Source organism: Xiphophorus hellerii, chromosome 15 (genome assembly GCF_003331165.1).
Source record: "Xiphophorus hellerii strain 12219 chromosome 15, Xiphophorus_hellerii-4.1, whole genome shotgun sequence".
Classification (NCBI taxonomy): Eukaryota; Metazoa; Chordata; class Actinopteri; order Cyprinodontiformes; family Poeciliidae; genus Xiphophorus; species Xiphophorus hellerii.
The window spans coordinates 16,230,824-16,375,002 of NC_045686.1; the positions used below are offsets into that span (position 1 = coordinate 16,230,824).

The following is a 144,179-nucleotide window of genomic DNA, read 5'->3' on the forward strand; positions in this document are numbered from 1 at the left end:
TTTATTTATTTATTTATTATTTCTTGTACATACGAATGAGGGATATTGCATGGTATTTTTGGAATTATTACATCCCTCTCCTATATATTTGATGCTTATTTATTTATCTTAGTTTATATTTAGGCTCTGCAAAACAGACTCTGCCTGGAGATCAGTATGAAAAACAGCATAAACTGTGTAGATTATGGTGAAGCTGTTCAGCTAAAACTGATTCCAGGCCACGTCGATGTAAGAGGAAGTTACGTCAGTAATAAAAAAATAAAAATAAAAATAAAGTTTTACTTTTTAAAATAAAAATAAGCTATTTTACCTGCTAATAAAAATTAAAATGTATTAATGTTGTAAAATAAATAGGAGTTTTTTTTTTATATTTCTTTATTTTTATAGTTGCCAAATTAAGACCGATGTATTTTGCTTCAGTGAAACGACCTCCAATGGCTGTCGGTGCGGTGATGCACATGTCTTCGAGCTGAATAACTTTCACTCCGGGGCAGATAGGGGGGACTCACATGCAAAATGTCTCGCCACAGAAATGTTCGAGGTTACAACTACGATGAAGGTAGAGACCTTTCACACAGAAATGGTTTATATTTTAAGCTAAAAGCCTGGCCTCGTCATGCTAAACATGCTAGCCGCTAAGCTAAACTTTACTGTTGTTTACAATTGCGTTGCTAACAGCTAACACTAGCTTATGCAGCTGGCAAAATAATGTTGCTGTCGTGTCACCTGGTAGGAAATGCAGCTCATTTATATTATGCTTTTCCACCAAATTATAAAGATGGTTTAAAACTATTATATCATAAAACCTGCTATCATGAGGACTTAACAAATGATAACACTGCAGAAGCTGCTAGCAGCTGCTAACTATTAAATATTTTGTCGGAGACGCCTGGATTCGCTTATTTATTGTTGTGTAGATTCGTCTTTTTGGTTAGAAATCTTCTGAATATATTGGCTGAAACCAATATGTGGATATTATTGTTGATAAAAGTAAACGTCCATAATCCTAGGCTACAGCATGTTGAGGATGTTTAAGAACTGCTGACAAATCAGTCACAGCTGTCAGAAAAGATAACAGCTTTTGTCGATAAACAAGTATATTGCGAAGCAAAATTTAAATTATAGAAAAACAAAACAATTTTTTTAACTGTATTTTTGTTTTATGTATCTAGACTTTGAAGATGACGACATGTATGGACAGTCTGTGGAGGATGACTACTGCATTTCACCAGCAACAGGTTGGTTTTAAATAATCAGGGGGATTTTTTAAGCAATATTTGTATAAGCCACATCATCTACTCGCATGTAGAAGCAATGAGCTATGTAGTAACCCCCCCCCCCAACAAAAACCGCTTGCCACTTTCAAGACAAGAAGACTTTCAGAAATATATTATTCCGGCAAGATATTTTAAAGATTACTAGTTGTAAAGTTATCATAGACTGGTAGGATTCTCTTAGTGTAATAAACGTGAGTATAAAAATGCTACATTTTAAAAGGACCATATGTACACAAAGATTTAAAATAAAACATGATCATTTCACTTGTATTTTAAACAGATAATCAATGTCTATTCTATCTGCTAAAACACTAGTAATAATAATAATGACGTTTCTTTGGCGTTTTGATTTTGAGACATCTATTCATATTGAGCAAGTGAGCGAACACAACTGAGTGTGCTAACAATCACTGTTTACATTACTCATGACATTGATTTGCCAATGAATTTCAGTTTAAGTTACTTTGGTAATTCAAGAATTAAATTCTGCTTCATTGTCAATCATACTTTAGTTGCAAGTAGTTGCAAAAAATTTAGTTGTGAATTTTTTGAAACAAATGTTCAGCGGTAAAAGATATGACAAATGTAGAACACACTTCAGTTGAATTGTTAACAGTTTTATGCAAACATGTGGCACAGAATATTCATTTTTGTCATTGTGCTCTGGGAGTTCAACACTTAGAACAAGCCGGGCCAGGTGCTGGGGTTGCAGTCTTGCAGTGAGCCTATTTACAGCGATAGCACACTTAGCTACTAAAAAAAAAAGAGTTATCTTAATGAAAGTGATGGATTTGAGCTGCTTGTGACTCACTGCAGGGGCTTTCCAAACATTCTACTTTTTCTTTGTCGCCTTTTATCAAGTTTCACTGTTTTCTGACTTGCACCTTGTACTTTCAGGTTTCTTATTTTGATGTTTCAAATATAAAGCAAAGAAAGTAATGACATTGTTTGCATGGTTTGTTTCATATTTTACAGTTGTTTTAATTTTTTGACTGTTTGAAGAATTGCTAATATATATATTCAATTCAGTATAAAAATGCCACCTGAAGGCTTTTTATAAAACAAGTCCAGTTCACAGTATGTCCAATTTATGACAACAGTGGAGAGAGATTTCCATTGAATCATTGATGATTGATTGTGGTGTACTGTGAGATAGGCTTGTTATCAGCCTTTAAGTGAAGGTATTTTTGTTTATTTAGCCAATCAGTTCATCTATTCACGCCGAGAGCTTCAAGCACCTAAAGAGGAGCCTCTGGAGGAGGAAGAATATGAAGCTGAGGATGTTCCCATGTCCCCTTGTGTTGACTACAACCTTGACCCTCTTAATCAAGGTATTCATAAAAAATAAAACTGCAGCCAACTATGGCTGACATAAGTTAATTATATTGTCATAATTTTTATACTGTTATTTTTTTACTGTTACATTTGTCTTGTCTCCTTCATTTCTTAGCGAAGCTGTTCTCCTGTCTGGACCACATGCGAGCAGTACTGGGAGATGCAGTGCCAGACTCCGTCCTGACCCAGGCTGCCATGAAACACGGATTTGATCCACAGAGGGCTCTGGATGCAGTGCTGTCTGAAGACAGTAAAACAGCACCGGTTACCAGAAGTGCAGCAGAAGACATGCCGTCAGTGGGCCGAGTTGCACAAGAGCAGACGCCTCTTCCACAGAGAACCAAGCAGGAGGCCGTTGCTGAGAAAGGTACGCCGGTACTGGATCAAAATCTGAAATTCTGTGTTCAAAATATGACTGTTACAAACACAAAATTATTTGAAGTTGACATATTAAACTCATTAGCATCTTATGTTGGTGATTAGTACTCATTGCTTAACATTACAAACTGCAGCCACATCAGATCCTCACAATAAATCTAGTATTTTTGAAAAGCTGTCAGTGCTTCCAAATCCAGTGTGCTAGATGGAAGACAGCTACTAGAGAGCTCAGAGGAATAAAAACAGAGCAACTTGACTGGCCTGTTTGGTGGGTTCTGACGTCACCCCATTGTTAATCTGTCAAAACATCCCTCAGGTCAGATATGAATTTATGTCCCTTGGCATATTCATCATACCCAATAGTTGTTAAAAATATTAAAAGATTGAAATGATCAGCACCTGTCTAAGTTGGCTGTCGGTTTTTGCAGTCTGAATAATCTCTTGAGAAAATACAGTGAAAAATAGTTTTCTCAGGAAAAAGCTGCTTACAGCTAATGTGTTTCATTTGTCTTCACATGTTTTCTGAAAATTGCAAAGCGTATTCATTTCTAATATTACTTCTTTCAGACTAAGGACTATGCTTAGTGTGACCTGGTAGCGATTAATTATAATGCATTCATTTAGTTCAGCTCCAAAAATTTGAATATTGTGGAAAAGTTCAACTAATTTCAGAAAGTGATATTCATTATACATAATGAAAGCCCAAAATTCAGTGTCTCAGAAATGTATAATATTACATAATATAAATAAAAAAGGATGTTATAAACAAAAAGCTTAGCTCCTTAAAATTACATTAATTTCTGTCCACTCAGTACTTGGTTGGGGCTCGTTTTGTATGAATTACTGCATGGAGGCAATCAACCTGTGGTTCTGTGTAGGAAGCCCAGGTTGCTTTGATGGCAGCCTTCAGGTCATGTACATTATTGAGTCTGGTCTCTCATCTTCCTTTTGATAGTACTCTGTAGTTTGTTCCAGTCAGGTCGATTTGCTGGCCAGTTAAGCACAGTAACACTTTGGTCATTGAAGGAGCTTTTGGTACTTTTGGCAGTTTGGACAGATGGCAAATGAAATCAGCATTTATATAAAACTTCTCAGCAGAGGAAAGCATGAAAATATTCTCTTTGTGTGGAGTAAGATATGAGTTTCACTTTCTGAAATGAGTATATTGTACTGAAGACCAAATTTTAGTGTCTGTAGTAAAGCTGAAAATCACCAGTTTCTCGCCACCAGTCAATCTCTTATGTCTCTAATTCATATGTTGCTGCAGCAGGTTAAGATTTTTATGTGCAACTAAAGGATTTTCCTTTCTCTTATCAATTATATTATTAAATACAGTACATGAAGGTGAATTGATATCTTTCTTGTTTTGATATTTCAGAGGCTAAAGTTTTTTCCGATGCATGGAAAAATATTTCAGACAATCGTTGGTTTAATGTTTTTAGGTGATGATACATTTAAATCACGCAATTGATTAACGAATTGCCTTCTTCTTGTTTCCCTCCTCCTCGTTGATGCCTTCTGCTTTGTGATCCCTCTTGTCCTTTCTCAACTTGGCTTTTGTAAGGTAAGGAGCCTGCTTGTTTCACACAGACAACACACCCAAGGCACACAAAGCTACACAACCAAGTGAAATCAATATGCAGAACATCTTATTGCAACATAAACCTGACCTGGTGAAAAGCAACTCTGTCAAGGAAAACATTCACCCTGAAAGTTCTCATTTAGGCATCAGCTGTGGTACCAGTTTGGCTCAGCTCATGTCTGAGCATGAGCAGAAGAGTAAAACAGGAGTGAGTGATACAGGGCGAGGGGTGGCTGTTTCCTCCTTGAGCACTTTAACATCAGCATCTAATTCCCAACTGACAACTGCGTCTAACAGGAGTGGTTTTTCACTTGGAACGCTGGCATCTTTACAAATGACTTCAACACCACAAACACCGACTCCCTCCATCCTTTCTGTCTCACTCGGTAATCTGTCACTCAACAGTCCAAACATGTCTACAGCAAGCTCCACTTTGGCCCCTCCTCTTGGGTTCGGAAGCCTCAGTTCTGTCAGGAAATATAGTCCGCTCTCAGTTGTAGATCCTAAAGGAGGCCCATCTTTGGCCGATTTAATCCAAGAACACTCGAACCGCAGTCCAACTTTGCAAAGCTCACTGCTCACCCCTGCTAACCAGGGGAATGCTGCACCCTCCTTGTCTGACCTAGCTTTTCAGCATCAGAAAAGAGGGATTCACTCTGAATCTCAAAGCACTGAAAGATCACTAAACACACACTCTTCCCCATTTTGTCTGGGTGGTACTGTCACACTGTCAGATCTAGCCCAGCAGCATGAAACCAACTGTGCCTCTGCCTCTTTTTTGGCCGCCGGCACTGAATCTCGAGCAAATGCACTGAAACAAGCACCTGGCCTCTCGGAGCTGCTTTCTTTGTCACGTTTAGTATCTGAACATAAAGGCGAAACCTCAACCACCTCAAATGGGTCGCTAGGCACCCTCAGCTCCCTTGTGTCACCAGCAAAACCAGAGAGGGCTGATGTGTTGGCACAAAGTACTAAAGAGGGTGGAACTGAGCGCAAGCCTGACCACAAACCACCCCAGCAGGTCTACAGCCCATCTAAGCCAGGACAAGCTATCGATTTGAGCAGACTCATGGAACAGGCCAACAGAATGGGCCCTCATCACCTCGACAGCTACTTCTCCTCACCATCGTCTCCAACTCCAACTTTTGGCTTGGGGCAAGATTTGTCTGTTTTTGCAAAACCTTCAGTATTTGCGATCGCTTTGTCGTTTCAGAGTCACAGGCAAAAGAGGAGGAGGAGAAAGCTATTGAAAGGAAAAATACAAGGCCAGAAGACAAAAAGTGCTAATCAGTCCTTCCTTCTCAAACCACAAAACAAATCCAAAGAGCATTGCCCCCCACTTTTTCCTATTGTACCTTTCCGTTTTGATTCTCCTTCACCTGATGATATCGTTCGAGCTAATCAAAGCAAAGCTTTCACACGGTAGACTCATGGAAAGACTTGAGTTGGTGCTAAATTAGCCTATTTTTAATGGTGAACCATACTCATCTTTTTTTAGGTAGACAAAAAAGTACTTAAAGAAGAAATTTAGCACTCATGAACTTTTTTTAAATGTTGCATAAGCATAGCAGCTAGAGTTTCAACCTTTGGGACCAAAAGGATGGAAAACTTAATTTGAACAGACAAAACTGTTAAAACTGTACTATGATTTTTTTTTTTAAATAGTATTATATTAACATACAGAACAGAAATGCTAACTAAATTTAAAAACAGTGGCAGCTTGATGGGACTTTTTTTGTTCATGAAGTTTGTGTAGCCACATCTTTTAAGAGACTTTTTAGTCGTTTTTCAGTACTTTCCTATGGCAGCCTTTGTTCTTCAGTGTTTTTAAAGCTGAATCTTACTTTTGTACTTTTTGGTGACATATGGCTTTTAAATTTTTGTAGGACTGCAACGAGTTTGATCCTTGCAAGTGAAAACTAAGGCACTTCTCTTCTGCTACAAACCCTTTTTCTAGCCTGCGTAAACTCTGAAAAGAGGAAAGAAGGGGCCGGCTTTGTTTGCAGGTGTGCTGCAGCGATTGGAATATGGATCAGTTAACCATTGTTCTGGTTTACTGCTGCCTGCGTTCGAGATCATGAGGTTGACTTTTTGGTTTAGGGGACACCTGGAGATTTTCCCATGAGCAAACAAGAACGCAGACACTCAAGCACACGTGCATACAGATATCGGAACAGACAAGTGAATGCTTTTAAGTGTTTAGTTTGAAAGACGGATTTCATTTGGAATGTAGACACTTTCAAGCAAAACTGATGCCTTTTAAAGACAATTACTGTGATGTGCACTGGGTGTTCTCTCATTTACAGCTTGATTAACTATGCCAATTTTGAAATAAAGATTAACAATTGTTGCCTAAACATACCTACCTAGACATGTTTTGCAGTTTTGTTCATGCCTAACACACATCTTTCTGTATTTGCAGTTTGGAGTATGCCAAAACATATATTTTTGTACATGACCAAAAAAAAACTGTTTCTTATTATGAATCAAAATCTACATCTGTATCTTCTGTGAAAAAATGGTAATTGCTGGCCAAAATAGGCAAAACGCTAAAAATTATTTTCTTTAGGGTTTATATTTTTGCTACGCTTAATGTTTTTTTCTTTCTTCAGGTTAGGTCAAACACCACATTTTTGAGACTGAACACAAAGGACATTGTTTCCACTTAGCAGTGTGGTTTAGTGTTCTATTTCATGGGCCAGTGTATCCAGGAAAGTGTTTCCATCACCAGTAGACTGTTACTGGGTAGGCAAGATTAAAGTGGCGTCATTCTAGTGTGGTGACAAACATGATGTTTGTTCCAAGCAGCGACATTTTTCTGTCCCCCAATCAATGGATTGTGTTAGCTCCAACATAACCATCTTCAGCCCTTGACTGAAGATGGGCCCAGAAATGGTGCGGAAGTGGTTGGCTGTATGGGCCGCTTTTAATAATGGAAATAAACAAAATAGTGTACAGAAACATGCTGCACCGCTTAGTTGAAACGAGACAAAAGACAACTAACATAAACATAATGCACTAACACAAGAGTTTGCAGAAGTTTTACTTTCACTCTTCAGAAATGCATATTGTCACAATTACAAACTTCAGTGTATTCTGTTGGAATTGTATTTGACAAATCAACACAAAGTGGTAGATATTGTTAACTGCAAGTTTTTTAAAGACAAACGCTGCAAAGTGTGGCATGCATTTGTACTCAACCCTCCAGATTTTCTATGATTTGCCATACATTTGTAATTAGATTTAGGTCTAGACTTTGGGCTTTTGCAACACCTGAATGTGCTTTGATATAAACTATTATAATGTAGCCCTGGTTGGTTTTTTATTTTCATTTTTTTATCCGGATTCTCTACCTGAAGGCTGAATCCCTCTCGTCTCAACTCGTAACAGGTTTTCTTCCAGGATTGGCCTGTGTTTAACTTCATCCATCTTCCCATCAACTTTCCTGTCTCTGTTGAAAGAAAGCATTCATGCAGCATAATGGTACTGCAATGCAGCACTGCAGGGTTGGTGTGTTTAGAATGATGTGAAGTATACTATACATGACATTTAGGGACAAAAAAGTTTTTTTTTTTTGTCTCGACTCAAGAGATCATCTTTTGCCAAACATGTTGGCACATATTCTTCCATAATAGTCCGGATTTCTCGAGAACATGACTAACCTTTATGGTTTCAACAAATTCTCCAACCTAAGCAGTATTTCTCCAAAACGCCTTTTAGTTGTGATCAGCCTCTTAGCTTCTTCTCCAGTAAACACATTCTTTGCCTTTTCGGTCAGTTTTGGTGGACGGCCATGACTTCGTTTGCTGTTGTGCCATACTTTTTCTTTTTCAGATTGTGAATCTAACACTGTTTCAATTTTATCCACTTTTTTCCCCATCTTCCTTGTTCTTTGGTCTGCTATGAAGATAGAGGCTAATGTCAAACTTTTCTTGCACCAAGAAAACTGTATTTGGGTAAAGAAGATCAGGTGTACTTTAGCGTGTGTACATTTTTTTTTTTTGAATGAGTAGTAATCTGAGTGTAATCAACCTTCAGGGTGTCAGTCTGAGACTAGTGTGGCTAAGGGAAAAAATAAACACTTTCAAGTGTAGATGGGGCAAAAATGACTTGTCAAACAGGATATATTTTTTTTACATAGAACATTGTAACCATGGAAGAGGGGTCAAGGTTTGGAAATAAGTCATTTTGATGGTAGATAAAGTCTGTTTTGTGGGTAATGTTGGGTCTGTTTTACCATTTTTATTGTCGGTAATCTAGAAATGAGCAAGAATCTGATTAATAAGTGGGTGTGTCCAGCAAGTGCTCTGTCCTTTTGTCTGAAGGCAAGTCAGTGTGTGGGTTTTAGCAGGAAGCTGCAGTCTTGGAGAAAATGTCAGCCCAAGTGCATGTCGGCTCCGCACAGCAGCCGATCAGCCTGCTTTATGTGTGTGCGTGTCTTTTTTACACCACCTACGTAGGAAAATCTGATCATGTCTCTCGACTTTCACAGCTTTGACAAAGGCTATGGCAGATCAAATCATTTAGCGTCTTTACAGGCTCTGCATTTCTGCAAGGCGTATCTGTTGCACAAACATTGTTTGTGAAGTGGTGCCAACACTGGAAAATACCATTTTTACTCTCAGCAAATGGTCAAAGGAATGCAGGTGCACTTTTGCTTACATGTCATCAGTGCTGCTACTTTATTGTGGTGCATGATGCAAAAGAACAAATTGACTAAGAGGGAAACATGGGCTTTGGCTTGTATGGAAAAAGAGATGCTTGAATACCAATAGTCTTCAAAAATCTTATTTATTGTCAGAAAATAATCTAGGGCCAATGTGTAAGGAGTAATTTTATGCAGTAAGAGCTTTCACAGCCATTTTTGACAAAATATTAGATGTCTTTTTCTGTTCAATTCATGCTGCTGGTAGTTCTAGGTTAGAGGCTTTAGTAAGACACCTTTTATGTTTTTTTGTGTGTTGCTGTTTTTAGATCAAAAACGTCTCACGGATGTGCAGAGATATTCAGCTTTCCAGCTCAATTCATAATTTATGCCACTGTCTAAATCACAAATAAAATGCTAGTATATGAGAACTGTGAAAAGAGCAGTTTAAATCATCATAGTGGAAAATAAGCATGGTGATGCAAACTATATGGAAAATATGAGATTGTGGTTAGATTTGTCCAACTATTTTAATGCAGCTTAACCAACTCAGTTATGCAAAATGAAGACCTAACTACTTGTTGTTTGGCAGTTTTATTTTGTCTTGCTGTCCTTAGTTGGCATTTTGAAAGAATAAATTATACATTTCACTAGTGATACATTTCAGAGTTACGAGCAGTAACTGCATCATGTTAACTAATCAGCACTTTCATCTTTACTCTTCTAGACTTGCATTTTTGTAAGAAATAAAGCGATGGATTTTTACAATTATAATGTACACAACATTAAAGACTGCCTAAAGTGAAATGAAAGTAACAGTAACAGTTAATTTGGTTAACTTCTTACAACTATGCCAAATTAACCTGGTAGATATTTAAGCATGTGAGGATTTAATGAGGATTTAACCAACACTATCAGTAATGTCAAGCCGACCTGTTACACAACAGAGATTTGTTGGCGCTAAAAACTTTCTGAAACTTCTCATTGTCATACAGAGAGTATGTAAGATAAATGAATTCAACAGCCTTATTCTAAGTAAGTAAGTATCTTGCCTATTGAGGAGTTTTCTGAAAAGAAGGGTGCCAATGCTGGGTCAGTGCTTGCCTTGGATCTAAGCATTGGTGCCAAAGCAATAGTTTCGAAGACTCATTAAAAGCGGATTTTTTTTCGTCTCAGTTAAAATATTTTTGGCCTGTAGTTTAAATCTCTGGAGTCGTGTTGCATCCTCTTTGACACAAAAGTGGGAACAGATACAAGAAGGGTTGAACTCAGTTGGAAACATCTGACTTTCCAGTGTGGAATTCCACCTTCAACAGGTGTTATTTCTTTTTTTACCCCTCCAGGGGGTCTTTTGTGGGCTCTAGTGTCCCTTATATGAAAGTAGGCTGACAGGAAAGGGGAAAGGAGAGGGGGGAAGACATGCGGCAAATATCGTCGGGTCCGGGAGTCGAACCCACGACAGCAGCGTCGAGGACTCGAGGCCTCCAAACATGGGTCACGCTATCCTCTAAGCCACCACGGTACGCCCAAGTGGTGTTATTTCCAAGTATAATGTGTCACTAGTTTTTCCTATTGGTTGCTTAATTTACTGTGAAAACGCTGACCTTTTATGAATAAAATGTTGGATAAGCAATGCAATTACAAAAGCGGTTTATAACTGTGCTGTGTTTTAACATTGCCATTTAGTTTTTATGAATCGCGCTGGAACACAGTGGATAACTCTTTTGTGCTGTTTATAAACTCAGACTTGATACCAGAAATTCTGATTAAAATTGTAAAGAGAGTTTATCAGTTCTTCTTCTGGTTGTTTAAAATGGAGCGTCTAAATTCAGTTTAGGAGTAAGGCAGATGTTAGGAGAGGAGTTTGGAAGGATGAAAATATGGAAAGTGTCATCTTTGTAAATAAACTGTCCGTGAATCATATTTTATGGAAGAAGGATTCTATGTGTTGGTTTAAATATGTTGGTCAGTGTTTCTTCTCAAAGCAGTTTGTGTTATTTGTAAATATAAATAAAACTTTGCCTTGACATTGTACATGTTGGGGTGGGGACATTGTACGTGAAAGTGCTGTTTTGGAACAGCACTTTCATTTAAGTTTCATTTACACATTTAAAAACAATAAGCGTGAGTTTTAAAGAAGTTGTTATGACTCAAAGATGAGTGTGTGTTGAGTAGGTGGGAGAAGGGGATGTTAAGATAACTCCTGACAAGTTCACAGATGGTGATGTCTTTTGGGTGACTCATTTTGAAAAGGGGTCACATAGGCCCTCTCAAAGCTATTTCTTCAGGTACCAGTCTCATTTCCTTAGCAACCATTTTCATTCATGCCTTCAGTATTTCAGTATGAATGAAATTAAATTCCCAGGCGATGTGACCGGTTCTCTAATATCTTTGCTTCAAGAAGTAGATCAATGTCAACAAAGCAAGCAAGGAATTAGATTAATTTCATTACTGTACAACTGAAACCAGATATTTACATGGACTTTATAAAAAGGCACATAACCTTTTTTGTTCCCATCACTCTCTCGGTCGAGATGATCAAAAATATATAATTTTGCTAAATGGCAAAAATGATTTGAGTACATATTTTAGAGTTTTAGAGAACTTTTAATACATTTCTTAAGGTGCCTAAGTTTACATGCATTCCTTGAGTATTTGATAGCATTGCCTTAATATGCTCTGACTTTGGTCAAGTTTTTTTGAGTGTCCTTCTCACAACATCTTGCTGGAATTTTTGCCCATACCTCCAGAAAGAACTTGCACAACTGAGTCCGGTTTATAGACTGCCTTGCTGGCACATGCCTTTTCAGCTCTGCCCACATAAGGGACTGAGATCAGGGCTTTGTGATTGCCACTCCCAATCATTGACTTTGTTGTCCTTAATCCATTTCATTTACAATGTGAGAGTGTGCTAAATGTTCATTTGGAAACCTAATTTGCACCCATGCAAGCTTACCTGGCTGGTATGTTTAGATGTTGCTTCAATATTTCAAAATGAGGTTCTTTCCTTATGATGCCATTAGTTCTTGGTGTTCTTATGGTTGGAAGTTTTCTCTTCTTCTTCCAAATGGAAAAATCATTATTGTAAAACTCTTAGTTCCTATCAGACATCTTCCACAAACTAATCTGTCATTTCATCTTGCTTTTTGAGTTCTGGCTTCATCAACGCTGAGTTGCCTTTCAACCCATGTCCATATAACAGTAAGTCATTTTACTCTGGACAACGACCTTTACCAGGTTCAGTCTGTACCTTGACCAGGTCTTTTGTTCTGTAATTGATGCCCACATTTTGCATTGAAACACATTCATCTCTGGGGAATGGAACCAGTGTTCCTCTAATCTGCATACTGCCTGGATATTCCGGTGGTGTTTATACTTGTTTATAATTGTTTGAACAGATCAATGTGGCACGTTCAGGTATCTGGTAAATTGTATCAAATATGAATTGAAGTTGTTGAGGTTTACATTTCTGACTTTTTTTTTTTCATAATGTCACACCAGGATCTGGTATTCTTGGGGTGTTGCCTGAAAACACATCCACACTTGTGCTTCTACACCTCTTTAATTAATCTTATAAAACTATGATATAATCATCTGGGCTTTTGCAAACTGTGGCTAGGCATAGGGATCTTAGTGTATTTCGGACTTTGAAAAAAGCGAATAAAAATGACCGAAAGTACAGACATTGTGGATAATCATAACTGCTGTGCAGCAATAAAGATTTAGTCTGATTGAAGGGTTAGAAAATAAGAAAATAAGCTTTTCTTATGTAGTGAATGTCTTGTTTCAACTATGTTATCTGTAACAAATAGTTTACTTATGTAGTGTTGGTGCAAACATTCAAGTATTGATTTGGGTATTTTCCCTTTTCCCCCCACACATTTCCCCTTTTTGAAAATACTCATATTTCACCAGTTCCTGTCTTACAAAGTCTTTAGCGGCCTCCAGTGGTAAGCCCAGTCCATCTTTTGAATTCTCCTTTCTCCTATCTTTCTATTAAGACAAAAATACAGTTGAAAGTAAACTTAAGAAATTTAAGATGTTCAAATATTGAATTTAAGAACATCATAGAGTTGATTTTAGTATTAGAATGAACTTCACAACCAACTCCAAAGATTACATGCAGATAAACATACAGTGTAGGATATTGTTAATTTCTTGTTTTTATATCTTTCACCATATCTATCCCTCCTTCCATATTTTGCATCTGTAGCTTCGTGTCTACACATTTTCTCACCAATTTACTAATGCCTCTTGTAACTTTTATCTACACTTTAGTGTTTATTTGAGGGGGGAAGGGATGCTCAGTGTTTGCATATCCTGGGCGGACTCCTTTTATGCTGCTCAAAGTTTGGCCCTCAGGCCAAGTGTGCAGATGACTCACTGCAAGGGTCCCCTTTTCTAAAGAAATCCTGGATGGGAGCATGCCAAATGTCTACTTCACAGTCCAAACAGTGAAAAGAGATCCTGCTCCAAGCGTCAAAGGTTGGATGTGTATACGAGCGTTTTTTTCTTTTTTTCTTTTAAGCTACTGAGCAGTTAATGTTGCCCTTAGGCAAGCTGCTGAAAAAAAAAAACCCAAAAAAACAACTTAGTGCTCCATTGTTTGCTAAAGTATTATCACGTTTTCACAGATCAAAATGTTTGTTGGTCGTGGAGAAGGTCGCTCATTTCTTAAGATCCTGGTGACGATAGCATGGCATCAGACGGATCAGAAAGAATGTTAAATTAAGGTCTGTCAAAGAGAACTTTTTTAGCTGTTAATTCATATTACTTTGTTCCTCAGATAGTTTCCAATATTTTTCAAATATAATGCTGTAAAAATGTATTTTCCCTCTAACAGATTTTGTCATGCATGTATGTTTCAGAAAATCCAAACAAATTTTAATGTCACTTAAAGTCGCTTAAATAAAATCTGACTGACAAAAAGAAGAAGGCTAACAGATTCTATGTGGCAGCACATTGTGGTTTTAGCTAAAGAAAATCAATAAGGTATGAGAGTCAAAGTCATTGACAAGGGTTACAAAACAATATTTGAGGCTTTGGAACCCCACCAAACCACAGGGAGAAAACATGGAAGACTGGAGAACCTTCCCAGGAGCGGCCAGTCTACCAAATTTACTTAAGAGTGCATCGATGACACATGCAGGGGGCCCCAGATTAACTCAGAACAAACTCTACATATACAGCTACAATATTTAGTAAGTTTTGTGTTCTCTCAGTTTTTCTTAAAATTTTTCTTGATTAGTTTGATCTAAAATTAGACAAAAACTTTTCACAGGTCTGTATGTGTGAACTCGCTACTGTTCTTTTTATTGGAGGTTATGGAAACATCTGAAGTTTTAGTTTGTATGGACAAGAAAAAAAAACCCAGCTGCAGGAAGTAGTGAAATTCCCCAGTGAACTCTTTTCTGTGTCATGTTACACATTTGAGGGGAGATGAAACATGAGATGTAGTGACAGACATCCTTAAGTGTTATTTAAAATAATTTAAAATAAAATAATTTCTTAATCCATTTGTGCTTACAATAATTACTTTTTTTAACATACTGATAAGGTTCAGTTTGTCACCATAGATGTGCTCCTTCTTTATGAAGGGAAAAAAGTCCTCATCAGAGTGCAGTGAGTTGCATATCTATCTTTCAGAAAGAAAGGGACTTTTTCTTAAATTCAGGACAAGTCATTCAGAGACTACTTGGTTAGAGAAAGTCAATTAATATTCTGTTGAATCACTCCTCTTATTTTCCCTAGGGGTATTTTTTTAAGAACTGATGTATGTGTTTAATTAAAGCTACAGTATGAATAAAATAAGAAGTCGCAGCTAAAGGCTGCTTCTTTACCGTTGACGGCTTTACTGAAAAAATATAAAAGAAGAAATATATTCTCTGGCTGCTTTTTAAAATAGAAACTAACTGACTAGAGTTGTCTTTTAATCAGTAGTGAGTAAAAAAAAAAAAACTGCTTTCACCTCCGTTTCTGCACTTGCTGAGGTGACACCTTTTCAAAAGGATTCATTCTGTGAAATGCTGCGTCACGCTGATCTATTTACGTAGAGACGGGAGGCAACGGCCACTTCTGAAATTAACCCTTTCTGAGCCAGGATGTCACACACATGAACACAGTGTGCAGTAGGCTTGGCTGTGCAACCCAGTCTGAATGAATCAGAAACCTGTCGATATGAGTGGGACCGGTGGCCATTCGGGACTGGGATGACAAAGCAATGACCTCAACGAGTCTCTTTGCTGCACAATATGAGCTTCCGATCTGATAGATGGGAGATTCACAGCACAGCAGGTTCCACTGTGCACTCTCACTTCTCTCAAATATCTACCATACACGCCTATGTGCAACTGTGACCAGTACAGTTATCAGCTTTATCAAGTCTCAGCCCCAGGGCTTCACATCTGACTTAAATTATCTAGGTAATGAATGACATGTACTGTAGTGTGCAGTTTTCTGAATCCATACAAATGGCTTCCTCTCTGACTTCAACTGACAAAGTGAACAGTGAGAGGCATGCATTGAAGCCCATTCTCATTTGCAGTCTTCTCCCAGTTTTATGCTTTGTTGCAGGTAAATCATGGTTGCTTTTGTTTGCTTATTACTCTCGTAGCAAAAAGCAGAGATGCGGCTCCCGATAAACTGGACTCCGAAGTGGTTCCCAAAGTCGCCAGAATGACCGTCTCTGGCAAGAAGCAGACTATGGGCTTCGATGTTCCCAGGTATACTAAACCCTTTTCCCTCTCAAACAGGTGTACATTAGTAAAGAAGACTACTCTCAAGAAGTTAAGATCAATAATTCTATTCCAAATGTAAAACTAATATTGCTCACTATATTTATATAATATATGGTTAGGCTTCCCTTTGCATGAATTCATGCGATAATGCAACGTGGAAAGAGGTGATCACCCTGTTGCTCTGTTAAGGTGTAATGGAAGCACAGCTTGGTATAGCTGGGCTTTAGATTTCCTAAATGGATAGGCCTGGTGTCTTCTTGAACAGATACCAAGTCTTGCTGGCAAAGGAAGCAGCATCTTTATAAACAAATGTCCAGATGGCAGATGGCTGAGCTGATTTTGAACTTGACAAAAACCAGGAGGCCAACACCAGGTGAAGACATCACTCCCCAAATCATCAATGTCTTTGGCAAACCATAATATGAACCTCACAGGTCTTGGATTCTTGCTTTAGAAAGCGATGTGACAATTTTTCATGTCCTGGATAGTTGGACATGAAAACTATCCAGCGCTTGGAGGACTGACTTCAGCAATAGTCCTTGCCTTGTGAATCTCCTTCACACCCTTGAATGAGCTTTGCTTTGCAATACTGTCAAGACTGTTGTTTTCCCTGATACTTGTACAGCATTTCATCTTTATAAAGGCGATTTTACCTCAGAGCAGTGCTCTGTGAACAAACAACTTCTTTAGCAGTGATATTTTGTAGTTTGCATTATTATGAAAGATGTGATTGAGGATTTTTTTAAAATGTTTTCAGTGACTGTAAGCCATAAATGAAATAAACAGAAATCAACCTGTGAAACATTTTATGTAATACCTGGAGTCTCATCTTATGAATTGAATTACTAAACATGAACTTTTCAATGATATTCTTATTAAATAAGATTATTTTTTATTACATGCTTTGATCTCATATTTGTGACTCAGATCATAATATTCATTGTTTTACACTGACAAAACATAAAATTTTCTCCTCAGCTCAGGGGAAAACGGCGTTGTCGCCAGCCCAGCACGGCGAGGTGACAGCCCTGAAAACACCAAGGCGACTCCGGTCCCCGAGGCCGCACCCAAACGACCCGAGACCCCATCCAAAGCGTCAAATGGAGACGAGGTCTCTGCCTCTGCTACACCAGGACGCTCCTCCGGAAAGACGCGGCAGGCGATCAACATCAAGGCAGAGCTGGAGAGGAGACAAGGGGGCAAACCTCTGTTAAATTTAGTAGTTATAGGTAGGATGAAAGCACAGTTGTTTTGGGAAAGTAATTTGGAGCAAATATCTTTATGCACAAGAGTTACAAAAAATGTCCTTCAGTTCAGATATAGTTGTTTTTGTGCAAGAAGCTGAGCAATAAAATAAAGGAAGATTAGTTGCACCTTTATCATCAGTGTTGCTGTTTTAGTTTTGCCCATGTTTGGTATGCATGGATGTGTTGACTTCAGACCAGCACAGTTGCTCAATCATCTTTTCATTCTCAGTTACACCAGAAAAAGTGACTTGGTAGTTTCAGAAGTGCAGATGATTCTAGTTTCCCATAGAGAATGAAACCATTTGTGTTACCACGGCCCCCCTCCCCCTGTCACCCTCCATCCTTGTTCCCATTTCTGTCTGCCTCTCTCCACTTGCACAACTCTTCTGTTTCCTTCTCCCGCCTGTGGTTTCTCTTTGCCATGTTTTATCTTCTCCCCTCTGCTACCTAGCTTATCATTATTAGCACATTCTTCCTCCTTTCTTTATCTGTCCTCACCGCCCTACATCCACTCAGCATCCTCAGCTTTGTTTCAAAACTACCTTGCCTCATTTGTTGTCTCTCTTCTCTGCAGGTCATGTGGATGCAGGTAAGAGCACCCTAATGGGCCACTTGCTTTATCTGCTGGGAAACGTCAACAAGCGCACCATGCACAAGTACGAACAGGAGTCGAAAAAGGCTGGAAAGGCCTCCTTTGCCTACGCCTGGGTTCTGGATGAAACTGGCGAGGAGAGGGACAGGTAGCTACCGTCTGATTGTTGAAACTGCAAAAAAAGTTGAGATGCACACAGATAGTTTTGATGATTGTGAATAGGGCCCAACATGACTCAGTGCTGTAAAAAATATTGCCATCTATTCATGCTATTAACTTCTCTTTGATCCACAGCACACAAAGGGTCACCATGTTCATCAAAAAGACCCAACAAAACAATTATTACAAGGACAACATGTTGTAATAACAGTTAGAATATGAAAATAAAATGTTTTGCAAAATAATTCATACACACTGAACCTTTTTGCATTTTGTCACGCTGGTCACAAAACTGATTGCATAAACTTGAAATTTGGTGTGTTATTAAAGTGCTTTATTGTGAAGTGAAAGAAAAATATGCATGGGATTCCATATTTTCTTACTTGTAAAATCTGAGAAGCAATGCTTTCTTTGTCTAGAAATAATTTCAATATTATTGAGTGACACTGCAAGAAATCTAAATCTGTAGAGAGAGCTAAACATTAGGGTGATTGTAAGAAAAGCTTTTAGTTGTTGCAAAAGACTTGGGGACCAGGTGACCATAAAGATGCCCCAGACCTAAGCCTAATTCAGAACCTGTGACTGACTTACAGTTGATGATTACATTGCTGTTTCTCTCCATTCAGCAAATAAAGCTCTAGCCCAAGCAAAACTTGTGAAAAATAGTCTATTGATGTGCACCCCAAAAGACTTGCAGAAGTAACTGCAGGAAAATTTGGTTCTTAAAAGTTTTGACTCTGCAGCTGAGTACTTTGAATACCTCGGCGCGTCACACTTTTAATTTTCTTTATTTCTAAAACGTGTTAAAAACCAGGTTTATTGTATGAAATGCAAGTAAAATACTATAAAGCTTGCATTTGTGACTTGACAAAATGAGAAAAAGTTCAAGAGGCATGAATACTTTTGTGAGTCGCTGCATGTCCTCGCTCGGCATCTCTGTTTTTATTACGAGAGCAAAACGGAAGCGAAATATTTTCAGAAACAGAAAGTGACATGGGTGGGAATACATCCGTACTCATCAGTAACATCTGAAGTAGATCGGAGAACCACGCCTAGTTTTAAATCTGCATCAAAAGGGTTTTAGACGACTCAGCAATCTGATAGCAGGATTTCCTTGTTTATGCACTTTTTACACCTGATGCACAATTAAATGTATTTATTTTTAATCTGATAAGAACAGATGGTTGAAATACCTCTGAATTGTTTTGCGTTTTACTCCAGAGGGGTGACAATGGATGTGGGCATGACGAAGTTTGAGACAAACTCTAAGGTGGTGACTCTAATGGACGCTCCGGGACACAAAGACTTCATTCCCAACATGATCACAGGCGCTGCACAGGTACACCCGGCCAAACTCTAAGCAGCCTGCACACTACATATAAATGAAGCCATTAACTGACTGCTGTTACTGGAGAACACTGGGAAAAACATTGAATCTTTTTTTTTTGTGACAGTGATAGCAGACATTCTGAAGACTAGCATATACAACAGTTTAGACTCTTTTTGATTATTCTGTCAATTTTACTAGTAGAACTTTTGATGAATTTTGGATTATTAGCAGCTCTAATGCATATGTCGTTACAATAAATGTCTGCTTCTAGTGTGATTTTTAACATGAACATCTTACTAGAATGTTTTGGTGTTTATGGGTTACTTAGGACACTAACTGTTAGCTTAATAACCTAGGATATTTTTTACAAGAGAATTTTTTCATAACTCCTCTCATATCTCAACAAGCCTCTTGATTCAAATCTTTTCTGCCCCTCCCCTGTGCTCCTTGCACCAACATCTTGCCACACCCGTCAGCATCATTTCTGTGGTTTTTGCTGCTGTGTCACCAGGTGTCTTTGCAGGCATGGGTGTGTTTGTCTCCTGTCTCTTTTCGTAAAGAATTTGTGTAATTTCTCTTTTTTCTGTATGACTGTCCTCACGTTTAGCTTCTTTCTGTAGTGAGTAAGGGGTTTCTGTTTCAGACAAACTCCTTAGTCATGATCACATCTATGATATGTGGGCCTGAGAAGACATTTATTGTATCCTATATGTTTGTTTATAAATTCTTGGGTAAACTTCAGTTTTTGCAGCCAATATCAGGGGTTGAATTTACTTAATTGAGAACATATATTTTAACTGTGATATGTGTTTACATCCAGAAAGTGTGTGGAAAATACAACCGCATGATTCAGTAGCTTATAGAACCATCTGAATGACATTGAACTAATCAACTTCTGCAAGATCTTATCAGTCTTTCACAACATTATCTGGTGGTTTTAGCTCTCTACAGTGTGGCCTTTATTCATTGGGTGCTTTTTGGAACTCGTCTGTACACAGTTTTCATGAGGTCAGTTCACAGCATTTTATTTGGGTTGACATCAGAAATCAGACTGTGAGTTATCACCCTTATTAATTTATTTTTCAGACATTTCAGTTTAGATTTGCTTACAAGTTTGGGATTATTGTCCTGCTCCATGACTTCGTTTAAAGGAAACTTTAGCTGTTCAACATTAACCACCAGAATACTTTGATACATGGATACCAAAATTCAGCAACAGCTTCACTATGCCTTATATTAATTGGTTGTTGTTGTTTTTTTTTTTGCCAGTGCCAGGTAATGGTTTAGTTTTACAAAACATTGCTCTATGGGAGGCATGTCAAGCTGAAGCTACATCTTATTATTACTCATCGGCCTTCAATCCCACTGAAACTTGATTTTACTCAACTTTTATTGGTATAGATTTTATCTGTTTTACTTTGTTTCTGTTAGGTTTTTAATTCTTCTACATTTATTTGATGTTTTCTTTTCTCATATTGAGCTCTCATGCTATTGGCTCTGTTCAGCTGAGGCTGATATTAAAGCTCTTTATAAATAAAGCTGCTGCTGCTGATGATCTGACCCATTAGATAATTTCAAGTCTTTTTTTAATGACCCCACCAGTTGTTTAGATTGCAGTCACACCAATCACACTGCATGTCCCACAATGCATCATGGCAACTCATGGCTCAAGAAATGAGTGCGCAAAAGCTACGTCCACAAAGAATGAGATGTAGCAGCAAAACGTGTAGCACTTTTCATGTTATCAAGAAATAAAAAGGTCAGCTGCAAAATATGGTGTCTTTACCTTAAATATTAGAATTTATTGTAGGTTTGAACTTAATATTGCACATCTGTGCTGTCTTTTTATAAAGAGAGAGATAGAGTAATAAGTATTTACCTCCCTTGATGTTTTACTTGAGTTTTTATTTTCTTTTCTTTTATTATTTTTTTTTTTTAATCAAATACCACACAGTGTCACATAGTAATGAAGTGGAACGAAAAGGAGACATGGGTTTTCCAAATTTCTTACAAATCAAAGCCTGCATTTATGTTCAGCCGTCTTTAGTCTGATACCCCTAAATAAAATCAATTACAAACAATTAGAGGTGACATCATTAGTGAGTAGAATCCACCTGTGTGTAATTTAACCTGTTCTGTTAAGGCCTCTGAGGCGTTAAAGCCAAACACAACATTGTTATTTTGTAGCCTCTTATGCTTCTCATGGCCGTCGCCGTCTCTTCCTCCAGGCTGATGTCGCGGTGCTCGTGGTGGACGCCAGCAGAGGAGAGTTCGAGGCAGGCTTTGAAGCAGGGGGTCAGACCAGAGAGCACGCCCTGCTGGTGCGTTCGCTGGGTGTCACTCAGCTGGCTGTCGCTGTAAACAAGATGGACCAGGTAACATCTGTTTCTCTAATGCAGCTATATCTGAACGGGTTCATGGAATAGTTCTATATTTTTTTATGTTGTTACAGTTTGTGAAAACTGGCGAGACGTCTGCTCTTGTAAGGCTAATCTTGATTTATCATCCATTTACAGATGGATGTTTGGGATGCTGAAATTTCAATAACTATACAAAACAAAAAATGCTTTTTCTCTTCCAAAGAAGTACTTGCTGCAGTGCATCACAGTTCTACTATACTTATATGTCAAACGAAAAGGGCTTTTAATGTCTTTAGTTTGGTATTCATTGGTATTTGGTATTAAAACAATATAAGTTTTAAGGCTTTATTAATAAATATTCAAATATTTGCTTAAGCTAAAATAAGATGTATGAAAAGTGATTTGAGCTATATTTCTATTGCGCTCATAGGACGGCATGTTTTTCATTATTATTTATTTAAAATATCCCAAGTGATAATTTTTTTTTGCTTAGATTTTTAGGCTTTCTAGTAATTACTGTATATTCTTTTTAAAAATTTGTGCAGAAAGAAAACACAAGGTAGCAAAAGATCTAATTTGGCATTTATGTTGCAATCCCGTTGACCGAATATACTTTCTGAGTTTCAGCACAATCAGTTTTATACTGACATGTTTCTATCCAATGCAAAAGCAGCATTATGAAACTGCATTTGTGTCTTTTTGTTTCCTATAATCTCTGGTATGTTGCTGACAAATTTCGATTTCACCGCCTTGCTGACAGGGAAACTTTCTTCTTGCTTTCTTTCCTTTGTGTGTCTCTGATCTAGGTAAACTGGCAACAGGAGCGTTTCCAAGAAATCAGCTCAAAACTTGGCCATTTTCTGAAGCAGGCAGGATTCAAGGTGGGTTTGAACAAACCTGTTACCCAGTGTTACTGCTCTAATGCTGCTATAAACAATGAGCGGGAAAAAGTATTTTTCGGTCCTTGTTTGGTTTCATCCCGGCTTGTCTATTTCTCCAGGAGTCCGATGTTTTCTTTGTCCCCACCAGCGGCCTTTCAGGAGAAAATCTCACTGCAAGAAGCACAGTGTCAGAGCTGACATCTTGGTACAGCGGACACAGCCTGCTGGAGCAGATTGGTAATCCACAGTCAATGGCTTTTAAAGCAGTTTGGCACTTTAATACATCTCTATTTTGACAAATAACATTGCAAAGTACAAATTTGCTAACAGATTTGAGTTTTTTTTTTGTTTTTGCATGTTGTTTGCACCTTCCTTACCTTATAATATGGAATAGTTTAACAAACTGAGTAAACAGAAACCAGCCTATTGTTTAGTCCCGGCACATTGCTAAATTCAGCGATTTATTAAGTTTGGGTTTTTTTTAGTTTTGCGTGCATGTTTACTGAGTTGTGTCCGTCAAAGTGCTGACCATCCAGACTCTGTCTGGTACCACAGAAAATGATTCAGTGCCATATGTTATCAGACTTCTCCTAATATTTACCAGTCTTCTTCCTACTACTGATGGTTTTTACTTCCTCCTTTTCTGTCTGCTGTTTTTGCCCTCAAGATGCATTCAAAGCCCCTCAACGGTCAATAGACAAACCTTTCAGACTGTGCGTCTCAGATGTGTTCAAAGGTAAAAATCACCTATGCATGTTAAAAATGTTGCAGACATCCCTTTCTTTTCATATTTTTACATACACGCCCTTACACATGTGAATCTATTTGCAGATCAGGGCTCAGGCTTCTGTGTTACAGGGAAGATTGAGGCTGGTTTTATTCAGACAGGAGACAAAATACTGGCAATGCCTCCCAATGAAACCTGCACAGTTAAAGGTAAGCACTGTGTCAAACTTTTCCTCATGAACTCTGTTTATTTAACCAAAACGTGTTCCCTCAGAATCTGTATCAGTTAATCCTCTTTAAAATTTCTTATATGTTAGAAGTACGTTTATTTTTGGAAGGGGGAAATTCAAAAAACTTCCCATGACTTATTGAGCTTCGATTTTGTTCATTTGTCTGTTTTGCAACTGAGTTTCTGATGGTAAACAATGCCACCCTGTGGCCACTGACTCACTTGCGCTCTGTGTCTTTGTGCTGCAGGAATCACTCTTCACGATGAGGCGCTGGACTGGGCTGCAGCCGGAGACCACGTCAGCCTCACAGTCACTGGAATGGACATCATCAAGATTAAGTAAACCTGCAGAATATTTTTAATAAACAAAAGTTGTTTCATTTTTATGATTAATCTACCTACAGAGCATCACTTTTTGGGACTGTGTGGGGACATACAGATCTTTATGTATGTTCTTACCTCAAAGCATTCTGCCTGCTTGTTATTCTGCTTCCCTACAGTGTCGGCTGTGTGTTCTGTGATCCCAAGGAGCCGATTCGAGTCTGTACTCGATTCAGGGCCAGAATCCTGCTCTTCAATATCGAGGTTCCCGTCACACAAGGCTTTCCAGTAAGTGTCCCAAAACAGCTTATTCTTAATCTGGTGAATGTGTATGTTTTTTTTGGTTTTTTTTCATGGAGACATTGTGTGCTTCTCCTATGACATGATGTAACAGGAGTGTTTCTTTTAGAAAGTTTTTCCAGGTTGATCATTTACAAAAACATAAGAAAAAGTCAACAGTTAGTTAACTATAAAAAAAGTTTTTTTATAGTTTTTTTTTTTGTAGATTCTGAGGAAAAAAAAAATGTTTGAGGATTTCCTAAAACAGATAAAATGTGAACCCCCAATGTGAAAAGTTTCTTTATATCTGTAAATTAATTTTTAAAAAGTGATACATTTCAAGCATTTATCTGTTAATTTTGACATTTATGAATAGCAGCATCCAGCTTCTATGCACCACAAATCTGGAATAAGCTTCCAGAAAACTGCAAAACAGCCGAAACATTGAGTTCCTTTAAATCAAGACTAAAAACTCACCTGTTTAGAAATTCTTTGAATAAATGAAACATTGACCAACATATTTGATGTGTGCGATTTTGGTGATGGCACTCATCAAAATATGTCTGTTCAATTGTTGACTGTATGGTGTTTTCTTTATAACTTTGTAATTATTTTCCTCTTTGCCTTAGATATCCAAAATTTCGACTTCTGGACTTCCAAACTTCTTTTTTGTTTATTTATTTATATTTTTAAGTAAAGCAACACATGACTCCATTGTGCTGAAACTCTCTGGAAGAGATTGATAACCGTTTGTGCAAGCGTCTTAAAAATTTGTTTTTGTGGGGGTTTTTTGCACAGGTACTGTTGCATTACCAGACAGTCAGCGAGCCGGCCACTATTAAGAAACTAATCAGCGTTCTGCACAAGAGCAGTGGTGAAGTCCTAAAGAAGAAGCCAAAGTGAGTATCTGGGAAGGGTGTCGCTACATTTCTTTTACATTTATAAATGTAAACTTCAGTCACTGAGAGTTATTTTGATGCCGCTTCTCATACATTTAAAACCACAACATAACCGTATGTGTTAGTGCGTGTGTCACGGTAAATTTGTATTGGTTAATAAAATTCATTAGTATGTATTTTTTTGGTTCTTAAATTAAGTAAATTCTATATTTTCAAATATGATATTTGTATAAAACATTGAATTAAATTTATAGTCAGGAAAATATGACGTATATCAAATATTCAGTTCTTTTAAACAAATGTTGTCATATTGATGTTTAGTAGTTTTTTTCATACATCTCTGGAAAAGAACTTTGTATTATTAGATGTCATCTAGTTTTATTAATTAAACAAAAGATGGAATCAAAAAGGTGTATTCTATCTGACACTTCAGCCCCTATTTGCTGGTGTTGCCTTCTGTGCAACACATCTGTTGTGATTGTTAGCCATTTTTAGTGGTAATAAATGTTTGCTTCTCCGTAGTTTTTATTACGTTTTATATAAACAAAGGCTTCAATTTTAGTTATGTGGTTATTTTTTCCATATTATCAGATTTTATGTTAAATACCTACATGTCCAAATAGGTTAGAAAATCTCCTGCTCATGTTTTTTGCTCAGGTGTTTGAGTAAGGGTATGAATGCGGTTGTGGAGATTCAGACCCAGAGGCCAGTGTCATTAGAGCTATACAAGGACTATAAAGAACTGGGCCGCTTCATGTTGAGATACGTTGGCTCCACCATCGCTGCAGGTGTCGTCACAGAGGTAAGATGGAACTGTTTTGGTGATGTGAACCATTTGTATCTTGTACACCTCAGATTGCATGCTGATATTTCCATTTTGTGACAAAGTCTCATCTGTTTCGTTGTGATTTTCTCTTCACCACAGATCAAAGAATGAAGGTCATTTCCACGAACAAAGAGCCATTCAGATCGTGCTCGGCAGCATTCCTGCAGCCAGAGACACTGAGCAGTTCTTCCAAGAGATGCCACTCACTGAGTCAGAGTATCATTTTTATCCATCGTGTTCCCCCATATCGCTGCGGCGGCTGCTTGACCCGACCATCACGATCAACACTAAGTTCACCCAGCAAGCACCTTTCTAATAAAGTTAATACAGTAATAAGTAATCAGACCAATTCTGCTTGAGGTATTCACACTGAAGGAGCTGCAGCTGATTGTTATCCCTGACTGATGTGGTCTTCTCCTTTATTCAGCTTCATGAACAAGTAAAAACGTATCTCTCTGTATTTCAATATAATACAGTTTACAGCAGCTATTTTTTTCAGGTTTTTCTATTCAAAAATTTATGTCAAGGTTCAAAAATACATCAGCTTGGAAACAATGAAAAGAAAAAGCAGTTTCTTATGCTAAAAATATGTTTGCATATTAAGTTTGCTCAGGGGTTGCGGGTGGTGAACAGCATTTGAATGGTTTTTAGTTTAAACAAAAAAGGGTTATCTAAAAGAAGACACAAGATAATTCAAATGCTTCTTTAAATGAACAGTAAGGCATCAACTAAAGGGCTTTTTTGTTTTCATTTTTACTTCATCTGGAGGTTAAATTATTTTAGTTGAAAACAATGTGAAATGAACTCTGCATCAGCTGCTTGTGGTTAATATTTTGATTTAAAGACTGAATCTACTATAAAATGGCAACAGAATAATGGCATCAAAGGTTTTGCTGTCACAAACAAAAAGGCATAAAAGTCAGTTTCAGACTCTCATTTGAATAAATATGTTCAGCACTTGGAAATATGCTGGGTTTACCGCTTGCCTTCCTTCACTAAACTGGAAACCAGCATAAAAAGACATCATAGTTACCACCAACAGCATCCAGAAAATTGAACAGGCTGTGTATTTCCAGGGTAAATAAATTTCAACATGTCTAATTTTTTGATTCCTGTCTACTTGGTTTTTTTTCCACTGTCGGTCTGCAGATGCAGATATAAAAAACTAAGATTTAAGTTAGAAATGTCATCTTTTTTCATTATAAAAAAGGTCTAAACATTGTCTAAAGAGTCAATCACTTATCCATTTAATTGTTTTTTTTTGTACATTCAGAAAGTATTCACAGTGCCTTTCAGGTGCAAGTAATCCAAACCCAGGACTTTAGAAAAAGAAACTATAATTAGACTATATATAACTATAATTATCATTTAAGTGCTAGTACTTAAATGATAGTGCTTAGTATAATTTCTTGTGATGCAATTTCATCCATCCATTATCTAACGTCCATGGTGGGGTTGCTGGTACCTATCTCCAGCAGTCAACAGGTGAGAAATCAGTCCATCATAGGGCAACAGAGAGACAGACAGAACAAACAATTATGCACGCACACACACCTACAGAGACTTAGATCAGTCAACCTGATGGTCATTACTTCTGGACTGTGGGAGGAAGCCAGAGTACCTGGAGAGAACCTATACATGCATAGGAAGAACATGCAAACTCCATATGGGCAGACCCTGCGCTGGAAATTGACCCAGGACCTTCTTGGTGCAACAGTGCTGCCAACTGTGTCACTTTGCAGCCATGATGCATTAATGTACTGTATACATGATTTGCTAGCACTTTTTTTTTTTTCTTTAAATGTTTGGGGGAGAAGACAGAAAAAGTATTTTTAATTCTCTCAGTGTTTTTTCAGTTATATTCTCAGTTGCAGCTAATGTTTAGTGTCTGCTTTGCTAGTCGGACACAAAACATTATCTAAAAGTTTGGGGCCTAATTCCTCTGTTTTCTCAAGGTCAAATGCCAGTAAAGATCAGTGAGGTTAACTAAGATTTTATTTATTTATTTATTTATTTTTCCAAATCCTGCTGGTTAAACTTTTCTCTCTTTCTGCAACAAAACCCCAAATTGTTTAGAATTGTTTTCTGTTGATTTGTCCATCCATTAATTTGAATTTGGTTGAATCTCAGCAGTCTGTAAAACAGGTTTATGTTTGCTACTCTGTTCTATTCAGTAGCCCCTTTATTCATATGCATCTTCTTTGAAAAAATAGCTTTCCTATTTTTACATGTTGTGCTAGCAGCTTGTTGTTATTCGCTCACCATTGTTTTGACTTGGAAGAATCATTAGTCACTCATGTTGGTGAACACTACTCTCTCTGGTGAGAGAGGAAGCTGCTCTGTGGGAGGGTCAGTACATGCCCAGCTCAGGTTTGCCTCTGAGGCTCCAGTCTGTTGCAGCCTGTTGTCATTTGTGCAGTTTCTTTTGGAAGCATTCTTTTGACGACAACCATGCCAAAAAGCTCGGCACCGCGCTCTTATTTGGTTCTGGAGAACTACATTGGAGGAAAGTTTGTGTCTTGTGGAAATCATATTGACTCCTATGACCCTTCCACCGGTGAGGTCTACTGCAAAGTACCAGACAGCGGCAAAGAAGAGGTAGGAAAGTGTCTCATATACTGTAGATCATGATGTATTTTAGTGTCTCTAACGTGCATTTTGTTCTTCAGGTGCAATATACTATTTTTTTTCCCCACATGTATGAATAACTAAAATATTCCTTTTTTAACATAATTTTTATATTTATAATTGTAATAATTTGACTTAATCGTAAATGTTGCTATTGATATTTAAGAAGATAGCTGAAACTTTTTAAACAGAACCTTTTTGACCATAAAAGCAGATTCATTTAGACATCTGCTGTAAAACATTTCAGCAAGATGTACCTTTGCTCTTTGCAGAGTTAACACACCAGTAATCATTAAACTGGTGTGTTAAACCAAGTCAATAAATGCTGACTTTTCTGCCCCGGGTGGGAATACTGAAGTGTGCTATCCGTTGTTGATTAGTCGACTGTTTTGAAAACAAAGCATTTCATATTTGTGTAAGAAAATGTTAAACTGAGGTATTTTCTTATTTTCTTTTGCAGTGTCTGTAAATTCCAATAGGGCTCTCTCAATAGCAGGGAGCTATAGGAGAGATGTTTTCTTTAGTCTCCTCTTAACACACAACTCAGTCTTTAAAAACAATGTCCAAAATATATTTGTATCAAATCTTTGCAGAGAAATTTAGAAATCAGAGAGGTTTAATGACTAACCTAAACAGACTACAAAATTAACTACAAAAAGCTTAAGAACACAAAGCCCTGATTTCAGAACCATTAAAAAAATTAAACCTAACTTAGTCACTTTAGTTTTGTCAGGCAGGATGAGTTAAAATCAGAACAAACTCTAATTTTACCAAGTAGTAGAAAATCTACTGTACGGTATGTGCAACCGATAATGGAACCTTTAATCTTTAACCATTTCCCTGCCTGTCTTTTGGCTGCAGGTAGATGCGGCAGTGGCAGCAGCTAAAGAAGCCTTCCTTGATTGGTCAGCTCGTAGTCCACAGCAGCGAGGAGAAATCCTCAACAAGCTTGCCGATCTAATTGAAGCCAACATGGAAGATCTCATTCAAGCCGAGTCAAAGGACCAAGGTGACTTATAGTTGTCATTTTATCAACATGGATCAAGTCATACCATTTCAAAACCTTCATTACATTATTGAATGTTTAAAAGCAATTATATTCTACTGTATCAGAATATAGCTAATATGTTCTTGAAATTATTTGACCAGTGTTTTGAGGGACTTTTCATGCAAATCTTGCAGTCCAAATTCCAAAACCTTTGGACATAAAATATGCTACGGTGTAAATAAATCAGACCACTCATCGTTTTCTTGGAAAGTTCTTAGTGAGTACATGACGTAGCCAAAAGGTTCACAAATGCATACAGCCGCCCAGTCATGCAGATGCAGACATTTGCAACTGTCTGTAACAGAATGGGTCAGTGGCTGCATAATGTGATTCATGAGACGTTCAGAACACCTTCGAGATGAGAGGAGAGATCTGTTCAGGCCTGTTCATCCAATATCAGTGTCTGACCTTACAAATTCTCTCCAGGAAAAATGATGAAATATTTCCAAGAACACATTCCCAATCCTCCCTGGAGCAGCTGTAGCCAGCACCATGTTAAAGATCAGATGTATTAAGATCGCACTACATAATTAAGCGTATGGTAATAGCAAGTTCGACAATAGAATGTTTGGGGTGTCTTTATTGTGCAACTGGTGGAGGAGGTTTGTGTAATTCACTGCATATATTAGCCCCTATTTTCAAATTATTAATTCACCTCCTTACTACATGATCACAGTATGGCCAAAAGTTAAAAATATATAATTAATAACTAAAGGAAAGACAAAATACTTGGCTTGAGCCAGATCCAAGAATAACATAGATCATAATATTACACTAATAATGACGTATGTAAACACAATGGTTGAAACTTATTTAAAACATCTATTGCTATATTATAGCATACAATATTGAGCATGCAATATCAAGTTCTTTAGATATACTGATAGTGATACTTCTCGCACAATTTGGGTTATCAGGATTCGATTTGTGTTCTACACAAAGGAAGTGAGTACTGGTGGCAAGTTTTACTTCAACTCTGCAGGTAAAACTGTGACATTTGCTCGGACTGTGGACATACCTAGGTCTGCATACAACTTTCGCTTCTTTGCATCGTCTGTGCTCCACCACACCACCGACTGCAGCCAGATGGACCACATGGGCTGCCTGAACTACACCGTACGCTGCCCAGTTGGAGTTGGTGAGAGCTTGGCTTGTTTCCCTCAAAACTTGCAGAGCTTTTTTCTTGCCTCGTCTGTGTTATTAGATTGTAATTGTTGTGTGCTTAGCCGGCTTGATCAGTCCCTGGAACCTCCCTCTGTACCTCCTGACGTGGAAAATTGCCCCGGCAATCGCCACGGGCAACACAGTCGTGGCCAAACCGAGCGAGATGACCTCTGTGACTGCATGGATGATGTGCAAGCTATTGGAGGAAGCTGGTAGGACTACATGTCATAAACTTAAGATTTTCTCAAATAAATTGCCTTTTTTTATTATTATTTCTGCTTTCTGTTCTGCAGGCGTCCCTCCAGGTGTGGTCAACGTCGTGTTTGGCACTGGTCAGAGAGCAGGAGACGCCCTTGTTGGCCATCCAGATGTCCCGCTGATCTCTTTCACCGGCTCCACTGCAACTGCTCAACGCATCACCGAGCGGAGCGCCCCCTACTGTAAAAAGCTCTCCCTGGAGTTGGGGGGGAAAAACCCAGCTATTATTTTTGCTGATGCAGACCTGGAGCAGTGCATCGAGACAACCATTCGCTCCAGCTTTTCCAATCAGGTGAGGCAATCATGATGAAGATGGACTTAAGACACTCAAATATTTTGGTTTGTACAATTTTCTCCATGTACTTTGAACCTAGAAGTATATGGAGGATTTATACAAACCCAAAATACGGATTCAGAAAACATTCCAGAACAGTGTAATTCATTTGTTTTGGGAAAATGACTTGATATTATAAACCAATGAACAACAAAAGTGTGGAAAGTTTGTGTTTTCAGTTTTCTCAGAACAAGTTTTGCCATTGAAACTAATAATAGATACTTTCAATCATTCCTGGACGTTACTGTAAAAATAATCTTGCATTACTGTTGGTTTAAGGCGAGAACTTGCTTGTTATCAAATACCCTTGGCTGATTGTAATGTTACTGTATTATACCAAATGCAGTTTACACCAAAGACAGGTTGTAATTATTTTCTTGTACTTTGGAAATCTGTGGTATGAGTGTCCAAACTTGAGAGCTCACCCATCCATCCATCCATCCATTTTCTGTTCACCCTTTGTCCCTAATGGGGTCAGGAGGGTTGCCGGTTCCGGGCGAGAGGCCGGGTTCACCCTGGACAGGTCGCCAGTCTGTCGCAGGGCAACACAGAGACATACAGGACAAACAACCATGCACACTCACACCTAGGGAGAATTTAGAGGGACCAATTAACCTGACAGTCATGTTTTTTTACTGTGGGAGGAAGCCGGAGTACCCGGAGAGAACCCACATGCAAACTCCATGTAGAAAGACCCTGGCCGGGACCTTCTTGCTGCAAGGCAACAGTGCTACCAACTGCGCCACTGTGCAGCTCACATTTAGTAAAATTGTGGGTTGATGGGAACTGTTCATCTCTAAAAATGAAATTCCTCACTTTCTCTGTCATTTTCTAATCCTAGGGAGAAATTTGCTTGTGCACTAGTAGAATTTATGTAGAGAGGAGCATTTACTCTGAATTCCTGGAGAAATTTGTAGCTGCAGCTAGAAAGTGGAAGACTGGAGCTCCATCTGACCCAAGCAACAACAACGGAGCTCTCATCAGCAAAGAGCACCTACAGAAGGTGAGCTGTTCATTTCTTTTCTGTATTTTTTCTGCGTGCTTTATTATGAAACATTTTTCTCTTTTACTCACAAGGTTCGCAGCTTTGTGGCACTTGCCAAATCAGAAGGAGCTATAATCCACTGTGGTGAAGGAGTTGACCACCTAGACCTTCCTGAAGCCAACAAGTCTGGCTACTTTATGCCTCCTACGGTCATCTCGGGCATCCCTGACAGCTCCCGGGTCATGCAGGAGGAGATCTTCGGCCCTGTCACTTGTGTTTGCCCATTTGACACAGAAGATGAGGCTGTTACTAGGGGAAACGGAGTCCGCTATGGCCTGTCAGCCACTGTGTGGTCCAGGGATGTGGGAAGAGTTCACCGTTTGGCCCAGAAGCTTCAAGCTGGGTTAGTGTGGACCAACTGCTGGTTGGTGAGAGATCTGAATCTGCCGTTTGGAGGAATGAAGCACTCTGGTGTGGGCAGGGAGGGAGGGAAAGATTCCTATCACTTCTTCACAGAGGTGAAAAGCATTACTATCAAACACTAAGTAGAATACGTGGGATGTTTGCATAAGATGTGATTTATGCAAACAGGGAGATAGTTTATTCTTTTTCTTTGTGTAGATCAGCTTTTGTGAGCTTCTTTGCAGCTCACAGAGTTGTATCAATGCATGTATCTTTCCATCCTCACAGATTTCTAGAACCTTCAATCCAATCAAATCAGTTGAAGATTGAAGCCTTATACGGTCCATGTTGAAACTACAGAAATGTACACAGTAACATGTTAATGTCTAATGAAAAGAAAATAAATAATTTTGTTTTAAAAGGTAGAAGTTTTGTATTTATTTAATTTTACTCATTTTCTCTCATTTTTTTTAAAGTAAATTTTGGACCGGGTGTTTTCAAAAGTGTGGGAGAGCTACCCAATCTCAGAGAGTAAATAGACAAGTGCACACTTGCTATATGATGACGTTATGTGTAGCACCACATGATATGATGTAAGTAGGTAAATAGTATTTAAAAAGTATTTCAAGTTCTAGAGATACTATAAGTACAAGAAGTATAAACAAGTAAAAAATAAAGAAGTTTAACCTGCTGCAGGAGCAGCTGGTGATCGTCTACAATGCCATTATTCAGTCTGTCCGGTGTTTGTCTATCAGTTGTCCACCAATCTGGACAGGCTCAATCTGCAATCAACAATATTAGGTCTGCAGAGAGGATCATCAGCTCTGACTTTCCCTCCATGCAGGACCTAGGTTCAGGACAAGGGCAGCATGTGTGGTCACTGTAGACCTCACACATTCTGGACACAAAGTATTTAAACTTTTACCTTAACAGTCAAAGTTTCCCTATACATGCATGTTTGCATGTATTAAATATATTTGTGTTTTTGTAAAAACTTTTGGGTTTTTACAAAAGTCTTCCTCTTTTGTAAAAACACAGTTTTTATATATACATACATTTAAGTATATTTATAGTTTAAATTAAGTCAGTTCCTTTTTTGCGCACATAAATTTGGCAACTAAAGTTGATTCTGAATCTGATTATATTTGCACAGCATTTTTCAGTCAAAAATGTCACAAAGTGTACCAACCGCCTCTCTGGTACAAAGTGTACCAACTGCAACAGTGAAAGCTGCAGTTAGAGAGTTTGTCTGATGACATACTGTATTTTTATTTTATTTTATTTTTTGATGGAATCATACTGTATTTTTATTGTTTTTTTTTTTAGATGGAATAAATTTGGGAAATCTCTTGCATGGATTTCCTAATTCTCCAAAAACAATTCAGCCCACTGTAGCTAAATTTAGACCCATGAAACTTCTCATTGTACTGCCTGGTGATACATGTGATCCTGTAATGTCATATGAGACTGGCAGCCTCTGCTTTATGCTTATAGACTGGAACATGCTGTACTGGATCTTCCTTGGGCCAGTGTGCCCGATACATAAAAACAGGGCACACACGTGGGTATGCGAATGGTACATCCGTAATGCGTAAAATTACACGAGGTGGTGACCATAAAGACTGGTGTGTGTTCCACCCTCTGTGTTTTGGTTAGATAATGGTTATTGTACTGAGTCACGTTGCTGCCTTGCACACCAGTGCACAATAGTATGCCTTTCACAATGGGCTATGAAACAGATACAACTTGACATATTTGTTAGCTATTTGTTACATTCTGATGCACGAAAGCAGATCCAAGTGTCTGAGCTCATTCTTTAAATATCGTTGTAGTTAGAATTAGATTTGTGTCAAAAATAGAATCTCAACAAAAAAAAAAAAATCACATTTATCATCATAGAGGCAATCAGCCTTCATTATAGAATGATGTAGTGCAGGTTTGACATATATGTTACAATTTTCAAGCATTTTTGCTCCTGACTGACCATGATGTATTGTGCCGTGAACACTTAAAACACAAAGAAAGTACAAACACAACGACAAAATGAAATGTCAACCCTGTAGTAACATCAGGACCAGTATTTGACATTCACGTCGTAAGAAAAAGGAAAGAAATTTTATGAAAAACCTGACACAGGAGCTGAAATATTCAGTCCCTTCAACTGATCATCTACTGATTTTCAGTAGTCTTGTGAAAATCTTTTGTTGCTAAAAACTTATTTCAGTCTGCCATGGGCGTATTATTCTGTATTCTCGACAGAGATCAACAAAAGAAACCAGTTGTCTATTAAATTTAAAGACGTCGTTGGCTACAAAGGGTGTAGTTTCACGTTTTTCCCACATGATGGCGATCGTAGTTCACATTGATTATTTTGTTGGTTGCTGGAAACCACTTTCTCGCTCGACGTAACTTCCTTGTTTACTTTCTTCCAGCAGGGAGAAATCTGCCGGTGTCCCAGTTAAATGGAAATGGAAAATTGAATTTACTCTCACATTCTGAGTTTCAGGACACATTTGTGCGCAGCTAAGAAGTGAAAGACTGACGCTCACTATACAGGAAACAAAAACGAAAACTCTGAAGAGCACGATGAGCGACAAAGTGTCAGTGTTGTTCTTTATACCTCGTTTCATATCCTGATGTTTAAAACATTTAAGAAAAAGGTTTGCTTCAGAGAAAGTCCTGATCTTCTGTTGTAGTTTCATTTCATTATTTCAGAGCTTTTTCATAGAACAACAAAAATAACTAAATCCCAGATTAAAATATGTGAAGCCTACTGTTAGGTCACAAAGTTGACGATCTTGTTTATGCAACGTTCAAGTGGATCTACAGAAATATGTAAAGTTATAGCAGTCAAATCTAAGCGCCCAATGAAGAGGATTTTTTTAAAAACCACAGCCTGCAGTGGTCAAGTCTGTGTGAAACTGGCTATGGAAACAAACAAAAGGTTTAGTAAAGATATATAATAAACAAAGAGAATATGTCCAAAATACAATTCTCAATGTGTAAAGCTTCTATTTAATCCAACTGAAATGTTACATTGTAATTTGGGTCAAAAATAAACAAGACAAACACCGTTGCAGCCACTTGCAAGTTTCTCAACGGTGATGACATACACAGCCGGGGGTTTGTGCGTCATCCAATCTTTACAGTATGTACCTACAAGTAATAGTTTCACGCTGTTTTGTTTTAGTGTCAGACATGCTGACGCATGAAGGGTGAACCAAAGGGTAGAACAACAGCTAATAAGAAATAAACTTAATAAATGACTTTCTGAAATTTACAACCTGTCATTTACAAAAAAAAAGACCTACAGTATGTGATTTGTCATAGAAATAATCAAGTATATTGGTGAAAAGTTCCTGCTAAATCATATGTTCTGCATGGTTTAAATGCTAAATATCTGGCCAGCAGAGCCAGTCCAAAACATCAGTGAACTAAGGTGATGCTAAGAGTTCCAAAACCAGTAAGTAAATAGTTTATTTTTCCACTCTTCTTGTAGCTCCTAATTCAAATTATACAGAAAAAATATATAATTCAGGTTGGAAAAACTTGCAGAAATGCTCCTTTAATAATGGTTTTGTTAGATATTTAATTAACAAACAGTTTATTATTGATTATATATTAGTTAAATAGTGGTGGTCAGTGGTAGATAGAAGGACTCCATGTCTTATATCCGTCTGCATCAAAGTTGTCAATAAATCCAACACAGTATGTAAGATTTAAAGAAAGGGACGTTTTAGGCCATTGTTTGGAGAAAAAAACAACAATGTTTCAGATCTTCTAGTTCTAAGTGCAGCTACTTCCTTAAGAGCACATAAACTAAATTATGACATTCAGTAGTTTCTGTTAGCTGCTGTAAATGTGGTCCTCTAGTTCCTTTATAATGTTTATCAACTCCAAAAATCCAATTAAACATGACCGGTCCAAGCTGCTCTGACTTTAAATGGAATCTATAAATCTTCTTGTAATAAAATCTTCCCTCCTGCCTACTTTTCCTCAGCAGGTTCTTGTTTGTAGAGATAATATATCATCTGACGTGACCTCAGTTTCAGTGTAAAAACAACAGTCAGGACCGGTTAGTGTCAGACTCTAGCTCACCCCCTTAACCTTTGAACAAATATATTTTTCACTCTGCAGGGTAAATGTATATAAAAGGTTGCTATAAAGTTGCATTATCTTGTGTTTAAGTTATATGTATAATATAAGGAAATTTTGATCCTGTGCCAGGTGCAACTTACTAGAATTGTTGTGCCCAAAGCTAAACTACAGTGTCTAGAAGTATTCATACGCCTTGAACACATTCACATTTTGTCATAGCTGTAAACTTTAGTATATTTTAGTAGGAGTTTAAATGACAGGCCAACAAAATGTCATACAATAAATTTAAAACGGCATTATATGTGGTTTTGAAAATGTTTCTTTGTTTTAAAAAGTCTGAAAAGTGTGGAGTGTGTTTTTAATCAACTCTCTTGAGTCACTGACCTGGCCATTGTCTAGACAGTTATCATCTCCCTTAAGTGCTACATCTGGATTGTCTCCCATTGGGCTAAATTTCTGTGGTTGAATTTTTACCCGGCCAATCAGGGAACAGAAGGAGAAGTTGTGTGTTTTGGCACTTTGTTTTAGAATTGTAGTGAACCTATGATGGTATTTTTTAACAGTGGCAGTGGTGGAAGTGAACAAAGTCGTTGAGTCCAAGTGGGCCCTTCTTCCAAATATTGAATTAACATTAACAGCAGCCTTGTTGGGCTCGGCATGGGTCTCTTAGCATTTGGGATGTTTGCAGCGCACACAATTTCTGGGAAGCTTCATAGCGTGGAAATGTTGTAATACATACGTCACTGCTAAACATTACCAACTGGAAAAAAATGCAAAAGGTAGTTTTACAGTGTTCCTATGGCTTTGAGTATATTTTCTGCAGACTAAAAAATATACAGTAATTCATGTTTCAAGATTATTATAAAACAGGCAGTGAAGAAGGAATGTCCCTGATTTTACTTGATAGGTCACCGCGTTTGAACAGATGTCACTCTTCTTTACTGTTTATTGCGTGTTATGTACATGATTTTTAAATAATTTTTTATTTACCTGGCAGATTCCTTGACCCGGTTTCCCTTATAGAAGAGATTGAGTGGGATTTCCTGGTGAATTAAAGTAAAAAAAAAAAAAGCAAATATTGAAGTTTGTGATTGTAATGTGATAAAATGTTGGATTAGTTCCATGGGTTTGAATAATTGTGCATGACATTCCAGATTAAATGTAAAAAGTATTGGGTGAGAGTAGACTTTTGGGATTAAAACTTTAACAGAAAACAGCATTTGATGCGATAAAAAAACAAAAGTGGGACTTCTCAGTAAGTCTGTGTAAGCCTCTGAAATCCACTACATTTTTAAGAAGCCGTTTTTAATCAAAAGCACAGATTTAAAATTGTAGGGATACTGAAACTGCATGGACTGTTGTGCAGCATCATCCTTTATAAGTACTCACTTTTGTAGCACTTGTTATTTTATCATGTAAGTTCTTTGTAAATCTGATCCTGTCGTGTCATTTGAGACTGACAGTGGCTGCTTCTGCAAGCAGACTGGGACATGCTGTACTGTGTCTCACTAGATCCAACGTGACTGCTTCAGCAAAAGCGGGCACCCGAGGGGAAGTGCTCCGTCTGATAAGCTAGTGTGTAAAATCACGTCCGCTGGTGAGCTCTTTGCGAGGTTCACCACAGAGGCCAGAGTGCGTCCCACCCTCTGTGTTTTGGCTAGGGAGTGGGTATTGTACTGTGTCACGCTGCTTGATTGCACACGCACGCACAGTGATATGCCTTCTTAGAACACAGCATGTTATAAAATCGATACGATCCAAGAAGCTTTGTTAGCTATGTGTTTTATTGTGTGCCGACCCACTTTCTAAACAGAACAGGGCCACATTCCCTTGGTGTTAATTCGGTTTCCTCCATTTCTGTGACTTTTCTGGTTTTATCTCACATCTCCCCTCTTGCGGACCTTTTAAGTGAGACGGAAAAGCCTCGTTGAAGGAGGTCTCGCCCTGCTGTACGTGACTTCGAGGCCGTGATTTCAGCCCAACCGAGCGTGTAAACGTGCCCTTAATTAGCACGCTCTATGAAGAGTAATGATAGCGCATCTTTTCGCTTTATATCCGTGGGTAAACAGGAAAATTTGGTCCAGTAGTCAATGTAAACAACCTGTATTCATGTGGGGATGTGAAAGGCCCCTCTACAGAGGCTTTTTTCTGCAAAGTCACTGCTGTTTTTGGCTTTTTAGAGCAAAATTCAGAGCAGCAAGTCAATAAATGTTTTATGTTTTATAATGTTTGCTCGTTAATGTTTATCTAAAATACTGTGACAAGCCAAATAGATAAAAAAGGTTCTGCTAAGTAAGTAAAGGAGATATCATGTGATCAGATCAACCCTTTTTCCTGTCAAGTCTGACCAACATCCCTGCTCTAAGTGAAAAAAAGAATACCCCTGAGCATGAAGCAGCCATGACTATTTTTTCAAAGTGAGGTTGGAATATTCAAGGAACTGCACAATGTTGCTTTTTTTGCTGCATGTAGCTCGCTGCATCAACGCCAAAAATGTAAATTTTGATCTCATTTTTTCAGAGTACATTTTTATGCTTGGTGTATTTCTTACATAGCTTGCAGCAAACTGTAAATGGCCAATACCTTTCTTCTTGCCACTCTTCCACAAAAGTCAAATTCGCGACCAATAGTTGTCCGTTAATACTAGGCTTCCCCACCTTCTCAGTTTAGGTAGATGGCCATGTTTTGTTTGGTTTGCTTTTATGAAGTACTCATTCCATTTTTGGATGATGGATTAAAAAGACCTTAGTGAATTCTTAAAAGCTTGCAATCTTGCTTTATAAGCAAACCATTCATTAAGCAAATCTCAGCTCTCTCTCTGACCTGTTTGTTGTGGTTTTAGTTTTTCATAGTTCTTTTTGATCTCTAATGTTCTCAAACAAACCTCTGAGGCCTTTAGAGAACAATAAGATATATTAAAACTTCACGGTCGTAATGTTACGAATACTTTCACAAGGCCCTTTCTTTTTTCCTCGACTCTGTGTCAGTGATATGTTGAACTAGCAGTGCCCACCACCTCCTGCTTCTCTCACCATGCTCCCATCTTCAAAAGCTCTCACATTTTGGTTTGGGGAGTTTTCCACAGCACTTCAGTCTGGATTTCGCTGTAGATAAGTCCCCCAGATGAAGCTAAGTCCTGAGAAAATGCCGCAGTTCAAGCAGGTTAAGCAAACTCAGCCAATAAACCCCAAGTGTGCAAGGAGACAGTGGGAGGGAGAGGAATATGGGGGGGGGGGGGGGGGGGGGGGGGGGTTACTTGGCTACAGTAGCCCAAATGTTTTCATCTAGATGTCAGTCTCTTCAAGGTGCAATGTACCCAGCAGTCTGAAAATAAATGTGTCAAAATTTATATATATATATAGTACAGACCAAAAGTTTGGACACACCTTTTAATTCAATGAGTTTCCTTTATTTTCATGACTATTGACATTGTAGATTCACACTGAAGGCATCAAAACTATGAATAACACATGTGGAAATATGCACTAAACAAAAAAGTGTAAAACAACTGAAAATACCCCTTATATTCTAGTTTCTTCAAAGTAGCAACCTTTTGCTGTGATTACTACTTTGCACACACTCTGCATTTTCTTGATGAGCTTCAAGAGGTAGTCACCTGAAATGGTTTTCACTTCATAGGTGTGTCCTGTCAGGTTAATAAGTGGGATTTCTTGCCTTATAAATAGTCATGAAAATAAAGAAAACCCGTTGAATTAGAAGGTGTGTCCAAACTTTTGGTCTGTACTGTATAACTTTTCATGAGTAACACAATGTATACTCCATCCAAAACAAAACAAGATGCACACACAAAAACTTTAACTGCTAAAAGAGCAAAAATGTGAAGAAACACATGCAAGGTATGCATATGGACAAACATGAATCATGCATCTTATTGCAGCATAATTGAGGCACTCCTGGGACAGTGTTTGCTTTGGCAGCATCAAAATTACATAACCACAAGGAAGAAAATATGAATTATAAATGATCAACTAATTAATAACAGGATCTCAAAACAAACAAAACAACAAAAAATGTGTTACTAATTTGGCCAGTATTGCTGTATATCATGGTGAACTGAGTTTAAAGGCAGATATACTGTAGGTGGATTTGAGTGATATGCCTTTAGAAACATTTCTTACATATAAATCATTGAGATGCTTATTAAGTATACTATTTGTGCTATTGTAGTGTTGTAAACCATACTAAAGATGATCAAATACAGCATTTGTTTGAAAATGATCATTTACTCCGACTGTACATGCCCTAGGCCAGCTTCTCCACCAGAGACCTCTGACCCTGCCATAAAGCTCTAAAGATTAGGCAAATACAGAAAATGGATCAATGTCTGGATAAAAGTTGTCTTTTCTGATTGTAAAGATGTTTTTTTTCCAAACAATTTGTACTTACAAAGCAACTTTAAATTAATGCAAAGTCATAACCCCTTTGAAAGGGTTTTGCAATTGTGCTGCTTCTGGATTGACGACAGATGCAGGGTAAAATTTGAGGAAGTTCACAGACTGTAATATTCTTGAAGAAGCATGAGACATTTTAATGGGAGAAAGATTTCACACTTGGCATCTTAAGCAATGCGTTTCAGATCCCCAGGCAGTTATGTTTCATGCCTGAATAATTAGTTCCTGCATCCTCGAAACATTTCCTTGCCCATTATCTTTCTGGTGTTGGTGTTTGAAACTCTTCACACCAACTCAGAAGATATGGTCTCTACATCTCAAACTGTCACCGTAAATAAAAGCTAGATACAGTATGCTTGAAAGTGAGGCATTAACTCTGAAAAGCTGCACTACTGATTAAGGAGTGAATTGTATATTATAAATGTACCACTTTGTCCTCACTACTTTGTCCTCACCTCCACTATTGATCTAGAGGTTTTGACTAATAGTTCTTCATTGATTTCCGATGTTGCGAGATTTCACATTATGACAGCTTTGCTGTAAGAGAGGTTTACACAGCAGTGTGTAACCAGGGAGGAGGTTGAAAGCTTAGGTCAGCCACTGCAGAGCAAATAATTAAACGAAACCAGGTCAGCAAAGAAATAAATGAAAGACACAGTTTTTAGAAGGCTATTTATGATCTAATGAACTACAAAAAGTAGTGGGGGGGAAGGAAAAAAATATTGGACACAGAAAATGTAAAATTAGGAAACAAAAGGAAATTGCTGTACAGATGGGGCAGCAAATACAACTTTTGTTCCTGTTTGTCTTTGCCATTTAAACACTAAATACAAAACTCCACAAATGTTGGAGGAATTCTCTAAAAGATCCCACTGCACGGGCAGCTAATGACAGTAGGAGACGCTGGCCCACACCATCACATTGCCTTTATCAAAAGCATTTTCCTTCCTGGCACAATTTTAGGGTAAATAAATAGGCTTTATTGCCAATAAGCATTAACAAAGCATAAAAATGACCAAACACAAATTTCCTTATTTCCTTAATTGTTCTATACCTATTAAGAACAGTATGCTCATACATCTGTGTTGTTAATGTTAGAGTATGTTGTTTATATGCATCAGTTAATTAATTTTAACCATTCAAACATTGCAGAAAAACAGTTTTTGCCTACCAGACAACATTCTTCATTATATTCTAATGCCCTAAATATTGATGTGTTGAATGGTGTGATGATGTGCAACATACTTGGTTTAAATATCTAAGAAATAAATAAAGGATAGTTGTTTATAATCTCACCTTATTCAATCAGCTAGTTGAGGTTTATTAAACGCTATCTTCAAACATCTAAATTATGACAAACATCTTAACTAATTACATCTCAAAGCATATGTCACATTTTTGTGACTTTTGATGCAAGAGCTGTGTGTAAATTAAGTACATTTTAACTTTTTTAAAAGTATGAAAAGCTCACATCAAGTAGGTCAACAATAACAAGCTCTAAACAGAAAAGACTATTGTCCTCATCCAGCCTTAAACTGAATGTCATAGCGACATAAAGCTGCATACATGACTCCTAATTCATTTTAGAGAATTTTTAGAAAAAAAAAAAAATTAATGCCATTATTGTCTAACTGGAACAGTGCTCATTTTTTCTATGCACAGGAGGACAGATAACGCCAAATCCTCCCCTGAATGGAGAAATAATGAAGCCAGCATGTCAGGGTGGAACAGAACGTAGGCCTGTCGCCTCCAGCATGGCAGCCTCACAAAGGCCATCAGGGCTCCACGGAGACCGCACAGAGCCGCGGCCTGTCTGTCAGTGCGTGGGTGGATATGAGTGTGCAGAAGGGGGAGCGGGGCTGGGAGGTCGAGAACTGCCTGCTAACTGCTGACTGGTCAGTTCCAGTCTGTAGGACCAGATGGCACAGTTTGGCTGCTGATTCCATGTCACACTCACCCAGTGATCAGATGTCTGAAGTTACATAAGCAAACATTTACATTTGGTACACAAAACAGTCCATGACAACTTCTGTTTCATGCCTTTGCTTACTATGAAATTTACAAGCACTGCTAAACATTTGTAGCATCGTTGTACCTCTTGTTTACTGAAAGTAAGTAGAAGGGATAACTACAAGGTTTTGTCATAAGTAGTTGTGCGAGAACATAGAGTGACAGAAGTAATCGTAAATGATAGGACGCTAAAAAGACAGGTATTTATTACTTGCAAAACAAAGTTAGTAGAAAGTGATAAACATACAAAATTTTAATTAAATCTACTTCATTTTCATTAGTCTAACATTTATGTTAGCTCACAAGAAAATGCTAATTGTTCACAAGTTTAACTGAATCTCAAATGGTTATAAGCTAATGTTTAAATCCATTATTTCATTAATTCAGTTTAATTAAAGTTGATACTACTTTGGACTCAGCCTCTTATCCGTCTCCCACACATCAGACAACTGCATTAATCCAAGTGTACAGATGGCAGTACCAGAAATTTAAGGTATGTGGAGTGAAATGGAACAACGATAGTACAGATCCTTGTGGTGCTCCTATGCTGCTGCACTCCTGGTCAAACATGCAACGGCAACCAATTGCTAATTGCTAACTCCATTTGTGTCCTCTGGAGCTTTTGGTAAAGCAAATCAGGCTGAATTGTGTTAAATACGCTGGCGAAATCAAAGAACATGATCCTCACAGTGCGTCTAGTGGGCTTGTTGAAGCAGATCTATCTTCAACTCCAGTTAATGATGGGCATAATGAGCAAACTGCAGCGTGTCCTAAAATATGCTGGTTTGTTTACCTAGATGAGGCAATTTGAGTTTCTCTAGGAACTTTATTAGACAGTATGCCAGCGTACCAAGTCTATATTTGTTGACTGATTTATCTTTCTTAGCTACTGGAATAAATGGTGACTGCTCAATGGACTTGCCACCTTCTCTGGTTAAAATCTCTTAAGCCACTTCTTTACCTGCACCTAAGAGACAAAAGGATGGGGAGGGAAGGCAGGTTGTGTACCAAAATGTCCTGATGTGGTTGGAGACAATGACTGAGTAGCTCCTGGATCCATGACTGAGGTGGAGGCAGAAACTGCTTAAGGTGTAACAGGAAAGCTGAGGGTCAACGACTGAGCAACAGGAGCATCCTTGGCTCCTGTAAGATGAAAGAGTTGAGGTGTGGCAGGAAAGCTGTAGGTCAAAGGAGGGTGGAAAGTTGGTTTGATTAGGGGCAACAAAGGAGTTTGTACGTGAACTAAGCCTGTTAAAGAATGTGTTTAGTTAAGTCTGTCCAGACTTCTATCCATTTGGTCTTCATTCTGCTTGAAGTCTGTGATCTTCCTCGTCGCTGATATTAGCATTATTTCAACCCTTCTGTTTTCTTTTAAATATGGGCTTGACTTGGATCATTGGTTATTGGGCTCAAAATATTAAGAAATGAGCAGCTTCAAATCACAATGTAAGGGACTAAAAAAGCAAAACTTTCTTTTCTCTTCCATTTTTTTTGCATCTCTTTTTGTTTTTGTTCTACATTCGTACTCACATCTGTTTTTTAATCTCATTCATCTTTTGTTTTAAAGGGCTGTATGGTTTCCTGGTACTTCATTGGCCAGCTGGTGACACACCACCTCTGAGTACACAGTCGCTCAAGATCAAACATGACTATAAACACAGAGAGGCTGACCCTTCCTGGCACATGACAGAAAAGGCGCCATGTTACCTCTCTGTCTGTTGACATTTGCTGACCGACAGTCCATCCAGGCCTCTGTCTGACAGCTCTTATATGCTGCAACACACATACAAGGAAACCATGACAGTTTCCAATGTAATCACTTGGAATCACTTAAACTTTGAGTTTTATCGTGTGAATAAAATCCATGAACGATCAGTCATCCACAGATCCATTTGTTGGTCGTCAAAAGGCATTTTTGTTTCATCGCACTACCTCCGTTATCATCAAATGCATGATTTTAACAGTTCACTGACCTTACATACACACAAAGGCTCACACACCCCTCACCTCCTGCTCGTGCAAGCTTTTCATGACAATGGTCGCCTATCGCAGCGTGTTTCCTGATTCGCTGCTCAGAGAAAGGGAAACTTTCCGGGGATTCTTCTACTTTTTCACCAACCTTGTCAATTAAACACAATAATGGACGCACACGCATGCATTTGTGCACAATGTACAGCCAGTCAGTCCCACAGGAAAATGAAACCATTTGATTTGATTTCACAAATTGGTAGAACACAGTCACCAGTGTGCGTTCTTTGTTGCCAAACAATAACCTTTCTCCACTGCACGATGGGTTAAATATCTGACATGACTGAAGCTGCCTTTCCTTTTACGTAAAGCATCTCACCACTCCCCTAATCACAGGAAAGCAAGAGTAATGTAGGAGAAAAACTCTTCCAGTGTCTAAATACCTTTTTTGTTCAGGAATTTCTTATTATAAGCAAACAATATCAACTGATTTCCATGAGATGGATCAAGCAGAAGCATCCCTCACTGATTTGTAGTGATTTTCCAAAACAGACTCATAATCTGCCATAAGGGAATCTGTTTATGTGACTGTGATAAATACCAACAAGGGGACACTCACAGTTATTTTGCTCCGATCTGTAATATTTAATAAAAAATTGATTGAGGCAAATGGATTTTAAGATCACAGTCAATGAAGATAGGGTGTAATATCCAGTCTCTATTAAAAAAATATACAGTACATAAAATTTGAGCTTATCATTATCAATTGTCATATTTCATCAGAATATTGAAAAAAATTAATTGATCCCCTGTTATTAAATCTCAAAGGAGCAAAAATTGCCAAATTGACAAGCCTAGATTTGTTTGATATTATTGTACTGTATATAAAATCTGTAGCTTCTTTATCAACATTGGTCAACATTTATAATCTCTAAAGTAATATATATATATATTATTTAGCCATAAATTTTATTAATTTCATGCTTACATTATATTGTTTTCTGCTGCTTTTCTTTGTTTTAGAAACCATTTTACATTTTATCACATGTTCTGGCATTCAAACTAAAAATGAACAAAGAAGAAGAAAGAATCAAACTTATAAAACACACATTTACTGAGACACAATCTGAATGTTCTCTGGACTTATTAATGACTTTGTGACTTAGCATCGACTAGATTCATAAATAATTTCTTTTATGAGATCTCATACGTTTATTATTTTATCATTACTGTCCAACAAACTGAAGCCTCAAGTATTGTTGCATAATACCAATCTTTCTATCTCTTCATCATCCTTCTCTGCCCTGCAGCTAATTGGATGATTTGGCATAAAGCATTGACATGTGTGTGTGTGCGGGGGTGCTTGTGTGCATGTTAGGATAAGTGTGTGCATGTTGCATAATCTCTTATTTGAGGAGTGCTTGAAAAGGAAGTTAAGCACTCTTCCTACATTGTGCTGTCAGTCATGCCACTGAATCCAGCAGCGGGACTAAAAACAGAGAAACAGAAAGACATGATCTAAAAGAAAAGCTAAAATGAAAGAGTGCTGTGTGGATGTACAACAGGGAATCACAACACCCGTAGGCCAGCCTCGGATCGGCCCACTGGGACACGGCTGTCAGGACACAACCAGAGCGGCTATGGAGACGGGGAGAGGAAGAGGAAGGTACGAGGGAAGAGAATCAAGGGATCTGAAGACCTCTGAGAATTAAGATTTAGCGAAAAAGAATAAGAAGATGTGCAAAGGGAACTGAAATATCTTTCAATGCAGTGAGTCAGCACCTTTTCCCCCCAGCAGGTCACCAACAAAATCAGACATTGAACACCATCCCTACTGAGCTCACACCCTGATAAAAAAATTATGACATTAAAGTTGTCCATAAATGCATTCAAAGTTGTTGGGGGTTTTTTTATGAAGGAATTTTCAAACAACTACACAAAAGTAACAAAACTTTATCTAAAGTTTAGAAGTTTAGAAGACAGTTGTCACGAATAAAGTCACCAATGAATCTGTTCGCATTATAATAATGTGAGCAACCAAAAACATGACATCTGAGTGACCTTATAAAACTGGTGCTCTGTGCAGTTATCACAACCTGCTGCTCATCAAATTCTGACACAGCATTAAGCATGTTTTTCCCACAGCCATTTCAATAAATTGATCTTTTCCCCTCCAACTAACTCACCTTCCCATCCCAACACCCTCCCCGCCCTGCACTCCCCACTCACTCCTCTTATTTCATTGGCTGAGCTGACAAAACAGGTCCTTTCTCATGCTTTAAGTTATTGCGTAACAAATCAAGTGATGTTTGTCCATATCAGCTGAGATGAACATATCATCTCATTGATCCCATTGAGATGATATGTTCTCATTGGAATTGATTTGATCTTAACCTGGTCTTCAAGACATGAATGTTCTATCTCTCTCTCTCTTACTCTCTCTTTCTTTCCCTCTCTCCCTCTTTCTCTCAATTTTGTTTCTAATTTGTCAACATATTACAATGCATACTGTTTGAAAGTGATGATTTAAACTGCCAAGACTGATGATGATCCTCTCCTATTTTCACAGTGCAGTGTTTATGGAGTGCCTTACAAAAGTGTTCACACATTAGAAACACACACTTTTAGTGTGATTTATTGGGAGTTTATGTGACAGATCAACACAGAGCACGGCATAGTTGTAAAATGGAAGGAAGGAATTACTGGTTTTCAAGATTTATTGCAAGTAAAAATCTGAAAGGTGTATAAAATATTGTAATGTTTTATATAATTTTATATGGCATATAATTCTAATGCCATTGCCTTCAGAAGTAACCTGAGTTGCACATGGAGTCCGTCTGTGTGTAATATGACCTGAGTGTACGTTCAGCTATTCCGAGAAGGCTTCAGACATTTGTTAGGGAATATTAGTGAGCAAATCGCAACGATAAGTGCAAGGAACACAGCAGACAGGTAAGAGATGAAGTTGTGGAGAAGCAAAAAATTAGGGTTGGGCTACAAAAGTAGATATCGGCTTTGAGCACAACTAAATTCATCATCAGTAAACTGGTATAGAATAAGGCATAACTGCAAAGCCTATCAAGAGGTCAGGCAAACTAAAATGACAGGAAAAGCTTTTATCAGAGAAGCAGCCAAGGTGCCCATGGAAAATCTATAGGGACTGCAGAGCAGAGAGTGTGAGAATCAAATCTGGCCTTTATGAAAGACTGGCAAGAAGACCAGAGTTGACAGAAAGCCATGTTTAAATTGTGCTGCAAGCCATGTGGGAAGTATAGCAAATGTGAAAGAAGGTGCAGTGTTCGAATCGCACCAGAGATGATTTCTTTTTTTTTTTTTTTTTTTTACATTTTGGATGTCATCAATCCAATCAGTCAGAGTATCCCTGGAGAGTTAAAGAGCTCGCGTCACACTTTTTCCATCTATGACATAATGAACACTACTTTGTACTAGTCTATCCTGAAAAATCTTGAGATTAAGTATTTGTTTGAGTCATAATACCTTTACAAGAAACTGTAAATTGAGAAGGCATCAGAGTACAAAAATTCCCACGTCACGGTCTCTCTTTTCTCAGGCTTGGATTATTAATTTCTTTTAACTAACCTCAGTTACCATAACTGTAAAAAACAAAACAAAAGAAACTCTGTAAAAGCCAGTGCTGACGTCATTATTGACTTTGATGACGGCTGTTTATGTTAGGCACTGTGTAAAGTTGAAGGGAGGTATTTGGTAACAAATACAAAGGTGGAAAAAAAAAAAGTCGAATAAGAGGACGAGGAGGAGGAGGCCTGTGTTTTGGTTTTGATGAGCACAACAAAAGTGTGTAAAGGGTCCTGGCCAGAACGGAGCCAGAGTATAAACATGCAGGAGGAACTAATATGCGTACGCCCCTAAATGAGCATGAATGAACACCAGATTACTATGATACAAATACATTCACGGACAATGGGTCATACAGTGTGCTACGTGAGCTGCTTTGATTGACCTTTCTGTGTTGCACTCGGAGCATTTTTTTCTTATTTCCCTTTAATAATAAAGAAAATAGAAAATTTGTTGTCATGTTTTGCTTTTTCTGACCTTTTCAGTTCTTTATACCCAAGTGCACAATTTAATCATTATGAGTATTTCATGTCTTTTATTCATAGTGTCTGTATTATCTACTTTAGGTACAATCACAAGATTACTGTACTACAGAAAACACTTTCCTATTTTATTGATTATGGACCATTAACCAACAATATCTTCTGTGTAAACACCACCAAGAAAATATGTAATCTAACAGTGATGGCAATGTCAAGGTTTGTAAAATAACATTTGCATGAAATTGGATTTGCTTCGAGGTCCTGTTGAGGTAACATGCTGAATCCCTCCTAAAAGAAAAATGTCCAAACTATCTCGTTAGAAAATATCTAAGTCATATCATTTACTCTACCACGTAATTAAACCCAAGTAACTATGCAGACAGACATATGATACATACTAACTTTGGGCTGTAGAAGAACTTACCTGCTGTTACTTTTCCTCAAATCCTTTTAAAATCTAGCTATACAATACATTACAATCAAAAAGTACCAATGGAGCTTATTGTTCATAAAACAGGGATGGCCTACTAGGATTTAGCACTAGGGATGTTCATGCCATCCACTGTGTGACTGAGTTTCTAAAATCACCCTCTCCGATAAAGAGGGACAAGAAACTTGTAGGTTTAGAGTTTCCATTCCAAACTGCTCCGCTTGTAAAAGGAAACTCAGAAATGCTGGGTGCTGACCCTGGGGATAGCTATGGGAGCCGGCCAATCAGCCAACGGAAGGATTTAGAAGTACTGCATTGCAGAGTGGAAGACACAAGTTACCCATTGATATTCCTATGTAAAGTTCTGTTTTCCATTAATTCTACACTGGCTGTATGAACAGTTTTGTCCTGCGCCTTGTTTTTTTTTTTTTGTACTAAAAAAGCAAAAAAAAAAAAAAAAAACCTGAGCCAGCATCAGAATTGACTAAAATCGGAAAACACTGATGCAGGAAACATTAAAAGGAAACGCTGTGAAGAATAAAGAGCCATCACCTCCTCACAGACCATCAGACTCCTTATGCTTCCTGTAGCTTTTAAAAGAGCCTCACTGACCGTAAGGTTAAAAGAGGGTTTGAATAAAAAGAGTTTGTGCATTCAGCAACACACAAAGGTTACTGACAAAATAAGCAACCTAAGAATTTGTGCATCATTTCTTTTTAAAATCTTTTTTTTTTTTTTTTGCCTTTTTCAGACCTGCGCTTTCATGTATGGCATTATATGGTGTGTGTTTGGCTTTGACCTGCAGGACACCAGCTCAGACTGCTGTCTCCATGGCGAGGGGCTGTTTCCTGTCATCAAAGGCCATATTTCCTGTGCTATGGACATAGTTACAGTATAGTACATTCAACACTTTTCTGCGTGACATGTAAATCCTCTCACACTCCATAAATGACCTGCTGATGTGGATTTTAAACAAATTTTTTCCAACTGAAGTGCTAAAAAGATTAGACTTTAAAAAAAAAATATATATATATATAAAAACAGTAAAGCTGCAGGTTCATTCCTTAGTATTGCAGCATGTCATACACACATCAGGGAGGAAGCCGTCTCAGCTCTAAAGAGGTTGTATGACTCACTTTCTGATTTTGATTAGACAAAAAGGGTGGAGCCGAGCTGAAAACTGGAGGCTGAGTGAAGTTTCCAGCAAAACTATGTGAGGAGGAAGCTTCTCAAAATAGCAAAGGCAGGCTCGTACTATTGTCTGAACTGTTCTAGTGTCTTTTCTTTTCCTCTTGTACACTTCATCCCTCCCTGTTCACCCCACCCCTGCATTATACTGAGTGGACAGGAGACACACAGGCACCAGGGGGGAAGCGGTTTCTCTGCACGCTACTCTTTTTGGATAACTATGGTAATGTATTGGCTCAGAGCTGGAAGAGTTCTCTTTAAATGAGGTGATCTTGCAAATCAGTTTGCCAAATGTAGAAACCAATATCAGTGATTGTACTGGGTTGTATTTCCCAATGAGTTAATTTTAAACTTGGACTCCAAATGTGCTATTATCAACATTTACTGTACAATTATGCTCTTTTTAAGGTGAATATGTATTAGAAAATGTGCAAAGAGTCTGACCTTTTATTCACTAGGATGTGAAAGCTTCACATTCTCTATTTTAATCAGCAAAAGAAGCATCAAAGAACATCTCATGACCTTTTCATCTTAGTCTGCAATAAAGATGTGACTGACTGAAAATGGTTGTATAACTATTCAAACACAGAAATGCAAAGCAATTCTACATACCTGAAACAGATTCATTAAAAAAAAACATATAACCTGTGGTCAGAAGTCTTTGCCTAAAATAAATGTTTTGTTTTCCTATCGTCGTCTGTGATTTATTGGCCTGTTAAAAGTCACAAGACGTCTCATAATATGCAAGGACCATTTCTAAAGAATTCAGATGTAAGACTGGAAGTTGTAAAGCTTCAGTCCTTCTTGTATATACCACCATATCATCAACATACAATGGTATTTTGGTGTCATGAAATGATATTTAAGCATGCTAGCACCCATACTCCACTCTCAGCTCAATTGACCCCCTTGGAGCAAGCTGCTGTGCTTTGGGATGAAAGCTTTTAGTGATGAGAAAAGGATCATTTCTTGGCCGGAGCCACCTACGTCACAAGAGCAGTCCATCTTCAGTCGATGAGTGGATCTATGCGACTCTTGCACTGGATCCCTTAGTAAACGCTATAGAGAAGACAGACTGCCACATCAGAGTCTTACATTACAGGGAAACCCTCACCCTGAACCTGAAACCAGAGCAACAGCCAAAAGCAGCCCAATGACCTACTTGTATTGATTTAGAAGAGTATCCGAGGAGAATCTGAGGAGTGGAGGAAAATGCAGCTGGATTTTCTATTTCAAATAGAATTTAGATCACCCATTTTTTTAGTGTTCAAAAGTTTTCTTTACATTTGACACTTATGCAAGACCTACTGAGAATATTTGTTCAAATGCAGATATCCATCGTCTGTCCTGCACAAGATAAAAGCACACACTGCTCTTGTGACGGCACTTGACATTTCAGTCGGCATGATGTTTCTCCCTGCACCGAGAGGCAGTCATCATCCTTACATAAGAGCTGATATGGATCAAGCAGAGCTAGGAGAGCCACAGAGTGCAGTGAAGGTTTGAAGAAGGTCCAAAACATTTCATAGGTGGAGTGTGTTTGTGTGAGCTTTTTGCCATATTTTACATTTCTATAGGAAACACTTTGTATCAGACAGAAGATGAAGAGGAGTTAGTTTTGCTGCCTACTCAGAGATTAGATAAAAGACTGAACATGCAGGAGATTCCTGGACTGAAAACAAACCATGTTGTATGTCCTTTACGGTGTAGGATTTTTGTGAGACTTAATCTCATGTAGTATTAAATGGTCTAATGAAGCAAACAAAAACAGATCTGTTCCTAGAAATTAACAAATACTGTAAAGCCTTTTCATTTTAGTTGACTCACTAATTACTTTACTCTCCCTTTTAGTTGCTGGTCATTTGGCCCCATTGCCATTTCAGTTTTGGTTTGTTGCATCCGACTCTTTGTGGGACAAAACTTCCGTTGGCCATTGTTGACCTCTCTAGGGGATGTTTCATTCTCATTGTAACAACTATTGATTAGAGGTAAGCTTCTAATCAGAGATTACTCAGGAAAAAAAAGAGATTACTCAGAAAAAAAATATGCAAAAAATAAATAAATAAAAAATACAATTAAATTCAAATGTATGTATGATTTAAAGATTTTTCTTATTGTGGATCTCTTTAGTTCACTAAAAGATAAATATGCCAAGAGACATACACTCATACACAAAGCCTGAGTTCATTTAATTACTTATTGGGTACAGAATGGGACTAAACAGCAACATGTTGTTGAAAACATTGTATGAGTTGCATAGAGCAATGACCTTAGGGCCGCCTACGTATTTTCCCCTCAACCCACATTTAAACATTTGAAACAACAAACATAGAGTAACAGCAAACATTATAGTGTATTACTAATTACAAATGTATATCTAGCAAGATACAGATGATAGGGATTTATGTATTGTTTGCATTAGAATCCTTGAGCTTTTGACAATTCAGTGTTATCTCTCACAGTGACTTACGATTTAAATATTCAGTTCAAAGTATATTCTTCAATAGTCAGTAACAAAGCAAAGGAGCCTATAAACAAATCAAATCATAGAATTATGCTTACAACAATTAAACTAAATATTCAAATTGCGGGATGTGTTTTGTTCACATTTCTGATTTCTACACATACAGAACGTTAACATGCTGACATTTAACACAACAGTGAAACCAACAGCCCTGTCACCAGCTGAACTCTTTATGTGGTTATGTAACAATGAAGGTCTAAGTTTGCTCCAATGACAAATTAATTTTACTCCTATTGCAACCAAGACAGTGATATAACATTCACATGAAGTCAAAAAATAGCCCTTGCGCACTCATAAGCACATAAACAAAAGTCATACAATAGTTTGTATGACAATTTGACAATAATAATACTGAACAGATTGAAAGAATTAGAGAAGTGGATTAAATGTTAGTCAGATTATGTTCTTTGTCAATAGGAGGCAGTGTTTAGTCCTCATTATGTAACTCTTCTGCATGAAGTAACATTACCTTTGTAAACAGAAGTTTTTATACAACAAAAGGTCATAAAAAACAACATTTAATATAAAGAAAAATAAAACACTGTTGGACTTAAAAGTCTTTATCTACTTTTAAGATTACCACAACACTTCTAAATCATAAGTGTTAAAGTAGACAGGTTTTCTTTTTTGTTTTTGTAAGTTTAATAAAATTCATGTACTTAAATTTAAAATTAAATCATTCACATTTAGTTTGTTATTTTCAGAAGATGTCTATTGCAGAATAGCAGAATAACACAGCAACCAAATTTATGTTTCTTCGGAATCTGCAAGAGATCAGTGTGAAGATGAATAAGTAGTTAAAATACAAATAGTTAAAACAATTAAATAACTGTGTAAGAGGAGTTTGGTATTTTAACACCTTGAGGCAGAAAGCTGTTTACAAGTCTAGTAGTTCTGCTTTTGAATGTTTCAATACTGTTTGCCTGATGACAGCAGCTCAAAGAGTTCATGAGGAAATTGTTAGGAGTTTCTGAAAAGTATCAATTCCCTCTTACTGCAGCTGCTCTGCTCTGAAATAGATCAGAGAGTATGGAGGCTGAAAGTAAACTTTCAGCTCCCTTCAACATCGTCTACAGAACCCTTTACTATACCATGTTGCAGTTAAATGTAAGATTTCAGATCTAATTTTTACCTTTATAATCATTACCTTACTTTTTGCATAGATTCAACAAGGTGGGGGAGACATTCCTCTGAGAGTTTGTTTCCAGATGCTAACATCATGAAGTAGCTGTTGATTTATCATCTGTGCATCTATGATGCAAATCTATCATTTTCAAAAGGTTCACCACAACAGAGTCTGCCAGGAATGCACAGCATAGGTAGAATGGCCACTGATGATGGCAGATAAAGTGTTTTCCTGAAAGTAAGGTTTTTCTCAGCACATACACAAGAATGATTGACAACACTAAGACCTGCATTTCTTCATTGGCAATTCTTATTTTTACACAATTTATCTGTCTTGTCACATACTGTCATGACATTTTGACAAAAGTATATATATTTTTGTAAAAGTTACATTCTGTAGCCCAAAGCCTGCTGCTTTATCTTTTTTGAACACCAATTATGCTGCATTCAATGTACACAAGAATAGGAAAATCAATGTTTTGGTCCTTGCAATTTACCATTTAAAGTTCTATATTTCACTTCTGTTTTTGTGGCTTTTGTGGGTAGAAAGTTTTGAATAGGCAAGCTCATTGTCCTAGTTCACACAGCACATCCACTGACTTATGAATGGGCACATATTTGTTGGATATACAGGATCGCAATTAGCCAGAGAAACACATTTTTCTGTTAGCTTCAAGCAACATGCATCTCCAGGGAGGAAGTGTAGACTGATGAGGAGAGGAAGCTGATTTATGAGAGAGAGGAGATGCGCAAATCAGACAAACTCGAGAAAAAAAAGGGGCGGGGGGGGGGAGAAATCGCTTCATCATCAAAAAGGCTAATTAGAAGAATGATAGAACCTGGTAAAAAAAAAATTCTTTGCCCTGACCATAAATAAAGACATCCTGAGGACAAATCAGGACAAAAGTGGGAAATATAGAACCAGGAATAGGGAGTAAAAGAGATAATTGATTAAATGTGGGAGTTTTAAACTTGTGAAAAAGCGAGAAGAGGGCGCAGATGAAAACCACCAGCAGCAAAACTGTGACATCCCATTTCCTGTCTCCCTTCCCAGTGTCTCTGACCAGCCTCTTTGAGACAGACTTCTCTGTTCTGTATGCAAGGCATGTCCCCATTCCCTCATCTGCCCCTTTGTGTTCATGTGCATGCACAGGCACAGGCACATCAAAATTATTCAGTCACCAAGTAGTTTTACCGGACTTACCGTCCTCAGACCTGTCCCCTATGCTCATTGGCTCAGGAGATGCTCTGCCTCAGCCAATAACACAGCGGCAAGATTTTATGGTCGTGGTGGTTTCAATGTCAGTGTGTGCGTGTGAAAATACTCAGCATGAGAGAGAGGGAGAGGGGAAAAGACAGCAGGACAGATGGTCAGAACTGCGCATTAATCAACACAAATACGTGACAATTTTTGTGTCACACTCAGAAATGAAAAACAGGCAGCATAATAAAATGTAAGAGGAAATCAAGTTCTTTAACTGAAAAATACAATTAACAAAGTCAGTATATGTCAATTTTTCCATCTTGAACCAGTTTATAGGAGGAATCAATTGGTTGTACTGGATTTTATTTAGGGGTGTCAACAAACTAAACCTACCAATAAGGTTTACAGTTATGCATTACTTTCTTTCAGTCTGGCGCATACAATTCTAACATTTGTTTTGTAATGTAAAGAAACTGAAAAAAATGAACGTGTATGGATACTTCTTCAATGTTATTTTAATGTTAACTGTAACTTCAGAAGTTAAATGTTTGCAATACCGTTTGACTACCTTGAGTAGGACAAATAAAATACAAAGTTTAATACTGAACAAGTTTTTGCTACATGTAGCTGTAATAAACAAAGGTCTGACTGCTAAACTGTTTGCTTTGGTTGCGAACTGAGGAGACATTTGAATGAGTTTTTGCCGTATCAGCAAAAACAGGCTTATTTTCTAATGCCAGAAGCAGCCAATCATTTGTGGGTAACATTCCATCAAGCACTCAAGAGCTTTATACAACTTACTAACTTGGCTAGATTTATAGAGTTTAGAGATAATAGATGCTTTCTCCCACTTTAGGTCCATACGGATGGATGGCTTATTATTAGATTGTGTATGCTAGGTATTTATATTGATAATAAATCATTTAGCCAATAGAAAAACATATCCTTTACATGCAGTATTAGAAACATTTGTGCAAAATGAAGAAACTATTTTTCTGACTTAAACATAACAAAAAAAAAGTTACATCACAAGTATGCTGTTTGTTGCCTTCGTTTTAAAAGAGGCGAGCACGCTGCCCACTCATCCGTTACAGTTGCAGGTAAAGCAAATGTCAGGTCTGTTTGATGTTCAGCAGCTCGTCATGAGTCATGTTGCTCTGCTTCACGATGCTTATTTTTGAAGTGTTTATCATTTACACATAAAATTATTCCAAAAAAAGACGATATCATCAATGATTCATCAAAAACTGTGCATGTTTTAATAAATAAAAAAATCAAAAAAATCCTGACATGGCTCCTTTTGGGAACAAATACCGCAGAGTGATTTATTTTGAGGTGGCACACATTTCTGTGTCATCTTCTCATTTTGGGGAATTTATTTTCGTATTTTCTCTTTCGTCGGGAGAATTCAGTTTTCTCCTGCAGCTCAGAGTTCCCTCGAACATGGCTGGAAGATTTCCATTTCAAAGCACCTCTGTAGTCTCTGAAGTCTGAGTCTGAGCGTATTCGCACGTGTTTGAGTCCCCGTGATGGGATGTGCTCATCGACATTGGAGTTTGTGTAAGTGTTGGTCGGCTCAACACTTTGTTAAAGACAACTTTAAAAGGAAATGTTGCTCAAGTGTTCAGTGATATTGCTGTTTCCCTCTTACTCAGTCGTAAAAATGTAGACCTTTATTTACAACTCAGGGGCATAAAAATGAGTGGCTCTGACTTTTTTCAAAAAAAGTAAAAGAGATGAGAAGTAAATAAAATCAAAACCAATCTAACCCAGTTGTATTGCAACGTTGTGATCTTGTAACAACAGCTTATAAGCTGTAAGTGATGTTAGTAGACAATTGATTTATTGTGAGGTAATACAGAAACAGACAATAAAGTCAAACAAAAGCAGATTATTTGTGATAATGATGTTTTCTTATACTATGTAGTTTTGAAGTCTGAAAAAGTTAGTTATTTCTTTTAAGTGATTTTCTGCTAAGTAATGCTTTGTAACTGTTCCCTAACCCTTGGAAGAAAATGATGGCATCACAATCTGCAAGATATAATGTTTACATTTGATGTTAATTTACTTGGCATAACAATGTGTTTTTAACTGACATTACCTTGGTTGAGCCTGCCTGAAAAAAAAAAAACATTAGCCTGCTCCTGATTCTGGAACACCTTGCACAATCACAGAATAGTAATGAACACAGACTTCACCAGCATGATGAAGTAATACAGTTTCATAAAATAGTCCATAAAACACGCTGTTCTATTGGGAGAAAAAACAAGTGTGCATTGCGCAGCATTCTTGATAAGACTCCTATTTCGGATTTCCAACAATTGATTTTCATCACCAGCAAGAACAAGCCGTTTACTTGAGTCACTGAGTTAACTGATGTCACACAGATAACTGGAAGTTCAGGGGGTGGTAACTTACCCTGCAAGTACAAATATTTATTCTAAAAAATTGAATGTACCAATATATGTTGTGTATAAACTCTTGTAATGAACAACTTGAGATCTGGATGAGGATGAGGGCTATTAGGTCAAATGTGTCATACTTTACAGAATAAACAATCAAATGTCCACACACGATGGTCATGCTTTATCAAGTTCATCATCCATGACACACTAGCTAAAACAGGGTGAATGTGTTTTTTTGTTCTATCATCTTGTCACCATGTTATGATTTGTCACAGTGCAAAATGCATTTTTATTCCGATTGGAGCACAGTCACCATAACCAAGATATTGATTTGATGATTTAAACATGAATTCAGAACATCATTGATTTATTTTTCTCCATGAGAACATGAAGTACTAAAACAGAAAAGTTTCCACTAATCAAAAAGAAGAAGCCAATTCAGATGGCAGAAATCTAAAAGACAACAAATGAAAACTGGAAATTGTTATTCCTAATTTTTGGGGACAATTTAATTTATATAATATGAATAAGAACGTGTTGACAATGCTCAGAGTATAAAACACGAGTGTGATCTGGAGGAGTATCGGCAATATGGGAGTATATGTAGGGAAAAGGGAGAGAGTACATTATAAGAAGTCTCAACTCCTCTGGAGATAAATCCATGTAAAACAGAGGGAGTGAAAAACAAGCCTGAAAGAGAAACAGATGAAAGAGAATTGGAAAGTAGCAGAAGAAGGTTATTCTCACAGGAATTACATCTCGTTACACTCCCCATGCCTGGAATTGTACAACAGTTTTGAACTTATATATATAGTATATTTATCATTGTTTATTTAATGCATTGGCGTAGAAGAGGCTGTGTATACTGTAGTATGGAACTAACCAGAGGGGAAAGAAGCTTCACAGTGACTAGAATAGTATACTGCTCATTTGGGTGAGAAAAATATTCCCATTTATCTAAATAGTTTCAGCCAAAACTGAGTATAAGGGAAGAAAAGACACAAACTTACCCATGCTTTAGTTATAGGTTTTGTAGAGAATATATCTACGTTTACACTATCAAATTACATCAGTGAAAAGATGTTTACTGTTATTTAATTTTAAGAAGTACTCACTGAATGCAGAGACAGCTAGTTAGTAATAATTGACAGCTTGTTAATGGACTTTATCAATACACTCTGGTACATCTCGCCTTTTGAGAAAATTCATAATCTTGATATGATTCAAACTGAAAATGAGTTTCACAAAAAATCCCAGCAATAAATAAAAGATGAACATATCTTGTATAAATGTGATAAAATGTAAAAAACCTCCCCCAAAGAGCAACAACCTAAGAGCACTTTTGCAACACTCTGTGTGCTGAATATCACTATTGCATTTGCACATGTATTGCATTATTGCATGAGCAAATCCAAGGAGGACGCTCACATGATGAGCGTGCTCCTTACTGCATCATTCCGTGGGACTTATAAAGTTCATGCATTTCATCAAACCCATTTTGAAAGCTCACGGCAATTTTCAACTCTTTCTTTCATCTTGAAAAAAATGGACGTTTTCCACTCGCTACTTTTGTATTTGTGCAACGAGAAACAAGAGCAATGTCCTGCTCTATTCAATCCTTTCATTAGCTGCTATTTGTTTCCTTCTCTATCCTTTCCCCCCGTTTTTTGTCCTCTGCTCAGACTTTGTTTGACCTAAAGCTGCCTCTTCCTGATTCTTTGTGTGTGACCTTGTTTGGTTGAAATACTAATGTTCTCTAAGAAGAAGGCTTGTGCTGAACTGAATCACTGATATAACCTTATAAATGAACTAAAGTAAGGACTGCCTGTAATCCATTATGCCAGGAAGCTTTCACTTTTATGTTGGCATCAGAGTCAGGAAATAGATACGCTGAAAGGATGTTAAAGGAATTAAAATTATATGTCTACCAAAAATAATAATAATAAAAAAACTTTATGTATCCAGTAGTTGCGGAGGTTAGCCTAACTTTTACTGACAACTCACTTTATGTGTTATGTTTATGAGTTTGTGTGTGTTGTGTACAAGAAAAAGCAGGCTACATTCCTGAGGGAAAAAGACCAGGACTCATATCAAATGCTCTTTATGAAAGAAAACTGTCACCCTCTGTCAGATCTCTCTTTCTCCCTTCATCGCTCTCTCTCCTCTTTATATACGTCTTGCTCTGTTCGCTCACATCTACTCGCCCCCTCCAGCTAGCCCTCTCTGTTTTTCATCTGGCTCTCTGTGTCTTTTTCTTAGAATCCGTCAGGATTTCACTTTGAACCAGCTTTTCCACTCGCTCAGTCCATGTCGAGGCCATTCATGATGAAACTGAAATTTTTGCCTTACATCTGCCAGCCTGCATTTCGCCTTACTCGTGCATTCTACTTCACATTGAGAAATCATTCATTCTTCCCTTGGAATCTGCTGCAGGTTTGATAGGAAGATAAATCAATAAATTGTATTATTTGCGTAAACGCTAAAATCAACAACTTCCAGCTTTTATTTTACTCGTGACTTTGAACGTGACAATGTCCTTTGTCTTTACATCAACCTTTCTCATCTTTGCTCCCACTGTCCTTGACCCTGCTTCATGAACCATGGGGGTTTGTGGCTGGTCACTAGTGTGGCGCCAGACAGGAAGCAGCTGACCGCATGTGCAGGAAGTTGGACAATAAAGGACACTCTGAATCTCGGGCATGAAGTGCGGGACTCTAGGTATCCATCGTGTGTCTGTGTGTTTGTACATTTATGTGAGGTGTACACCATTGTTTTCAGTGGTGCCATGTTGCAATGGGCAGGACAGCTGCTTCTTGTGATTATTACATATTTATTAGTCCCATTAAATAAATGAATTAGTATTTGAATGTTTCAGATCAATATTGTTAAATGCAATAAAGTTACAACTGTATTAAATCATATTGATTGTCATTAATGAATCAGTCCTGAAACAAAGTCAAAGAAGTGAATTCATTCCTATTCTTTTCCAGTATTCGATATTTATTTAAAAAATGTAAATGGCCCCTTGAGCTAAAAATGTATGTTATCAGCCACCTAAAATTGTATCACTACTGATAAATAAAATAATAAAATCACTTTGAACAACAGAAACGCTAACCTACACACTACTTATTCAAAGAGAATTTATTAATAATGTATAAGCTTAAAATATTATGACACCGGCTCGCATTGATGCAGTTGTGTATTAATGAAAACTTGGACATTAAACTGTGATGAACAGGGATGGTCGACATACTAATAAGGAGTTGTATTTGTGTATATATATAGATACAGTATATATATACTGTATATATATATATATATATATATATATATATATATATATATATATATATATATATATATATATATATATACAGTACAGACCAAAAGTTTGGACACACCTTCTAATTAAAATGGGTTTTCTTTGTTTTCATGACTATTTATAAGGCAAGAAATCCCACTTATTAACCTGACAGGGCACACCTATGAAGTGAAAACCATTTCAGGTGACTACCTCTTGAAGCTCATCAAGAAAATGCAGAGTGTGTGCAAAGCAGTAATCACAGCAAAAGGTTGCTACTTTGAAGAAACTAGAATATAAGGGGTATTTTCAGTTGTTTTACACTTTTTTGTTTAGTGCATATTTCCACATGTGTTATTCATAGTTTTGATGCCTTCAGTGTGAATCTACAATGTCAATAGTCATGAAAATAAAGGAAACTCATTGAATTAAAAGGTGTGTCCAAACTTTTGGTCTGTACTGTATATATATATATATATATAAATCACACTTGAATAGGGAGTAATATGAACATAAAAGCGTCAATCTTATGGAAGGAAATGACTGGCATGCCACAAGCCACCTTAGGAACAAAGGACAGAAACAAAGCAGGTCTGTAAATAGTGCAGCTGTATGTCTGTGTGCTCCCAGTGGCTCCTGCTCGCTTCCTTATCGCAGAACCATCGACTCCATCGCTCCTGTGAAGTCCACGCTTCCCATTGTTCTTGGAAAGAGTGGAATTTTGCTGCTGGTACAATGGGACAGCTGGAGCAAGGACAAAGAGCGAGGAAAAGTTCTGACATGGACGTATATGGAAGAAGAAACGACAATAGGAGAATATTTGAACCCGGTATATTTTCTGTCTTGATCTACGCTGCGTTAGCAGTGGATCAAAGAAGCTTACTACAGAGCCAGTCCAACAAAGAGAGGCTTCCTTTGTGTCAACTTGCTTGGTCAAACCAAAAAACTCAATTCAGAGATAAATGGTCGTACAGTGATACTTGACGTCATTAATTAGGCTTTCAAATATAAAGGAGCATTATAGGCATCATGTGACACGTCATCGATAAAACTGATTTCTTGTCATTAAACTCATTAGCAGAATGTCTTCTTGACAAGAGAAAGAAGAATGAGAAATTTGCACAGCAATTAAGATAAGAATATGATAAAAGACAGCTGCAGAAATTAGGGAGGTACTAACAGCTGCCATGTAGGTTGTGACAGAAGTGCAGATATTCTTAAAACACAGCATCCAGCAGTTTGTATGTTCTTATTCACCCTAAAATTTCAACAATGTTAAATCCGAAAAAGATATTTCCTGGGCCTGCAAAGGAAGTCAACTAAATACAACACATTGTGTTTTTGAAGAAGATTTAACTAAACCAACCCTCATATTAGCCTAGCCCTCGCACAAGATTTTATGGAGAAATACTTAGGGATAGCAAAATTAAAGTCTGTTATGCACTAAAATGCTTTTTAAAGTAATCATTTTTGAGAAGGAGTAAAAATTCCACATCATCACTCAAAGGAAGCTGCTTACATTTTGTAAAGCTTTTGAAAGGAGAACTCGGTTATGACCCGGGCAAGTATGCCGCATGACGCAAATCAAATGAATTACTTTTGAGAAAAACAGCTAAAGAAGAATGTCATGACATTTCTGCAGAAATTGTGCACTAGTATCTACATTCCATATAGGTCTTTCTTGTATGACAAATAACTTTAAAGTAAGGCATATATTATATGAAATTGATATCAAATTGTTTCTGAATAATCATTTCACTTCTAGTTTTTAAAGTCCTTTTCATCGGTCAACAGTGTGTACCTGTGGCTCTGTTGCTGTTCTTGTGCTTTTCATTTTCATGACAGATTGAACATTAAGATGAAAAGATATGATAAATTGCCCTTTGAGGTTTGTCCTTGGAGACACACGACTCATTTGCTTCTGTGCATGTGTGTGGGTGTGGGTGTGTTGTGCGTGCGTAGGGGTGTGTATGCATGCGTGTACAGGTGATATGTTGCAGAGTCTCCAGGCTTACCCTTGTCAATCTTCCAGGCCACGACTGCATCAGTAAAAAGGTCAGAAGACGTCTGCAAAACAAGCAGACAGACAAAGGTACTGGTGAATATTTCATACAGTTACTGACAAAAAAACAAACAAAAAAAAAAACCCCAAAGAGGAGCAACAAAAGATTGAAAATAATTTGTGTGTGTATGTGTGTGTGCTTTTTACAGTGCTAAGAATAAGCAAAGTGTGAGTTACTTTCGTATTGAAGCTTTTGTTCGTCTAATCTTCTATAATTGTGCCAGTCTAGAGCAGCAAACCAGGGCACAACTGGTATGTGAAAAGTTGTTGCTCCACATTGTTGATTTGTGCACCATGAAATGTGGGGAACTGAATGTTCTGAATGCCACTCAATTTGGCCAGTCTGAACATTACAGCTTGAACTATATACCTCAACAGGTATCGACGGCCAGAATCTCTCCCTCCTTGGGCTTCTTAAAAACTATAGATAATGCTATTTGCAAGTGGCAGTAAGCAGTGGAAGTAAGCAGCTAAGGCAGGGTTGTCACACAACATCATGAAACAACATGAATCTGATATTGTAGATTTGAATATGGCTTATTAAAAAAAAAAAAAAACAAACACATGCATATTTTTTGTAGCATTAATTTCATTAGTGCTGTTGTCACTAGATGCTTGACACATTATATGTGACTGTAATTAAATAGGATATGTGAATTGGTTGTTTATACTTCCTGAATTTGAACATTTTCAGCTTATTAATGCTGTAATTTATTCTTTACTGTGAAAAAACTTCTAACAATAATCTAAAAAGTAATGGCTTAAATGTAATAAAAAAGGCCTCTCAGGGCATTAGAATATTTCAATAAAGTAAATTTAAGTAATTCAAATAAAATGTGAAACTTTTATATAATATAGATGCTAATGAAATGCTAATGATATCATCCATTCATTGTATAAATATAAATATTACAAAATATGCATGATAAAAAAAAATGTTTTATCTGAGAAATGTTATATTGTGGCCAAAGCAATGTTGAAGAAGACTGGTAGTTGATTTGTTTGTCCAGCAAACAGTCAATGATACTCTATCAAGAGGGCGTACCACAGGTTGTATTGCTAAAGGAGCCGGCTGTTCACTCATTGACTTTCAACTGAAAGTTGAGTGGAGGGAAGAAGTGTGACAAATGACGGTTTCAAAGCAAACGTTGCGTTAACCCGAGGTTTGTTCAGAAGAAATCAAGGCCCCGGAGTTTGGAGGAGGAATGGAGATGGACAGAATCCAAGCTGCTTGAGGTCCAATGTGACGTTTCCACAGTCAGTGATAATTTGTGCACACTGTAAAAAAAAACGGCCTCATTTTACGGTAAAAAACTGGCAGCTGAGTTGCCAGAAGTTTACCGTCTTTATACGGTAAAAGTCTGGCAACCAAAACTGCCATTTTTTTACCGTATTTCTAAAATACGGTAAAATTCTGGCAACCAAAGCTGCCAGTTTTTTACCGTATTTCTAAAATACGGTAAAATTCTGGCAACCACAGCTGCCAGTTTTTTACCGTATTTGCTAAATGCAGGATTTCACCGTATTTTTGAAATACGGTAAAATTCTGGCAACCACAGCTGCCAGTTTTTCACCGTATGTTGTAAATGCAGGATTTTACCGTATTTTTAATATACGGTAAAATTCTGGCAACCACAGCTGCCAGTTTTTTACCGTATGTTGTAAATGCAGGATTCTACCGTATTTTTAAAATACGGTAAAATACCGTACTTCCTAAAATATTTTAAAAAAAATAAAATGTGGTTTTGCCGTAGTAAATACGGTCATGCTGACTGAGGCATAATATCTACATGAGTGAAAAACACATCCAGACTGTATGATATATTGACATTTTATTGTAAACCCTCCCCCCCAAAAAAAACTTATGGTAAATTACTGGTCTCTGTTCCTACCAGAATTTTACCATACAAATTATAGTACAACAACCAAGGAAGTGTAACTTGTCAAGCATTTCTATACAGAAAGTTATAAAGAAAATAATTTCTAATTAAACAAAAATACAGATTACGAGTAATCCACTTAAAGAAACAATTTCTATTTAAAAAGTCAAGTTAAAAAAAGAACTGATTCTATTTTATGTCCAGTTTCCTCACGGTATTACTGAGATCTGGAAAACAAAAACAAAACAAACAGTATGTGTCCACATAAGAGATAACATATTGTAGAAGACAAAATGGTGATAAAAGGATTCTTGTTCTGGGTTGAGAGTCACAAGTCGCTGAGATCAGACGTTGCTCAGGATGGTTGTAGTCTTCCCAGTCACAGGTTGAAATTGAGACTCGCATGTTGTCAATCGGGTGTTTCCTCTCTGCTGGAAAACAAAAAGAAAAAGTTAGAAAGATGCACTACATGAACATCTTATTCGCTTAAATGTTTGTTTCACCTTTGTTGACTTGCATATGGACACAGGTACTTCAACCAGGTGGTGTGATCATTTCTGACTGAAAATTCAGTAGTTAAACCTTTGTTTGTTGTCAACAGGTGTGATCCTCTGGTCTGCAACCAGACAAAATACACAAACTAAAAACAAATATAACTGTTTTAGGCAATTTATGAAATAGATACTCACCATTTATCTGAGTCTCATGAAGGCCAATAGGTTGTCTTCAACCATTTATGTAAGTTACATTTCCTGCAAGCTAGCAGAAACAAAGCTGTAAATGTGAACACTTTTCATACAGGCAAACAAATTGATACAGCTGAGACAATTTATGCTAGGTTAGTTTTTCTCAGTCACTTTTGGTGCATTTCTCGAGTCATTGTTGGCATTTACAAAACAGTAAGCGCATTTCTCAAAACAATTTGTAGAAACAGGAAAAATAGCATTTGTTTGCTTTCAAAATCCTTAGTTCAGCTCTTAAAATCCTGTCTGTTAACATATCAGTGACTCAAAATAATAAGTTATAGTCTCTCTATGTACAGATAAGACAGTCAAATCGATTAGTCATGAGAAGAGACTACAAAAGGATCATTTACGCCAGTGTTTCTCAACCCTGGTCCTCAACGCCCCCCTGCTCTGCATGTTTTAGATGTGCCTCTACTCCAGAACAGCTGATTCAAATGATTGGATGACAATCAAGTACTGCAGAAGCTTGTTAATCATCCAGAGATACAATTCAGGTGTGTGGCAGAAGGGAAATACCTAAACCTGCAGGACAGGGTGACGCTGAAGACCAGGATTGAGAAACACTGATTTACGCTTTTGCTATAATTTATTCATGGACCATGCCATGGTGATTCAGAAAGAAAAAGACAGAAATGCAGAGAACAAAAAAAGTAGAAAAGGAGCCACAGGACAATCTCCTCAAGGAAAACTGTACAGTGCTGTAGAAATTACATTACATTTTAATTTCCATAGTCACTTTGTTCCTTAACTCCACTGAGGAATCTTTTTTCCTCAGTGGGGTTAAGGAATGAACAGTAGGGTGGGAGGACCTCCATCAGCATCATGTTGTGGGTCTCAGCCATGTCCTGATGTTGGACTGATGGAAACTGGCAGATGTCCTCAGCCTCTTCTGACTCTTCTTCTGCTTTCCTCCCAACTATTTCCTCCTCAGCCTCACTCCTCTTCTTCTCTCTGGCTGTTCACTCTGCCCAGATACTTGTTCATCAGTTCTCAGACATGTAACATTGTGTTGTGTTCTGACTATATAGAGCATAATGTTGCCAACTGATGGTTCACAAGATGCACCTCCAATCTGTTTCAGAAAACTGGTTGATCGTTGGTTGAGCTAATGGTTCATACACTGACCTGTTAGAGAAACTCAGGACTCACTTGGGAGCAATTTACCAATTCAGGACAGATTTAGAAAATAATAGAATATAAATTAATTAATATATGATTCACATTATGACAACTTTAAGACTTATGCATGTTAAGACTTACACAATGAACTGATGCTATTTTGGAAGTTGAGAATTCAACACAGACACGTTGTTGTCCTGTTGTCCTCATTTTCTGTATACACCCTTTATCCTCCGGGTCAAAATGACCCGTCTTCAATAAACCCCCAATATAAGCAGCTTAATTGAATTTTAAACACCAAATTCTATCTTGTATATTGTCACTCACCACAAAATGTGTGAATACTTGACTTTTCCCTCTCCACTTGAATTTCTATAGCTTAAGAAAAAAAATGTGCAAAATGAGTTTCGAATGCATTTTTATTCATCACAGTGACTAATTTTCTTTTACTTTTCTCCAGTGAACAAGAGGATGTACAATACAAAAATATGAAAAATAACATAACCCATTCAACTAATTGGCACATGTAGGGCAGTATGCAAGTGCACAGCCTTTGCAGATATATTTCTTACACCTGCAGCACACAGTATGTGTTTTACAGTCTGAGGGCAGAACTGACATCTCTTCCTCTTACTTGGCTTAGCTGAGGAAGTGGCTGTGGTAGATGGATCCTCAGGTTGATCAGGAGCTGCTGCACTCTGAATAGCTTTCACAACTGCTGCTGAGGCTTCTGTGTGGGGGACATGCTTCCTTCTTTCAATGAGTGGAGTTACAAGTGCCTTTCCTAGCTGCTCCAGGAACACCCTCTTCTTGTTGTGCTTATGAGACATCCAGGTTGGGTTGATCTCTATCCAAATCACAAAGGCATTGTAGGAGGACACATCAATGATGTTGTGGAAGATGACCAGGGGCCAGCGGGCAGTCATTCTTCTGCAGCTATATGCTCCAATCACCTTATCTAGGTTGTCCACACCTCCTTTGTTTCGGTTTTATTCCAGGATGATGATTGGCTTCCTGTCCTCACGGTCACTAATGTCGCCGTCTTTGTGCAGTGTGCTCAGAAGAACTACATTCTTGTTTTTCTTTGGGAGGTAGGAAACTAGAGTGGTGGTGGGTGTGAAGGCAAACTTTGAGGAGAAGACCTCTCTCTCCTTTGACCCAAGCAGTGCAGGTGGGAGCTCAGGCTTGTTCTTTTGAACTGTACCAACCATGGTGATCTTCCTCTTCAGGAGCTGCTGTCCGAGTTCATAAGAGTTGAAGAAATTGTCACATGTCACATTGTGACCCCTCAGTCCCTCTGTCACATCAAGCACAACTCGCAACCCCTGGTTCTTCTCTGGGCATCCACTGGTTGACTTCCCAGTATAGACTTGCATTTTCCAAGCATAGCTTGATTCAGAAGCCACCCATGACTTGATCCCATATTTTGCTGGCTTGCTGGGCATATACTGCCGGAAAGGACAACAACCTTTGGACAAAAGACATTAGCATCAGTGATTAGTATCAGTGTCACAGAAAACAGTCAAAGAAATCAATAGTGAAAATCACTTTTATTACAAATATGAAAACAGATTACCTCTAAATGGAACCAGTTGCTCATCCACTGTTACATCAGGCTCTGGATTGTAGAGGTAGGGCAACCGCTCCACCCACTTGTCCCATACCTCTCTTATGGCTGCAAGTTTGTCTGTCATACGTCTTGCTGGTCTTGATTCACGGTCATCAAATCGCATCAGTCTTGAGTAGGTGTGAAAGAGTTTGACTGGCATTGTGGCTCGGAAAATTGGCCTTCCACTCTCTGCTCACTTCTGCTACTGATTGATCTGAGACACAACTAAAACTTTGTAACATTTTATGGTTTGTAAATAACTCTGTGACCTTGATTTCAACTCCATTTGCCTCACGGGTCATTTTGACCTGAAGACCATCTTTGTACCTTTTTTTGTACAGCTTACATGGAAATGAGAATAAAAGCAACACTGAACTTTTTCTATTGTCTGGGCCAATCTAGGAAAAGTCTTAAAATCTCAAGTTAAAAAAATTACATTTAGGGGATTTTTTGGGGGGGGGGGGGGTTTAACACAGTGGCGGGTCATTTTGACCCGAGGACAACAGGAGGGTTAACATATTTTGATCAAGACGATAAAAGCAAATTACAATTATAAAAGCATAGAAGTGTACATAACCAGCTACATGATGTACAAAAGCAAAACTTGCAAAACTAATTGTTTTGATGTGCAGAAGTGACACAGTAATTTGAAGATTGAACAGGTAGTTTTAAGAATTTCAATTCTGTTCTGAGAGATGCACCCAAACTGAGAAAAGCTGTAAAATATTAATATTTAAATTCTCTTATCTTCAAATCCTTCAACTGTCATGGACCCAGTGACTTTAGTGCAAGTATTTTGGGTGTGAGAGTCAAGAGGTCAAAGGAAAATATTAAATAATATCTCTGATGCCAAGCTTTATACTTCTAAGTATTACCAAAATATTGAAACAAAAGCTAACATGTTCTTCAGAGATTTAACTTGCATGCATGAACATTTCACACTCAAAGTAATTCAAATTAATTATTGAACCAAACTTGGAAAAAGTTGCTTCTGCCATTAACAATAACTTTAAGCACATGTAGTCTGAAGTAGACCAGAAATATAATCTATGCAGCCGTTCCTACAGAAACATTAATGGAAGTGTTGCATCTGTGAAGATTAAATGTTCCATATAGTAAAAATATCTAGCTGCAGTGCATGTACATAAACAGCATGGCTCAGAAACTACACATTTCTTTGTCAGTTGGTTAAAGTTAGCTAACTTCAGTTGAAACCGTGAAAGGGACTCACCTGTGATGTGTTGCCCTTCTCCTCCTGAACGTGCAAAAATAGCAGAAATTTGATTTCAAAGACAGTAGCAGCATCTTGACAAGGACCAGGCCTACTGGGCTCTCAGCACCCTAGTTAGCAACCTTAGTTAGCACAGTGACTTTACTGTGTTGAGTTCAGGACACCACTACAGGAACAGAGTTAAAAGAATCTTGCTGCTGATGCTGAAGGATCAAGCAGCAATGCAAACTAGATAATTATTTGTTTACATGACAAATAACAGTCTCCATTTACTGTAAACCCTACTATTTATCACAATAACAAAATGAAAAACTCTCTAGACCAGGGGTCCCCAAACTACGGCCTGCGTCATTTGGTCTGGCAATGCCGGATCTGGCCCGCCTCCTCATACCAGAGAGCATTCAGTGTATTTTTTCATATATTGTATTTTCTGGTTTGTGGATTTCTCTTCAACCACCAGGGGGCTCTTGAGCAGATGTTAAACTAACTTTCCCTCAAATATATACTAGTCAGTCCCAGTCACCGTTTCACTCACGGTTTTTTCCATTTCCATTCTGGGTAAAAATCTATCTAAAAGCGACCGCGAATGTGTCGTAGTCAGCAACCCCCCCCCCCCCCCCCCCCCCGTCGACAGTTTCAAAGACAGAACAGCCCCCCCCCCCCCCCCGCCGACAATAAGTTTCTAAGGTATCTTTCTCCAAAAACTAAGACCGGCCCCCGAGCAGAGAAAGGAACAGCTATGTGGCCCTCGCAGGAAAAAGTTTGGGGACCCCTGCTCTAGACTATTCTCTACTAATAGCACAATATTTAAAACCAAGTGTGGGATTTGTGAAACTTCAATGATGGGTGACTTTACAACTTGTATGATTTTGGATAACACTAGAATTGTTCTTTATTGAAGTTTCACAAATCAGATAAAGGTTTTACAAATCCCACACTTGGTTCTAAATATTCTGATATGAGTTGAGAATAATCTAGTCCAGATTTGAAGAGTCTAGGTGTTGTAGTTTTTTAGCTAGAGTAAATTAAAGATGCTGATTGCAGTGAAAAATTAGGTGGAATTGCCCTTTAGCCATTTCCCAAATTGGAAGCAGCAATTGGAAACCAACTTCAGCTTCATTCAAGCAAGAGGGGCTAACATACAGTTCTCTTAATGTTAATGATCAAATGCTCTCATAAATGATGGTGGCGTTGGCTGTAGGAGTTTGCTTTGCAATCGGTGGATCGCCAGATCGATGCCTGGTCTACTGCTGAGATTTCAGTTTGGTGTATTAAAGGCATTATTAAAAAAGAAACCAAAATATCACACCAGCATTCTGTTCTTTGTAAAAAATTATTTTGCAGTCTTGTTTACGCTTTTACATTGTAGATCTAAACATCAGCAAAATTTGTAATTTTGGCTGATTGCTACTGTTAAGTTTAGGGTAATTAACTGCTGGCAATATTACAATTTTTTAAGAACTTTACAATTACTTATATTTTTACACTATATTTCTGTATTTTCTACATTCGTGACTGTCACAATTATTTAGGATATATGTTTATTCAGTTATGATAATGCCATGTATTTTCTACGGCAGTATAATGCTGTGAATATTCTGGTCAGTAACTGCTGGCATTTTACAATTTTTTACCGTAAATTTACTGACTTTCTTTGCAGTTTCGACTTACGGTAGTTCCATGTAATTTCTACGGTAATGCAATGTTTTTGGATACGACGGTCAAAAACTGTTGGTTTTTTACAGTTTTTTACCGTAAATTTACTGACTTTTTTTACAGTGCAGCTGTCTAGCGGGACATTTCAGAGCCCATTATGCTTATGTCTGCTGGCAAGCTTTATGAAGATGTTCTTTTAATTTTTCAGTAGGTTTTGGCACCTGTCCACATTTGTAAATGTACCACTACCTCCTTTAATGAGAATATTGTTATTATGCTATCAAATTTAAGATTGTCAAGAGGAAGATGAAAGACCATGCCAAGCCACAAAGACACATTTATCCATGCAGAGGAAGCTTTGACTTAGTGTATATATTGCACACTATATAGATATGCTTTTCAGTAGACTGACATTCCACTGGTGTTACTCTTTATCATAGTTTGATTATGGGAGAAACTGGCATTTGGGTGTCCATTGGTTGTAAGCCATAGACATTACAATAAACAAATTTTAAATCATTCACACAACCTATTGGTAGCCATTTTGTGCTTTTTAATAAAATAAATATAATCAATTTTTCACAGTAATCTAACATAATACACTGTGCATGTAAATCTGTTGTTCCAATTTGCTCATAAATGGTATAATATATTCTCTCTGTAATTATTAAAAACTGTTAATAACATACTGCTGTAGATAAGTCATAAAATTATACCTTTAAATATAATAAGAAGCGTGATGTGTAGAGAAATGTAAGCCAGATCCACAGAGTACCTCCACAGATTTAATTGGGGTTGTTTTTCAGAGCTGCATTTCCTTCTGTGTTTTATCTGTGCATGTGAGTGTCTGGAAATAAATGAAAGTGAAAAAAGTTAAGACATTGGTATTTTAAAAACTCGAGCCAAGCCTTCACAATACTTTGTCTTAAAAACAAACAAAATTACATGAATTCATGTGATTCCAGGAACTTTCAACAGACTACAGATATGTCCTGCAAGTGCATTTAAGACAATTTTGCTAAATGCAATAGCAAAGATCTAGAATAAGTGTCCGATTCTCTGCGTGTGCGGTGATATCACCCCTGCGATTACTTTGCGTATCTTACGGCACGCTTCATTTCTTCTTCTTTCGCACTCAAGTTACACACACTGAGCACAAACACAAGCGACACATCTAATCACACATAACATCCAGTCAGTGAACATCAGGTGTGTGAGCATCAGGTGACTCAACCTTCACAACTCCAATGTGACACATCGCCCCATATTCCTTCCAACTGATTTTCTTTTTTAAACCCGACTTGTCCCAGTTCTTATCCACAGCTACCAACTTCTAGAACACTGTCAATCATTTCAGATTAGAAATGTTGTCTCCTAATCTCTTTTTTCCCCTCTTCTGCTGCCAACCACTTGACTTGGCCTTTAAAATAAACACGTATAATTTATTGTCTGGAGATTAGCCAGTATTTGTTTATGTTCAACACTGATTTGAACTATGCAGTAAGATAGTTTTACTACCGGATGATGTAAAGGAACCCTGTAGATTTAGCTCAGTATTAAATGCAGTAGTATTAGCTACGTGTTATTCTGCACCTTTTGTTTTGTGTCTTCATTTTTTGAGTGAAATTACTTTTAACAGGACTCCTCGCTCCCAATAAGTGCAGAAGAAAAAGATTAAATTCATGAGTGTCATGCCAAATAAAAACCTCACAAATGTAGAAAAAAAATAATAATAATCCAAACTTTGGGGGGAGGCTGTCACAAGCTGAGCGTTGCAGTCGCTGCTCTGGTTCTAGCCGAGCGAGCTCTGAGATGATTGTCAGCTCGTGAACCAATCTAATTGGCCCTTTCTGCTCTTTCCTTCTGTCTCCTTAGCTCAGCACTGCAGCATTGTCAGTCCCATCGGGAGATCGCGGCTGCACTTTCTCCCACACAAAACAACACTCTCAAGCACCAACACAGCTTGGGAGTGTGGCCAGTGAATAAAAACAATTCCCCACCACAACCCCTGGCACGTGCAAGTATTTCTCTTTCCCCACGAGATTCAGACCGTTCCTGTTTTTGCAAGCAGGTTCTCTCCAAACTCCCACACATCTCAGACACACACACACGTCTGCACTAACAGTACGCTCGTGGCTGTGTGTATAAAGCTCATTAGACAATGATAGATTCAGTAAGCTCGCGCTTACACCCTGAGAGAACCTTGAGGCAGATTACACCTAATTAAAAGGTATGACAGAGACTGAAAATCATATCCACACACACACTTTAAGCAGATACTGACACACAAAATTGTGCTCATCACCCTATTTATTATTCAGATGTACATAGTTGTCAAAGTGAATAAACATTGTTTACTTGCTTGACTCAGGAAATTCTGCACTTACTTGCATACTGATACCCTCACACGTTTTTTTTTTTCTTCCTATACAACATGCCTCCGTTTCCTGTGTTGTTTCAACACCTTTTCTTTCTGCAGATCATTCACACCCAACCAAGCACTGTGGGGTTGTGAGGAATATCTCCTGTGCAAACCAAGTACTTCTTTTTGAAAACATATGCGTTTTTATTTTTGTTGTTTTTTTGTTTTTTTTTTCACAGTAAGTCACATCAGATGAAATCAGGTTCTTTTTTTTTTTTCTTTGCTGCAAAAGCGCAAAAAGTATTACTTCAATTTTCAGTGAGGGGAGAAAAACCGTGTGCGGGGAAACAGTGTATGTAGACCTTTTTTGGTGCAGAGTAAAACTATGGTTAATTTATGACATTCCCTTTAAAGTGGAAGACAGTGAGGGAAAAAAAGGAGGAATGTGTTTCAGAGAACAGTACGAACCGTATGCAGTCGGGGGATCACATGGTCTGGGCATCACTGCCAAATTATGAGCTCACCGCCGCATGTCAGTGGTCAGCCGGTTCGTGCCCAGAAAAGATTCACCCTCTGTGAGATGGTGCTTTTCTGAGCAGATGAGCAGAAGTCAAGGAGGCGTGGGAATCAGCTGTGATTAATGCACTGCAGACACCTCAAAGGGCAAAGATTAAAATACAGTATAAGAAACGAGGGAAAGAAATAAGTTCACGAGTTTAATTAGGCTTGCACTTAAAGTGTTTTTTTTCTTTTTAGATGAAAACTATTATCACTGTAGCAGGATTGCTGCTGAACTGGCACTAGAGGTGTGGTATCCTGTCAACATTGCTTGCGCAGAATTTTCAAAACGAAGTTGAGTAGCGTCAAAATGCTGAGAGCCAAGTATTGGGCTTAAGCCTCTCCTGAACTAAAACATCAGGCTTTTCGCCAGACTGAGAGGAAAATGACAGGACTGTTGCGCCTCTGAAAAACAGATAAAAGGACGTTCATCAACCTGGCCGTCGGTAACACAGTCTGCTCGCTTCCATGTCACCTTGCAGTGAGGCAGTAATTAATGCTAAGGCAGCTCAATCAAGAATTGAGTGTCTTTACCATGAAGAGGATGGCCATACTTTTTAGAAGTCCAAAATAATTGTTTAATGGTTTCATGTTATATTTAAACTTATTGACAATGATTAGACATAATCGTTATTCCTAATGATTATTTTTCATTACTTCGTTTTCATTATTTTTCATTAGAAATAACCAGTTATCATCCAAATAACACCAGAAATGTATCACTTCATGTGTAATGAGTCAGTTTTGCTTCATCAATGCATTTGAGAAAACTTGTGATATTGTTTTTTTTTATTTATTTCAGACAATTGCTTTGACTCAAATGCTTTACATGCTGTGTTTTCAGAATTTGTTTAACTGCAAAAGGTTTTTGATTGTGGCCCAAATTTCTTCTGTAAAAATGCAATGTTCAGCTCTCTGTGCATATTTGCCCAGAACAATTTACGTCAAGGTAAATAAAGTAACTTTTGCAAGATAGGCACCAGCTTCACAAAGACCCCACTTGACAAAGAGAACAATCCTAAACTTCTCTTTTCTTTTGGTTTTACAGTAAGGACATCACATTATTTCAACAGACATGGTTGATATACCATTTATTTGTGCAGTTATTGTTGTTAAGGCTTTTAGTTGATTTAGTTAATATTTTTCCCACCAAAAAGGCAAATAAAAATAAGCTGTATTGTTGTTGTTCATTATATGATAAGCACATACCCAGTGGAGCTCATTAGCCGTCTCAGATTACAGGTCAGTTCCATTTCTGACCATCAAACAGCCTCACTTGGCTTCCCAGACTTAAAGTGTCTGAACATCAGAGTGAATAAAGCATCAGATATTCACACAAATCAAAATCCTCTCACATGTAAATGTAGCTTTCAGTTTGTATCCTTTATTTTTCATGAGGCTCCAGCTATTTATAACACTTTATCACACCTATATAAGTTTGAAGAAAGGCTACAATTTATTGATTTTTCAACTGCGGTGTAAAATTGAGCAGAATCTGTAATTAATTATTCAGTAGCTACGTTTTTTTGTTTTATTTCACAAGAGCTGCAATGAATCTTTTCTGAGATCACAGAATTATTCATGTGCAATGCAGTTAAACATTTGAGAGAGAATCTGTTGTGGTTATGTAAGGCTGTGCTGCTGTCAGACTATGTAATAGCACCCCAGAGCCCTTAGAGCTCTATGAGGAGATGTTATGGCAAACTAGGTTGTTGTCTTCATCCTCCTGACTGGATTCAGTGAAGCATTCCACTGGTGTTTTTATGCAAAGCTTGCTGGTTTTTTTTCCTCTCCTTTAATCAAATGACTTCATGAAATAAGGCACAAACTCAAAGGTGTGATTTTTTAAAATTATTTCTGCTGTGTAGAAATTCCTGAGCCAGGTTTATTTCTCCTTTTCCTCTTAATAGCTTTTTTTAAATTATTTTTTAAAGTCCATCAATTTGGTGGTGATAGCAGAATTGAATGAAGTTATATAACAGCAGCAGTTGAAGCAAATGTTGATAGTAAATCATAAATTGGAAATAAAAACAATAGTTTTTCCTAATAAGCTTATTTTTTACATTTAAAGTTGTGCTGATGATTCAGAATTCAATGTTCTTGACCACATTCTAACTACCAAAGCACTGCTCAGTCAAAGTTTCCAGTCAAAAGGCATGTCTTTCATATGAAGCTAAAGAAGATTGACTCGTATAGTGAGTATTACATTTATTCCAGTTGAATGGTCAACACATGCTGCAGGCTGCTATTTAATTTAGACTGAGTGAAGGGACAGTAATTGCATCGTATTATTCCTCCTATGTCATCAAATGCAGTAATTCAGTTTAAAATAATTTAGGATAATGCTAATGAAACATATTATGATATAATGTGCTATAATAACACAACAATATCACAAAAAAAGTAATGAGATCAACCCAACAAAAAGCATCCAAACAGGAATACATAAAAACAAAAAGTAAAACTTTGTGTCAAACATTTTTTAAATAATATCCATGTCTAAATCATCAGAAACAGAAACTTACCGTGGAATTAAATAAAGCATAAAAACACACTGACTTTTTTGTATATTATATACAAAAAAATATATATACTTTTTTTGTATATTATTTGATCATCAGCCAAACTACCCAGCACTTCTAACATGTACAACCAGAACAAGGAATCATGCTCAGGGAAGTCAAATGAGGAAAGTGAAGTGTTACATTACGGGGCCGGAGGCGAGAGCTCAAGCCCAGCTGGAGCAAATCAGATGAACCATGATTAAAATGTTCTCTCTGTGCGTTAAGCCGTTGCAGAGTTAGCGTGAAGAGCGGGCAAAATGCAGGTCTCACTGTTCTCTTTAGTCCTCGCTGGGACAATTTTAGCCAAGAGGAAGAAGACCTCGGAAGAACGAGGTGTGACAGAGCGATGGATGGAGAGAAAATGGGAGGAGCTAACCTCAACTGCAGAGGAATGATGAGTGGGGGGGGAACGGGGAGGGAGAGGTGGAGATGAGGAACAGTGATGAGGCTGGATGGAGAGAGAGAGAGGAGGGGAGAGGAGGCAGCAGCTTCTCACTGCAGAGCCTTTCATTGATAAAGTAGCAGCACTGCAACTGGACACATCATCCTCCCCTCATCATGCACCCACACACACCTCCTGACTTCTCCTTCTCAGATCAGTCACCCACGGTGCATCTCAAGCTGTTGCACCACTGATGACACACACTCACCCCTACACGCACACACACACATTCCACTGAGTGGCATGTTTTTGTTGCGCAGCAACCTCATCACGGACTCTTCTCGTCTCTCTCTTCTCTCTGGTCTGTCTTTGGGAATGAAGACTTAGCTGAGGCAGGAAACTGAAGGGGACACCTGTAACTGACGAGAGGACTCGCTTCTCCTCGTTTGACTCTTCACTCCAAAACAAAAAGGCTGCAGTGGGATCAGTGGAATCAGAAGAAACAACAGCAGAAAGGTACAGAGGGAGGCGGGCATGACGGCACACTCCTGAGTGATGCGCTGAGCAAAAGGATGCATAAACTTTGCACATTATAATAGTTCAGAGATGCTTTGAGTGTGCTTGTTTACTTCGGTAAACAATGCTGTTTCCTCTCCATCAATCTCCATGTGTCTGACCATTTATCACCTTCCCTTCTTCTCTCTGTTCATCTTTTATCCTTGTTTCTTCCCGTCTTTGTTGCTTTTCCAGTAATAGAACACTAATTGCAGCATCCTGCCCCCCCCCTCTTTCATTCTGCTCCATATGCCTTTTCCACCTTCTCCTGTTTCACTCTCTTGTGTATGTGTTTTCTTTTTCTTTTTTTATTGCCACACAGAATCTCTCCCATGTTTTGTCCCTTGTTCTCTCCCTGGTGCTTTAAACATTCTCTCTCTTGCTCCCTGCCAGTCCTCCCGTCACCCTGGGATCTACGGAGACAAGCGGAGTGCCGGTGTCGGCCATGAAGATGGTTAACGGGGGAGGAGGAGGAAGAGGAGGAGGGGGAGAGAAAACTGCCTTCTCCTTTAAGAAGTGTTCTGCTTTTCAGTTTGTCAAGAGAAAGGTGAGTCTTTTTTGGGGATGACTTTTGTAAGTTTGCTATTTCAGGCACCTATACATGCAGCTGCTCCCAATCCATCTCTGTCGGGGTGTGCATGCGTGTGCGTGTGCTGGCCCGGTCCGGTTTGGTTGTGCGTGCCAGAGATGATGTCATAGTCAAAGCTAAGCCACTCTAATCAGGCAAACGATTGGATTCCCTCTGTGTCAGTGTGTATGGCGTGTGTGAGGGTGTGTGTCCTAGCATGTGTGTGCACTCCACAGTCACTGTAGGATTAACAAGTGTGAAAATCCTTCAGTTCAGCCTGTTTTGGACCCATCCAGAACATGATGCTGCTGTGTAGTCACGGTTTCTTAAATGTTCCCAGTCTGCATGTAATGATGTTTTAGTTAGTTTGTTTGGTGGTTTTTTAATGGCTCATCATTAAAAAAAAACAACAAAAAAAACTTGTCGAGAAATAGCATTAGCAAAATTTAGAATTTCTTCACAGTTAAATGCTGAAAATTATGGTTTGTTGAACCCTCTTTAATATATTGCTGCTTAATTGTGGAAGATACCAAAGTAATTATTAGCATCCATCTGCCTGCTAATCTCACCACAGAACACAGCACATGTCAGGAAGAGAGCTTTGGAGTTTAAAATGTAAAACAGGAATAGATCATAAAACAATGTTCAAGCCTTGAGCATCTCACAGAGCTCTGTTCAGTTCCTCAAACAAAAATTTTAACAGCATGACCAAAACTGAAGATAGAAACAGTAAAAATGCTCATGGTAACTCTGGAGGAGTTGCAGGGATCTGGAGCTCACAGAAGAGAACTATTAGTGTAATACAGTATACCAGTTTGGGATATAAGAATGAGTAATGATAAGAAAGCCAGAAGAAGTCCTGTTTCCTTTGCCAAAAGCCAAGTAGGAGGCAGAGCAAATATATGAATGGTGCTCTGCTTAGATGACACCCACATCTTAATGCAAAATGTTGTATAAGGTAGAATTAACACTGGCCATCAACCTCAAGGAGCCATCCCTAATGTGAAACATGAGGGTGGCATAATTATGCTATGGGAATGATTTTTTTCTTCTAATAATCTTGAAGCAGGATTTTTGCCTTCCAACAGGGCAGAGAACCAAAACCGTCAGAACTGCAATTGCGAAACTTAGATCAAAGAATGAAATAAATAACTGAGAACCTGATCACAGAGTCTCATTATGCCCTCAGACTGAGTTTGAGCTATATTTACAACAAACAATTTCAGTCTCTACATGTGCAAAGATGGTGAAGACATACCCTAAAAAAGTTACACTCATAAATGTCGGAAGTATTCTGGTACAAATAATAACTCTTTTTTTTTGAAATTTGAAAACCATTTTCTTTCCTAGTACACAAAAATGTATTTCTTTTGTGTGCATCCTTTATATAAAAGCTTAATAAAATACACTGAGTTGAGTGGTCACAATGTGACAAAATGTGGAACATTTCAAGTGGCGTGGATACTTTTTATACCAGACCACTGCCACACTTTTGATCCCTGCTTATGTAAGAGACTAAATAAGCTTAGATGATAAAAACATGAGAAGCAACTGTGGTGGCCATGTCACAACTTAAATGGATATTCAGAGAGAACATCAAAACGGAGAAAACATAAATCTTCATCTTTATATGACAGAAACATCTCATAATTGAGGATGCATTCTCTCTTTGTTGTCACATGTTTTAGTTTTAAAATGTCGCCAGTGGTAAAAGTCTCCTCATTAAAAAGTGAACCCAACCGGCTGTCCTCTGGACTCTCCGGCCGCAGCGACAACAAAAAATACATTCTTTAGCTCAGGCTTTCAGGAGGGAAAAGATTAACAATGTGAAACTTCTTTGCAAAACCAAGGAAACAAACACATAAGAAAACCTCCTCATTATGTATTTCAGCTGCCATTACCAAATGCAATGATAGCTTTTTTTCCTTTGAGTCTTTCTACATTTACGTGTGAATCTTGCAGTTCTTCTGTCCTCTGTGTTGTTTCTTGAACCAGGTGATAAAATTTAATAGCTTGTTTTAGCTCTGTTGCAAACACCTCGTGTGTCACAGTTTCTCAAAAAGGTTCATTTTGTTGTTCGGAAAAAGGAATTTGTTAGTCATACCATGTAAAATCTTATACAAATTCATAAAACAAACAGCAGAAGTAGTGTCTTTATACTTGAGGGTTTCATACTGAAGAGATTTATATATGATTATGAACTAAAAAACAGTGTTGACTGTCGAAAAAGTGAGGCAACACATTGGTCGGCCGGAGGCTTGTTTAGCTGATGAGCTGAAGAGTGCTGCATGCTGTAATTATACCGGGCTTGACAAGCAGCGCGGCTCTTGCTTTCCCTAATCTGAATAATTTACTGCTGAGATCAAACAGAGCTTCTTGACCTCAAGTGGTAATAGGAAGGAAGCGACTAGTATTACTCTAAGCTTGTGGAAAATGCGGGGAGTTGATGCATTCACTCCATAATGTCTGTTCTCCCCTGAGCAAACAAGGAAGCATGTGTTCGCCTTGAACAAAATCTCAAAGTGTATCAAGTTTATATGTGTGTCTGTCTGCGGGTCTGTCTGTCTGGCTGTCCATCCCTGTCTTTTTGCCTATCAATCTATTTAATGATAAGTTGGACTTCATCCTGAGTACAGGGGTTAAAAAAAAAAAAGCCTGGAAGCTTTCAGCCAAGCATGAGCTCACAGCCCTAATTAGGGACAAGGATGTGAGCAGGAATCCAGACTGGATCCTCTAGATCTCTATTCCAACAAAAGAGAAATTATAAAAATAAATCTAAAATCAATATGTCTGATTAAATGAGAATGTTTTCATTGGCCATTTTGGACCTGGGCACTTCAACAGACAGGAGGAGGCACATGAGGAAGATGATACATGTAATGTTTGAAGCTGTGATGAAGGTGAGCGAAATGAGAAATACTCCTGTTGAGATGACATTGGCGATTTTGACTTTTTTGTGGTGTGACTGTGGTTAATTTGTTAGGTTTAAATGATCTCTATGTTGTGTTTTTCAAAAGTAATCAAAAAGTCAACTTTTTTCACAATTTGTAATGATACAAGAACAAATATGTTCATTTGAGTGGGATTTTGTGTGTGAAAACTGGCTGAACTTGAACAATTTTGCCTCTAGATGATAAAACTGGCAAATACAGTCCCTAAAACACCTGAAGCTGCTAATGGTACCATGGTCCAAATACATGCCACACTTTTAAGATTTACACATGTAAAATGTTTTAAAAACCATGGTGAATTTTCCTTCTCCTTATTGTACAATTATGCACAACTTTGTGCAAGGTAAAGCAGATCACCTTTTTGTGTATAATATTTGAAATGAAGGTTCAGGACTCATGCTTATATCTTTCTGGAGATCCTTACATCGATTTGTTTTTAGGTTTTGGACTCCTCGCCACTCCTGCTCTAGTTGTTTTTGCTTTCACCTGCTGGCTTGTTTTTTCAGGTTTATTCTTTCTCTAGACCCAACAGGTCTTGACATGCTGTCTGGCTACCCTTGACTTTTGGGCACTTAATCTTAGTGTGTTTTGTGCGTGTGTGTGTATGTGTGAGGCTCAGCTGTCTGAACTTGCTCAGTCACACAGGCCACAGCCCCACGGTGTGTGTTTACTCAGTGCTCAACATGAGCAGCATGATGAGTTTTCTCAAAGCCTCTTTTTAAAAGGTCTTTCTCTCCTCTGTCAGTCATGTGCTTCTGTTTTTTTCTGGCTCCTTTTCACTTCCACTGTATCTTTCCTTTAAAACTGCACACACTTGCCCACAGTCAACTATGCACTTTTTTTCTTTTTTTGCAAGAAGTGGCAGCAGTTCTGGGGAAAAAGCTGACTCACTGTGTATTATTTGCATTGTTTCTCATGCATTGACCTGCAACTGTGCTGGGTATATACAGTACGCTGGCAGCGCATACCTGCAGATCTGTTTATAATGTGGATCCAACAGAAGTATTATCTAATGATTATCTGAGTATAATGGTTTAGTAATTCATGTGTGTTTTTCCATCTGGCAGGGCATAGTCGCACCTCTTTCAAGTATGTTTGTGTGACCCTCCTGAGCAAACGTGTAATTTGAAATAGCGACTCCTTTGACCTTCATCACACACTGCAGCTGGCTAGGCGGTGTGTGTGTGTGTGTGTGTTTGGGTTTGTGTGTGACAGGAGAAGACAAGTAAAAGCAAAATCAAACAAAGCTGAATTAATGTTACCGTTTCCTGTGTAGGTACGGAGGTGGATGAGGAACCCCAAAGTGAATGTGGAGAAAACCCAGGGGAAAAATCTTCTCTATCCATGTCCAAGGTGTCCCCTGGCTGAGGACCTGTGGTACACACACTTCCCCTCGCCGTACGGCTGCTGCCACTACGCAGGCCTGCAGGGATGCCATTATTACCACCAGGAGCTCTGCTCTCCCTGCACAAAAACTGGACAACCCAGTGGACATGAGAAAGGCAAAAGCTGCAAGGTAAAAGATATACAAACAGTGGACAATGTTTGTGTCGCCATGTCTCTGTTTGTGTCACAACCATTTCGTGATGTCACTCTGACATGCTATCACTAGCTTTTACTTTGCAGGGTCATTTCAAACCACAGCCCTGAAGGCAGTACAGGATGTAATATTTAAACTGCTTCTGGGTTGTTTACCACAGCGTACCTGAAAAATGTATGTAGGCTTCCTCCAATTTTTTTGCAAACCTTAGTGTTTTTTTGCAAACCTTAGTGTTCTCATTCAGCGAGTTCATGTTTTCTGAAGAGTTTTGCACAAAATCTTTCGTCAGCTATAGCTTAGTTTTATTTATTAATTTAGCCTTTTCTGATTCTTAATACAGCATATAGTCATTTGAAGCAACAAGAAGTTTGAATTATGAGTTCTAAAGAGTCCTTCAACTCTCATTTATCTTCAGTGCTAGTAAAAAGCTTTATACCTGCAGTCAAACGTGGTGGTGGTAGTGTGATGCTCAGGGATTATTTTGCAAATTATACAGGAGGACAGTACTCCAAAGCACACCAGCAAGTACAACTCTGATTGGCTCAAAACATATCACAGTGAAAGTTTTACAGAGGTCTGGTCAAAGCAAATTGGGTTGAATCCGTGGTCACGATCTTTCATGTCAACTGGCCCAAGTAGCCATTGGAATAATTGAAAAAGGATATAAAATACAATTAAACTGAATGACGGATAATAGTATTTAAAATTATGACTTCATATTCTTTGAAGTACTAATCCTGTATTGTCTCCAGCAAATCTTAAAGTTCTGTAAGATTGCCTCGTTAAAGTGACAGAGCGTAGGAAAGTGTTTGAATAAATATTTGAACTATGAACAAACAGTTGCTTACGTTACAAAATTTAAAAAAAAAATCAAAACCAGGTGCATTCTGGATTTAAATGTGTAATTTTTCTATTCATCTTTATATAACTATATCAAATTATTTATGTGGTGCAGATTCAAATAGTCTCTAATGCATGCAGTCTCCATCGAGGAGGTGAGGAGGTGCATAGTAGACTGTTTTATGTGCTAAAAAAGTGTATTATCTCCATTTACTCCAGAATGCATGTTGTGAGGCACAGGAACAACATGCTAACTCCTAAAGATCTCAGCCAAGACTCCAGCTGAATATGTTATTGCTGTTTTTCAAACATCCCACTCCTCATAGGTAAATTAATCTTTGATGATGACTTCTGATATCTTTAGTGACTGCAGAACGTGCTGTACTTACCTTTAAATAATGTCTAACCAAATGTAGAAGGTACAGTCTATCAAGGATTATCAGGACATCATGCCCTAATTCATTGTCTATGATGCAACGGGAGCGGCTACCCACTCACCTGCTGTTTGAACACACAATAATTTTCCGCCTCTGTTCTGCAGGTGGAAAAGTTTTTAACGCCATAATTTCAGTCGTTTCAGTTCACAGAAAGAAGCCAGGGAAGGCATTGGTAATAAAAAGATTCTAGAAATTGCTTTGTTTCTCTTTGTCCTGTCTTTAGGCGCCACCATGATTGCTGTTATGTAATGCAAAAAAAACACAAAAGCAAACAAAATACTGAGGTTTACTGCTGCCCACAGTTGGCGAGTGTATCTAAAATGGACAGCGGGACGACTGCGTCCAGCCAAAAACGCTGAAACTGTCAACAAATGCCTTTCTTCAACACACTTTACCGTAATGTCACCATAATGTGGCTGCAGCTAACCTGCTGCTTGTCTCTCGCTGAACACGTCAGTCCACGCCGCCTTTGTGTCTGTGTGTGTTTTTCCAGTTTCCTGGGCTTTAAGAGGGAATGAGTCATCACCATCCCATTGAGGCTACAAGCAAAACTCTTTTGGAGTAAATACAAGCTGTGTTGCATGAGACAGTATTAAGGTCTTCAAGGAAATCAATTTTCATTCCTATTTACTCCATTTTCCATTTTCTTTTTGTGGCAAGTGGGTAGCTTCTTCTACATCACACAATACCATGTGTTTTACCAAAAGGACAGTCAAGCATTTTTACTGGGGCTCTGAATACTACTAGCAGGTATGCTTGTCTAGCCTGCTGTAGATTCATATTTGTTTTTTCTAAATCCCGAGTATTTGTCCTCTGCAGGTGAAACTAATGGCTATATTGAGAGAGGCCAAAACCCAGAGAGGAATTTTCCCATATCAAAACAATTTGCATATCAAAAACCTCACAGAGGTATGAAGTAGCAACTTTATAAATCTTCCAACTGTCGCCACATTTTGTGGTTATTTACAGGTATTATTTACTAACAAAAGAGGTTGGAGGCAGTGTCCCTCCAATGATCTTCCTGTGTGAAACACCACACTGAGGAAAAAATATTTCCAGAGTGACTGCAATGCTAATTAAAGGTGGTAGGCTAAGAGGAACAAATTTTGGTGATTTCTACACTCTTATTTTTCTGTTAGTTAATTACTCAGGTGTCTCCAGTGCATGTACTGTTCTTAGTACATGTTTTACACAAAAAGCTTCCGCGTAAATGACCACCCAAAGCAAACATAAGGACAATGCTAACATTCTTCAAACTGCATTTGGATAAAGAGCAATAAAATTTTTGATCTCTTTATGGTTATAAGATGGCCCTCTTTGGTGTGATTTCTGATATGGCTTACTATCTAGAGTGCAGTAGTTCACAAGTACTGAAAAATAAAATAGCTATGTCTGGTATATATTGTTGCTATATAGACCAAAAGTTTGGACACACAGGTGTGTCCAAACTTTTGGTCTGTACTGTATATATATGTATATACTGTATATATATATATGAAAATCAAAGTTACTCTGAGATTGTTTAAAATTATCATTCATTCAAAATTCACCACGAAACTCATTTGGATTTGTGTTAGATAGTAAAGATGTCAAGTGAGTTGGAGGAATTATATTAACTGCTCATAGCCTTTCAACAGATACTCACTTCAAAAATCTTAATCTGTCCCTTCGAAATTGATGAATCTGTCCACAGCATTTCTTATCTGAGAAAATAACTTATGAGTCTGCAGAAATATGATTTGTTGCATTGAGGTTAGAACAGCTTGTACAGAGAACACAGCGTTGATTCTTTGCTCTAGAGTGCAATAGAAGCATTGTGTGAATCTCTGAAAACAGGCCTGATGAATGATTAACAACCCCACATTTATCTAACACAGTAGCAGTCAGAGTTGATGTCCTCATCTGATATTGCACTTTATTTCCAAATAATATACGTCATACGTTGTTGTACATCAGCACAGTGTTTTGTAAACACAATATTGCGTCTTTGAATGTTATGTCCAAAGATTTTGCAAGTCAACCCCCCTGTAAATGGTTTAGTAAACACCTGAGGAGCCTGAAAGTAATTTTACTTACATGTAAGTCTCTGCTTTGCCCTGATGGAGGCCCCCCGCATCCTGGCTCAGATGCAAATGAGCAAGGTTTCATCGTGTAATTTATCAGCCCATCAAAGTGAATTGTCGCTGTCAAAAAGGTATAGATTTAAGAATGTCTCTGATAGGCAATTGGTGATGACAGCACATTTTTCTTTCTATTTTTATTATCTTGCTTTCCTCAGTGTAGCTTTTCTGCTTGTGAGACAAGAATTAGTAATTTTTTAATCAGCACTTGGCAGCAGATGTGTTGTTGTTGTGGACGGCTGCCAGAGGACCTGGGACCTGCATATGAACTGGAATTTAATTTGCCTCGAATCCATAGAGAGGAAAGAACTAATTACAAAAAGAAACTCACCAAAATCAAAAATTTGGTGAGTTTTAATAAGCTTTTTAATGTTTTTAGAAAAAAAATTCCTCTCAGCATCACCTTTCTCTGCACATTAGAAAGCCAACACAGCATCTTTTTCTTCTAATTAAAAAGTGTTAGCAACATTAAAAATGCAAGAAAAAAAAAAAGCTTGACCCTCTGCTCTTTGGCCTTCACCCCACTGACACTTTTGATGACTGCAGGGAGAAAAGGTTTGCTGTAAGCAGAGAAGGGAATGGATCATGACACATAGAGAATAACGTCTGGTTGTAGCGTTAGAGCTGATGTGGAAGACGCACGAAGAGAAAACAACAGAGAGGACAGTTTATTACAAACCAGAAGATGAGGCCGTGCCGTCTGCCCTGTTGCTGCTTGAGCATGAAGAGAAATAAAAGCTCTGTAAAGCCTCCTGAAAAGAACATCCTGTGGTGTTCAGTGTACACAGCAGCTGGACTGCCATACACTCACACACAGAGCCATGACACTAATCTCTTGAATCAAGCCTGCACTGTTCCTTATGAGGACTTGATCAAAACGCAAAAGAACATGAAATCTCAGTAAGAGCAGCTTGTCCCGACGTGCTGTTCCACTGTGAGGAGTTTTCCTCAATTTTCCACAAATCTAAAGGTGCTGTCAAGCTTCACAGTCGGTGGGTATTTAAAAAGAAAAGAAAACAACATGACAACAGTATTTGAATGAATAGCACTTGATACATGTTAACATGCAGGAGCACACTGACAGCTTTCGGGCAAGTAGTCCGGTTAACCTGATAAACATGTTTTTAGACCATGAATGGAATCTTGAACATTCAGAGGAAACTCAAACCCAAACGGCAACTTTTGTGTCATTGGCTTTATCTGCAGACTGTTCCCAAATTCTACAGATTTTTTACTTATATTATTGATGGCCTACTTAACAACGCTGATTGTATTCTCATATACACAACAACACATGGAGTGACATACCACTTATTTACCTGCACTTAGCTATTAGTCACTACTGTTAATACTGTAAAGACAATTTATTCCTGTTTATTGTCTGTACGCTCAGATATGTATATACTTACAGTTTTAGCAAATTAAAAAAAGCTTATATATATATATATATATATATATATATATATATATATATATATATATATATATATATATATATATATATATTATTCTATTCTATTCTATTAAAATAAACATATGTAAAAGCAATTCAATACATAGAAATATTTAAAAAGGTGATGATTTTGACACGCTTTGTTGCTTTGATGGATTTTTATCACATCAGAGCAGATTCATCCTTTTCTACTGTAAACATGGAAGATAATTATTTTGCAGGCAACATTAAACCTTAAAATATGCACACATTATGTCTGACTGAATTGAGAGAACTTTTTTTTTCAAAGAAATTGCAGCAACAGGATGCTTGAAGTGTTAATTATCTCGCACTTTCCCAAGTATAGCTCCTAGACTTTCAACTCTTTCCTATTTATAAAGTAGAAAAGGCTGCATTTTATTACATAAAGCCCGACTAAAACCTCCTATCATGTAATATCTTACACTGTATGTTATGTAAGGTCATAACTATTATCTAAGCTATCCAACAGAGTCATTTTTCAGGCATGCCTTTATAGCCTGGTGTAATTATTGATGGCGTGATGGTGTTAATCAGTGAGAGTACTTGGAAAATCCTGAACTTCTCTGGCCCCATTTGAGTTTGCTGTCTAAAAGTCAGTCATGCAGGAGGAACGCATGCAAGAGAAGGATTGCAGGAAGTGAGGCAGAGAAGATGAAGGCTTGAGAAATCCAGAGAGAAATATGAAGCCGAGTGTGTCCAAGAGGAACAGAGATTTTTATCTACTCCCACGAGTCCCTGTGAGATGTGGATGACTTTTGATTCAACCTCAGTCGAAAGCAGCAATAAAAGCTCGAGTCTAAATTTAAAGATTAGAAAGCCGTACCTCATTTGTCAGTGAAGTAAGCTCATTTTGTTAATGTTCTGTGAGAGTCAGCTTGATGATTTTGTACTTTTGTCCTCGTGGACAGAAACTGCCAGCTCAGATGAGCTGGCAGATGATCAGTGGGTCATGTCCATTTATGATAAGTATGTCAATGAGTCAGGTGGCCACATGTCTCACTCTCCGCAGAGATAAAGCAGTAGGAGTTGCTCGATGTCAGCCGCCTCTGTTCTCCATTGGGAGCCACAAAACCTCACAAGCTGAATCTTCAATGGACTTATTTGAAAAAGATCTTTCTTAGGCACTGATTAAAACAAAACGATTCAACTCTAAGACTTGGATTTGAGTCTTAGTTAAGTCACAAAACTTGAGACTTGACATAAAGACTCAACTCTGACTTGAGGTCTGGGACTTGAGTGCTGCTACAGTCAGGAGGAAACATATTTATATGAGCCTTTAAAACCTATTGTTCGCAAACAAACCAGATTTATAAAGTAATTCCTGGGATTTAACTTGAATTTCCACTCAAAGACATGACTCTGGACTTTGACTCGGCCCTCAAAAAACTGGGGTTTGACTTGGCTTGTTCTTCAAAGAGCCGACACTTGATTTGGATCGTCCCTCAAAGAATAGAGACAGGGGTTGGACTTATCGATCCAGTACCTCTGTGTTTACTTAAACTGCCTCTAAAAGACTTGAGATTGGAAAAAAAATCTTGTTAACATCTCTGGATTAAGCAGGCAATGCTAAGGAGCTGAATAAAAAGTCAGGTGTTGAATCAGTCTTAATGTGTAGAGATCAGCGAAATATAAATCTTCAAATTCTTGTCTTGCACCCTGGCTGTAAAGTTTTCTCAAGGTTCCTTGTTTCTGTGGTGCAGTAGACTAAATTTCTATGATATAATAACTCTCGCTAGAGTTGGCTGTTAAGATTTGGTTCTTGATGTCACTTCATTCTGGAAATTAATCTACAAGTCCATATCAGCAAGAGAGCACTTCTAGTTGGAGCAAATGATTGACGCGTTTAGCGTCAGATTTTATATTGCGGAGCTTTACTAGTGACCAATTATTGGACATTATTCAGGTAAGGCCGTGAACTCCGTACTCCAGTCATCACCTGTTGAAGGCTGAACTTTAAAAGACTGGATGGAAAATCATGGTTTGTTGCTGATATAGTTTTTCTAAATACAGCCAAAAGGATCACAACTAAAAATACAGTGAGCTTAGAAACTTGTCAGTTTCTGAATCAGTTCTTCTTTTCACCTATCAGGTCATACAGCCTTGAGAACCACTCAGTTGGATTCAAGCTTTAGCAGTGCCTGCCATGAATTGAATTACTGTCAAAAGGGGTTTTAGTAAGCCCTGGGAGCGAGATGGCATTAGGAGGTATGCCCCTCAAGGTCCAATTAGACTTACAGCAAGAGTAAGGGGAGCCAAAAATCCCTTTCCAAGAAGTTGCCTCGCCATGCATACTGTATCAATATCGGGGCAAAATGCCTGTCATTGCCAAATTCTGTTTGTGCCTTTGTGAACAGTTGATTTAATTGGCTCAGAACTTCCTTTTTGCCTTGTTACAAACCTCAGCAGCGCCACTCTTTCAAATCCTTTGCTTAGTAATGAAACAGAGGAGGTGTTAGCCTAGCTTCAGCGTGAAGCAGGCTTGTGTCAGTTTGGCCCAACTCCAGCTACTGGCAGTGTTTGTAGGAGTTTATTGTTGAAACCACGGGTCTAATCAAAATCCAACTTGTATGCATTACAATCTTTATATTTTTGTATTGCCATTTCTTTTCTCATCTCATTCCAACTATATTCTTTCTCTATCGATTCAGAAACTGACTTGAATGTTAATTAGAAAACTCTCCCTAGACCTGGAGAATGGACTTGTTTAGCATTCATCAAACATAACATTCATCCTTCATCCAGTTAAGTTTTCTGGCAGTAAACGAATGTGGTTTGAGCAGCAAACTGAAACTAGCATCACATGACCTCTCATTTTTATCCCAAGCAGATAAATATATACCAGCTAAATATGGAGAGGGCATTCATTTCCATTGCTGCTGTGGCATTTTACAGACAAACCTATTCTGCACCAAAATAGCAAAATAGCTCAGCTGCAGCTACCAGGCATTCCTAGGATATCAGCAGATGTTTGGGTAACACTTTATTTGCCGGGTTGTGAATAAGACTGTCATGACACTGTGATAAACATGACATAACAACCTGTCATGAGCATGAATAAGTCTTCATGAATATTTATGACTGTTATCTTAAAGTGTCATTCGGTAAATCATGACACTTTTAATACAAAGTTGACGTTATTCAAAATGTCTTTGTTATGACAACTTGACATTAACCAATAAATCATCATCTGACATAAATTTGTTATAAAAGTATTACTGATAAACTTTAGCTTTTATAACATAAAGCTACATCATTTTTAAAGTTTAATCAGTAATACTTTTATAACAAATTTATGTCAGATCATGATTTCTTGGTTAATGACAAGTTGTCATAACAAAGACATTTTGAATTACGTCAACTTTGTATTAAAAGTGTCATGATTTACCGAATGACACTTTATGACAACCGTCATAAATATTCAGGAAGACTTACTCATGTTCATGACAGGTGTTATGTCATGTTTATCACAGTGTCATGACAGTCTTATTCACAACCCGTCAAATAAAGTGTTACCGATGTTTGTTTTAGATTTGTTTTAATGAAATCTGTCTTCAAAATAACTTACAAATCTTATGACAAATGCATTTGATAGACTGTATGTATTATGCCTATTGTGCATAAAGATTATACGTTACAACTAAAGCTAAACTAAAACAACAAACGTGTTGGTGAAGCTATTGTTTTTGAAATATGCAGCCAATCAAAAGGTCTAGCGTCTGAATATGGGTAATTTCTGACGCTGTCCGTCAGCTTGAACACTTTCAAATTTACAGGAGTGCAGGTATAGCTGCTTTCTCAATCATCTGTGGGATTGAATAAATGGGTTGCCAGATTCTTTATAGAACTTAATATGCAAACTTTCTTGTTTTCTGACAGCTTTTTAATGAAAATGTCTGAAATCCTTTGATTTCATTATCGCCTGTTGTAGTCAACGGAACTTTTCTCCTGGTGAACTTTATACCCTTAAAAAAAATCAGTGCACTTCTTTCTAAAGAACTCTTCTGTCGCTTCCTTGACAAACTGTTGTGTTGACAGCATCCTAAACAGTTGGAACAGGAATTTCAAGATTTTTGGCAATTACATTGTAACGATCTCAACTGTCCTGTTTGCGGACGATAACGTTTGAAATTCTCACAGAGGCTCTATTGATTGATTTGTTTTGATTGGGATGATAACTTTGAATAAATCAAATAGCTGTTGATGCCTACAATGGTACAATTTGTAAGTCTGTCATTTGTTTACTGATTTCAAAGTCTTGGTTCAGCATTGTTCATTTGCATTGATATGTAAAACTATTTATGTCATAGAGGACCTCTTACCACATGCCCATTTCCGTACATCGTTAAATTCTTCCTCATTTCTGTCCATCTGCCATGGCCAAATAAAAAAGACAAAATAACACAGAGAAAGGGCAGGAAGAAAAGGAAAAAGCCTAAAAATCTCCTTTTTGTTGACAGTTTTCATTATGAGGGATTTTGGAAATGATTGTCGTCCTAATCTCCTTTGAGAGCCCAGCAAAACCTATCTCCCATCTCCATGCTTCGGAGATGAAGCCAAAACTATTGTATCACTAAAGTGCAGGCAACAGCAGCCTGACTATCCAGTAATAATTTATTTTTGTACTCCCAGAAACAAATCTACATAAACTGCTTGTGTGGTTTGGGTTTATCAAACAAACTTGATGGCTGAGCTTGAAATTGACCTAATTTGCTTCCTTGTGAATTGCATGCTGAGCAGTAATCTACTGTAGCCGATCATTGTTAGCAGGGATTTCAGTCTGATTCACAATAACAAGTTGTCTCACGCCCAAACGTTACTTACACTTGAAACTGCTGTATCTGTTTTAAAATCCAAATGACATGCAAAGAAACCAGCCTGGAGAATGATTGTTTAAGTATGGTTACCGTTAAACGCGTAAGTGTTAAAGAATAGGCAGCTTTTTCACCAAGAACTCAACCATAAGAAACGTAATCTTAGAGCTTCCTGAGATTGAAAGATGAAAGAAGTAATCATGTAACAAAAACAACCAAAGTGAAAAGCAGTTTTCATGCAATTTTCCAATCTTGAATTCAGAATCCTGCTCATCTGGTTATCCCTCTTCATCTGTCGGATTCCATTTCTTTTTTTTTTTTCTTGTTTTTTAAAATCAAATCGATTGTTTGTTTTTTTTTACTGGCTTTTACCAGTATCTCTGCTGCCTAATCTCCCACATTGCACATGGTGTATTCACTGTCGCTTCTCCATTTGGACCATCTAAATCAGAGCTTATGCTTCCTTGCTTATGCTTCCTCGCTTATCCACAAGAGAGAGAATGAGAAAGAACACACTGAGGGCTGGGAGGTTTCAAACGAAGAATGATGGGATGAGTAAATGAAGGTAGGGTACAAGGACAAATGCAAGGACATAAAAAAACACTACTACAGAATTGAGATATAAAAAAGTAAGCAAGAAAGAATTTAGAAAAGAATTAAAGAAAGGAAAGAGACAAGGAAGAAAAAGGGTAGGTCGAACACAAGGAAGGAAAAAAAAAAAGAATGAAGGAAGGGCACAAGGAAGAAAGGTTGGGACAAGTGCTTGGAAATAAAAATTATATATTTTTCTATTATGCAGCATAAAAAGTAATAAATGTTTATTATTCTTTTTCATTCTGTTAGATAAGTGATTGAGGACTGATTGCTGCTTTATCCTGCACTGTTTCAGACTCTGTGACAAAAGGAGGTAAAGGTCAAATTTTTTATGTTGAGTGTTTTTACAACTTATAAGCAATAAAGACAAATAGACTTTAAAGAGGCCAGGCTGGACAGCGCTGAGTGAGATTTTCTAATGAAGTGCGAGTGAAGGAAATTTTTTCATTCCCTGATTTGTGAAGCTGTGTGTCTAACGTGGACATCCTGGCTGTAGTACGAGAATTTCCTCTGCGTGTATTGCATCTTGAGTTTGTGAGGTTAAAGGACAGATCTTGAGGGTCTTATGCAACTTTATCACTAATGGTGGCAGAAACCAAGGTCAAAGGGCAGGAAGAGGGGTTGACAGAGAGGGGAGTCTGTCAAACATGCTCACTTATTCTCGCTGTCTGTTTGTTTTCTTGGCGCCCATTAAGAAATGTTGAAAAGTTTCCCTGAAGATTGCATCATAAGTAGCCAATTAATACACTATCGAATGATTCATTCACACTTAATAGCAGGAAGTCTCTGCGGAACATAATCACACAACTACACATCACTCTCTCTTTGACATCCGGTCCTGTCGAATTTATATGCATGAGGGAGAAAAAGGGTAAGTTTTTAGCTGAGCTGTAATTCTGGTCTGAAAGGCAGACACACACATTCTCTCTCACTCCTACTCTATGCTCATGCTATTTTAGAGGTAATGTAGAGGGTCGCCGGGGCAGCAGCCTTGATAAGACTGCAGTCTCTGAGGCAGTTAGCTCGCTTTGCCAAGGACACACTTTACCAAACATAAGAGCTGCTCTGGGTCACCAGCACATCCAGCTATGTAATTTGGTTTCCTCCAGAGCCATTCACACCTTGACCTCAGCTTCCATTCTCCCATATTGTCCGGTAGATTCATCTAATCTCTATTCAGTGCATGTGTGCGTTTCAGTGAGTGCTTAAAGGACATATTCCGTTTCTGCTCATGATATGTATTCAGTCAGCATTGCCAGACACAAGCTAAATGGTGATTGAGAAAAACGAAGACTTGTGGGAAGATTGTCCTCTGGAGAATGTGTCACTGCAGCTGTCACATAGGAACAGATTACTGCCTGACACTGACTCACTCACTGCCGCCTGTGCTAAACAAATGTCGCTGTAAGATGTTTTATTCATGAAGTGGGGATGTTGACTGTTGATATCACAGATTTAAAAAATATATACAAACTAGTGGAACATCTCCATGTAATTTAGTTTAATTCAGTTCATCTTACACTAGCAACTCACAATGTATGTTATTGTAAAGCATTTTATGAGACAAGTCCAATTTATATCAATAATTGATATTATTCCAGTTCATTTCTGCACTTTCAAATTATATTCTTGCTATATACAGATGACGACTCTGTATATAGCATACTATCGTCAAATTCAATTAATCATTTAAAGCCGACTTGTAAAAAGTTTGTTTGTTTGTTTGAGCCACTGGCCAGGTGAGTTTTCTACTGAAAGAAAAGTTATCAATGGTAGTAACTGAATAATACATGAACAAATGTTTATTCATAGTCACTCTGAATATTAAGCTCATTAAAAAGGAAAGTTTTACAAATATTTAACAATCTAATAAAATATTTGTTGCACATTTTACGATTAATAGTCCTAACATTATGCAACAAGCTTCAGCAAACATATCTGCCTCATTTTCAGCTTGATCAAGTATATAAAATTATAACTACTGTGAAAGCCTGGGTTGGATTATGCTGCAGCAATGATTAACCTTTAATTTATTGTCAATATAATTAGACATTTGCCATCTGTCATGATGTGAAATAAAGAGCTAATGGAAAATTTAATGCAGAGCTCTACTGCTCTATCTGCTGCAGTATATTGCACCTAGCATGACTGGCTGATATCTATATCTTCAATAAAAGAACAGGTGGACTGACGTTAATGGTAGGATATTTGAAATGGGGTGAAAAATCATCTACCACTTTCACATCTAGATTTGTCCAGGCTTCAACATTAATCTTTTCTTTCCCCTCGAAACTATTGTAATTTAGGTAAATATTGAAATCACAGTGGCTGTTATGTAATGGGCAAACAGTCATTTTTACAATAATTTTTTGTTGGCTTTTTGTATCCTAGAAAATTATAATTATTTACATTGACCAAAACTGAGACTCATGTAAATAAATATTCCAAATATACTCGTTTGTATTTTCCAAAATTTTCCAAATGTTTCTGTTCAAAGCATTACAGAGCAAACAAAAAGTATCATTCATCCTAATTTGCAGGTGCAGAAATGGAAGATGCTGTCTCGCCATCACAACGAGAATGTAGGCAAACCAAAGGAGGCGGCATCAGATGTTCACATGGACGGTTGTCAGTGCTGGGCGCTTCACACCTCGCCCCTTCTGGCCAGCCCAGTTATCCTGGAGTGCTCCGTCTGCAGTGGACCCTACATCAGCTATGCCATGGAGGATAGCTGGCAGCCCCGTCAACGTACTCAGGTTCAAGACACTGATTAAGTCATCCAAACACTCTTAAAAGTAGAGACACTAAAGATTATTCTAGATTTGCATATTTTGGTAATATTTGAGTGCCCTGCGACAGACCAGGGTGAACCCCGCCTCTCGCCCGGAACATTAGCTGGAGATAGGCACCAGCACCCCTCCCGACCCCACTAGGGACAAGGGTGTAAGAAAATGGATGGATGGATGGTTAATATTTGAGTAGGTGTGCTCCATTACACTGGAACATCTGTGAATAAATGTATTCTGTAATTACTACTGAGCAGCTGTAGATAAAAATAAAAAGTTTCGTAGTTGATAGCAAAACATGAACAAAACATGAACAAAGCTAGATAGCATAAATGTATTAATGAAGAATATTGACCATGACCACTGATGGTGAGGAAACTGTTCTTACTACATAAAACTTAATCTTATTCAATAAAACTCAACAACAGCTTAATTATACCAAGCAAGCCAACATAGTCAAAGTTCTCTGGTCCTTATGATTTACACTCCATATGTTAAAATACCAAATAGTAATATACAGGAACCTATTCAAACCCATTGTTTTAAACTACAGTAGGTCACCATGGATACTATGAATGCAGGTGGGTGGAGAGACATGTCCTGAAAGGAATACATTCAGCAGATTACTGCTGAACATATTCAGCAGTATATATTCAGTTACACAGAAAGAGTCTTCAGTGTTTCTCGGGAACAACCCAGGTAGTCAAGTCTGCTGCAAAACTCACAAATCCATGTTTCTTACAAAAGTGGAAGAATCTGAAGGGGAACATGCAGGATCTCCAATTACATATGATTTATGTAAACAAATAAATAATCAACCAAACACAACATTTTTAAATTTTTCTGAGTTTATTAGAAACTACATGAAATTCATTATGAATCACTTGCTATTTGTTAAGGTATTCTGGAAGTTACAGTGTTACGTCATTGATGAATGAGTCAAGAGTTTATTATATAATGTTGTTAAGGAAATATTATTCACTTGAGGGTCACTTGAGGTTTGACATCAAAATATAAAATTAATCTTAATAATAAAGGCAAATTTTTCATTTTCTTTTTGTCAATCATGACGAAGGAAAAGAAACACGGAAAAATATTTTCATCTCCTTGCTTAGTCTTTTGTAACTTTGCCAGCGTTTTCTTGAGCTCTACATTAATCCTCATGCAAACTCTAACATGCACATTTTACTGGCTCAAAAAGCCAAAGTTAGTCTTCTTTTAGAATAATAAATATGACATGAAATATTAATGATTAGAAACTTTTCACTCTCTATTGCTATCTCTATGGATACCGCTCCATCAGACCTCTGCTGAATTGATAAACAATAAAAGAAAGAGGGCATGAGAGAAACCTGGGGGGGAGTAGAGATGGAAGATAGTTTGATTTTCATGTAAATTTAAGAAGAAAGAGGGCATAGATGGCAAAGAAAGGAGATGTGAACAGGAACTCTATGCTTGTTTGTGTCAAAGAGAAAAAAAACGCTAAAAGAATTAGGCTACTGTTAGCTACACAGTTTAAACAGAAATTAAGTGATTGGCGGCAAACCACTGAATAAGTAAACAAAGAGATGAAGCTGAAATAAACCACATGCACATAAACAGACAATACATATGCCTCTTCTGAGATTGTCTCAGAAAAAAGCCTTATGGGAAACCACACAGAGTTGCTGGGGAGAATCCCAAACTAGGCTAACACTGTTTTTAAAACAAACCCAAGGCACTTTGGAAAGTTGTTGACTGGCAGCAACATCTTACAAAAAATGTGTTGTGCTATCCTAACCCTAACAGGCCAGTTTTATGGAAATGCCACTGATAATTCCCTGAAGGGTGTTTAATCATGTTGATTAAAAGAGGAAAGTGGGGCAGGCCTCAGTAACAACTGTGGTACATTGCTTTACATGTTTAATTCAGTGCCTTTCTGAGAGCCACTTTCAAACCAGCATGCTTTTTGTTTTCATTAAAATTATTAAAAGATAAATTAGCTGTCAGATGGCTAGAGTTTGAAAACTTCTTTCATTTTACCATTTACTTACAGTAGAAACCCCTGGAGAAGCACCTATTTTCATCAGTATATCATACACAGTTTGATCATAGAGTCAGGCTGCCATGTATTTTGGGGATTTTTTTGAGAAATTCCACAGCTTGAGCCTCAAAGCATTAGCTCACTGTATGTACCAACATGTATCCAACTCAGCATCTATACTGATACTCAAATAAAATCACAGCAATGACCCAATAAGAATTAGCAAAAATAGTATGTCTGCATCACAAAAATTCACTCACTTCAGGATGCAGGATGCCTGAATCTGAAAGTGTTGTATTTTTTGATTAATTTGGATAATAACTATATAACAACTTAGTAAGGGATAAGGGTTATCCTTCATTATGAAAATGAAAAAAAAAACACTCGGTAACATCATGCAAAAGTAACATAACTTACCCCAACATAGTTCAACACTGTGAATTCAACATTCCAATAAATGATCACTATTCTCATTAGTTATTGCATCAAAATGGACAAAATTGCTTCAGAGAAACACAAAATGCAAATCATTTCCCCATGTTTAGATTGACCAACAAGCCATTTCTCACTTAAACTTCACACTTTGTATATGTAATTAGTCGACCTGCAAAGAAAGCAACTTTTTACCTTAGCAGATGTCATTCTTTAAAGGTTGGCGCTCATTTCATTACCTCAAAAAATAGTAGAGTTGTGATCAAAGCGGGGTTGACGCAAATCTACATTAATATAATGATTTATTGAAGTGAATTCAGCCCGTTGGCTTTTACATGATTTATTCTGGATCTGTAGGGCTTAGCACAAATTATTTATAACCAAATGACAAAAAGAAAATATCTTTAGAAATTGTTTCTTCTGTTTCTCCTCAACTTAGATATATGTGTTACACCACTGTGCAGTTATTGGTGATTTGAAGTGTTTTGCAATGGTTATAAATAAACTATAAACTATAATAAGGCTTTTTAATTCATTCCAAACTAAAAGCTCTTTACTTTTTCTCAGAGGAATTCAAACATTCACAAAACCATCATTCCAGCACTGTGGAAAACAGGAACAAAATGTTCCTGATGTGTCTGGTCTTGTGCTTTTTTTTAATCAAGGATTTTTATTTTTTTTTTGCAGAAATTAGGTTACAGTTATAAACTAAAGTGCATTCTACTGGAATAAATATGTACATGCTTAGTGTTGAACACTTTGATAAATTGTTTTTCTGAGAGTTTCCTAATTTCTGTCCCCAGGCAATGGACCTGGACTACCACAATGAGTCAGAGCAGGACAGCTACTGTTGCCCTGGCGACAGCAGTAAGTATTCTGCAACAAATCCTGTTGTTTTTGTTCTCTAATTCCTCCTTTTCCTCCCACCTTGTTCTTTCCATCTGTCTAAAAGCTGTGTGTGACTCTACAGCCGTTTCCATTCCCCAAGTTTAATTACGTTTTTTGCCTTGAATTTTAAAAGGATCCATTTATTTTGTTTTCCTCTTGTAATGTTGTTAACTTCTCTTCCAAATCTGATGACTGGATCTTACTTCACCACTTGGTCCTCTGAGCCAACCTCTAAACTGCTGGGATAATTGCTGTTGTCAAAAAACCTCAGATTACTGTTTGTTTTGTTGAATGTGCCAAAGCAGTAGTTTCAGACACAGTGCTGAGGACAGATCATTTTGCACAAAGCACAGTGACCTTCTCTGTTTACAACCTCAGTCCAGCTGTTGATAGCGTGTGAACTGGCGTCATTGCCGCTTGGCCTAGATGTGAGTGACCAGGTGAGAGTCCATTTCTGTTTATTGCCTAAATGACAGTAAGTCACTGAACTTTAATTTGCTGTGTCACTCTACTTTAGGAGTAAATGACAGTCCACCCTAAAGGAAAGAACTAGAGTGAAACGCATTGGTGCTTGTGAATGTGTGTTATTATGTGTGTACTGACACTACATCAAACGACTAAATATGTCCTTATAAGTATGAAAATACATTTCTAATTGCTGACTTCATTCATAAGTGAAATATGTGTGAAAAAGTAATTCGTCCTTGGTAAATTATACATTTTGTGTAACACTGAGTACAATTTTCCTGGCCACTCGTTTTGCCCTTCGATACCTTTACAAGGTATCACTAATGATGATTGCAATTAAGTATATAAATAGCCTTTTAATTTTTCTGTAAATTAAAAGTGTTGGCTAGTTGGTGAATCATGGTTTCAAAAAGTCAGTTTGAGAACCACTAAAAAAAAACATGTTGTTGTGCCATTTCTGCAGTATAAACTCATTTTATTACATGCTGGAAACTGTGCCGAGTTTAATATAGTTAGCTATCGTGTGGAGTATAATATAGTTCTCCCCTCCCCTACTTGTTCCTGCAAGCTGTTAGGTAGTTGTTTCTGATGGCAAAAGGAACAATATAAAGTTTTTAAACTTCTAATATTATTTTACAAAAACTAAACTGTCAGAGAAGAAAATATTGTGCCGAAAACATAACTTAACTGCTGCTAAATGTAGCTTAATTGTTGCTTATTCATTGTGAACTGTAATAATAGTTAGTCTCATACGTTGTTAGTGAATACTACATTAGCAGTAGGCATTGAAATGCACAGCTGCATTTCTGCAGTTTGTTTTAACAGCAGAAAACTGGGCTAGCAGCTCTGTGCAACTGCATCGATTTTAGTTTAAGATCTGTGTACTCCTCATGGAACATTCCCAGGAAGAAATGTCACAAGAGCCACTTTTTGATCAAAGTGCTTCAGACTGGCCGTGGACTGACAGTCAGTAAAGAGAGCTTTTTTTTTTTTTTTTTTGGAGCACTGAGAGAATCCAAGCAATTATAGAAGCTGCTGACAACCTGCTCCTGTGGCCTCTGCAGTCACACCGCTACACCCTGTCTATCCTAGTTCAGCAATTAGAGGCTTTGGGAGAGCTTAAGAGAGGTACGGTGTAGCATATTTGAGTTATTTGCAACAAATTAGTCATGAGTCTGACAATACGAGCAAAACAGAACCATTAACAAAACAGAAGAATTATGATTGCATAATCTTACAGATATTTTTTTTTTGTAAAAACAAATTCTGTAAAAAAAAAATATATATATATTTATATATATATGTGTGTGTGGGGGGGGGGGGGGGGGGGGGGGGGGGGGGGGGCATGTGGGCGTGTGTGGGTGTGTGTGTGTAACACAGAGCTTTTGGTTAAAAGGATCCTTAGTGAAAGCAGCAGTAAGTTTATCTTCCAGCTGCAGTGCAATGAATCAGCATTTATGCTCCAAACTGTTGTGCTGCTCTTTATCAGGCACTATTATTTAACCTGTAATTAAGCCTGTATTGGACAGTGTGCGTGTGCGTGTGCGTTGGCGTGTGCATGTGCGTGTGTTGGCTCGTCAAATTTCTTCTCAGAACATTGTGCCGTAAAACTCACTTGTACTAGCCTGCCTCGACAGCATAACAGGCACACCTACTCAAATGCACGCACATATTCACAAATAATAGGACAAACATATACTTTATAAATCCTTTAAAGATACTTCATATGCGAGTACACTGAACATTCTGAGGTGTTTGTTTCAACATGTCAGATGCGGCTGTTTAATGATAATGTCATGACCTGCCGTTGGAAAAGAGGTAAGAAGTCCACAATTCTTTATAACATTTCAATCTATCTCCATTATTTGCTTAGAAATAATGATGCAAAGTGTGGTTGCACTAATCTTCGGATCCCTCGGTCCCCTAGACTTTGACTAGGCCATTTAAACTTATATGGTTAAATATGGACTTCTGAAGTGCAAATGGATAGCACAGTTTTCAAAATGTTACTTTGTCAAAAAAGTCAAAACATAAAAAACCATGGAGAAATTATTTACCATTTTATGTTTTTTTGTCACATAAAAAGTTATATATGTTAAACTTTGTGACTGTAATGTGGCAAAATGTGATAAAGTTCAAGGCTATGAATATTGCTCATCTGCTCCAAGAAGGTTTAATCTAACCTAACCATTAATTTCAAGAAACATAGCATGAACTTTAAAGCAGATTTGCAGCAGTCCTGCTCCTCCAAGAAACATGCCAACAAATATTTCTTAAAGAACCTCAAACCTGGAAGCTCCAACCCACATGACTTCCCATGGAAGGAGCTGAGATAATAAGTAGGCCACATATATATATATATATATATATATATATATATATATATATATATATATATATATATATATATATATATATGTCCATTTATACAATAAGGGCTTAGCTGTCCTCCTTAGAATAAGAGGGTTTTATGTAATGCTATCACTGAGGCTTATTCACATTCATCAGCAGAGCGTCTGATTCCCAAACATCCTCTTTATCTTCGGCAGAAAAAGGGTCATTACCACAAAAGTTTGATGGACAGATGTCGTCTGACTCAGACAGGGTGAATACGAGGACATTCTGAGTGAGTATAGTGAGTGGGATTTTTACTACAGTTCTCATGTCCCGCACCAAAGCAAACCCTTTATGTCCTTTCGCAAAATGGCCCACAGAGTGTTATGGAAAGTGTGTGAGTCAGTGCCTTTGGTGGGTTTGAACACACTGCCACCACTACTTGGTTATATAACCCACTCGTGCCAAGAACACATATAAAGAGGGGTAACAAATAATACACAGATTGAGTGTTGTGGAGCCTCCACTTGTTTGGGGCCTGAGCACAGAGCAGGCTGTGAATTCAGAAACAAATGAGAGCCAGAGAGGAAAAACACTGGGAGGAATCGCCCCCTCTCTTCTTCCGCCGCCTCCTTCTCGTTTTGTTCCGTTCTTTGGTATTTGAGCCTCAGATGCAAACTCGACAGAAGAACATTTACTCCAAGAGAGGTAATGTAGAGTCTTTTTAAACATCCTTTTTAACCTTCAGCTATATTCTTCTAAAGGATTTTGCCAAGAAAAAAGAACCTTGTCACCGCTTATTTCTTTGCTTTCCAGGTAGTTTTATTATTCTCTCTCAAGAAAAGAGGAACACTTGAGGCTCGGCACGTGTTGTTTACCCTTGCTGATCTCAGTTTGTGTCCCGTGAGGATGATGTCTTTGTTCCTTGTGCTGGGAAAGATGGCACCGCTGCCACCTGCGCTGTCTCAAGGCAAAAATGTCTTTGTCAAACTGAACAGTATAAAAGTGTAGCAAAGTTTCTGGCTGTGCAGCGAGAAAGAGACATGAAGGACACCTTGAAAGGGTTTAGAAAGAATGCCCTTTCACTGTCACTGCTTTGGAAAAATGTATTCCCGGTTGTCTCTCTGCAGGTGTGCTTTGTCCTCCAGCTTCTCTTTGTGTGTGCGCTTTTGACTCCCCGCAGGTTTTATTTGCCCCTCAGCTTTGTTCATTTATGTCTATGTGCATCAGGTGGCTGCAGCGGACAGTTTAATGACAGCTTTGACCTGAATTATTGAATAAGAAGTGACATCAAAAAAAAAAAAAAAGAAAAAGAAAAAAAATGAGGGTCATTTTTAAAAATCCATCCGCATTAGTTTCCTTTAAACTATAATTTAGCTTTGGTGGCTTGCCTGTCTTTGGATCTCTTTGTCCGTCATTTAAATAATAACTGTGCACAGTGCAGCTGAGACACAAAAGCATGAATTTTCACCTCCAATTTTGTGAACAGTGCCTTTCATGAACTGCCTTTAATAAATCATCAGAGGGTGAAAGTCATCAACTGAGATTTTGGCTTTTTCACTACATGGATTTTCTCTTGGCTCTAAAACTTTGAGGTTCTAATTGACACAAAAGAAGACACAAAAACAGGCCTGTTCTTGGCATCATACAAGTTTTATGTTTGTGATATTACTGTCTTAAGAACTAACTGAAGAGTGGAAAAAAGCAAACAAGTGAGCAAAAACAAATGATGGACAATTATAAGGATTATACATTTGTTCCTGTTAACTAGGCTTTGATATCTCTGCTTTAGCTGTGATCTTTTCAATCAGATTGAAAATTCAATCACTAAAATGCCTGTATCACAAAAAAACGTAATAAAAAAAAGGATGACTTACTTATTTTCTCCATTCTTTTCATCGCACCTGAAAAAAAATCTTCCAAACACTATTCTTAGAAAACATTTGGGTGTGTGCACATGGCCAAAATATTAAAATAGCACATTTATCAGGAGACAGGGTTAATAATTATCAATGGTATTTCTTGTCAGCTGCCAAACCTGAACCCCCTACAAACCCAGTAAATTTCCAAAGCAGAGTCCAGTGCATGTGTGAACAGCCTCAGCTGGGAATGGTGAGAAGAAACAAGCTGGGTGAAAGATCTGTTTTTCTAAAGCAGAAAGATTTTTTTTTATTGCATTGACAAACTGGGAGAGTTGAACAAATGCAATTTGTGTACAGATTGCATGCATTTGATTTGAATAAGTTCAGATTTCTGAATAGAAAATTGGGAGGTTTGACAACTAAAAGGGTTTTAAAGGGCTAAGTGAAATGTGAACTGATTATTAATGTTTTAAGTCTGTCCACCCATGTTATTGAAAAGAAACCCAAAATAAGAATTGTTTATTTTATTAGGGCATAAGACTTTGATTAAATATGAGTAAGCATCCTAAACTTATCTAGATAAGATGGCATGCAAACATTTTCCCTGCCTACCAAGTGTGTACTCTCAGCACACACAGATAACTTTGCTCAAAGTGACATGGCCTCAATTAGCTTGGATTATGTGCCTCTCCACTTCTACTCCACACTCTGTCACTTTAATCTCTGAACACAAATGGTTCAGGAATAGAACTAGCCACTTTTGTGTGATTGATTGTGCAATAGTTTTTCAAACTCAGTTTTTTCTTCCACTCAACCTTACATTAATATGCTTGGATACGGTTCTCTGCAAACAGCCAGTTTCTTCAGCATTGGTTTTATTCACATATGGTGTGCCCAGCTTCCCAGTTATAAATACAGCAATAATATATACTGAGTCTAGTATCCAAAATGGTTGTCATGCAGTGATGAAACTAGCTCATATAAACTTTTATTGGCTCTTCTTTATCTGATTAAACCAGTATCACTCACTGTACTGCGAAATATCAGTTTGTGAACATATTGTGTTGAGTTTTACAGCATAAGATGAAAAGAAGTATATTACATTGTTATGTATTGCGCGTAGAACTTAAATCACCAAAAACAAATCTGAAATTTTTTGGAGTTTAATAACTAATACGCTACAAAATTCCTGTTTGTATGATTCAGTTTTGAGCTAACAATGTACTCCATTCTTTATGCAATGGATGGGATTTGAAGTGAGATGAGGATGCTGAAGCTGGATTATTGATTTGGTTTGAACAAACCCCATCTGGGTGTTCTGCTGGTTCATTGACATTTTATTGTTTCTTGTCATTTATTAAAATAATGAGAAAAAAGGGCTTTTAAATTGTTCTGTTAACTTTCTAATGAAACAATCGTGGATGCTGCGGCTTTTATGAGGGTTGAACTTGACAGTTGATCTCACGGGAAGCATTTGAAGGCTCCATTCATTCATCGCACCCCCTCCCTTGCGAAAAGTCATGCAACCACCCGTGAAACACAAAACCGTGGAATGGAAGGAAATAGAGGCGGTGCGTCTCCGCCCTGATTAAAATGAGAAAAAAAAAATGCTGAAAGAAGCTCTCCAAGAAGTGGAATGCGCTGTAGTTTGATTACATCGCTACCGAGGAGCCCGCAGCCTCTCCGCTTTCTTGTGACCCGGGAGTTAAAAAGCATCCTTATGAAAGACAAAACGGCCTCATTGACCTGTAAGTATAAAAGCATTATTTCTGGGAAAATCACCAATCATGTTCTCCTATAAAGTAGTTAACAGCTCCTAAGCCACTTTCTGTGCCTGATTGAGAGAGGGAAAGCGCAAGCAGACATGAGTTGCGAAACATTATTCGGCGATTTGGATTTATGATGCAGTTATCCATGGAAACTCTTCGTTGATAGGAGGTCCAGTTGCTATAAGTGCCTCGGCAGCCTTGGCAGCTGTCTCCTGTGACTCGTTGAACTCTGGAGCTGCTGCAGGCAAAGCGTAAATGAGAACTCATTCGGAGCTTAAAGGTTCGTTTGCGTTTTTATTACCAAATGCGGGACCTTTATGCTTCACTGTAATACTCAAGGCTGCGTCTGTCACCGCTGTTTGATGGGACGTTTCCAGTGAAACCTGTTCACCGCCGGTTTCGACGTCTGCGTCTTTATCCATTTTACGCACGGTGATCTGTTCCTTGGGACGAAACTTGGCAATGGATGGTGATATCTTCTTACGTAAAGTTCACTCTCATTCCTCAGAGGGATGTAGGTTAAACTTGATCCAGGTGCTTTATATAACTGCTCCTCACTTGACGCTCCAAACTTAGCGCAAAGTGGTGTTTCTCTCCCCTTTTAATCACATTCTAATTGACTTCTCGGAGTGCTGTGATTTTTTCCTGAGGGGCAGCTGTTGCAGATTGTTTCTTCTTCCTTTCAAACGAGAGGTGTTCAGGAGTTTCTCACTCTGTACTTTTCCACTAGCAGCGGCTTTTCTTGGCATGTGGCCTCCCCTCTGCTCAGGCTCTCCCTCCCCTCCTTCCCTTCTTTTGTGCCCCTACGGCACTCCTCTGTTCTTTCAAGGAAGAGCCAGGCCAGCAAAACCGATCAAATTATTTCTTTTTGTCTTGCAATTAAAAGTGTATGTCCGTATTTTTGTCGTGTTAGTATGATGAACTTAAAAAAAAAAAACAGTATTCAAAACTGATGCAAACTCATATATTTATATTCTAGTTTGTATTTTTAAAACTGAAATGTTAGCGGAAGATTTTATTTTGCATTTGCCGGTTTGTGCGGACTTAAGATGTTGCATAACCAGAGCAGTCACAGAATTGCACAAACCTATGCGCAAGCAGAAATGTCCCAGTTAGCTGTGTTTAGTAAGTTTTTTTCCCTAAACGCCAATGACGCAAGCGCACTGGAAGGTGCGGCACTGACGCGTAAGCGCGCAGATGCCCTCTATTGGTCTAAAATGGATGGATCACCTCATACTGTATTTACTAAAGCTGAGTGTTTCCACGCCTTCCAGCAGGCGTGGCCAGCTCCTCCCTGTTTAGGCATCGTTATAAAACCGGGAGGCGGCGTACAGTTACAATTTGTATTTTGGATTTTGATGAGTGCGGAGCGGATCTTGACACTCATCATGACGATTAAAACAGAAACAGAGAAGCCTGCCTTGACTTACTCAAAGTCGAGAGGACTTGTGGAATTAGTCACTGGTACGGACTAAGTCTTGAGGCGTTAAAGTGTTTCGTACCCTCATCAGTTTTTATTCTTGAAGCCTTATGTATTTTTTTCTTCTTTTTTCTTCTTGGTATTGTTTTGCAGCTTTTATGAAACAGAGGAAGATGGGTCTGAACGACTTCATTCAGAAGCTCTCCACCAACTCCTACGCCTGCAAGCAGTGAGTACCATCTGACTCATGTTATTGTTCTGCCTCCCCCAGAGGACAAAACGTTGGGAAACCCAAAGCTGAAAAGCATGTGGTTTGTCCTCCGGTGGAATTTTCTGACCTAATCAGACTCCCAAATCAGCTGCTTGATGTCTCAGAACAACTGGTTATTGTTTTCTTTTGTGCTCAGACTTTCTGTTTTGCTTTTCTTCCAGTCCTGAAGTGCAGTCGATTCTGAACTTGACTCCTCCACAGGACCCTGAGCTCATGAACTCAAACCCCTCTCCTCCTGTGAGTAGTACACTTGCACTCAGCAGAAAATGATGGCCTGTTTTTTTGCGGGCGTCTTCTGCAGCAGGGCATTCTGACTAAACTTTCATCTGTTCACATTTTCATCCTCACAGCCCAGTCCATCCCAGCAGATCAACCTCGGCCCGTCATCCAATCCTTCAGCCAAGCCCAGCGACTTTCACTTCCTCAAAGTGATCGGCAAGGGCAGCTTTGGCAAGGTGCTGCTTGCTCGTCACCGCACAGATGACCAGTTTTATGCAGTCAAAGTTTTACAGAAGAAGGCCATTCTCAAGAAAAAAGAGGTAGGTGATGACATGCCCTACATTTAGAAATACGCACATATAAACAGCCAATGCGTCATGAGGTGTGTTTGTGATAAAGCTCTCTAAGCCCCGCTGCTTTGTTTTGTCTTCCTTTCAGGAGAAGCACATCATGTCAGAGAGGAATGTATTGCTGAAGAATGTCAAGCATCCATTCTTAGTGGGCCTGCATTATTCTTTCCAAACAGCAGACAAACTTTACTTCATCTTGGACTACATCAATGGAGGAGAGGTGAGTTGTTGTGCTTAAGTGTATCCCTAAGGGAAACTGAATCAAAAGAAGTAAAGGTGGTAGAGAAGACAGTTTGCATGCACTTTATTTGGGTAGATTTTTAAATAAATTTCAAAGTGGAAGTAGAGAAGGAGCCACACAATACAACACCCTATCATAACGAAATGCCGCAGAGATAATGATGAAGCAGGGAGAAAATTTTAAAGGGTGAAGTCTGGCAACAGATTTTAGAGAATGACTCTCGTCCCAGTGAGGCACAGGGGAAGACCGGCAGATTTTTCTTTCCTTTTTTACTGGGGGGAAACACCTCTCAGGAAACCATGGGGTGGGCTTGGACAGCAGGGAGAGAAACTCAGCTCCAAAATTAGCAGCGCCACAGAGACTGTGTGTGTCTAATGGAGCTAATTTCCTGCAATTGTTGCACAAGCAAAGACAGTGCTGATTAAATATGAACCTCATCAGGAAGTGGAGCACATTTACTCTTTCTTTTTTTTTCTTCTCTTTCCCTTCATCCTGCTGCCCTAGCTCACCGTCTCTCTCTCTCTTTCTCTCCACCTTTGACTTTGGTTTCATCTGTCAAACCTTTTTAAGCCAGTCACCTTCCTGCCTTTTCAATTCCTCCCATCCAGTTTCCTCTCATAGCTCTGTCTTTTTGAAATTATTCTTTTCTCCTGTCAATTCTCCTATCGATTTCTTTCTCGTTCTTCCTCTTATTTCGACATTGTCATTTCAGGAAAGCAAATATTAATATAAAACCTTTATTTTTCCTTGTGTGTTCTTCTTTTGTTGCAGCTGTTCTACCACCTTCAGAGAGAGCGCTGCTTCCTGGAGCCCAGAGCCAGGTTTTATGCGGCAGAGATCGCGAGCGCACTGGGATACCTGCACTCCCTCAACATCGTCTACAGAGACCTGAAGCCGGAGAACATCCTGCTGGACTCACAGGGCCACATCATCCTCACAGATTTTGGCCTGTGCAAGGAGAATATCGAACCCAATGGGACCACGTCGACATTCTGCGGTACGCCAGAGGTAAGGAGACATTGTTTGTTTTTTTACTTGTAAGTCTTTATTGCTGCTGTTATGCCAGTGGTTTGAGTTTAATTCCTTTGTTTTTCTTTGTAGTATTTGGCTCCTGAGGTGCTACACAAGCAGCCATACGACAGGACAGTAGACTGGTGGTGCTTAGGAGCTGTTCTTTATGAGATGCTGTATGGCCTGGTAAGTAGCTCCTAATACTTACAAAGTCTCTCCTTTAGATAATACACACTCAACGCATAAACAATGCTTAGTTGATATTGAATATTTTCACCTTGCCACCTCTGCAGCCGCCGTTCTACAGCCGAAACACAGCAGAAATGTATGACAACATCCTGAACAAGCCTCTGCAGCTGAAACCTAACATCTCCAATGCAGCCAGACACTTGTTGGAGGGTCTGCTACAAAAAGACCGCACCAAGAGGCTGGGCTGCACAGAGGACTTTGTGAGTATTCATACATTTGTTTTACTGTCCATGTGCTTATATGTGTTGATGGACAATTTTGAATGTATTTTTCTTGTATGTTTTCCTCAGATCGAAATCAAGAACCACATATTCTTCTCTCCTATCAACTGGGATGAGCTTAATGCCAAGAAGATAACACCTCCCTTCAACCCTAATGTGGTAAGATTCTTAAAATGCTTTTTGATTTAGTAGACTATTAGGCATGGGCTCTTTACTGGTATCGAGGTATTACTGAGGTGTTGAACAGTTATGGCTCCAATATAGCAAAATACATTTTGCTCATGCTGTTTCTATGGTTCAATGTCCTTTGAATTAGGCGTCAGAGTTATTCTCAGTGCATAGAGTAATGCAGCATTCTCCATCCTGCACATGCTGCTGTACACTAATAACCAGCTGGCTGAAAGATGGCCACAACTTTTGCTTTGTGCACAAGTAAAATTTCTAATTTCCCTTCTAGATATTCTGACTGCTTACAGAAAAGACAGACAGATAGATAAGCTGTGAGGCTGAGGCTGTCACCCACTTATTTGAGTGCAAGTCAAAAAGCTGCTTGCCAAGCTGTTTTAAATAGCATGAATTTTGTGTCATCACTTTGACACCATTGTGAAAATTTAATACCGGCCCAAACCTAGTTACTTTATTTACTCCCTTATTTGTGCTTACGCAACAAGATCAAAGGCATGAAACATCTGCTGTGTGATTCTGAGCATGTCCAGTTATGGCAAAGTGCTGGAAAGCGTCACTAATCCCCTCTCTCTCTCTTTTTCTCGCTCTCTCTCTCACAGACGGGACCTAATGACCTGCGGCACTTTGATCCGGAGTTCACGGACGAACCGGTTCCAAGCTCCATCGGCTGCTCCCCAGACTGCGTCCTCGCCACTGCCAGCATCAAAGAGGCAGCCGAGGCCTTCGAGGGCTTTTCTTATGCCCCATCCATGGACTCCTACCTATAGGATTCAAACACAGGCACTCAGTGCGGACACTGGTTTTCACTCACTGGACATAGATTCACTGTGCCATGTCAGTGGACTTGTGTCTTGATCCCTTCCCATCAGATTGATGGTTTACTCCCAAACCAGGCCCTGTGAGAGCCCATCAACAGCAAGTGTACCTGTCATCTTCTCTCCAACACTTGAGTGCATTTCAGACACTTGCAAAGAGGGAATGTCTGCTGTAATTAATAGGTTGGGATTGTTTTCCTCCATTCCTGAGTTCCCTTTGAGTCTTAAATTCCCACACTTTACCTGCTAATGGAAGATTTTTGCACAGAGTTCAGGCAGCTGAACGGCTTCCTTTATGTCCCAACTGACAAGCACACAACAAAACGTCCACCTTTTGTCATAAGATGAAGGCTGGGCAGTAAAACAGTAAAAAAACAAAACCAAACCTGGAATAAATTTCCATTCCATGTAGTGAAAACATCTTCCCTCCACTACCCTAGGGGGAGCTACATGCTTAGCTTGACCAGAGATGTTATACATTTTTGGTGCTTTTGTTTGTTCTCTTGTACTTTTTTTTTTTTAATTTAAAAAAGGGAGTCAGAAGAAGCTAAATGTTACAGAGGGGGGCGTTTCATTTCTCTTAGAGGTGCCTGTATTTTCTCTCTCCATCAGAAGTCAAGTCATTTGGGTTTTTTTCTGTGTGGGCGCTGCAGTTTCATCTACCTAAGGCAGGTGAACTGAGATGAATTATCCCACTTTACTGTATGTATATACATATATATATATATATATATATATATATATATATATATATATATATATATATATATATATATATATATATATATATATATATTTTTTTTTTGTAAGCATCTGAGGATGTAGCACTAAGTTCGAACTTGTTTGACGAAAGGACTCAAATGATGTTTCATACCTTCATTTGCACATTACTGATGGAGAGGTGAAAAGAGAGCACTGCTGCTGGGCTGAGAATGAGCGGCATGTGTCGAGGAGAATTCTTCCCGTACTTTTAGCTTGCCAGCCACGTCCCCCCTCATTTAGTCTTCCAAATTGCCTCACACTGATGTAACGACGGCCTGCAGACAGGCTCATAAACATTCAAACTGAACATTCCACTTTAATATTGCTGTAATGCATTTTTGACGGTATTTAAGTTTCTTGTATATTTGGAGTCATGTGTACTAGTTTTAATGTATATTGAACAAGAAATTGACTAAAGGTATGCTTTAATATGTATATGTAACTATTCATGTTTAATGTACTGTAAATTGTAAAATTGTTTATGTGACCATGTTTGGTTTGCAATAAAAGTTTAACTTTATTACATGTTCTATACTGGCATTTTCTTTGTGTCTTATCATATTTAGAGAATGTCCATTGAATGTTAACTGTGAATTTCCATTCTGCCTTTTGGGGAAAAAACATTAGTCAATCAAGGTTTTTTCTTAAAGTTACTGTTTAAACTAAAGTGTGTGAGAAATGAAGCGCAAAGGGTGACATTTGTTGGAAATGACTTGAGCTGTTTGGCTAATGTCCCAGATTACAGCGGACTTTCTCCCCCTTAGCACATCAGCAGTCTTACACAACAATCGGTGTCATATCCAAGTGTTTTGAGTCCTTGAAGTGCTAAGTAGAGGGGGTTTAAAGTGACTGAAAACATGCTTAAAAGACATCTAACAAAACTTGGTCTCAGTCTCTTCACATTCGATTGTGGAGTTCAAAGCAGGGGTGTTGAGATGAAATGGCCCCCTGTTAAAGTTCAGATCCTCCAAACCAGCTTCATCCTGTTCAGAGCTGCATGTTTGTTGGAGCTCACCCCAGATGTCATTGACTAAGAGGTCAGTGCACACCCTTTATAGGTCACCAGTGTTGTGTCTGTTGTAAGAATGTGGTTTGTTGCCACACACTGGTGTATGTCTGTACCGGCTTTATGCATCTCAGCACTGAATTGTATGACAGCTAACCTAGGCTAAATAGTTCAAGACAAGTCAGTTTGGACTTAGCATTCTCAAAATGCCTCGATGGGATTGAGTTCTGGACGTTGACTTAGCCATTCTAACTCATGGATGTCCTTTCATCTAAACAATTTTACAGTAGCTCTGTCTGTGTGTTTAGTGTTATAGTCCAGGAATGTGAACCAGCCTCTAAGAGATTTAAGTCCATCTACTTTAGCAATTTCCCCACTTTGTACTGAGAAGGTAATTCATCCATTTGATTCAGGTGTTGAACAAGGGACACATCTAAAAGTTGCAGGACTCTGGCCCTCAAGACTTGGATTTGAGGATTCCTGGTCTATAAGATGCTGTTAAATCTTTAATGTCATCTAATAACCTACAAGGTCTTCACATCATGGTTTTATTGATACTACTCTTAGATTATACACAAACTGGCTTTGTTTATTTTGTTTGATTGTGTTGGACTTTATTGTGATGAAATTTCCATTTATAAAACAAAACGAAAAACTTCTACTTTCAACTTCTGCTCTACATTGTGTTGGTTCATCAAATAAAATGCAAAGTACCTATAATTCTATAGCTGTAACATGAAAAATTCAAGGGGCATACATTCATTTGCAAGACACTGCTAATACACTATTGACCCTCATTAACTCTATTTACATCAAAAGAAATGCTAAAAACAGCCAAATCCTACACATGCATGGCACTCATCTTGCTAACATTTTAATATCACTTTTTAAAAATGCACTGGCCCTGCAATGCACATTATGCAGCCTCTATGATCCACTGCCATCTCCTGGCTAAGTCATGTAAAGAAGTCACATGAATATTTCTTTGCATCTGACAAAATTGTCCAAAACACATTGAAACTGGAGCTTGATTTAAGCAGTGGTTTGTTTTCTGTAGGAGGCTCGTGTCTAAAACTGATGTCAGGAAAGGGTACTTGAAAATCTGCACTCTGTCTTTTATGTCTGAATATAAATTTTGTTTTCCAACTTAAATAAATTATGTTTCTTAGATGATTTTACATAGTTTTAGGTTAAAAACACTGTCGGTTTAGACAACTACAGATAGCAGTGTGTTCACTAGATGAAATCCCAAAGGAAGTTAATAAGGAGTTAATTTAGCTTGTTTACCTGCTTTCTTTGGCAGCATGGCAGCATGTTAAATATATTATTCAAACAAAGTTTTTTATTCTACCATAGGTAAGCAAACCAGCCCTAAACATTGGAGGTATAACATCTCAATTACAAGTCAGGTGAACTTCCTGCAATGGATGAGGGGTTCAGGTTAGTTAGTGAAAACACAGAGATTTGGTTAATGAAAATAAATCTTAAATTTACATGGAATCTTACAAACACTGTAGGTTGCAATAACAAACCTGGAGAAGAACAACGTGAGAGCAAGGGTCAAAATGCTGCAGGCAGGGCAGATGGAAAGTTACAGAAATGGAAAAATTGTTGAAGGTAATTGTAGCCAAGTTTATCAGAGCTCTGAGCAATAAAGGGAGAATTATGAAGAGTTTATAGAATGGCAATATACTCTTTAGGGTTTTAGGAACTTGATGTTTAGTTTCAGATGCATGAACTCAACTTGTTCCAGAATTATTAGAACCACTACTAAAGGTTTGCCTAAAAGCCTTAAATAAATTACTGCCAAAAAGACTTTAAGAGGCTGTGATACAATGTTGCACAGCAGTCCTCCAACAGTGAAGAACTCAATGTTTTTTTTTCTCTCCCTCCATCCTGGTCACTGAACATGGTGGCCAGATAATTTGAGTCCTCCAGCTTTGTTTTTCACAGTTACAGTTGTTTTCAACTTTGTAGTTACATGTATTTCTGTAGATATAGGCATGTACTCTGGTAGATAGCTTTTTGCTGCCGTTTTAAGGCATATGCTGGTACTCAGACATAGGTGTCTTTGGATGTTCTCCTGTTTTCCCTATTTTGAAGTGTGGTTAGGTGGAATGGGCTTCTGTGCTAAGAAATATAGATTAAACTTTCCTCGACACAATGATAGACTTTAAAATCGAATAAGTATTTATTACATTATTTTACATTTATTTCTGTAATTGGCATTGCCCTGCCCATACCTGCCTCTGAAGGTAATGCTAAATGTACATAAAACTCCAAATTCTTTCATTTAAAAAACATATTTTGATTATATATTTTATGTTGGATTTGCTGACTGCTTCATAGGAACGCAAAGAAAAAACAATTCCACAAGGGGGCACCATTCTACCTTCATTAACAGCATGACTTCCTCACAGGAGCTCAGTTGCAACACAGTTGTTTTCAGTCTCTACAATTTAGCAAAAGCAGAGTTAGGTAACAGGGAGTACGGCTATCTTAGTACGTGCCTGTATAAGCTTGGACATCTCTGGTCAACAAATTCTGTACTACTCCAGTTTGATTATTTATTTTTTTCAGTTTGCTTCAGTTGATTTATATCAGGGCACTTCAGGGCACTTTATAAAATAAACAGAACCAACTGATGTGGAAGCAACCATAAGCAAATAATTACTTAATTACAGTTCATTTTCTTTTTTAGTTGTAGCTCAGAACCTTGCGTTTGTTTTACCAAATAATATCCAATGTGACGAAGCTTCCTCAAAAGAACTATCAGTTACCAGTATTTGTAATGATGTAACAATTTGACAAGACAGTAATTTCAGGTTTATGTTGGAGTATAAATACTATCAAGAGAAAAAAAAAGACAGAAAAAACACTTGTTGCCATCTGACCAATAAACGTTTTGGTAATTTAATGAGATGTCAACTCTAATCTGCAGATATTCTCTTGTGCCTGATGTTAGATACGGACATGGTTTTTAATAATTATTTAACTTTATGAATTTATACTTTCATTGTCTTACTGACATCATAAACCTGTCGTATTTAAGATTTTTGAAAACATGGAGCAACATCTCTCTTAACGCGGAAGCTAAACTAAATTGCAAAGCTTTGCTCATCAACGTGATCCTGGTGACTGAGCAAAACTATTCCGTGTTACCGGTCCAATAATTCCTAGAACAATAAAATTAGTGATGCTTTAGCTAAACAAAACTGCAAGAGGCTTCATGTGCACATTTACTATGCTGAGTCAAGCACAGATTTATGCTGCCTGGCAAAATGCAGCATGATTTAAAAAGAAAAAAAAAAAACATTTTGTAATATTACAAACTGAAGCTTCAAAGAATTTTAATTGAATTTTAACTGTGTTAGACCAACATGAAATAATGCTTAGTTCTGAAGTAGAAGGAAATATTTTACAAAATAAAAATCTGAAGTATGATGTGGATACTTCTTATATTCACTACTTCCTTACTCTGATACTTAGGGTCATGTGGATGTGCTGATTTCAGAATAGTTCATATAAATCATCCAAAAATGAAAAGACTATGAAACACCTGCAAAGTTACTAAGACATGGCTCTGCACCTTATCTGACAAGCCTGTCAAGGAAAGCATAAATGATTCCATCATTTCTAAATATTAAATCAGATGTCCTGATTAATTACTCAGTACTGCAGAAGACGTTTTGCTAAATAGTTTTGTACTCTTATTTGTGTAATTCCTTGAATGGCTACATTTTACTGTTTACTTAAGGTTAAAAAAAATATGCTGAAGTAGTTCTGCTTTTATTCAAAATTGTAATGTTTATTTTGTTTATATTTAATCTGCTTGATTTTTTTTCATGTTATTTTAATTTTTTTTGTACAAGCACTTTGAACTATCTTTGGCTGAAACGTGCTTTATAAATAAAGTACTTAAGTACAATTTTTGGCAACTCCACTCACCTCTGTTTATGAGTAACCTATCACCAATTTTGTTTTTCACTTCTAGCACTGTTTCTAAATCACTGATCTATGATGTAGTTGTTTATTATCTTCTTGTTATGGTCACTGTGACACTAGCAGCTTTGCACAAACAATCCTAACATCAATAGTGCATCATTCATCTTTTCAAACAATGAACTGGTTAAATAAATGCTTAAAATATATTGTATGATATAGTTAACCAATTAAGATGCATCTGATATTTGTAACCCAGCATGTATTTCATTTGAAAACATTTTGCTCATTGTATTTTGCGCAACTTTGAGAGTTTTAACAAACACTATGCTGTTTTGATGGCGCACAGCATTAAATGTGACTAAATATATTTTTACATCAGTGGGCATTTGTTGAACTTACACAACAAATGATTAAGTGTTATGTAATCATAGTTGCTTTTGAACTTTAATACAGAAAAATGCAAGCTCTGCCAACTTTTGCTAAACTGTTTAACTATAGACTGTTTGTAAGAAGAGAATGCATCCACTGTACTGTCACTCTTAGGTTTAGGAACTGTTCATCCTTTGAGTGTCATTGAATAACGTTGAGGATTATTAAGAAAATTTAAACCAGTATGAGATCAAAGAGGAATAAATAATAACTTTTCACTGATTTATTTGAAAATACATGAACATTTTACTTTTATCAAGATTAAACAAATAAGAATCCCCCCACAGTGACATGGATTTATTAAACTGGTAACTCTTATTGCAACATAACTTCATTTCTTTCCCCATCTATTAACACCATTTATCATCTGACATACATATATATACTGTATATATATATTTCCTTTATTTAACCAGGTAAACCCCGTTGAGATCTAGATCTCATTTTCAAGAGGGACCTGGGCAAAAAAAAAATTGCAATACATATCCTACTCTTGAGGATATAACATTCTAAGGTTATTTTGTTGTAAAATAAAGTGAACTGTTAGAATTGCCTTTAGCATTTGAAATGAGCAGGATGCTTGAGGCATAAGATAGGACGCTGCTTCAACTTCTGTTCCAAGTTAAAGTAATTGCTTTCTTTACTTCAAGTTTTTGTCATGGCGGTGGTGCCTAAGTCGCTGGTTTGTGGAACCACATATGGAGCTCATCAAAGCACTAAAAGTTGCAAATTACACATGAATAATTGTAGGTTTTTTATTGCATGCACATATGACCCAAGAGACAATATTTTAAAGAGAAAAGGGGACACTTTTTGAATTGATGTTGTTTGGTGTTGGTTAATATAGAGTTGTGTAGTGGAAAAATTAAAGTAAGGTCACACCTGTTTTTTTCCACGACAAGTTGGCTATTTAAAGCATTTTGTTGTTTTGGTTTCAGGTCTTACAGACATCTGTCTGCTCAATGACAAATGTCTGTAAGCAATCTATCGTGAATTCCATTAGTATTCAGCTCAGAAAAACAGACAGGTTGTGGCAGGTTAAACAGACTCCAGTTTACTGGGTGCAGACTCCATAAAAGGAGTCTCCACCCAGTAAACTTGGCATAGCTAATATTTTTACACCATTTTAGCTTCACTAATTAGAACATGTCTGAAGACATTTAAAAGGGACCTACCAAAGAGTGAGTGTAGGTTTGAACATAACGTTCTGATATATGTGTGTAAACAGAAGCATTCAATGACATCTCAGAAATATCGGTACTGTGAATTAAGACAGAAGATAGAGATAAAACAACTAGATTCTGAAACTACAAACAAACTACAATGAAATCTTAACTTATTATAATAAACAAAACAAATTGGTTGGGGTACCTGTGTACAGTAATATACACAAAACAGTAACAACTGTGTGATCTGACTGTAATAAATTTGGTGTCTCTCACATAAGGTGAACTAAAATGTAGTCAGTAGAATATGGAGTATTATGTTGACTATCATGGAATTATTCCATTTAGTATGATATCATTAATGTATAAAACTAAGATTAGGCAAAATGCTAAGGTTAGCTTCCATGCTGTCAGTAGCATGTGTGGTATCACCAGGATGTTGATTTACATTGACTTAATACATCGAGTATGACAAATGTAGCTACTAAATCAAATGTTAGCTAAAATGCTTATTTTATGTACAATGCTATTGTTAGCATGAGGGCTATCACTATCAAGTGACTAGGATGTTGATGCTACCAGAAGGATGAGGTTTATAACTAGCATGTTGACTAACATAAAATTACTCCATTCAGTGTGCAAACATAGTGTAAGTTAAAATTAGTTAAAATGCTAAAGTTAGTGTAAATGCTGTCAGTAGCATGTGTAGTATGAACATCATGTTGACTTACTACATTCAGTATGCTAAACATAGTTAATACATAAAACATCAGCTCAAATGCTTTTTTTTTTTTAGCTATAAGGCCATTGTTAGTATGATGGCTATCATAATGAGTGACTAGCAAGTTGACACTACAAGTAAGATGTGGGTTATCACTAGCATGTTAACTTACATAAAATTACTCCAGTCATTTTAGCTTAGTTTATAAGCTAAAAATTGTTAAAAATGCAGCGTTTCGGACCGCATTAATAGTGATGTAACAAAATCAAATATTAAAGAGATCGAGGTGTAGAATAAGTGACTGCCATGCATTGCCTGGGGCAGGCCCAAACAAATAAACAAGCCATAAAAACATTTGGTTATATAATAAATACAGGAAGACTCTGCCGCCAAGAACTCAGAACCACTGCTCTTGCCACTCTCAGCTTGAGGGAAAAAATAAATAAATTCTTTTGTCTTTAGCCCAAACCAAACACACTGACCTTTACACAGCCAATTTGCATATACTGATAGATCACTAACATTTATGTAGGTATCAGGAGACTGGAGGTCAAAATAAAAAAAACTGCGAGTATGTACAAGGAGTGCTTTTGGGTACTCAGCATAAACACCCCAAAGCCAATTTGAAATAGTTTTTGAATAACAATAAATGTAGGAATATGTAACACTGCATTCAAAGAACTGAGCCTGATAAGATATCTTTGACTTTCTAGTGAAAGATTTAGCAACTTAAGTATGCTGACAAAGCAGAAAAGAAACTCTAGCAAGTAGGCCACCCCCAAAATTCTTGGCTATCAGATCATTACGTAACACATGAACACATTCATACATACAGCCTTTATGTCTTTCATGGGAACAACTTACATCTGATTTCAGCTAATGTTATCCATAACCATTACCTATCACGGGCATTAAGGACACGTAGGCAATTTATCCCATTAAGAAAAATGTTACTCCCTTGAGTTTCTGTGTCAACATCTCTAGGCTTCAGCTATAGTACTTGGAGCACACGCAATTATCTTGTAAACCTAAATGAGGGTCACGCTTTAAATCTTGCAGGTCAGATGATTTACAGGCGTTTCAAATAGGCCAAACACATACATGTCATTCCAGGCATGGGAAAGGCTACATTCTGTCATTTGTGAGGCAGCAGGGCAGGTGTGACAATTCAGAAACTCAGGACTGACAACAGTCATCTGAGTACCTTGGATTAACTGCAGGTGGCAAAATGTTTTTGTTTTCATTTCCTGTATGTGGGAAAAAGCAGTATTGATACAGGTGTATTCATATAATGGTTATATATATATAAATACATAAAAAAACATCTGTTACAATAGGTTGCACAACGAGATCAAGTTAATGTATCAATTTCTCTTTTGCTGAGAAGCTGACTGATCATTTATTTTCTTACAAAATTAATTTCCCATGAACGTTGTTAGCGCTTAGATACGCTCCGACCAATAGTATTCCACATTGGGAAATCTTGAGGCCAAATCGACTCTTCCTATTGGTTGACAAAGACGTAAAGGGGCGGGGTTAAGAAAATGCCTCACCATAACAAGAATGAACGCGTGCTCTGACACGAGCTCTACAGGAGTTTGCAGAACTCAGCCGGGTGAGGAGGACGGAAGAAAAAAACACCAATGGCCCGACCGACGCGAGTTTAAACCCACCGCAGTTTTGACAGCTGGGACTTTTAGGTAGGACACTGTCACGCTGAATTGCTGTCACACACTGAAACACTTCTTTCTTCCACTTTTTAAGTTTAACTTAGACATACTGTCCTGGAGCCAAATCTTACATGTGCCTATTTTTTTTTTTACATTTGAGAGTTAGTTAATAGGTTTGCATTATAAGAAGGAGGGTCAGCCTCAGTTACAAAAACTTAACTCTGGTTTATTGGCGGTTAGATTAGGTTAGGTAGAGGGTCCAAAAACTTACGCCTGCACTGGTCGTTGAAATAATTAACCTCAGCCTTTTTTTAATCAGAAATAGTTAGATAGTAAAGCCGTTTATAAACGGCTGTACCTACATACTGTACATGTACATATATTTACATACATATTTACTATCAAAAAAAGGGTGATGTATGACTTACACTAGAAAGCAGACGGTAATAGTTTATTGTTCTTTTGTATCGATCAGCATGCTTACGCTGTATTGACAGAATTCACGTGAGGAACTAGCATCAACTGTGATATCTGTTTACTTGTCTTGATCAGATTTCTGTTCAATTGTTGCAGAATTTACGTCACATTTGTGTATTAATGTTTTTTTCACACTTCTCTTAACAAGACACTATTACGGTCTGATGTCGCCCAATTTAAAGGTCTGTTCTTTTGCTTGTTTTTTTGGCAAAATTAATGTTGATTATGTAATTTAGGCCTAGACATCTTTATCTCTTCGTTGATAATGGACCCCAACAATGAGACCAAGAAGACCCCCACTCACCTACCAGTGGATCATGCTTCTGAAACCCAGAGGCTGACCCCACCCAAAGGACCAGGTAAACACACGCACACATTAATCAGGTATTAAGCATTTAAAATAATATATTTTTTATTGTCCAATAAATGAATGAATTATAATTTAGCTGATATCTCAAAATATCTTGAAGGGATCAGATTTGGCACAAACATCCAGCTTTGCAGCAGTAATCTAACTAGGATCTAATGACAAAGAGGTGCTTTCTACTCATTCTTGTTCTATTACTTATACATGACATTATACAATTTAGCTCTATCAACAAAAATGGCAGATATAATCAGTGGAAAGGGATAAGAATGATTTTGCAAATTGATTGCTAAAGAACTTTACGCTGAAAAGTTGCTGGAAAGTTGCCCTCAGCTTTTGAGTGAGCACTGATTCATTTTTCCGATCTTTCATCGGGTTTTTCTTTCCAAATCCCTAACTGTGGTCATTTTGTATACTGTTATCTGTACAAACATTTTAAGGCATTAATATTCATTATTTATGGTATGCTACATATTTATGAGCCGTTGGTTGGAAAAAAAATAGTAGAAAGGAAACTGATGTGCAAATAAAGACTTTGGAGGAACTTAAAATAATTGTGAGAACTATTATCAAAATAGTTTGAAACTTATTGCATAACAGACTGTCTCAAAAGGTTTTATGGTGGAGAATTAATCCTGAATTATTGCAGTGGGTGCACCTGTTAGTGCAGTGGTGTACTACTGTTCTGCTGCCAATCATCTTAATCCACTAAGATTAAGATGATTAATGAGCCTTCATAAACACATTTGCGTAATATAAAACTGGTTAAAATGAGAATTAAAGTTTAAGTGTGCCAAAAGCAAAATAAAAAGGAGTTCAGATACACTGCCTTAAAATAGTATTAATTTCCCTTAATCTTTTTCACGCTACAATCAGAATGCTTTTTATAAAAAAAAATTTGTTGAATTTTATGTGACAGTCCAAACAGAAGGAGGAGCGTAAAGCCAAATCCATATTCCCTAGTCTGCCCTAGTGTCCAGTCAGCCACAAAGTTAGTGTGACATCTTGTCAACAAGTTACAAACTGCTTTCGTACTGGGAGAAGAAGAACCTGTCTAAAATGATGAAGTTACACAAAAATGTAACTTAATCTAAAAAAAGAAAAAAAAAACATTTAAAATGTTTCTTCTTCTAGATTGTATTTATTTTATTCTGCACTCCCATCAGCTCTGACTAGCTTATCTGTGCCTGTTGGGGAAAAAAAAAAAAAAATCCACAGTATGACGCTGCCACCACCATGTTTCATTGTGGGGTTGGTATGTCCAGAGTGAAGTACAATGTTAGATTTCCACCACTCATTGTGTTTCGAAATAGATTAAAAAGTTTATTTGGTCTCATCTGACCAGAACTTCCTCTTTCCAGATATTTTCAACTCCAAAACAGGAGATCTTCTTGCCATTTTTCCACAGGCCAAATTTGAGGATGCAACTTTAAAAATGGTCTTTTTGACAGATTTTCTTATGGGATCTGTGAATCTTTGCAGATCACCATTGACCTCTTTGCCACTTAACTGATTAGTGTTGTTTTACTGAAGATATTTTACAGCCATGCTGTCCATGTTCAAAAGATGAACAGGGCTCTATGAAAAGCCCAAAGTTTGGGATGATGGTTTATAACCTAACCCAACTTTAAACCTTACAACAATTTTACTGCTAACCTACTTGGTATGTTCTTTAGTCTTCAATGTGTTGTTTGATCATGAATGTTCTGCAGTGAACTTCAGTGGCCTTATCAGCCATATTCCAAGATTAAATGAGTGACTAGGACTAATTAGAACACCTCTTACTGCAGTTGTTTAGATTCAGGTGATTTTTTTCTTTTTTGGTCTATCAGAGAAAAGACCAAAAAACACAGAACCCGTGAAGTGTTTTCTTCCACTTCAAAGTTACTTCATCTTATGTGTCTAAGTTTTAAATTTACTATAAAATATAAGATTGTGGTTAACCTGAGTTTGCAAAAAAATCAAGAGGTGTAAATACTTCACTCCTATCCAGTCTCTTTTCATGTAACGACCTTCTCCTCCACCCCAATCCCAATACCCTGCTCATCCACGTACATAGCAAACCAAACAGGTAATGCAGTAGATGTTCTCGTTTAAATTAACGTATAAATGGTGTGAGTTTGCAAATAGTGATGACTGAATGAAAGACAAAGTATTAGCTGCATGTGCAAATTGTCTGTGGTGAGTTCCTCCAAAAATGCTGATTTATGTTGATGCCAGAAGTCGTTTGACTTTTTTTCTCACTTTGGCCTTTGGTGGAGCAGTACAAACATTTTATACCTAAGATTTTTAAATATTAACTAATCGGACTTATATGAATCAACAAAACCTCAACATTAGATGTATTTTTAGACTTTTTTATTAACTGTTACATCTTACTTAAGACGTAATTTGATATAAAGGCTGCTCAAGTACTGACTAACTGTCTAAACATATCATTAGATTTCATTGGTACAAGATTATGTAGTCAGACCTACAATATAGGATCATGTGCATATATACAGTTAAATTTCAATAATAATAAAAAAAAACATTAAACACTGCAAAGTCTATTTTAAAACATAAAGCTTCTGAAACATATAGCTACTTTAGTAAAGTATGTGAGAATAGCGCAAAGTACTTTTAGTCACAGTATATACTACTTAGTATGTAGAAAATAACAACAATGGATCTTGTGTACAAGCCAGAAGTCTCACTTTAATGCAAAGTGTAAGTGTGTTTCTGTGTCTTATACATTTAGTTTTTTATTCAGTGAAGTAACTCAATTTCTGGCTATTTGAGTAGCCACAAATCAAATAATAGTAACATTACTAAAGGGATGCACCAATATGAAAATTTCTTGATTAAACATACTCAAATTAAAGTTAGGTTTTTCCAAACAAATTTCAGTGTTACTGTGCCTTAAAATATGAATTAACGTTGCAGATTTTAGGCACCTTAAGGGTGAAATAATACTGCAGATCACTGGAAGCTGGAAGCTTTATCGTCTTTGCAGCTTCCACATCTTTCTAGTCTCACGACAATGATCCCACTTGTGTATTAGGTACACACACACAGCTGCTCAGAAGATTGCGTTATCATTTCTCCTGTGAACCTCCGACCTGTATTTCCACAAAGTCAGCAGAGTTAAGGCGATATGGTTTGTGGAGATCTAAAGCAAAGAAAGCTTCTTTGTTTAAAGAAAGACCTGAACAGCAAAATGTGGTTTCATCACAGTCACATTGCAACAAATCATCTCCGTATGATATCCTGAAAAGCAAATGAGTTCGATTCACATCCATTTCTGTTCAAATAAAGTTCAATGAATGCTTTCTGTTTCTGTTCTGATTACACATAGACCAGTTCAATCAGGTAATATCGGATACAGTCAGACTTTATGAGTAAGAAACTGTTGACTGATTAAAACGGTCTCAGAGGAGTTCAAAATTGAGTACCTTAATATGATGATGTCAGATTGTGTTTTCCTCTGACAGTTAACTCCCAGTAAATGCCATAATTGTTATAGATTTTTGTGAATTGTGAAAGGATTTATATTGATTGAGTTCTTTTATAGTTTTCAATGTTTTTTAATTTTTTTTATTGGGTTTTAATGTGATACACCAATGTAAAATAACAGCTACATCTGTAGTGAAGGAAGAAACATTTTGGCAAGAAGATGGCGTTTGTTGAAAGCTTGATTTGCATTTTGACAAACATGTGGAGGAGGCAGTCTGGGTGGATGAGTAAAGTTGTTGCCTGTGTGGCAACAACTCCACATATCTAGCACAATATGATTACAGTGAAACAGTGGTGACTGCATCATGCCGTGGGGATTTCTTTTCTTTAGCACGACAGGAGGAGCTGGTCATAGTAGAAGAAGATAGATGGAGCTCTGGACTGCTTGGGTTAAAAAAAAAAAAAAAAACTTTTAAAAGCTGCAAATGGCATGACGCTGTAGTGGAGGTTCACCTTCCAGCAGAAAAATTACCCTAAACATTCAACCAGAGCTAGAAAGCTATGAATGACATCGAAGCAGACTTATGTGTTTAAATGGCTTAGTCAAAGTTCAGACCTAAATCCAATTTTTAAACTGTGGAAAAACTTGAAAAATTTTTTTTTTCAAACACTCTTCATCTATCTGACCATAGCAGTCACGTTGTTATTTAGTTCCAATACTGTTCAGACCATGTTTGTAGAATTAGTTTAGACAAATGTGTGAGAAATTTCTAAATGACTCAAAACATGTCAAGTTTTTCAAAGCTAAACTACCAAATAACAGGGACAGCTGTTTCTTTATTATCATGGTTTTCCAACATGAAATTGTAATCTTTATAATCAAAACTGCACTTTGATAAGTAGAAGTTTCTTTGTTCCCATTCAAGCAGCAGTTCTTGTGAGATCAGCACATGGAAAATATTGCAACTTAGGTCCTCAAAATACTGGGACCAGGAATAAGAGACCAGTATTTTCGTAAACCCTGCTGTCCGATCTCTCTAACAATTCCTCTTTTTTCCCCGTTTCTTCCTTCAGGCTGCAGCTGGCTGGTGGTGCTCGCTGCTGTGTCCGCCTCACTGAGCGGCTTAATGCTGGGCTATGAAATGGGCCTGACCTCTGGGGTCCTGCTGCAGCTGCGGAGCGTATTCGCTCTCTCCTGCAGAGAACAAGAACTTCTGGTAAGCTCCCAGCTGCTCGGAGCTCTCCTCATCTGCCTGGTGGGGGGCCCCATTCTGGATCGCTACGGCCGCCGCTGCTCTCTGCTCCTGAGTGCCGCCCTGGTGGTTGGAGGAACCATTGTGCTCGTTGCTTTGACTTCTCTTGCAGCTCTCACACTGGGCCGTCTGGTAGTCGGAATGGGGACGTCTTTGTCAGGAACCGCAGCGTGTCTGTACATTGCAGAGATCTCACCGAGGGAGCGGAGGGGTCTGCTGGTCACCCTGTACGAGCTGATGCTGGTTGTAGGGGTGATGCTGGGCTTCAGCTGTAGCTACGCCTTCACTACTACACCGCACGGCTGGGCGTACACATTTGGACTTGTGATTCCTCCTGCACTGCTCCAGATGGGTGCACTACTCTTCCTCCCTCCTAGTCCTCGCTTCCTTGTGACTCAGGGCAAAGTGGAGCAGGCGAGAGTGGTGCTGGCGAGGATGAGAGGTGGAGCTAAGAAACATGTGGCAGACGAGCTGAGGGAGATCCAGGTTGGACTGAAGGAAGAATCCGAATACAGTTTCTGGGAGCTGTTCAGTTCTAAGGCAAACCTACGGTCGCGGTTGGTTACGGGCATGGCCTTAGTGTTCCTCCAGCAGGCCACCGGGCAGCCCAACATCCTTTCCTACGCCTCGCCTCTCCTCCGTAGTGTCGGCTTCGACAGCGACGCTGCTGCTACCTTGGCCTCCACGGGGTTTGGAGTGGTCAAGGTAGTCGGCACAATCCCCGCCGTGCTGCTGGTCGACCGCGTGGGAACCAAGCTCTTCTTGTGTGTGGGTGCGGTCGCAATGGGAACGTCTCTGGCTACACTTGGTACTCTGACTCTGCAAAGCCACACTCACCTAACAAGCCTGTGTAAAAGTCAGACTTTAGTAAACCATACAAATTTACCTTGGGATTTAAACGGAACCTCAGTAGAACTGGAAAGCAGTGAGATATTTTCCACTCAGCTCCCCAGCCACTGGAGCGCTGAGGAAGCACAAAGGACTGACACCGAGACTGACAGGTCTTGGGGCTTGGATCCCGAAAAAACTCATGTAGAACTGTCTTCTTCATTAAAGTGGGCATCTTTGATAAGCCTGCTGGTCTATGTGGCTGCCTTCTCGATTAGCCTCGGACCCAGTAAGTATCTGTTCATTGTTTTTTTTTTTCCATTATCCTCTACAAAGCATGAAAACAAAGTCACTGAAATATTAAGTTAATCTTTGTTGATACTTACAGATTTATTCAGTATCACCATCCATAAACCAAGGCTTTCAAATGTAATTATGCATTTTTAGATTTTTATTGCAATTTGTCATGTGGCAACCTCTATCTTTAATGTACTATTATGTATTTTATCTCATAGACAGACACAAAGTAGTACATGTTCAATATTTGCTCAAGCAAAAATCTGAAAAGTGTGCATTTGCCTCCATCCCCATCAAATGAATACTTTGTAGAATTACCAAAGGTCTTTATGGCATAACTCTAACATGTTTGTCATTGGGTACGTGTTTAGTGCGATGCGAACATAACGTTTTACAATCCCACAGAATGACACTGGCACCACCATAGTTTTAGCTTTACATCTCATATATTTTGCATTAAACTAGAAAGTTCAGAAACATCAGTACAATTAAAGACTGCGGTTGTAGCGTGACAAAATACAGAAAGGTCCAATGGGGTGTGAATACTTTTACACACACTGTGCTTTATTATTTATTTTATTACTGGCTGATAAATGCTGAACAGGTTGAGTTTTCCCTTGGTTTTCTCGTCCCAATAAATGATCTTTATGTGTTTAAAGACAACTGTAAATTAGCGCATTGCACAACAGAGAGCAAAGTACAAGAGTTACAGTTGAACAGTAATTAGGATTAGGTAAATTAGGTAATACATAGCAACAGAGCTCCCCTGATAATGCAACATGAACCCTGACTATGACGTTTCCACCAATTATCCTTTTTTTAAAAAATGTGTATTCCGTTTGTTCCCTTCTCAGTGGTCTATGTGGTTCTCAGTGAGATCTTTCCCATGGGAGTCAGAGGCAGGGCTGTGTCAGTCGTGTCGGCAGTGAACTGGGCCACAAACCTGTTCATTTCCATGACTTTTCTCACCATCACAGGTTTGTATGTTAGTGACTGTGGAGCTCTGTAATGCTTAGGTTGCGTAAATTTTATTAGTAACCATACAGCTAGACAAACAGATGACCACTGGTTATGCAAACAACTTGCCTGCACAGTAATCACTAGCAAACAATTGATTTACACACAACACAACTTTAATTTTGGACCTTTGCCTTAGGGAAGGGAAAAAATGTATTATTTCATGCAAGATCTGCGAAATCCCTGATTTCAAATCAGACTGCTCCATTCTAACCCTTATATTAGCTACCTCTAATAACCTTGTTAACCTTGTTCTATAAAACAAAAAATATACCAGGGACATTGATTTTTCAATTAAGGAAAAAGTTAGGACACTCTAGACTTAGGAGATAATGTTATCCCCCTTTGGTTGAAATAACTTTACTACAATCTTCTTTGTATCCATCTACCAGACTATGAGATCAGTCTGAGGAAAGTTTGCCCCACTTCTCACTTTCAGCTGTGAGATTTTGAGGTGCTTTTTGCAGCCCATTTTAAGGGTGTATTCACACCTGACACATTTGGTCCGCTTTAAACAAACCAGAGTTTGGGGAAACAAACTCTGGTTTGTTTCCCCAGTTGGCCTGAATCTTTTGTGCAGGTGTGAATACACTCAAGAGAACCCTGGTGCGGATCAAACAACTGGACCAAGACACACTTTCTGAAGTGGTCTCAGTTCGCTTAAAAATAATTTCTTGTTCAGTTTGCTTCTAGTGTTAATACAGACAGGCTTTGAGCCAAAGCAATTACAGCAAATATACTGTGGACGTCACAAATCACCTCTGCTGGCCATTATGGCAAAAATGAGCCCTTCGGTGTTGCTAATACTACTAAAATATGGTCCGATGTTTTCTACTGAATGAGCTTCTTGTCTCATTCAGCTTGCAGACGAATTTGCAGACGCCATTTAAAAATTAATATCTCATCGTCTGCATTTTATATCAGTAGAGGGGAAAGCAAACCTGTGGTGACATATTAAGGTTTTGGTGACTTCTTTTTGCATCTTAAGGGCATGTTGGCCATTGCTTTGAATGCCATTTCCATTCATTGGATTTGTTGAGTTCAAACTCTTTGAGGCGTTTTTAAATCATTTACTAGACTCATAAGCTCCTTCAATCTCACTAGTTGGGCTACAAACCGGGTGTAATGAAGACTGAAGCTGGTTCAGTTGTGGATAAACAATCACTCCAGGGTGTCGGGTTAGAACAGCTGATATATATGTTCAGGTGAGTTAGTGAAAGAAGAGAATGTCCAAGTCCAGAATTGAGCTTTACTTGGTTTTAATTAGCTCTGGAGGTTCAGCTATACATATAAGGGCACGGGTATGTGTGTGGCGTGGGTGTGTGTGTGTGTGTATGGTTTCATTCAATGGACGCACACAATAGAAAGAGGTTATAAACGAAGTCAGCCTTGAGAACCGCAACACTCTACTCAGATCCATAAACAAGCTGTAACAAATATGAACATGAAGCCACCCAGTGGCTGAAATAAAATACTGCACCTAAAATACTTTGACGAAGAAAACCTAAACTAGAGTGCTGAAAACAAATAATTAACAGTCTTTTGTACACCGGGCAAACCTCCTTCAGCATGTCTGGTATCGATGTTCTAAGGATTACACCAGTATGATACACCTGCAGTTGATTTAAGCCATTTTAAGTGGGAATAAACATGCAGATGTTCTAATTTATTCCTCACAATAAATTACATTTTTATGTAATTTCTGATCTGGCCTTTCTGCAATGTGGCTTACTTTATGATTACCTGATTGACAACACTCGTAATTTTATAGATTATACCATATATAATTGTCTTATTATATTCTAAGTGAATAAAGTGCATGTCTTATATCTTTTTTTCTCCAGAAAAGATCGGCGTTCCCAATGTAATGTTTCTATACTCCGGTATGAGTTTTGTCCTGCTGGTGTTCGTCATCCTTTGCGTTCCTCAGACCAAAGGCCGGACACTGGAGGAGATATCCAAAGAGTTGGCAAGCAAGTATGTGACAAACATGCTCATGTCCTCTAAAAGGTTTATTTGTAAGCTAAAAGTAAAACCCTTGTATTCTGTTTCTGTTTTCTCTGAATTACCAGGAAAAACTTTGAGGTAAACCTTTTCAGACAGGCACAGCCTCAGGAGACCCTGATCAGGAGGAGCCCGTCTACAGAGTGTGCTGCAAAAATCTAACATCTCACCCCTCTGCCCCCAACTGTAACCCGAGACATGATCAAAAAACAAAACAATGCCTTGAAAATACAGAGCAGATCTTAGTCCCATCTGTTTATTTCTGCAGTGTTAGCCAGCCCACGTACTGAAATGCAGTTATTTGACTTTTGTCATGATCAGATCAGAAATGGAAAGATACCAAAAAGTGGGGAAAATGCAAATTTTTCACTTCAACTTTTTTTTATTTTTCATTTATATTTTTTTGCCAAAATGTGAGGAAAAAACAGAATAGTTATACTTCACTTCTATTTAGACAAATGTGCCCATTTGTGTTTAAAATGTGTGCTGCTTGTAGTATTACTCTGTATTTACTGGTTTGGAGCTTCAAACCACTCCTGCCAGTTTTAACAGTAGAGCAATACATTCTTCTTTTATTATGGTACCACAAATTTGATTTTTTTTTGGCTGTGAAGTAATGCTAGGTTAACATCTACAACTACTAGTATTAGGAGTCTGGTGGGTAACTCTTTTGTGTAGAACCTTTTTAGAACAATTTTTAGTAGAACATTTAATAAGAACACTAATATTTCTAAAGTCAAATTAAACAATTCTCCTGCTCTTACTGGGAACTCTTTGTAGAATAGGTTTTGGAGAACAAAAAACTGTAGCTCTCCACATTTAGTTAGCATACACAATCACAGAATACACTAAACTATCCAATTTGAAACCAGTTATCAAAGGAAAAAAACAGCAGTTGTTTAATAGCCTTTTTATTTTTATACAGAATACAAAAGTTTAAGTGTCACAATTTTTTACTCGCCACTTGTTCAGAAAGTACTCAATCACACATAAAAGCAAGTTTTATTTCAACATCTTAGTAGGAGATGCATACATACAATATAAATGATGCCTCAGTGATGCAAAACGTAAAGCATTCAGATGTTATACAACCAGGAAAATACTGCTTTCTATCTGGGTTTTTTTTTAAAATGCTGCTTCAGTGCTGCCTTTACGTATTTCACTGTAAAAACTTGTGAATGGAGTAAATCTTCTCGACAAGTGCTACTACTGCTGCCAAACATTTGTCCACAGCGTGGCTGCTGACGTTATCAGTTATGTACTGTTTCATTTCAACTGACGCCTTTATTCCTGAATAATAAAATGATGGCTATGAATTTTAATGAACCAAGAAAAACCGAATCAATTTCTGAGCACTCGAGCATTGTGAAAACCTGCAGTAAAATTCACATTTAAAAACATGTAAGAGATAGTTTACGCTAGTACACTATCCAACATATGAGAATAAATATATACAAGTTTAGCAGGAGAGTGAAATTGTGAGGAAAGGACACAAAGTAATGCCTGTTCATTTTTGAACAAAGGGCAGAGAACCAAACAACATTATAAGAAAAATTAACTTGAAAAAGGATGCATTTTGTTTACATTCCTAATTGTTTGAATCTATTAGCTTAAAAAAATGTTACAGCATGGGGTGGACATCTCATCTCTGTCTACAAATGGACGGAGATTCTTAGCAAGAAAACACAAAAGGAGGACTTGCTGTATATGGGGCTGAAAACGACAACTTTGCAATGATCAACACCGTTGAGCGTTTTTCTGTGCCCATGGAAAAAAGACACCCAAAGCAACGATCTTCATCCAACTCCAATAAATAGGATTCTAACATCCAAGTCCAATCAGTCGGGTGGTTTCGACATTTCTTGCTGTTGCAACATCTATCCAAGGATAAAGTGCTTCCTGATGATTCTCCTGCTCTCCCATGGATCCCCTCTGTTCTCCTTTGCTTTATTTGCAGCGGGGTTTCTGACACTCATACAGTAGTGGGTAGATGTACTCCACTGCTGAGGCCACGCTCTGCACATTTGGTCCTAAATATGAGGGAAGTCAGGAATGTGTGACAGCACTGAAGCATGTTCAGAGAGTAATAATTATACAAACATGAAAGACAAAAGTTTAGAGTTTATTTTGATAATTATGGATTGAAGCTGATGAGGAAAAACAATTGCTCCTCAGAAAATGTCAATATTACATAAAAAATTATGTTTTAATATAGAAATATAAGCCAAGTGATCTAATCTTCCTCTTAATAAGCGATAGATCGTTTAGGTCAGAACGGAGATATGCTCAATTAAATATCCCTTCTGACTGAGGGATTTGACGTTTCATTATTATTAGTTATAGGTAAGGCCATGTGAGCAGCTGCCAAGCCCTGGCAGAATTGAAATCAGCATTTCTAAAGAGCTTATTTGACGGCCCACTGTACTGTGGACACAGTGGACCAAAAGGAACCGGCTGACGCGACACCCTCAATCATCACTGGACCTTAAGCTACCGCTCTACTCTTCCTCCAGACTCTGAAAATTTAATTTTCCTAATAAAATGCGGAATTGACTTTAATCTGAAAAGAGGACTTTGACAGCACATGCAGCACTCTGAACAGTCAGCTTGTTAGGCAAGGACATTGTACAGTTTGACCCTCCATATAGAAATTTAAATTAAAGAATGAAATATATCACTGAGTGTAATGAATCCATAAATAACTGTGACTTTCCTGTGTAATTCCTCAAATAAATCAAGTTTTCAATAATATTCTAATTTATTGAGATACCTGAAATTACTGTCAGTGCGGAGGACTCAATATAGCAACTTGTATATCAATACAGTATATTAAATATATTAAAAATGTATTCAGAAACGTCTGTTAACAGGCTGTAAAAGTGTCACACAACAACACAACCTCAATTCCTTAAGCTTGTATGCCCTCTAGCTGTAGATAAAGGAGAGCAAAGAAGGTAGATGTGTGTGTGGTCAAGTGAGAGTAACATACCTGTCACTGTGAGGCTGCCAGTAGAAAACACTTGGACAGTAGCCTTCAGATTTTTGATTCGATAAGTAGCAGCAGGATGGAGTTCAGGTTCATAACTGGCAAACAGAAATAAACTTTTATCACACATTAGAAATTGGAAGCGTTGACGTACTTTGTAGTTCAAAATGCAGCCACTAGAGGGCATCATTTGCCAACAGGCATTTTTTAAAAATCCAAACAAACGAATTTATTATCAAAAAGGATCAAATCATTATTCATTTTGCTTAGAGGCAGCATTTTAATCTGGTAGACTAAATCTGGGAGATTTTAGACTGAACTGTAGAGTCTAACTCTGCAGACAATATTTAATTTGTATGGTCTACCTACATAACGATTGTGGCCTCATAACAGTGGATGTGGAGCACATTAGTGTGTTACCTGGCAATGGGTCGGTTGTTCTTTGTGAAGTCTACAAGATGCACTGCAAACGGCATGGAGCACACAGCGAGCACGTTCACAACTCTGAACGCCGAAAACCTCACCTGCACCGACAAGCACATATGAATGCATTTACAGATGAAAATGAAATGTCAGGTACACAATTTTCATGTATAGTAATAAGTTAGGACAAATGCCAAACCAAATGTAACTATACAAAACTTGGCAATCAAAAGATCTGTAATAATAATGAAGGTGTGGACATTTTATGGACAAGTATTTGTGCTGTAGAGTAAAACTCATTCCCGGTCATATAAAGCTGAATCAACGGCTAGATAAGAACTTGTTTTCTGAGTTGTTGTTACATTCAGTATGACACATAACCTGTTTGACGCAAATGATGAGTAAAAAGACAATTCATCATGATATTCCTCAGTCAGATGATGCATGTGTTTATTCCGATTTCTGTTAAGTGCTTTGCTTCCTGAGAGAGGGCAAATGCACTCTCAAATTGACTAAAGGGCAAGTAATGGAAAATACAAACCACAAACTTGCATATGCTGTCTGATAACTGGCTCAGCATCAGCAGAATATTACATTTAAAAGCTTAATAAGACAGTTGGAAAGCAAAGCTATCATCCTCTCATTACTAATTAGCATGACTTCTATAAAAAGCTTCGCTTTGTGTGTGTAACAAAAGGCAGGTTCTGTGTGTGACGGTTCTCACCTTAAAGCCCAGTTTCTGCAGACAGCGAGCTAACCTCCGAGCGCCCAACTTTGCCTCTTCCTCACTGAATTAGAAAGCAGAGATTATGAGTTTTTAGGATGCATAAAACACAAAGCAGCATTTCTGTACAGCACTTTGAAAGAACTACAGGTACATTTTTATCAGCTTTCCAATGCTGACACAAGAAATTATTAAGATACTAACTAAGGATAAGGAAACACTTGACTTTGGGTGTAAAGCACAGTTACACCTGATAAAAATTAGGCATGGGCCAGTATGAAATTCTCACCATATTAAAACTCAACAAATATTACAGTATTTATACACTCACAAAAAAGTAACATGATTTAATTTATTTTATTTACAACAGAGAAGCAACACTTGATCATTTTTTGTGGGTAAAATAGTGGCAATTGTGGCTAACCTGTATGTTGATACTGGAAACAGACCAACAAATAGTTACAAAATTGATTCTTTGTGTATTTTCTTTTTGCTTTAGCAATAGTTCTGCACACTTTCTGAAGTTCTGTCAAACTCTGTGTCTACAACACAAGGTGTCACCTGAGGTGAGCACCTTATTTAAAGCCATGTCACAGCCAATGCTATGTAAAGACATTCTACAAAACAAACCAGTGCAATTAATTTTGCATAATACATAAATACACAAAATAATTCAATTCTGAACACAACAATCTATAACCTGTCTAAGATTTTTTTTATATATATATACCAAGACTGCTCACCTTGTTGCTCCAGTGCAGATTATCTTCCCTGAGGACCAAATTGAAGCGGTTATCATTGGTTTACGGAGTTTCATCAGCACTTTCTGAAAACAAAGATATGACAAAGATTCAATGATCCAGAATGGTGCATTTTCCAATCATTTCTAACTTGGAAGATACGTTTCCTCTAGGTCCTAATGCCTCGTTTCCACTGAGCAGAATGGCACGGGTTGGTGCGGTTTGATACGCTAAATTATGGTCCTGCATATTCAAGAGAGGGTGTTTGTTAAACCCAAACGCACAGCATTGTGTCATAAAAGTGAGACGACAAACTTGAGGAACAAGTATGTCTCATGCTTTTCACAAGCAGTAATGTAATTCAGTGGACTTCATTGTGTGACTCCAGTTGCTCCACTCTAAATGTACCGAACTATTGTTCTATAGACCTACAACTGAAGGTGCAACAGGAATGCAGTAGTATTGGTCAGTGATATGGATCACTTTTGCAATGACAACAGACAATGAAATAGCGTATTGAACTGCACCGACCCGTACTATACGGCTCAAAGGAAACAAGGCGTAAGTTTAACTTACCCCGACTTCAGGCTTATAGATGACATTGGTTCCTTCTAAAGCAATCTTGCGCAAGTTGAGGTGACACCTGGTCCTGAATGTTGCCACCACATTTGTAACAATGATGTCGAGTGCTTCATCGTTGTTGGAATCCATGGAGAACTGTGCAGAAGACCACTGTGGCTTTTTATTCACTCTTTCCTCACCATAACGTCAAGGAGTGTTGAGGAGAAGAGGCTAAAGAGAAAAGAAGAAGTTTTCTGAAAAGCTCTTGCACTTGAGCTGGAAAAAAAACACATCTTCCATATTGAACCTTTATTATTTGTCTTAATGAGAGCTATTAGAAAACTATTCTGCATTTAAAGCCAACATTTGTTGGAGCTTTTCTCATTCACAAGAGAGTAAAGGGAAAGAGGTGGACAAGTTGGTAGCATTAAAGTATGTCACTCTGAAACAAACTCAATAATTTTCTAATAAGTCAAACATAAAACATAACTACACACACAATTAAGTAGTATTTTGATTAATTTACTCTGCAGCATTTAGTCTTTACTCACTTTTATCATTGTATTTTGATAAACATTTTTTTTCCATTGAATTCCTAAAACAAAATGAATCATGAGATAAATTTGCGCTGTAAGAGTTTAACCAACAGAGAGGCATTATGAACTGCCACACATGACACACTTCTTTCCATTCATCAATAATACACCCATCTAACAGTCCAACCCCTTCATAGATGGATATCTATGTATCCATTACACAACCATCAATCAATAATACTCATCTATCTATCTGTAATATATTCCAGCATCCAAAATTATCATCCACCCATCAATCACTTATCCACTTACTTCTCTCACATCTACCCATTCATCTCTGATGCACATCCATTTGTAACACTTACCATCTATTCAGCACATATACAGTACAGACCAAAAGTTTGGACACACCTTTCTAATTCAATGGGTTTTCTTTATTTTCATGACTATTTATAAGGCAAGAAATCCCACTTATTAACCTGACAGGGCTCACCTATGAAGTGAAAACCATTTCAGGTGACTACCTCTTGAAGCTCATCAAGAAAATGCAGAGTGTGTGCAAAGCAGTAATCACAGCAAAAGGTTGCTACTTTGAAGAAACTAGAATATAAGGGGTATTTTCAGTTGTTTTACACTTTTTTGTTTAGTGCATATTTCCACATGTGTTATTCATAGTTTTGATGCCTTCAGTGTGAATCTACAATGTCAATAGTCATGAAAATAAAGGAAACTCATTGAATTAAAAGGTGTGTCCAAACCTTTGGTCTGTACTATACATCAAACAATTTTTTGTGAATAATCTACCAATCCATACATCCATCATCGCATGGACAAATCCACCTATCAATAATACTTATATTAATCTACCCATAACAAGCATTAATCAGGCATCCCTCTGTTCATTCACTCATCTACACATCCATTTACTCATTACACATCCATCCATAGAGTACAGTTTTGTTTTGTTACTGAGACTTGAGTACATGAAGCTTTATATATATATATATATATATATATATATATATATATATATATATACAGTACAGACCAAAAGTTTGGACACACCTTTTAATTCAATGAGTTTCCTTTATTTTCATGACTATTGACATTGTAGATTCACACTGAAGGCATCAAAACTATGAATAACACATGTGGAAATATGCACTAAACAAAAAAGTGTAAAACAACTGAAAATACCCCTTATATTCTAGTTTCTTCAAAGTAGCAACCTTTTGCTGTGATTACTACTTTGCACACACTCTGCATTTTCTTGATGAGCTTCAAGAGGTAGTCACCTGAAATGGTTTTCACTTCAAAGGTGTGCCCTGTTAGGTTAATAAGTGGGATTTCTTGCCTTATAAATAGTCATGAAAATAAAGAAAACCCATTGAATTAGAAAGGTGTGTCCAAACTTTTGGTCTGTACTGTATATATAAAAAAAAAAACAAGCACAGAAAGCTTTTTAGTTTTTAAAGTAAACCAAAACAAACATTTGCACCTAGAGGTCAAATATGACCTCAAAATAAATTGAAAAAAATGAGAATTTGCGTCTTGGAAAGTGTGAAATTTTAACTGCTACGACATTAAATGAACTAAACGTATTCATACTACCCTAAATACTCAGACACCGAAAATATATCAAGTTAATAACTACACAAATATGCAATTTTTTAATGTACTGGCAATGTACTGTCTAGTTTTTAAGCAAAACCAAGAAAATAATAACAAATCTACGGCTAAATAGCTAAGTCTGCTTTGTGTTATCAACAGTTTAGCCATGATACAAATCGGTTGCTAGGTATGAACAAAACACCGCGAATATTCGTCTAAATACATGCAAAAACTTGATACAATAGCTGGAATTTAACGAGCTAAAACGTAGAGTTGGTGAAATCTAACTGCTAGAGCTCGACCAGCTAATGTTGTTGTTAACAAAGCTACGACAAAGAAGAGTGCACAGGCTGCAATGAATGAAAAGTTGTTAGCAACGAAACACAGCTATCAGGCTAAGTGCTCAAAGAAGGCTAGCTTAACTATTTTAAGACAAATCTGCGTGTGAAGAACAAGACGTAGACTTATACATCAGATAGTTATTTTATCTACCTCCTTTGCCACCCTGCTGCAGATATACAGGCTCCAAAAAAGTCAATCGTAAAAAAGAAGAAAACAAATGTAGATAAACTAGGAAATTTCCGGTGTCGTTTGTGACGTCACTTCCCGAGATGAATTTACAAAATAAAAATAATCAAATGCTTTTTTAAAAAAAAATAAAAGCTAAAATCAATATTTTTATGACAACCAATAGGTCAATTTTCTTTATAACGTTCTGAAAATTGGCGTGTTTAATAAATAGAATCAATAAAATACAAATGTTCCGAAAAGTTAGAAGCTGCATAAAAAATATAATAAAAATATTTTGTGAGATGCATAAAAAATATACAATTTGAAAACTTTGCTGCGCTTTTCCATAAAAAAAAGTGTGAGATACATTACCAGTGCTTTTTTTTCTATCTGAATTGGATTTGTTTGCTTTGTAAACTACTCGAAATGAATGTGTCTTAATTAGGCGCAATAAAAAAGAACAATCTGGACAAATCACTAATGCAGAATTACAGGCCGATCTCCAACCTCCCATTCATCAGCAAAGTTATTGAAAAAGCTGTGTGTAAACAATTAACTAGCTTCCTAACTATAACCAACCTCTTTGACTCCTTCCAGTCTGGTTTTCGTGCTCACCACAGCACAGAGACCGCCCTCGTAAAAGTGTTCAATGACATCCATATAAATACGGACTGTGGCAGAACCACAGTGCTGGTACTGTTGGACCTCAGTGCAGCTTTTGACACTGTTGACCATGACATATTACTGAATCGACTGGAGAGTTGGGTCGGACTCTCCGGTCCAGTGCTTAACTGGTTTGAATCCTACATAAAGAACAGGGATTTCTTTGTTTCAATTGAAAACTTTTCATCAAAGAGGTCAAAGGTCACATGTGGGGTACCCCAAGGTTCAATCCTAGGACCCCTTTTATTCAATATTTATATGCTCCCACTAGCTCAGGTTATAACAGGAAATAATATTAGCTACCATAACTATGCAGATGACACACAGCTCTACATTACGATGTCACCAGGTGACTCAGAGCCCATCCAATCACTGAACAGATGCTTAGAACAGATAAATGTGTGGATGTGCCAAAACTTTCTCCAGCTGAACAGAAACAAAACTGAAGTTATTATTTTTGGACCTAAAGAGGAACAATCTAGAGTCAATGCACAGCTTCAGTTATTACAACTGAAAACTAGCGATCAGGCCCGAAACCTGGGAGTAGTGATGGACTCTGACCTGAACCTCCAGAGCCACATAAAGACAGTCACAAAGTCGGCCTTCTATCACCTGAAGAACATTTCCAGGATTAAAGGACTAATGTCTCAGCCAGATCTAGAGAAACTCATCCATGCGTTCATCTTCAGTCGTGTTGATTATTGCAACAGCGTCTTCACAGGTCTGTCCAACAAATTAATCAAACAGCTGCAGCTGATTCAGAATGCTGCTGCTCGCGTTCTCACTAAAACCAGGAAGATAGAGCACATAACACCAGTTCTAAAGTCCCTCCACTGGCTCCCTGTAGCTCAAAGAATAGACTTTAAAATACTGTTGTTAGTTTATAAATCACTGAACGGCTTAGCACCACAATACATTAAAGATATGCTTTCATTGTATCAACCTTCCAGACCTCTCAGGTCTTCCGGGTCTGGTCTGCTCTGCATCCCCAGAACCAGAACCAAACGAGGAGAAGCAGCTTTCAGCATCTATGCACCACGAATTTGGAACAAACTTCCAGAAAACTGTAAAACAGCTGAAACACTGACTTCTTTTAAATCTCAACTGAAAACCCACCTGTTTAGAATTGTATTTGAAATGTAATCAATTACAAATTTATTGATGTAACTTGACTTAATGATTGATTCTATATTGCATTGTGATTCTGTGTTTGTTATGATGTAAAGCACTTTGAAATGCCTTGCTGCTGAAATGTGCTATACAAATAAAATTTGATTGATTGATTGATTGAATATAGTTGTTTTTTTTTTTTGTTTTTTGTTTTATATAAAACTGGTAAATTTGTAAACCTGTCTTGTGCTCTTGGGATAAATTTGGTTTGATATCCTCAGCAATAATAATTTTTATGTTATTTCTATTGCTCGAATTCATTATTAATCGATTAGTAGGTTTTTGACTGCGTGCATCTTGCGCCACCTTGTGGATATTTGTATAAAAGTAGGCAAAATCATCGAAAGATGTAACCATAAGACTATTGACATTTGTAGGACATGGTTCAACGGTAGTAGGTACCAGTGGGTTGCTGGTTCGAATCCTTAGTTTCTCTCAGTTGCTGTGCCCTTGGGCCTCACCTACTTGTGGTCAAAAGGCCCGGTGGTGCCTGTTCATAGCAGTCTTGCTTTTGTCACTCTGTGACTACAATGTACTGCCATGAGAATGTGTGTGAATGAGTAAGTGACTAAATGTAGTGTGAAGTGTTTTTGGAGTCCTCTAGACTAGATAAAATTCCATATGAATACATTCCATTTACCAGTATAACACACAAAAAAAATTCATGTCTCAGTCAAGATTGCCTTATTTTAAAGATTTACAAATTAACCCATGCAATTATCTAAGAGCAGCAACTAAAATAAATAAATAAAAGTCCTAAATTAACATCGTTTTCACATAACAATGTGCAATTCTTTGAAAATATATCAAAGAGTAATATTTAAACTATGCAAAGTTAGTGAATTCGCCAGGAAAAATGAGCACATCTGGCCAGTAAACACTTCTTTGGGAATTTTAAGCTTGCTACTACAGGAGAAGGAGTAAAGTTAGGAGGCAGCTGGGAATGTTTGTGATATCAGCAAGAGAATAAGCAGATACTCCTGTTGCCCATGAATGAATCTAGTCAATGAATGTCATCTTGAGGGACCTGCATAGTGTAATATTCCACAGTGACTTGGGGTTCTTTAGGGATGAAGAATAAGGCGTTGTGAACAATTTTTCCCCTGATTTGAAATGTTTTTAGTTGCATAGCACCGCATGGACATTTAACTGATATAGTCGTCATCTCAATAAGATTAAGCTGTTTAAACCAAACTCATGTTTGAACGTGTATTTGTTTATGTGTGCGTTGATATGCCTGACTTATTTCTTGCTTATAAAGACACTAAATGCAGCAATCTGCTCTTCCTCTCAGAGGCACACACTTCTCTCGCCTGGCCCATTCCCAAGCAAAACAGAAAAATAACTTCTTTATGATTCAGCCGAGCTGTGATTGTTTTACCTCCCTGGTTACCAAATTGTCTCTTTCCTCCTCTCATTAAATACTTGTGGGGTTTTCTTCTTGGTGAAATATATCCTTTTAGTTCACATCCACTCTACCCAAGAGCCATGTTCCCCTTGTCCCAAAATGTTTACTATAAAAGTTTAGATTTAGAGCAGGTTAGGAAAGTCGGACCACTCGCATTAAAGTGTGCATGTGCGTGTTGTGAGATAGCTGAGGCAGGGTGCAGGAGTGTGTTTACAGTTTGTTTGTCAGAATATATCTAGTACAGCTTTTTCCCAGGGGAACAATGCTCTTATTCTCATTAGGTCATCAGATACATTATGTAAACCCACAGATGCAAGCACTTACAACTTAAGAGATGCAAATATGTGAATGTGTAAACAGTCGGTACATCACTTTGAGCGTGTCAAAAAGACAAAACAAGTGAGGAAGTAATATTCTTTATACCCATTGGAATTTTGGTGTCTGTTTGTATGAAAGTCTGAACACATCATTGAAGAGAGCATTAAATGTTTAAATGAAAGTCAACGCACTACTTTGTTGAATTTACAGGAATGTGAAAAATGTACGCATTTAATTTTTCACAGTTCATGAACAACTAGGAAGGAATACTTGTTGTTTTTATAGTATAGCAAATGTATTAAGAATTTTCGTACTCCTTTTTACGTGGAGGTAAAAAGGAATACAAAATTGAGTCATCCATGTCATCAAATCATCTTTACAGAGATGCACTGTTAGGGAGAGTTCGCTCTTCCCTGTAAAGTGGGTGTGTTTGTTAGGATCCTCGCGTTCTGTTTATGTTGGGTGTACATCACAGGTCCATTTCAAAAGCACTTACAAAATGATGTTAGAGCTTTTGAAAGTTTCTGTTTTGACTTTTTGCAAAACTGACATCACTTCTGGTTCGATTATGGAGTTGAGTCAAATGTTTGTTAGTTCTCCTTTTTGAAACTAGGAAGGACAATGACTGGTGTGTGTGAAGATTTATATAATAATATTGTCTAGTATAGTAAAAATATATTTGATATCATGTATGTTATATATATATATTTTTTTTCTATGATTTTATAATATATGATATTATGCTATTTTACATTATATTATTTTACCACACAGTGTACCTATGAGTGTCTCTTTATGAGATAGAGATGAATGTTGTGTGAAGCTGTAGTATACAGAGAATCCAGATCTCTGGTAGTGCTGCTCCAGGGTCTCCCAGTATAAACAGAGACGTGGGAACGACCGAGCATGTTTATACGAGCTTAACTCTTACTAGGACCAGTCCACCAGGCAACAGGGGCGCATACCTGCTCCTGTGTTGTCACAGATAACTTTTAACTGATATAGTGCCATGGATATCTTCTATGGTTTTATATATCTGTACAACAAAATGATCTGATCTTCACCAGGTTCTAAGATTATTTAAATATAACTTCAAATGTACAAAAATGTTTCACACTCTCAATTTTCCTAAATAAGGCAAAAGCAAAAAGTAAAAAACTACGTATGAAAAGTACCCACTATGACTTAATGCTTGATACAACCACCGCTACATAACTTTATAATTTCGTCATTATTTTTTTAGTCTGCTACGTCACTATGGAAGAATTTGGCACAATCTTATACTAAATTACATCACTGAATGCATGACTTATTTTTGATCAGGCTTTAGCTGTCAGAGAGATGGCCCCTCTTTTGGAATATCAAAGTGAATGAAAAGTGGCAAGTTGCCATGGTTGCAAATCATCATCCCTCCAACACCATGTTTGACAGTCAGTATGAGGGGTTGGTGCCATATTAGCTGTCCTGCCGTGACCTTGCCAAACATGACACTGGTCATTGTGACTAAACACCTCCACTTTGGGCTCACTCTCCAAAGAACATTGTTTCTTCTTGTGGTTGAGTGAGAAGCAATTTTTCAAACCTAAGGTGTGCTACAAGATTCTCTTTAGAAACAAGAACATATTGGATTATGGTAAGTGATGTAAGTAATATAATGAATAATGCTGTACAAAACATATTTGTTAAGCTTACACTGAAACCACACCTTGCTTCATGACAACATGCATACATCAGCATTCACTGATCAGACAGTCCTCTAACCGATTTCACTACACCTCGAGAGGTGTGGGTGATGTTGCACAGACAGAAAATCACTCCAACACTCACCGTGCAAGACTTATGGCCCAACATTAACACATCTGCAAAAATGTGATGGAGCTCCCTACGAAGCCATGTTTAGACTAGTTGTGAAAATGATAACATGAAAGCTGATGAAGCTTGGAGCTTTATCTAATTCCAGTCTGGTCTGCAGGGCATAGCACCTGCTGTTTTAAGAAGAGAAGTAGAGAACTGCAGCACCAAATGCATTGTAATGAAACAATACACAGAATGGAATAATACATCTTAATTTAAGATGGAATTTATCATCCTTATATGCTTATAATGACTTTCATGGATGTACACCAAAACAAATATTTGGAATTTATAATGCTCATCCTCATTGTTTGATGAGCACAGA

General features: G+C 37.8%; 5 protein-coding genes across 11 annotated transcripts; 4 read left to right on the forward strand and 1 right to left on the reverse strand.

Moving 5' to 3' along the window:
* Positions 1-408: 408 nt before the first annotated feature.
* On the forward strand, positions 409-26,912 carry hbs1l (HBS1-like translational GTPase). Of its 2 annotated transcripts, XM_032585165.1 has the most exons (19): positions 409-559; positions 1,173-1,238; positions 2,477-2,608; positions 2,728-2,979; positions 4,560-4,958; positions 15,831-15,939; positions 16,933-17,183; positions 17,776-17,941; positions 19,174-19,291; positions 21,511-21,657; positions 22,449-22,523; positions 22,643-22,760; positions 23,191-23,259; positions 23,355-23,459; positions 23,727-23,817; positions 23,979-24,087; positions 24,877-24,977; positions 25,635-25,779; positions 25,903-26,912. In XM_032585165.1, exons 1-19 carry the CDS (start codon positions 517-519, stop codon positions 25,912-25,914), a joined length of 2,508 nt encoding a protein of 835 aa, XP_032441056.1. In that variant the 5' UTR covers positions 409-516; the 3' UTR covers positions 25,915-26,912. The 2 variants fall into 2 exon arrangements, with proteins under 2 accessions (XP_032441056.1, XP_032441057.1); XM_032585166.1 differs by lacking the exon at positions 4,560-4,958 and having other exon boundaries at positions 410-559.
* Positions 26,913-28,133: 1,221 nt separating this feature from the next.
* On the forward strand, positions 28,134-33,045 carry aldh8a1 (aldehyde dehydrogenase 8 family, member A1). Its single transcript, XM_032585167.1, has 7 exons — positions 28,134-28,401; positions 29,293-29,440; positions 30,462-30,617; positions 30,706-30,855; positions 30,937-31,193; positions 32,077-32,238; positions 32,313-33,045. Exons 1-7 carry the CDS (start codon positions 28,255-28,257, stop codon positions 32,763-32,765), a joined length of 1,473 nt encoding a protein of 490 aa, XP_032441058.1. The 5' UTR covers positions 28,134-28,254; the 3' UTR covers positions 32,766-33,045.
* Positions 33,046-77,691: 44,646 nt separating this feature from the next.
* sgk1 (serum/glucocorticoid regulated kinase 1) lies at positions 77,692-111,511 on the forward strand. 5 transcript variants are annotated; one of them, XM_032584715.1, is made up of 14 exons: positions 77,692-78,054; positions 78,487-78,640; positions 82,889-83,128; positions 95,969-96,184; positions 99,473-99,536; positions 107,564-107,639; positions 107,843-107,918; positions 108,032-108,220; positions 108,339-108,470; positions 109,263-109,499; positions 109,593-109,688; positions 109,796-109,951; positions 110,042-110,131; positions 110,758-111,511. In XM_032584715.1, exons 2-14 carry the CDS (start codon positions 78,539-78,541, stop codon positions 110,923-110,925), a joined length of 1,842 nt encoding a protein of 613 aa, XP_032440606.1. In that variant the 5' UTR covers positions 77,692-78,054; positions 78,487-78,538; the 3' UTR covers positions 110,926-111,511. The 5 variants fall into 5 exon arrangements, with proteins under 5 accessions (XP_032440606.1, XP_032440608.1, XP_032440609.1 ...); XM_032584719.1 differs by lacking the exons at positions 77,692-78,054; positions 78,487-78,640; positions 82,889-83,128; positions 95,969-96,184; positions 99,473-99,536 and adding exons at positions 105,876-105,969; positions 106,157-106,270; XM_032584717.1 differs by lacking the exons at positions 77,692-78,054; positions 78,487-78,640; positions 82,889-83,128; positions 95,969-96,184; positions 99,473-99,536 and adding an exon at positions 102,917-103,067.
* A 9,060-nt stretch (positions 111,512-120,571) lies between these two features.
* slc2a12 (solute carrier family 2 member 12) lies at positions 120,572-131,673 on the forward strand. The gene is made up of 6 exons (XM_032585658.1): positions 120,572-120,702; positions 121,386-121,508; positions 126,026-127,321; positions 128,184-128,306; positions 130,191-130,323; positions 130,419-131,673. The coding sequence occupies exons 2-6, from the start codon at positions 121,415-121,417 to the stop codon at positions 130,510-130,512; spliced, it is 1,740 nt and encodes a 579-aa protein (XP_032441549.1). The 5' UTR covers positions 120,572-120,702; positions 121,386-121,414; the 3' UTR covers positions 130,513-131,673.
* tbpl1 (TBP-like 1) lies at positions 131,334-138,520 on the reverse strand. Of its 2 annotated transcripts, none has more exons than XM_032585660.1 (7): positions 138,427-138,520; positions 135,800-136,015; positions 135,227-135,309; positions 134,484-134,547; positions 133,757-133,860; positions 133,340-133,434; positions 131,334-132,380 (listed from the first exon to the last, which is right to left on the reverse strand). In XM_032585660.1, the coding sequence occupies exons 2-7, from the start codon at positions 135,932-135,934 to the stop codon at positions 132,298-132,300; spliced, it is 564 nt and encodes a 187-aa protein (XP_032441551.1). In that variant the 5' UTR covers positions 135,935-136,015; positions 138,427-138,520; the 3' UTR covers positions 131,334-132,297. The 2 variants fall into 2 exon arrangements, with proteins under 2 accessions (XP_032441551.1, XP_032441550.1); XM_032585659.1 differs by having other exon boundaries at positions 138,424-138,520.
* Between the last annotated feature and the right edge of the window lie 5,659 nt (positions 138,521-144,179).

What these genes read in the sequence shown, in the direction of transcription:
- hbs1l (XM_032585165.1), top strand. Translation starts at nt 517, where the DNA reads ATGTCTCGCCACAGAAATGTTCGAGGTTACAACTACGATGAAG. An exon ending in GGAGGCCGTTGCTGAGAAAG is followed by an intron (nt 2,980 to 4,559) that starts GTACGCCGGTAC and finishes TTGTAAGGTAAG; the next exon opens with GAGCCTGCTTGTTTCACACA. An exon ending in CAGCCTGCTGGAGCAGATTG is followed by an intron (nt 22,761 to 23,190) that starts GTAATCCACAGT and finishes TTTGCCCTCAAG; the next exon opens with ATGCATTCAAAGCCCCTCAA.
- aldh8a1 (XM_032585167.1), top strand. Translation starts at nt 28,255, where the DNA reads ATGCCAAAAAGCTCGGCACCGCGCTCTTATTTGGTTCTGGAGAACTAC. An exon ending in ACGCTGCCCAGTTGGAGTTG is followed by an intron (nt 30,618 to 30,705) that starts GTGAGAGCTTGG and finishes TTGTGTGCTTAG; the next exon opens with CCGGCTTGATCAGTCCCTGG. An exon ending in CAAGCTATTGGAGGAAGCTG is followed by an intron (nt 30,856 to 30,936) that starts GTAGGACTACAT and finishes TCTGTTCTGCAG; the next exon opens with GCGTCCCTCCAGGTGTGGTC.
- sgk1 (XM_032584715.1), top strand. Translation starts at nt 78,539, where the DNA reads ATGAAGATGGTTAACGGGGGAGGAGGAGGAAGAGGAGGAGGGGGAGAG. An exon ending in AACTCCTACGCCTGCAAGCA is followed by an intron (nt 107,640 to 107,842) that starts GTGAGTACCATC and finishes CTTTTCTTCCAG; the next exon opens with TCCTGAAGTGCAGTCGATTC. An exon ending in CTCCCTTCAACCCTAATGTG is followed by an intron (nt 110,132 to 110,757) that starts GTAAGATTCTTA and finishes TCTCTCTCACAG; the next exon opens with ACGGGACCTAATGACCTGCG.
- slc2a12 (XM_032585658.1), top strand. Translation starts at nt 121,415, where the DNA reads ATGGACCCCAACAATGAGACCAAGAAGACCCCCACTCACCTACCAGTG. An exon ending in CTCGATTAGCCTCGGACCCA is followed by an intron (nt 127,322 to 128,183) that starts GTAAGTATCTGT and finishes TTCCCTTCTCAG; the next exon opens with TGGTCTATGTGGTTCTCAGT. An exon ending in TCCAAAGAGTTGGCAAGCAA is followed by an intron (nt 130,324 to 130,418) that starts GTATGTGACAAA and finishes CTGAATTACCAG; the next exon opens with GAAAAACTTTGAGGTAAACC.
- tbpl1 (XM_032585660.1), bottom strand. Translation starts at nt 135,934, where the DNA reads ATGGATTCCAACAACGATGAAGCACTCGACATCATTGTTACAAATGTG. An exon ending in TCTATAAGCCTGAAGTCGGG is followed by an intron (nt 135,310 to 135,799) that starts GTAAGTTAAACT and finishes CTTTGTTTTCAG; the next exon opens with AAAGTGCTGATGAAACTCCG. An exon ending in TGCAGAAACTGGGCTTTAAG is followed by an intron (nt 133,861 to 134,483) that starts GTGAGAACCGTC and finishes TTGTCGGTGCAG; the next exon opens with GTGAGGTTTTCGGCGTTCAG.